The 144,179-nt window shown below is 38.8% G+C and overlaps 1 protein-coding gene across 1 annotated transcript; it reads left to right on the forward strand.

Moving 5' to 3' along the window:
- The first annotated feature begins 11,689 nt into the window (after nucleotides 1–11,689).
- Nucleotides 11,690–104,957, forward strand: LOC128642647 (Golgi-associated plant pathogenesis-related protein 1-like). Its single transcript, XM_053695429.1, has 4 exons — nucleotides 11,690–11,894; nucleotides 19,401–19,478; nucleotides 35,977–36,100; nucleotides 104,711–104,957. Exons 1-4 carry the CDS (start codon nucleotides 11,690–11,692, stop codon nucleotides 104,955–104,957), a joined length of 654 nt encoding a protein of 217 aa, XP_053551404.1.
- The last annotated feature ends 39,222 nt before the right edge of the window (nucleotides 104,958–144,179 follow it).

Raw genomic sequence — 144,179 nt, forward strand, 5'->3', positions numbered from 1 at the left:
TATTTCTATATCTGGGCTGTGTGACAAACAAGACATCAGTAATTACATTGCTTGCGTAAGGGGTGTCTGTATTGTATAGTATAAAGTCTCCTAAACTTCATCACTCTTTGTGACCTTCCAGTCCTGATAACAGAAACAGGACACTCTTAAAGCCAACATATAGGTAAGAAAATCTATATTCTTTTTTGTCTGTATAGAATATTTTAGACAATGGAATGAAAACAATAAGTATATTATAAGAGTTAATGGAGTATTTATTATTGAGTAATCAATAGCCTGCCTTGTGGCATCAGGATTGGCAACCTTATTAAAGGGATACAAAACCAAAAAAAATTATTTCATGATTTACATAGAGCATGCGATTTTAAGCAATTTTCTGATTTACTCCTATTAGCAATTTTGTTCTCTTGCTATCTTTATTTAAAAAGCAGAAATGTAAAGCTTAGGAGCCGGCACATTTTAGGTTCAGTACCCTGGATAGCGCTTGCTTATTGGTGGCTACATTTAGCAAACCAATACGCAAGCATAACCCAGGTACTGAACAAAAAATGGGCCAGCTCCTAAGCTTTACGTTCCTGCTTTATAAATAAAGATAGCAAGAGAACAAAGAAAATGTGATAAATTAGAATGTTGCTTAAAATTGCATGCTCTATCTGAATCATTAAATTAAAAAAATTGGGTTTAGTATCCCTTTAACGACCAAGGACGTGCCAGGCACATCCTACAAAAAGAGTCAGTTAATGACCAAGGACGTGCCTGGCACGTCCTCTGGGGTTTCAAGCACTGAAAGCGATCGTGATCACTTCCAGACACGTTCAGGGTATTGCAGTGATGCCTCAATTTTGAGGCATCCTGAAATACCCTTTTTTATCAACTGATGCAGAGAGAGACACTGTGGCCCTCTCTGCATCGGCCAGCAATGGTGCCGATTGTTGATGGCGTGGGAGGGATACGAGGGAGGCGGGTAGGCGGCCCATCGCTGGATCACTTCCTGTAAGTGATGATTCCTTTGATCCAGTGCGGCGAGAACGTCGGGAGCGTGCAAGGGGGGGCTGAAGCACGTGCGTGCATGCTTCTGTAGTACTTAGTGGAATGATGATCTGAAGGAGGGAGAGGGAGGGAAAGGGAAAAGGAGGGGGATGAGTCTTGGGAAAAGCGATCTGGGAGGGGGAGGGTATTGAGGGGGGGCAGCTACACTATGAAAAATATAAATGAAACAGCACAATTTTAGTGCAAAGTGGGTACTGGCAGACAGCTGTGGTGCACAGCGGCATTTAGCGGCGTTAACTTATAATTTGCAAAGAACATGTAAACATTGGGTGTTTCTAAACTCAGGACAAAATTTAGAAACTATTTAGCATGGGTGTTTTTTTTGGTGGTTGTAGATTTTGGGGGTCTAAATTAGAAAAAGTGTGTTTTTTTCCATTTTTCATCATATTTTATAAAAAAATGTATAGTAAATTATATATGATGAAAATAATTGTATCTTTAGAAAGACCAATTAATGGCGAGAAAAATGGTATATAATATGTGTAATGTGTATTACAGTAAATGAGTAAGAGGAAAATAACAGCTAAATACAAACACTGCAGAAATGTAAAAATAGCCCTGGCCCTTAAGGGTAAGAAAATTTAAAAATGGTCTGGTCACTAAGGAGTTAAAAGGGATAGGAAAGTCAAAATTAAACTAGCATGATTCAGATAGTGAATCATCACTAGAGCATGTCATTTTAAGACACTTTCAATTTCACTTCTGTTTTCAAATGTACTTTGTTCTTATGATATGCCTTATTGAAAAAAAATATATGCACAGATCCTATGCTAGCTGCTGATTGGTGCCTGCACACATCTTGTGATTGGCTAGCTAGATGTGTTCATCTAGCAGCCAGTAGTGCAAAGCTGTTCCTTAGGAAAACAAGAGAAAGGAGCAAATTTAATAGAAATTAATTGGAAAGTTGTTTAAAATTGTATGTTCTGTCCAAATCATGAACAAAAATGTTGGAGTTTCCTGTTCCTTTACAACAACAAAAATGGTAATTTATTGCAATGATTTTTATTACATGGATATATTAGGAAACCAGCTTGAGGTTAAGTGGTGATTTCAGGGGTGTAGAGGAAATGCAGTATATTGCTACCATGTAAGTGGATACACAGAATGGATTCCCAGCAGAAGTGACCAGGCAGTAAAACATGCTTGAACTGAATGCAAAAGTAGATGATATATCTGCTGTCAAATCCAGCACTGTTTAAAAATGGCTCCCACTGTAAAACAACTTGGTGTTAATTTGAAGCGGACCCTGGGATCTCCTGGAAATCTTGTTTGTGATAAATATCTATTATATCACATAAAGACATGAGAGTGGTCATTCAGGGAACTGTTTGCATCAGTTCAACCCCACCAAAATGTAATTAGGGGGAGATATTAATAATTGGAAAAACAACATATATTAATAAAATAATGAAGTTGTAAAATGTTATCTCCCATTCAATAGGTAACACACAACATCACTGATACCAAACTCTATAGGTTTCAGATAACCTCAGGTTGTGAAGCAGAGAAGAAGTTAAGTTTATTTGCAAAAATGCTTCTACTTAAATTTATCAAGGCTAGAATTGTAACGTTGCACAGGCACATGAGCCACTGATGAAATGGACATGTATTAGCTACATGCACCTTTGTCATCTTGTTCAATAGCAGCATGTCATGAGCATCACTCATAACATGCACCTTTGTCATCTTGTTTAATAGCAGCATGTCACCAGTGTCACTCATAACACGCACCTTTGTCATCTTGTTCAATAGCAGCATGTCACCAGCGTCATTGGTGAGAAATAACCAAAATAACAAGATTTTTGCATTGATCAATAATACTTTTTTATTGGACATGCTATATATCTATAAGTAGACAAGCTTTAAGGATATCCTGAAAGCTTGTCTACCTATAAATATGTAGTTAGTCCAATTAAAAGATATTATTTATCAATGCAATACTCTTGTTATTTTGGCATCTAAATCACTGGACTAACATGGCTACTCCAATCAATCAATCAATCAATCAATCTATATATATATATATATATATATATATATATATATATATATATATATATATGTGTGTGTGTGTAATTAAAGGTGGATTGCCAGCACTAAAAACGTCAATACTTGTTGGCCAATATGCAAAAAAGCTTATTGTATAAGATTACTTTATATCTGCCCTAGGTATTTATATGGGTGAGAGGGCGAATATCCCAAAAAATAGAAGGTATTGGTGTGTTTCTAATCATGCTGCGTGTGATTGATAAAGTCTACCCTTAGCACTGTTAAAGATTATGAGAGAAAAGAGAAAAGCAATACATATAAGTCCGCGCACAAATAAGGTCTTTACATATGTTGTAAGTTCTTAAATGTTGAATTGGAAAACAGAATAAATGGTAAATGGTTTTCTTCTTACAAGAGATTACCCCAATCATATGAGGTAATGTTTGTACTCGAAAGCCAGTGGGGACACTCCTCTGTGTTCTCCCTGTATTGGTTCGTCATTTGCCTTATTTGGAAGAGCCAATCAGTGCTTTAGTCTGCAGACAACAAGGATAGCCCAGCTATAATGTTAGTATTAAAGATGTGCCTTTGTTTTCAGACCAATGCACAATCGTCACAAAAATGGAATTTTTGTTTTCGTAAATGAAAAACCAAATCAATGCATTGAAAAAAAATTAAAAATACTGACAAAATTTGTCAGTATTCATTCATTTTTTTAAGGCTTAAATACTTATCATAACACGGTGGCGAGCGCGCTAACCAGATCCTCTTCTTGCCACAGCCTAAAGTCAGTGCAGGTCCTTGAAACCGAGAGCATTACGCCAGGTGTTAGCGTGACAAGGCTCTGGCAAGAAGACGATCAGGATAGCGCGATCTCTAGAGCACGTTAGGGTAAGTATTTGTAGCTACAGGTAATCTTTTCAACTGAAGCTTTGAAACATTTACATTTGTTTAACGAAAACTAATATAGATGTTTAATGAAAATTCTATTTCTTTCCTAATATATGGTGAGTCCATGGCGTCCTCAATTACTGTTGGGAATATCACTCCTGGCCAGCAGGAGGAGGCAAAGAGCACCACAGCAAAGCTGTTAAGTATCACTCCCCTTCCTACAAACCCCAGTCATTCGACCGAATGAAAAAGGAGAAAAGGAGTAACACAAGGTGTAGAGGTGTCTGAGGTTTAGTAAAGTCTTAGAATAAAGGGCGGGGCCGTGGACTCAACATATCCGGAAAGATAGAAATTTATCAGGTAAGCATAAATTTTGTTTTCTTTCCTAAAATATTGTGAGTCCACGTCATCCTCAATTACTGTTGGGAACCAATACCCAAGCTAAAGGACATGGAGGACTAGGTAGGGAAGTAGACCTAAACAGAAGGCACCACTGCTTGAAGAACCTTTCTCCCAAAAGAAGACTCAGCCGAGGCAAACGTATCAAATTTATAAAATTTGGAAAAAGTATGCAAAGAGGACCAAGTTGCAGCCTTGCAAATCTGTTCCACAGAGGCTTCATTTTTGAAAGCCCAAGAAGAAGAGACAGCCCTTGTGGAATGAGCTGTGATTCTCTCAGGAGGCTCAGGATTCTCTTTGCCTTCAGTGCAAGGAGGATGTGAAGTTTTGGTGTCTTCAATCAAGATTTTATTATTTTGAAAGCCAGAGTAGGTTTGCTCTGATCTTTCCTCTCAAGATTGGTTCTAGCTGTACTCCACGTTAGTCTCTTCAGTAGGGCAGTGGTAGCTTTCAAGCAGTTAGGAACTTGTGAGGTGGTTCTCACTGCGATTTCCTAAACAGGTTGCTGCCCTTGTATAGAATGCCAGAGTAGGTTTACTCTGTTCTTTCTTTTTTTCACAGGTCTCTGTGAGGAGGGGCTTCCTCTCATGCCGGGTGAGCTGTCCTCCTGCCGGACAGTCAGAGGTGCATTTGGAGGAGATTCAGGCACTTAAGTTAGCCAATTCCTTTATTACTGATGCCTCATTGCAGGTTATTAAGTTGGGAGCCAAAATATCTGATTTTGCTATATTGGCGCGTAGAGCGTTATGGCTGAAATCTTGGTCAGCAGATGTTTCGTCTAAGCTTTTGGCGATTCCTTACAAGGGTAAGACCTTGTTTAGACTGGGTTTGGCAGACATTTCTGATATCATGGGTGGTAAAGGGTCTTTTCTGTCACAAGACAAAAGAAGAATAGGCTGAAAGGATGTCAGAGTAATTTTCGTTCCTTTCGTAACTTCAGAGATAAGTCTTCCTCCTCCTCTGCCAAGCAGCAGCAGTCCAATCCTTCTTGGAAACCCAGTAAGTCTTGCAACAAGGGGAAGCAATCTAAGAAGCCCACAGCTGAGTCTAAGTCAGCATGAAGGGGTTGCCCCTGATCCGGGATCTGAACAAGTGGGTGGCAGACTTTCTCAATTTTCTCAAGCATGGATAAGAAATGTCCCAGATCTGTTTTCCTCCCAGGGACCGGTTCCACCTCTCAAGATTATCTGCAGACCAGATAAAAAGAGAGGCGTTGTTGAAATGTGTACAGCATCTTTCCTACCTGGGAGTGATAGTTCCAGTCCCAGTACAGGAACAGGGTCTAGGGTTCTATTCCAATCTGTTTGTGGTTCCCAAAAAAGGGGGAACTTTCAAACTTATTCTAGATCTAAAGTGTCTAAACAAGTTTCTCAGAGTACTGTCTTTCAAGATGGTGACTATCCGTTCCATTCTTCCTTTAGTGCAAGAGGGTCAGGTAATGACGACCATAGACCTGAAGGATACGTACCACCATGTTTCCATTCACAGGGATCATCACAAATTTCTGAGATTTGCCTTTCTGGAAAAACACTTTCAGTTTGTGGCTCTTCCATTTGACCTTGTCACAGCTCCCAGAATTTTCTCAAAGGTTCTGGAGGCTCTTTTGGCAGTGATTCGGTCTCGGGGAATTGCTGTGGTGCCTTATTTGGATGACATTCTGGTTCAGGCTCCATCTTCTTAACTAGCAAAATCTCACACAGAGATCTTGTTGTCTTTTCTTCGTTCCTATGGATGGAAGGCGAATTTGGGAAAGAGTTCCCTTGTTCCGACTACAAGGGTGGTCTTCTTAGGAACCATTATAGATTCCCTATCAATGAAAATATTTCTGACAAAAGAGCCAAGATTCTTTCCTCTTGCCTATCTCTACAGTCTGCTGTACGGCCATCAGTGGCCCAATGTATGGAGTTAATTGGTCTGATGGTGGCTTCCATGGACATAGTTCCCTTTGCTCGATTCCATTTGAGAGCTCTATAGTTGTGCATGCTCTAACAATGGAATGGGGATTATGCAGATCTGTCTCAAAAGATAGTTCTAGATCTGTTGACGAGAGACTCTCTTCCATGGTGGCTGTCTCAGGGGACATGCTTTCGGAGACCCTCCTGGGTGAGTGTGACCACAGATGCAAGTCTGATGGGCTGGGGAGCAGTCTGGGACTTTTTGAAGGCACAGGGACTTTGGTCTCAGGAGGAATCTGCTCTCCCCATAAACATATTGGAGTTGAGAGCGATCGTCAACGCCTTGATGAATTGACCTCAGCTGGCCTTAGCCTGGTTTATCAGATTCCAGTCAGACAACATAACCTCAGTGGCTTACATCAACCACCAGGGAGGAACTCAGAGTTCCTTACCCATGAAGGAGGTGGCTCGGATCATTCAATGGGCAGAAGCTCATAATTGCTGTCTGCCATCCACATTCCAGAAATGGACAACTGGGAAGCGGATTTCCTGAGCAGACAGACTTTTCATCCCGGGGAGTGGGAACTCCATCCGGAGGTGTTCTCCAGGTTATCCATCAAATGGGGGGTAACAGAGTTGGATCTGATGGTGTCTCGACAGAATGCCAAGCTTCCAAAGTACGGTTCAAGGGCAAGGGATCCTCAGGCCTTCCTGATAGATGCTCTGGCATTTCCTTGGAACTTCAGGTTGGCATACCTGTTTCCTCCATTTGCTCTCCTTCCACGAGTCATTGTTCATATCAGGCAAGAGAGAGCATCAGTGATTCTAATAGCTCTGGCGTGGCCGCAAAGGATCTGGTGTGCAGACTTGGTGGAGATGTCGTTTCTCCCTCCTTGGAGACTTCCTCTAAGGAAGGACCTACTACTTCAGGGTCCTTTCCTTCATCCAAATCTCGTTTCTCTGAAGCTGACTGCTTGGAGATTGAACGCTTAATTCAGTCTAAGCGTGTTTTTTCTGAGTCAGTCATTGATACCCTGATTCAGGCTTGTAAGCCTGTTACTAGAAAGATTTACCATAAGATATGGCGTAAATATCTTTATTGGTGTGAATCAAAGGGCTACTCTTGGAGTAGGGTCAGGATTCCAAGAATTTTGTCTTTTCCCCAGGAAGGTCTGGAGAAGGGTTTGTCTGTCAGTACTCTGAAGGGTCAGATTTCTGCTCTACTTTGCTGTACAAGCATCTGGTGGACATGCCAGATGTACAATCTTTTTGTCAGGCCTTGGTCAGAATCAGGACTGTGTTTAAGTCTGTTGCTCCACCTTGGAGCCTTAACCTTGTTCTTAAAGTTTTGCAACAGGCTCCGTTTGAGCCAATGCATTCTATAGATATTAAGTTGTTATCTTGGAAGGTTTTGTTTATTATTGCTATCTCTTCTGCTCGGAGAGTTTCGGAACTCTCAGCTTTGTGGTACAATTCGCATTATCTAATTTTTCATGCAGATAAGGCAGTTCTTCGTACCAAGTTTGTTTTTTTCCTAAGGTTGCTTCGGATAGAAATATTAATCAGGAAATTGTTGTTCCTTCCATCTGTCCTAATCCTTCTTCTCATAAGGAACGTCTTTTGCTCAACCTAGATGTTGTGGGTGTTCTTAAATTCTATTTGCAGATGACTAAGGATTTTCGCCATTGTTTGTTTTTCTGGGAAACGTAAAGGTCAGAAAGCTACTGCTACTTCTCTTTCTCTCTGGCTGAGAAGTATTATTCGTTTGGCATATGAGACTGCTGGACAAAAGCCTCCTGAGAGAATCACAGCTCATTCCACAAGGGCTGTCTCTTCTTCTTGGGCTTTCAAAAATGAAGCCTCTGTGGAACAGATTTGCAAGGCTGCAACTTGGTCCTCTTTGCATACTTTTTCCAAATTTTATAAATTTGATACTTTTGCCTCGGCTGAGTCTTCTTTTGGGAGAAAGGTTCTTCAAGCAGTGGTGCCTTCTGTTTAGGTCTACTTCCCTACCTAGTCCTCCATGTCCTTTAGCTTGGGTATTGGTTCCCAACAGTAATTGAGGATGACGTGGACTCACAATATTTTAGGAAAGAAAACAAAATTTATGCTTACCTGATAAATTTCTATCTTTCCGGATATGTTGAGTCCACGGCCCCGCCCTTTATTCTAAGACTTTACTAAACCTCAGACACCTCTACACCTTTTGTGTTACTCCTTTTCTCCTTTTTCATTCGGTCGAATGACTGGGGTTTGTAGGAAGGGGAGTGATACTTAACAGCTTTGCTGTGGTGCTCTTTGCCTCCTCCTGCTGGCCATGAGTGATATTCCCAACAGTAATTGAGGACAAGGTGGACTCACCATATCCTGAAAGATAGAAATTTATCAGGTAAGCATAAATTTTGTTTTTCATTTTGTTTTAAACTAAACGAAGACCAAATAGTGCAGCCACCGAATATTTGGGGAAACAAACTTCCTTGAATATCCGAAAGGAAAAAAAATTCCGAAACAAAAGGTTCTGGCCCGCACACCTCTACTTAGTACAGAGTGCATTTTTCTTGCAGTTGTTATCTGATAGTCAATTAAGGACATATATGTTGCAAGGTTAGCCTTGAGAAGTCAGCAGGTACATTTCTAGTTCTGAGAATTAGAAATTGCTGAATTTTCAGAGCTAAACTACATGAAAAGGGGGCAAAATAAATAATGAAAATATATTGCAAAGACGTTTTATTACATACTAGTCCTAAAGCACGTTTACACTGGTCATTTTTTGCAGTGCAGCGGTCCCTTGCTCTCTCTCCCCCTCTCTTTTGCGCTCTCTCTCCCCCCTCTCTTTTGCTCTCTCTCTATCCCCCCCTCTCTTTTGCTCTCTCTCCCCCTCTCTTTTGTGCTCTCTCTCGCTCCACCTCTCTTTTGCTCTCTCTCTCCCCCTTCTCTTTTGCTGCCTCTCTCCCTCTCTTTTGCTTTCTTTCCCCCATCTCTTTTGCTCCGTCTCTCCCCATCTTTTGCTTTCTCTCCCCCTCTCTTTTGCGCTGTCTTTCTCCCCTCTCTTTTACGCTCTCTCTCTCTCTCCCCTCTCTTTTGCGCTCTCTCCCCCCCTCTTTTGCACGCTCTCTCTCCCCCTCTCTTTTGTCCTCTCTCTCTCCCCCTCTCTTTTGCACTCTCTCTCCCCCTCTCTCTTTTGCGCTCTCTCTTTCCCCTCTCTCTTTTGTGCTCTCTCTCTCCCCCTCTCTCTTTTGCGCTCTCTCTCTCCCCCTCTCTCTTTTGCGCTCTCTCTCTCTCTCCTCCTCTCTTTTGCACTCTCTCTCCCCCTCTCTTTTGCGCTCTCTCTTTCGCGCTCTCTCTCCCCCTCTCTTTTGCGCTCTCTCTCCCCCTCTCTTTTGCTGTCCCTCTCCATCCCTCTCTTTTGCTCTCTCTCTCCTCCCTCTCTTTTGCTCTCTCTCTCCCCCCTCTTTTGCTCTGTCTCTCTCCCCTTTCTTTTGCTCTCTCGCCATCCCTCTCTTTTGCTCTCTCTCCCCCCTCTCTTTTGCTCTCTCTCCCCCCTCCCTCTATTTTGCTCTTTCCCCTCTATTTTGCTCTCTCTCCCCCTCTCTTTTGTTCTTTCCCCTCTCTTTTGCTCTCTCTCCCCCCTCTCTTTTGCTCTCTCTCTCTTCCGCTCTCTTTTGCTCTCTCTCTCTCCCCCTCTCTTTTGCGCTCTCTCTCTCCCCCTCTCTTTTGCGCTCTCTCTTTCCCCTCTCTCTTGCGCTCTCTCTTCCCCCCTCTCTTTTGCGCTCTCTCTCCCCCCCCTCTCTTTTGCGCTCTCTCTCCCCCCCTCTCTTTTGCGCTCTCTCTCCCCCCCTCTCTTTTGCGCTCTCTCTCCCCCCCTCTCTTTTGCGCTCTCTCTCCCCCCCTCTCTTTTGCGCTATCTCTTTCCCCTCTCTCTTTTGCGCTCTCTCTCCCCACTCTCTTTTGCGCTCTCTCTCCCCCTCTCTTTTGCGCTCTCTCTCTCCCCCTTCTCTTTTGCACTCTCTCTCTCCCCTCTCTTTTGCTTTGTCTCTCTCCCTCTCTTTTGCTGTCCCTCTCCATCCCTCTCTTTTGCTCTCTCTCTCCCCCCTCTCTTTTGCTCTCTCTCTCCCCCTCTTTTGCTCTGTCTCTCTCCCCTCTCTTTTGCTCTCTTGCCATCCCTCTCTTTTGCTCTCTCTCCCCCCTCTCTTTTGCTCTCCCCCTCTCTTCCCTCTCTTTTGCTCTCTCTCCCCCCTCTCTTTTGCTCTTTCCCCTCTCTTTTGCTCTCTCTCCCCCCTCTCTTTTGCTCACTCTCTTCCCCTCTCTTTTGCTCTCTCTCTTTCCCCCTCTTATTTTCTCTCTCCCCCTCTCTTTTGCTCTCTCTCTCTCCCCTCTCTTTTGCGCTCTCTCTCTCCCCCCTCTTTTGCTCTCTCTTCCCTCTCTTCTGCTCTTTCCCCTCTATTTTGCTCTCTCTCCCCCTCTCTTCTGCTCTTTTCCCCTCTTCCGCTCTTTTTGTCTCTCCCTCTCTTTCTATTTCTCTCCCCTCTCTCTCGCGCCAACCGTGCCAGACCATGCCCCCACCACACCCGACCACGCCCCCTAACGTGACCGGTCACACCCACGCCCCACCCGGCCACGCCCACTTTCGCCCCACCGCCGCAAACAGCATATCAGGTAAGGCCAGGTGTATTTGTCCTCGTGCTGTCTCTACTGCGCATGACAGCTTCGGACAAACACACTTGGCCTTTTATATTATAGGATAACTAAACATTTTATATAAAAACCTCAGGGCGTTTACTGACCCTTCAAGTGATAATGTTTATTGTGTTCCATTATTAATTTAATGTAAAAGTAAATTGCAGGTAGAGGACTTACATTTTTTTAAAAGATGCTATTAATATCTTAATACAATACAGTGGAAACGCAAGTGCGCTTTCTAATGGCTTTGGAAATAAGCGGGACAGAAAACAAGTCTTCTGATTAGACTGTGAGGGAGCGGATGCAGAACGAAAATATAAGAATGAGAATCATAATGGTTTTGAGATAGTTAGAAAAACCGTTAGAGAAGAAAAACGGTAATAGAAGGTTATCCAAGATAGATAGATACGTAATATAAAAATAAGAAACGACACAGAAATATTTTTAAAAAGGACAGTAACATAAAATAAGTCACTCTCAGTGAATGAGTGAATTCGTTAGATAGGGGTTAAAAAACCAGCAATAACATGAAAATTAAAATAAGAAATCACATAAATGACATCACCTTTCTTTGCCAGAGAGCAGTAAAGAAAGAGGATGTTATGTTTTGGGAGGGACCCTTTATTGTCTCTGCTTCATGTTTATTGGCTGTTACTTTTCTCTCTGTTGCTATGTACTGCTAGAGAGTTTGAAGTAAAGAGTAAAGAAAGTAATGGATGTAAAATAGGAACCTCCGGTCTTGTAATAAAATATCCTTTTTTTTCCCTTTTTCTAAAGGTGGCAATATGGCGCAATTTGAGACGGATTTCTTGTCTATGCATAATGCTTATCGCAAGCGACATGGCTCGCCTCCTCTTCAGCTCAGCAGGGAACTCTGTAATTCAGCACAAAGATGGGCAAATTATCTGCTGTCCATCAGAACTATGAAGCACAGCAAGTGGGGATATGGAGAAAACATTTACTATTGCTCCGGCCATAAGGAACTAAAAGGTATAGGGCTAACTACATTAGAGACACCAGTAGGGGGCACTAGCATCATAGCAATGTAATGTGTCATACTGGGCTGATTACAATTTTTTTGTGGTATTCTTTGTTGCAGACATACCTAGGTAGGTGTCTGGAGCACTAAATGACAGGAAACAGTGTTGCCATATATATATGTTTATAAAAAGTCAAGGAAAGGGGCACTCTCACCTTATGTTAAAAGTCAACTTGCTGGGGTGCCGTAACTGGAAAATAGTAAACCGACTTTGTATCCAGAGAGCCACAAGGATCCTGCACTCCCCAGACTTTTCAAATTCATGTGCACTTTATTAAGTGAAGTTTTGGGGAAAACAAAACCCCTTCTTCAGACAAACCGTGTGCATGTAGTACAAAGAAACAATATATGCCTTCCCCCCCAATCAAATTACCGGACGTGTTGTGACCTGACCAGGTCTGGTTACCGTAGACACATAAACAACATCCTGTTACATTCAAAATAATACAAATGAATAAATAATAACTGTCTAATACAGGGGTCATAAACGAGTGTCGGGTTAACAGTTACACAGAAGCGAAAACAAAATTTATGCTTACTTGATAAATTTATTTATTTCTTGACACGGTGAGACCACGGATCATCATCAATTACTGTTGGGAATATCACTCCTGGCCAGCAGGAGGAGGCAAAGAGCACCACAGCAAAGCTGTTGAATATCACTCCCCTACCCACAATCCCCCAGTCATTCGACCAAAGGGAAAGGAGAGAAAGGAAGTAACACAAGGTGCAGAGGTGCCTGAGGTTTATATAAAAAGAAACTGTCTGAATACAGGGCGGGCCGTGGACTCACCGTGTCAAGAAATAAATAAAATTATCAGGTAAGCATAAATTTTTTTTTCTTTCTAATGACACGGTGAGTCCACAAATCATCAATTTCTGTTGGGAACCAATACCCAAGCCAGAGAACACAGATGATAAGGGAGGGACAAGCCAGGTAACCTAAACAGAAGGCACCACTGCTTGAAGAACATTTCTCCCAAAAGAAGCCTCAGACGAGGCAAAAGTATCGAATTTATAGAATTTGGAAAAAGTGTGCAAAGATGACCAAGTTGTAGCCTTGCAAATCTGTTCCACAGAAGTCAGTTTTGAAGGCCCAGGAAGAAGAAACAGCCCTTGTGGAATGAGCTGTGATTTTCTCAGGAGGTTGCTGTCCAGCAGTCTCATATGCAAAGCGAATAACACTCTTGAGCCAAAGGGAAAGTGAAGTAGCCGTAGCTTTCTGACCCTTGCGATTCCCAGAAAAGCAAACAAACAATGTAGAAGACTGACGAAAGTCCTTAGTTGCCTGCCAATAAAATGTTAGCACTTGCACAACATCCAGATTGTGCAACAAGCGTTCTTTGTGAAAAGCAGGATTAGGACACAAAGAAGGTACAACGATTTCCTGATTAATATTCTTGACCGAAACAACCTTGGGCAGGAAACCAAACTTAGTACGCAGAACCACCTTATCAGAGTAAAATATAAGATAAGGGGAATCACACTATAAAGCAGAGAGTTTAGAAACTCTCTGAGCAGAGGAAATAGTAACAAGTAACAAAACTTTCCAAGATAACATCTTAATATCTAAAGAATAAATAGGCTCAAACGGAGCCTGTTGTAAAATTTTAAGAACAAGGTTAAGACTCCATGGAGGAGTAACAGGTTTAAACACAGGCTGAATCCTAACCAAGGCCTGACAAAACGATTGCATATCTGGCACATCCACTAATCGCTTATGTAACAAAATAGACAATGCCGAAATCTGACCTTTTAGAGTTCTTGCCAACAAACCCTTCTCCAGACCATCCTGGAGAAAAGACAAAATCCTAGGAATCCTTACTCTACTCCAAGGGTATCCTTTGGATTCACACCAATACAAGTATTTACGCCAGATCTTATGGTAAATACTGCAAGTCACAGGCTTACGAGCCTGAATCAAGGTCTCAATGACCGACTCTGAAAATACACGCTTAGATAAAACTAAGCATTCAGTCTCCAAGCAGTCAGCTTCAGAGAAACAAGATTTGGATGTAGGAAAGGACCCTGAAGTAGTAGGTCCTTCCTTAGAGGAAGTCTCCAAGGTGGAAAGGATGACATTTCCACTAGGTCTGCATACCAAATCCAGGGAGGCCACGCCGGGGTTATAAGAATTACAGATGCCCTCTCCTGCTTGATTCGAGCAATGACTCTTGGAAGGAGAGCAAATGGAGGAAACAGGTATACTAGACTGAAGTTCCAAGGAACTGTCAGAGCATCGATTAGAAATGCCTGCGGATCCCTGAGACAAAGAAGCACCTGTCTCACGTGCCTGTGATGCTCCTCTAAAGTGGAAGAGAAAACAAGGATATCATCCAAGTAGACGATGACAGTGCGGTTGAGGAGGTCACGAAAGACGTCGTTGACAAATGCCTGGAAGACTGCAGGGGCATTACACAGCCCAAAGGGCATTACAAGGTATTCATAATGCCCATATCTTCTGTTGAAGGCAGTCTTCCATTTGTGGCCTGGAGAGATGCGGATTAAATTGTATGCCCCACATAAGTCCAATTTATTGAAGAAGCGAGCATTCTGGAGTGAGTCATACAATTCGGTGATCAGTGGTATGGGATAGTGATTCTTGATGGTTATGTTGTTCAAGGCCCTGTAGTTTATGCAGGGTCTGAGCCCACCATCCTTCTTACCAACAAAAAAGGAGCCAGCCCCAGCAGGAGAGGAAGAAGGGTGAATGAAACCTAGCTAGGTTCTCTTCGATGTACTCCTCCATGGATTTGGTTTCAGCCATGGAGAGTGGATACGTCCTGCCTTTAGTAAGTGGGGCTCCGGGAAGGAGGTTGATCTTGCAGTCATAGGGATGATGGGGTGGCAGCACATCGGCTGCTTTTTTCTCAAACACATTAGCAAAGTCTGCATATACCAAAGGAAGGATGGAGGGAGTCAGGATGCTGGCTATGGGAACGTGGAGCAGGGGAGTGACTTTAGCAAGGCAGGAGTGGAAACAGGAGGCACCCCAAGAAGCCAGTTGTCCCTCAGCCCAGTCGAAGTGTGGATTGTGTAACCGAAGCCAAGGGAGGCCAAGGATGACAGGCTGAGCTGGGGAATGAATGACCTTGAACTGGAGCTGTTTGGTATGAAGAACACCAATGGTCAGGGTCAGGGGTGCTGACTCAAAATAGATCAAACCTGAACCAAGGGGGGAGCCATCCAGGGTGGTTATCTTGAGACAATGTCTTTTCTGTAGAAGAGGTAGACCAGCTTGAATCATAAAATGGTGGTCCAGGAAGTTTCCAGCTACCCACGAATCAATGAAGGCCTGAGTGTGGACAGTATTCTGAAGGAAGGTAAGGGTAACAGGTACCAGGATCCGAGAGGAGTGAGGGGGTTTGGTAGAGATCATGCTTAGAGGTACCCCTGTGTTATCCTCTAAGCATTGGCTTTTCCCGGCCGAATGTCACAGTCCTTTAGTTGGTGGGAGTTAGAGCCACAATAAAAGCATAGCCTCAGTCTCCTTCTCTGTCTCTCGGACTCTGAAGGTTTGAAGGAGGAGAGGTCCATGGGTTCCTCCACTGAGGTAACTGGAGCTGCAGAAGGGGCAGAGGATACCACCTGAGCCGAACGAACAGGGGGATGAGAAGGGAGGACCCTCCTAGTTTGGTCTCTCTCTGCTTGTCTCTCCTGAAAGCGAGAGTCCAGGCTGATACAAAGTGCTATAAAGTCCTCCAAAGAAGAAGGAATATCCTGATAGGTGGGTTCATCTTTGATGCGTTCATGCAGACCCCTCCTGAAGGCTGCCTTGAGAGCACTATCATCCCAAGTGGTTTAAAGTGCCAAGGTGCGGAACTCCACGGCAAACTGAGCCACGGGTCTGTTGCCCTGGCGAAGATCCAGGAGTGAATATTCTGCAGCAGAGGTACGGCCAGAAGTCCCAAACACAGCAGAAAAAGCAGAGATGAACTCATCAGCATCAAGCAGAAGTGGAGCGTCCTGTTCAAGAAGAGGAGAGACCCAGGCTAGGGCCTTGTCTTTCAGCAAGGAAATGTTAAAGGTGACCCTTGACTGGGGAGACTGAAAGCTGTGGGGATCTTTACGGAAGTGCAGCCTGCATTGGTTAAGGAAACCCCTGCAATCTGTAGTACCTTCATACTTGTCAAGTAAAGGTATCCAGGGTATGCTTCCAGAAGCAGAGGGAGAAGCCACAGTACTAGGAGCAGGGACTGGCAGTGTAACAACAGGAGTGGTACTCCTCGATGTGACTAGTAAGGAGAGTTGAGCGGTGATAGCCTCCAGCTTAGAATCCATATTCTGCAGTTGTGTAGTATGGGATCCCAACATCTGTCCTTGGAGATAAACAGCTCGTGCCACCTCTATCAGACCGAACTCAGCCAGTAGTCTTCTTATCCCTGCGTCAAGTCGGAAAGATAGGGAATATCCCAGAGCAGAGAATATCAGGAAAACGAGGAGAGCGGCACTCACCACAGGCAGGACAGCACAAGGCAAATAGGCAGACAGGATACAGCAACAAGAAGCAGACCGGCAATTCAGGGGTTAACCAGGAAGCGAAGTAAGACAGGCAAGGATTCGGCAACAAAGTATCAGTCCAGCAGATTAGGGGTTAACCAGGTAGCGTAGTAAGACAGGCAGGGTTTCGGCAACAAGGTATCAGTCCAGCAGATTAGGGGTTAACCAGTAAGCATAGTGAGACAGGCAAGGTTCAGTAACAGGTATTAGTCCAGCAGGTTAGGGTTAAGCAGTTAGCGTAGTGAGACAGGCAGGGTTCAGTAACAAGTAATCCAGCAAACGATCTGTCACTCCCAGGGGTACACGAAGTAGCATCTATACTTGGTCGCTTACTGCCTGTTTAAATACCCTTGGCAAGGCACCAAGAGACCGGCCGGCATCAGTAGCGTGCGGCGATGACGTCAGCGCCGCCCGCACGCATACTGAGCCGACACAGCCCTAGGCAACGAGCATGGAGAGGACGCTGCGCCCCTAGCAACGGCGCGGCGTGACACAAAGGTTGTAATAAAGATCCATGTGGCAAAAATATTGGCCTACCTGGTGGACAAGTGAGATGTTTATGTACCTCAGGAAAAGTGTAAATAATTGGTATTAGTGATGCACCGAAATAGAAATTCTGGACCGAAACCGAATCCGAAAATCCAGGATGCACTTGGCCGAAAACTGAAACGGATACCGAAAATGTATTTTTCAAAATTATTTTCAAATTTATTTATTTATTAGTTTTTTTTGCATAATTAGAGCCAATAAAAAAAGCCCACACTTTTAATGAAAGTAACACACTAAAATTGGACAAAAATATCTTAAAACAATATGCTACACAATAATTTTACCAAGAAAAAAAAAAACAGGCAAAAAATAATGCCATTTTCAGCCAAAATGTTTCTGCGACCAAAATTTTGGTCCATCCCTACTTAAAACAATTATAAATCTCAATATACTGTATTATTCTTCATTTAGTTCTATGTAACATAATCATATTTAAGAGGTTTTTTTTTTTATCGATTATCCAAATAAAGTATAGTCCTAGAAAACTCATTATATGCAGAACAGTAAGTCAAGTAATAAACTTAAACAGCAGCTCTAGGCTAGCATCAAATTTGAAACATGCTACACAATAATTTTTCCGAAAATAGGCAAAAAAAAAACCCAAAACTGAAATAGCCAAAAATGCAATTTTCGGCCAAAACTTTCTGCGGCCGAAATTTCGGTGCATCCCTAATTGGTATCACAGGAAACTAAGAAAATGATATAGATTCTGGTCAAAATACTCCACAGCGGTATACTTATTGATCATAAAATCTATTTCTTGTTTAAATTTCATTGTAGGGTCAACCTTAAGAGGTTTATAGGTAGAGTCATCAGATAATTGAGTGATAATAAGCGTAATGAAGCATGACAACACTACCACCCTTGTCCACTTCACATATAACAACTCAGGATCACTAGAGAGAGTCGTTATAGCTTATCTCTCCTCTTTAGTTAAATTGAAAAAACTATGTTCAGAATTTGTACCCATGCTGTTAATCTGGAATGTTATAATCTTTAAAAGGTTTTAATACTAGGATTGTTGCTCACAGGATAAAACCTGTTTTGTTTAAATATGGTGTCCTGTGTAGATGGATTAGGAAAAATTCCCTCATAAGTAGTAATTGTGTACATTTATTAATGTCTAATATGTATCAAAATTGTTCCCCATGTAAGATGTGAGTCCCTTACTTATTAAGGATAATTCAGCATCAGACAATACATTTGTTAGATTGAAGACTAAATTCTCTTTTACATGGTCTGGGTGGTTTTCCCTCAGAGCATCCCATGCCTGGGATGTGGCTTCTGCCTCCTCTAGCTTTTTTGAGCTTGTTTGGACCCCCAGTTGTGTCTCTCTAGGTGGCTGAACCTGTGTAGCCTGTTGAGTTGCTGTTGTTACAGTTGTAGGGTCATTAGAATCTGTGCTATCTCCTGAGCTGTCAATAGTAAGCAATGATTTAGGGTGTTATTTAGTAGGACGTCATCTTCCAGGAATATTCTTGATCCTGAAGCCTCTAGGTATAAGACCATTTCGGTGATAATCCGATAAAAACCACCATGCAATTGTAAATCCACCTCACGTTTCTTGAGTTTCAATAGTATGGTATACATAATGGCGTCATACTTGTTGACTCAGGGATATGCTCAGGGGTTTATACATTGATCCGGTAGTGTTTACTTCAGGCTCATATCCCTTTTAGTTGAATTAATTTTTTAATTTTTTTGTGTCCTTTTTTATTATATCTTTGGCACTTTTACATTCACCATCACTACGTGGAGCAGGTAGGGTTATACTCTCGGATGGAAGGTGTCAGGATATATTTCTGCACTATATGTATTTCTAATGATGCATACACATTTAGGCACCATATATTTATGATGACTTTATTAGACATTAGTGATGACTTTGACTGAAAAATGTGCTAACCAACACGTGTTAAAAGTTTACTTTGAGCACAGTTAGAGCGCCACTTGTAATCTTGCCCATATTGTTCACAAATGGAAGCTACAAATGCACAGAGGGGGTCACATAGCCCCACTTGACACCCAAGGATTATTTAATTGCATTAAAATTGATAAAGACAAATATTTGGAGAGTAGAGGAGTGGGAAGGAATTATTGCCTAGAACCACCCATTTAAATGAACTGACCCTCTCTAAATCCTACTGCCCTAGGCACAGGCCTATTATTAGACTTAAATATACCTCAGTGTTGGAGTTTCAAATATCATTGCATTTAGTTGTTTATTTTTGTTTGCTTGTTTTTATGGGGTTTTTTTAATTTATAAGTCTTTATTAAACATATTAATTTTTTATTGTGAATGCATTAATATCTGCTTATTCTGAGATATTTGCATTTTCCCTATAAAGTGATATAAATGAAAATTATTCAAATAAATGTGACTTTTTACCTTCTTTTAATCCTCTAAGGTCGAAAGCCTGTCGATAGATGGTACGATGAGATTCAGTACTATAACTACAGCCGGCCAGGATTTGCGATGAATACAGGTAAAATGAAGGAATTACACATGTATATTGGTTGGGTAGATACGGAGAACGTTTCTCAGATGAAGCTTTACGATAAAACATTTGCTATAATGGACAAGTACAATTGAACGGTATGCTATCCGTATGTGCCCTCTACTGGCAGAACTCAGTACTGAAGACATTTTGAAAAGTTGTGTCAGGCATCATAGATCTTAGTTTAACAAATTATATTCCAGAGAACGTGTAGATCTGTGTTTCTCAATTCCATTCCTCTGGGCTCACTAACAAGCAAGATTTTGCAGGACAAGTGAAATAATCAGCAGTTCCAGTAGCCATGGTTATTAACCTGTTGCCACTCAATATAAAACCCTGACAATATGACCTGTTAATGTGTCCTGAGGACTGTAACTGAGAAACACTGGTCCAAGTCCCTCTACTAACTTACCCTCCTCAGGACACACTAACAGGCAACATTTTCAGAATACCTGAACAAGAACACAGGTGAAATAATCAGCTAATCAGTAGCAATGATTAACAACCTGCTCTCATCTAAGGTAATCCTGAAAACCTGATCTGGTAATGTGCCCTGAGGCCAGGAATTGAGAAGTAACACTGATCTAGATGCCTCTACTAACTTCCCGTGCCCCAGTGTTTAATAACTACAGTCCTCAGAACACCTGTGCAGGCCATGATTTGAGGATGGACCCATAATTAGGGAAAAAGTTAAACCACTTTAAAAAAAACGTAACGTGTTTTAAAATTGTTAACAGATGCTGAGTGGGATGTACAGCTATGACTACGGCATTTTGCCAAAACAAGTCAGCTGGTTCCCTCGGCACCACATGAGATGGACTGTTTCATGTGGTTTTTTACATTGCAAGTTATCTCCTAAGCAGTAAATGCTACGCTTTTCTTGTTTTGTTTACATTTAAGGATATTTTTTCCTTGAGCCCATTTTGAGCTAACACTGATAAGCCACATTATATAAAATGGTCAGATCCTGAAATACTGACCTCTTGAGACCCCCATAACTAGACCAGAAAAAAAACCTGTACCCATTGTCTTATAATGTATCAGTTTAGACAAAGAAAACTTAGAACACAAAGTACAACAACATACTGCTCAATCTAATTACAAAAGGTGTCAATAAAAATGGTCAATTACACAAATTGTTAAACAAGAGATTAAAATAATACAGTGGAACCTTTGTGATCTCCTGAACCTGCTGATCTTTAATATCACCTTTCTGAGTAATAATCCTGCCCTAATAGTGTTTCTAACATGGCCCACGTCACAGCCTCTCTCTAATGGTAAAAGGGTGCAGCTAAAAAGGAAAAGATTTATTTTTCTTTTGTGATTCAGGTAGATAAAGTTTTAAAGAATTTTCCAATTTACTTCTATTATTTAAATTGCTTTGTTCTATTGTTTACCTTTGTTGAGTAACATACCTAGGTAGGCAAAAGAGTATGCATTTGTATGGAGCATTATACAGCTGCAGTTTTGTGATGTGTATCACACATTGTTGTTGAAAAAAAATGCTGCCATATAGTGCTCCGAGTATGTGCATGCTCCTAAGATTAACTAGCTTTCCAACAAAGGATATCAACAGAACAAAACAAAGTTAATAATAGAAATAAAGTGGAACAATTTTAAAAACTTTCACGCTATCTTAATCATGAAAGAAATACTCTGAGTCTCATATCCATTCAAAGTAAATATTTAATGATTCAGATAGAGCATGCCATTTTAAACAACTTTCTAATTATTCTATTATCAAATTTTCTTTGTTCACTTGGTATCTTTTGTTGAAAAGTAGGGATGTAGGCTCAGGAGCGTGCACGTATCAGGAGTATATGGCAGCAGTTTTGCAAGAGCACTAAATGGCAGCCCTATTTCCTGCCATATAGTGCTCCAGATGCCTACCTAGGTATCTCTTCAACACAGAATACTATGGGAATGAAGCAAATTCGATAATAGAAGTAAATTGGAAACTTTCTTAAAACTGTAAGTTCTGCCTGAATAACAAAAACATAATTTATGTAAGAACTTACCTGATAAATTCATTTCTTTCATATTAGCAAGAGTCCATGAGCTAGTGACGTATGGGATATACATTCCTACCAGGAGGGGCAAAGTTTCCCAAACCTCAAAATGCCTATAAATACACCCCTCACCACACCCACAAATCAGTTTAACGAATAGCCAAGAAGTGGGGTGATAAGAAAAAAGTGCGAAAGCATATAAAATAAGGAATTGGAATAATTGTGCTTTATACAAAAAATCATAACCACCACAAAAAAAGGGTGGGCCTCATGGACTCTTGCTAATATGAAAGAAATGAATTTATCAGTTAAGTTCTTACATAAATTATGTTTTCTTTCATGTAATTAGCAAGAGTCCATGAGCTAGTGACGTATGGGATAATGACTACCCAAGATGTGGATCTTTCCACACAAGAGTCACTAGAGAGGGAGGGATAAAATAAAGACAGCCAATTCCTGCCGAAAGTAATCCACACCCAAAATAAAGTTTAATGAAAACATAAGCAGAAGATTCAAACTGAAACAGCTGCCTGAAGTACTTTTCTACCAAAAACTGCTTCAGAAGAAGAAAACACATCAAAATGGTAGAATTTAGTAAAAGTATGCAAAGAGGACCAAGTTGCTGCTTTGCAAATCTGATCAACCGAAGCTTCATTCCTAAACGCCCAGGAAGTAGAAACTGACCTAGTAGAATGAGCTGTAATCCTTTGAGGCGGAGTTTTACCCGACTCGACATTAAAGATTTCAACCAAGATGCCAAAGAAATGGCAGAAGCTGTCTGGCCTTTTCTAGAACCGGAAAAGATGACAAATAGACTAGAAGTCTTTCGGAAAGACTTAGTAGCTTCAACATAATATTTCAAAGCTCTAACAACATCCAAAGAATGCAATGATTTCTCCTTAGAATTCTTAGGATTAGGACATAATGAAGGAACCACAATTTCTCTACTAATGTTGTTGGAATTCACAACCTTAGGTAAAAATTCAAAAGAAGTTCGCAACACCGCCTTATCCTGATGAAAAATCAGAAAAGGAGATTCACAAGAAAGAGCAGATAATTCAGAGACTCTTCTGGCAGAAGAGATGGCCAAAAGGAACAAAACTTTCCAAGAAAGTAATTTAATGTCCAATGAATGCATGGGTTCAAAAGGAGGAGCTTGAAGAGCCCCCAGAACCAAATTCAAACTCCAAGGAGGAGAAATTGACTTAATGACAGGTTTTATATGAACCAAGGCTTGTACAAAACAATGAATATCAGGAAGATTAGCAATCTTTCTGTGAAAAAGAACAGAAAGAGCAGAGATTTGTCCTTTCAAGGAACTTGCGGACAAACCTTTATCTAAACCATCCTGAAGAAACTGTAAAATTCTCTGAATTCTAAAAGAATGCCAGGAAAAATGATGAGAAAGACACCAAGAAATATAAGTCTTCCAGACTCTATAATATATCTCTCTAGATACAGATTTACGAGCCTGTAACATAGTATTAATCACAGAGTCAGAGAAACCTCTTTGACTAAGAATCAAGCGTTCAATCTCCATACCTTTAAATGTAAGGATTTGAGATCCTGATGGAAAAAAGGACCTTGCGACAGAAGGTCTGGTCTTAACGGAAGAGTCCACGGTTTGGCAAGAGGCCATCCAGACAAGATCCGCATACCAAAACCTGTGAGGCCATGCTGGAGCTACCAGCAGAACAAACGAGCATTCCTTCAGAATCTTGGAGATTACTCTTGGAAGAAGAACTAGAGGCGGAAAGATATAGGCAGGATGATACTTCCAAGGAAGTGATAATGCATCCACTGCCTCCGCCTGAGGATCCCGGGATCTGGACAGATACCTGGGAAGTTTCTTGTTTAGATGAGAAGCCATCAGATCTATTTCTGGAAGTTCCCACATTTGAACAATCTGAAGAAATACCTCTGGGTGAAGAGACCATTCGCCCGGATGCAACGTTTGGCGACTGAGATAATACGCTTCCCAATTGTCTATACCTTGGATATGAACCGCAGAAATTAGACAAAAGCTGGATTCCGCCCAAACCAAAATTCGAGATACTTCTTTCATAGCCAGAGGACTGTGAGTCCCTCCCTGATGATTGATGTATGCCACAGTTGTGACATTGTCTGTCTGAAAACAAATGAACGATTCTCTCTTCAGAAGAGGCCAAGACTGAAGAGCTCTGAAAATTGCACGGAGTTCCAGAATATTGATCGTAATCTCACCTCCTGAGATTCCCAAACCCCTTGTGCCGTCAGAGACCCCCACACAGCTCCCCAACCTGTAAGACTTGCATCTGTTGAAATTACAGTCCAGGTCGGAAGAACAAAAGAAGCCCCCTGAACTAAACGATGGTGATCTGTCCACCACGTCAGAGAGTGTCGTACAATCGGTTTTAAAGATATTAATTGAGATATCTTTGTGTAATCCCTGCACCATTGGTTCAGCATACAGAGCTGAAGAGGTCGCATGTGAAAAAGAGCAAAGGGGATCGCGTCCGATGCAGCAGTCATAAGACCTAGAATTTCCATGCAAAAGGCTACCGAAGGGAATGATTGTGACTGAAGGTTTCGACAAGCTGAAATCAATTTTAGACGTCTCTTGTCTGTCAAAGACAGAGTCATGGACACTGAATCTATCTGGAAACCCAAAAAGGTTACCCTTGTCTGAGGAATCAATTAACTTTTTAGTGAATTGATCCTCCAACCATGATCTTGAAGAAACAACACAAGTCGATTCGTATGAGATTCTGCTAAATGTGAAGACTGAGCAAGTACCAAGATATCGTCCAAATAAGGAAATACCACAATACCCTGTTCTCTGATTACAGACAGAAGGGCACCGAGAACCTTTGTAAAAATTCTTGGAGCTGTTGCTAGGCCAAACGGCAGAGCCACAAACTGGTAATGCTTGTCCAGGAAAGAGAATCTCAGAAACTGATAGTGAGCTGGATGAATCGGAATATGCAGATATGCATCCTGTAAATCTATTGTAGACATAAAATGCCCTTGCTGAACAAAAGGCAGGATAGTCCTTATAGTTACCATTTTGAATGTTGGTATCCTTACATAACGATTCAATATTTTTAGATCCAGAACTGGTCTGAAGGAATTCTCCTTCTTTGGTACAATGAAGAGATTCGAATAAAACCCCAGCCCCTGTTCCAGAACTGGAACTGGCATAATTACTCCAGCCAACTCTAGATCTGAAACACATTTCAGAAATGCTTGAGCTTTCGCTGGGTTTACTGGGACACGGGAAAGAAAAAATCTCTTTGCAGGAGGTCTTATCTTGAAACCAATTCTGTACCCTTCTGAAACAATGTTCTGAATCCAAAGATTGTGAACAGAATCGATCCAAATTTCTTTGAAAAAACGTAATCTGCCCCCTACCAGCTGAGCTGGAATGAGGGCCGCACCTTCATGTGGACTTAGAAGCTGGCTTTGCTTTTCTAGAAGGCTTGGATTTATTCCAGACTGGAGATGGTTTCCAAACTGAAACTGCTCCTGAGGATGAAGGATCAGGCTTTTGTTCTTTGTTGAAACGAAAGGAATGAAAACGATTATTAGCCCTGTTTTTACCCTTAGATCTTTTATCCAGCGGTAAAAAAGTTCCTTTCCCACCAGTAACAGTTGAGATAATAGAATCCAACTGAGAACCAAATAATTTATTACCCTGGAAAGAAAGGGAAAGTAGAGTCGATTTAGAAGACATATCAGCATTCCAAGTTTTAAGCCATAAAGCTCTTCTAGCTAAAATAGCTAGAGACATAAACCTGACATCAACTCTGATAATATCAAAAATGGCATCACAGATAAAATTATTAGCATGTTGAAGAAGAATAATAATGTTATGAGAATCATGATCTGTTACTTGTTGCGCTAAAGTTTCCAACCAAAAAGTTGAAGCTGCAGCAACATTCGCCAAAGATATAGCAGGTCTAAGAAGATTACCTGAACACAAATAAGCTTTTCTTAGAAAGGATTCAATTTTCCTATCTAAAGGATCCTTAAAGGAAGTACCATCTGCCGTAGGAATAGTAGTACGTTTAGCAAGGGTAGAGATAGCCCCATCAACTTTAGGGATTTTGTCCCAAAACTCTAATCTGTCGGACGGCACAGGATATAATTGCTTAAAACGTTTAGAAGGAGTAAATGAATTACCCAAATTATTCCATTCTCTGGAAATTACTTCAGAAATAGCACCCGGAACAGGAAAAACTTCTTGAATAACTACAGGAGATTTAAAGACCTTGTCTAAACGTTTAGATTTAGTATCAAGAGGACCAGAATCCTCAATTTCTAATGCAATTAGGACTTCTTTAAGTAAAGAACGAATAAATTCCATTTTAAATAAATATGAAGATTTATCAGCATCAACCTCTGAGACAGAGTCCTCTGAACCAGAAGAATCATTAGAATCAGAATGATGATGTTCATTTAAAAATTCATCTGGATAAAGAGAAGTTTTAAAAGATTTTTTATGTTTACTAGAAGGAGGAATAACAGACATAGCCTTTTTAATGGATTCAGAAACAAAATCTCTTATGTTATCAGGAACACTCTGAACATTAGATGTTGATGGAACTGCAACAGGTAATGGTACTTTACTAAAGGAAATATTTTCTGCATTAACAAGTTTGTCATAACATTTAATACAAACAACAGCTGGAGGAACAGCTACCAAAAGTTTACGACCAATAACGAAGCCTAAGCCTCAAGATAGAGAAAGTGCGCTGACAAGCTAAAAGTATACACACCACATTAAAGGATATTTACATTTATTAAATGAAATAGACAAATTACATCAAAAATATATAGAAATTAGCGGTAGGGACGTCTCCCTTGTATAAAAAATAATACTAGTCCGTGCAAATATTTGCAAATAGCAGCTAACAATTAGTAGGATGTAAATAAATGTTAAAAAACAAATGTTAAAAAACAATCAATCTTAAATATATGGCATAACATTGATACTATTCATAAAAGCAAGGATTATTAATAAAAACAAGCACCAAGTCCAGAAATATAATCACAGTGTAGATGGCCGTGTGCAAATGAGCATCAATATTGTAGCATTACGGCTTGAATTCGTAACAAATTGGTGCCACAAACAGATACAATGTACTGTACCGTGAATCAAGAAGGTACTTGGAGGGTGTTACCGAGGAAAGGGAATCTTACGGTCAAAGCTTGGACCTCGGCTGCAGTGACTGCCGTTCCTGGAAAGTTGCAGTGTACAGACCTCTGCACATGTGAGTCGGCGTCTGACGTCACAAACTTCCGCTCTTCTCAGGTAATGGGTTGTTGTTCCAGCAGCGTGAGAAAGAAAACAGCTGATTGCTGTGTGCTGATGAGAACTTGTTGCAAGAGCAGATTTAACTGCTGTAGATGTATCCGTTGTTCCAATAAACTGGTAGGGCACAAGTTATCCCTTACCTTGGGATATACAAAGATACTGGTAACCCGGGTTAAAGTTGCAGTACAGGCTGTACTGAGATATCCCTTAGTGTTTCAAAGATACAGTGTCACAGTGTCACATATGCAAGCGACGCGTTTCGCCCTCCCTTGGGCTTTATCTTGATAAAGCCCAAGGGAGGGCGAAACGCGTCGCTTATTGGAACAACGGATACATCTACAGCAGTTAAATCTGCTCTTGCAACAAGTTCTCATCAGCACACAGCAATCAGCTGTTTTCTTTCTCACGCTGCTGGAACAACAACCCATTACCTGAGAAGAGCGGAAGTTTGTGACGTCAGACGCCGACTCACATGTGCAGAGGTCTGTACACTGCAACTTTCCAGGAACGGCAGTCACTGCAGCCGAGGTCCAAGCTTTGACCGTAAGATTCCCTTTCCTCGGTAACACCCTCCAAGTACCTTCTTGATTCACGGTACAGTACATTGTATCTGTTTGTGGCACCAATTTGTTACGAATTCAAGCCGTAATGCTACAATATTGATGCTCATTTGCACACGGCCATCTACACTGTGATTATATTTCTGGACTTGGTGCTTGTTTTTATTAATAATCCTTGCTTTTATGAATAGTATCAATGTTATGCCATATATTTAAGATTGATTGTTTTTTAACATTTGTTTTTTAACATTTATTTACATCCTACTAATTGTTAGCTGCTATTTGCAAATATTTGCACGGACTAGTATTATTTTTTATACAAGGGAGACGTCCCTACCGCTAATTTCTATATATTTTTGATGTAATTTGTCTATTTCATTTAATAAATGTAAATATCCTTTAATGTGGTGTGTATACTTTTAGCTTGTCAGCGCACTTTCTCTATCTTGAGGCTTAGGCTTCGTTATTGGTCATATATTTGTGTCTGATACAAGCAGAGATTGTATCTTTAGAGTAAGTGTTTAGCAATACCATCCTTAGCGCGCACCAATCCACTTTTTTAAATTTATTACCAAAAGTTTACAGCAGATACACTTAGCTTTGGTAGTTCCAGCACCAGGCAGCGATTTTCCTGAAGTATCTTCTGACTCAGATGCAACGTGAGACATCTTGCAATATGTAAGAGAAAAAACAACATATGGAGCAAAATTGATCAAATTCCTTAAATGACAGTTTCAGGAATGGGAAAAAATGCAAAAGAACAAGCTTCTAGCAACCAGAAGCAATGAAAAATGAGACTTAAATAATGTGGAGACAAAAGCGACGCCCATATCTTTTTAGCGCCAAATAAGACGCCCACATTATTTGGCACCTAAATGCTTTTGGCGCCAAAAATGACGCCACATCTGGAACGCCAACATTTTTGGCGCAAAAGAACGTCAAAAAATGACGCAACTTCCGGCGACACGTATGACGCCGGAAACAGAAAAGATTTTTTGCGCCAAAAAAGTCCGCGCCAAGAATGACGCAATAAAATGAAGCATTTTCAGCCCCCGCGAGCCTAACAGCCCACAGGGAAAAAGTCAAATTTTTAAGGTAAGAAAAAATAATTGATTCAAATGCATTATCCCAAATATGAAACTGACTGTCTGAAAGAAAGGAATGTTGAACATCCTGAGTCAAGGCAAATAAATGTTTGAATATATATATTTAGAACTTTATAAAAAAGTGCCCAACCATAGCTTTAGAGTGTCACAGAAAATAAGACTTACTTACCCCAGGACACTCATCTACCTGTAGTAGAAAGCCAAACCAGTACTGAAACGAGAATCAGTAGAGGTAATGGTATATATAAGAGTATATCGTCGATCTGAAAAGGGAGGTAAGAGATGAATCTCTACGACCGATATCAGAGAACCTATGAAATAGACCCCGTAGAAGGAGATCATTGAATTCAAACAGGCAATACTCTCTTCACATCCCTCTGACATTCACTGCACGCTGAGAGGAAAACCGGGCTCCAACCTGCTGCGGAGCGCATATCAACGTAGAATCTAGCACAAACTTACTTCACCACCTCCATAGGAGGCAAAGTTTGTAAAACTGATTTGTGGGTGTGGTGAGGGGTATATTTATAGGCATTTTGAGGTTTGGGAAACTTTGCCCCTCCTGGTAGGAATGTATATCCCATACGTCACTAGCTCATGGACTCTTGCTAATTACATGAAAGAAAGATAAGTTTTTCGTTTCATATCCCTTTAACCCCTTGAGTGCTAACGACGGTTTAGAGCCGTCGCTAGCACTCAACCACCTTTTTTGCAATCTGGGGGCTCCTACCGACTCTAGTGATCGGCCTGTATAGTGACAGGCATCACTGGGGCTTCCCGTTACGTGCGGTGACGTCATGCGCAATGACGTGATGATGTCACTGCCCAACTTTATTTAAAATTGACAATACAAAGTATAGGGAAAGTGGGCAAGCTGCTTAGAAGCCTGTATCTCAGGCATCTAAGCAGCTACAGATCCACAAGACCCACCATTGGAAAGGTAATCACTTAACCTTTCCAATGTTATAAGTCTTGGGGATATGAGGAGGGGGGAAAAGTCAAAAATAATTTTTTGGGGAAATAGTAAAAAACAGAAAAAAAATTAAATCCAGCTTAGCACTCAATAAATTAAATAACTTTCCAGTTTTCTTCTGTTATCAAATTTCCTTCATTCTCTTGGTATCTTTTGTTGAAGATGCAGCAATGGACTATTGGGAGCTAGCTGAGCACATCGGGTGAGCCAATAGCAAGAGGCATTGAGGTGTAGTCACCAATCAGCAGCTAGCTCCCAATAGTGCATTACTGCTCCTGAGCCTACCTAGGTATGCTGTTCAGCCAAGGATACCAAGAGAGTAAAAGTAACTTGGAAAGTTGTTTAAAGTTGCAGGCTCTATCTGAATCATGAAAAAACATAATTTATGTAAGAACTTACCTGATAAATTCATTTCTTTCATATTAACAAGAGTCCATGAGCTAGTGACGTATGGGATATACATTCCTACCAGGAGGGGCAAAGTTTCCCAAACCTTAAAATGCCTATAAATACACCCCTCACCACACCCACAAATCAGTTTAACGAATAGCCAAGAAGTGGGGTGATAAGAAAAAAAGTGCGAAGCATATAAAATAAGGAATTGGAATAATTGTGCTTTATACAAAAAAATCATAACCACCACAAAAAAGGGCGGGCCTCATGGACTCTTGTTAATATGAAAGAAATGAATTTATCAGGTAAGTTCTTAAATAAATTATGTTTTCTTTCATGTAATTAACAAGAGTCCATGAGCTAGTGACGTATGGGATAATGACTACCCAAGATGTGGATCTTTCCACACAAGAGTCACTAGAGAGGGAGGGATAAAATAAAGACAGCCAATTCCTGCTGAAAATAATCCACACCCAAAATAAAGTTTAACGAAAAACATAAGCAGAAGATTCAAACTGAAACCGCTGCCTGAAGAACTTTTCTACCAAAAACTGCTTCAGAAGAAGAAAATACATCAAAATGGTAGAATTTAGTAAAAGTATGCAAAGAGGACCAAGTTGCTGCTTTGCAGATCTGGTCAACCGAAGCTTCATTCCTAAACGCCCAGGAAGTAGATACTGACCTAGTAGAATGAGCTGTAATTCTCTGAGGCGGAATTTTACCCGACTCAACATAGGCAAGATGAATTAAAGATTTCAACCAAGATGCCAAAGAAATGGCAGAAGCTTTCTGGCCTTTCCTAGAACCGGAAAAGATAACAAATAGACTAGAAGTCTTACGGAAAGATTTCGTAGCTTCAACATAATATTTCAAAGCTCTAACAACATCCAAAGAATGCAACGATTTCTCCTTAGAATTCTTAGGATTAGGACATAATGAAGGAACCACAATTTCTCTACTAATGTTGTTGGAATTCACAACTTTAGGTAAAAATTCAAAAGAAGTTCGCAACACCGCCTTATCCTGATGAAAAATCAGAAAAGGAGACTGACAAGAAAGAGCAGATAATTCAGAAACTCTTCTAGCAGAAGAGATGGCCAAAAGGAACAAAACTTTCCAAGAAAGTAATTTAATGTCCAATGAATGCATAGGTTCAAACGGAGGAGCTTGAAGAGCTCCCAGAACCAAATTCAAACTCCAAGGAGGAGAAATTGACTTAATGACAGGTTTTATACGAACCAAAGCTTGTACAAAACAATGAATATCAGGAAGAATAGCAATCTTTCTGTGAAAAAGAACAGAAAGAGCGGAGATTTGTCCTTTCAAAGAACTTGCGGACAAACCCTTATCTAAACCATCCTGAAGAAACTGTAAAATTCTCGGTATTCTAAAAGAATGCCAAGAAAAATGATGAGAAAGACACCAAGAAATATAAGTCTTCCAGACTCTATAATATATCTCTCGAGATACAGATTTACGAGCCTGTAACATAGTATTAATCACGGAGTCAGAGAAACCTCTTTGACCAAGAATCAAGCGTTCAATCTCCATACCTTTAAATTTAAGGATTTCAGATCCGGATGGAAAAAAGGACCTTGCGACAGAAGGTCTGGTCTTAACGGAAGAGTCCATGGTTGGCAAGATGCCATCCGGACAAGATCCGCATACCAAAACCTGTGAGGCCATGCCGGAGCTATTAGCAGAACAAACGAGCATTCCCTCAGATCTGGACAGATACCTGGGAAGTTTCTTGTTTAGATGAGAGGCCATCAGATCTATCTCTGGGAGCCCCCACATTTGAACAATCTGAAGAAATACCTCTGGGTGAAGAGACCATTCGCCCGGATGCAACGTTTGGCGACTGAGATAATCCGCTTCCCAATTGTCTACACCTGGGATATGAACCGCAGAGATTAGACAGGAGCTGGATTCCGCCCAAACCAAAATTCGAGATACTTCTTCATAGCCAGAGGACTGTGAGTCCCTCCTTGATGATTGATGTATGCCACAGTTGTGACATTGTCTGTCTGAAAACAAATGAACGATTCTCTCTTCAGAAGAGGCCAAAACTGAAGAGCTCTGAAATTGCACGGAGTTCCAAAATATTGATCGGTAATCTCACCTCCTGAGATTCCCAAACTCCTTGTGCCGTCAGAGATCCCCACACAGCTCCCCAACCTGTGAGACTTGCATCTGTTGAAATTACAGTCCAGGTCGGAAGAGCAAAAGAAGCCCCCTGAATTAAACGATGGTGATCTGTCCACCACGTTAGAGAGTGACGAACAATCGGTTTTAAAGATATTAATTGATATATCTTCGTGTAATCCCTGCACCATTGGTTCAGCATACAGAGCTGAAGAGGTCGCATGTGAAAACGAGCAAAGGGGATCGCGTCCGATGCAGCAGTCATAAGACCTAGAATTTCCATGCATAGGGCTACCGAAGGGAATGATTGAGACTGAAGGTTTCGACAAGCTGTAATCAATTTTAGACGTCTCTTGTCTGTTAAAGACAGAGTCATGGACACTGAATCTATCTGGAAACCTAGAAAGGTTACCCTTGTTTGAGGAATCAAAGAACTTTTTGGTAAATTGATCCTCCAACCATGATCTTGAAGAAACAACACAAGTCGATTCGTATGAGACTCTGCTAAATCTGAATGAATCGGAATATGCAGATATGCATCCTGTAAATCTATTGTGGACATATAATTCCCTTGCTGAACAAAAGGCAATATAGTCCTTACAGTAACCATCTTGAACGTTGGTATCCTTACATAACGATTCAATAATTTTAGATCCAGAACTGGTCTGAAGGAATTCTCCTTCTTTGGTACAATGAAGAGATTTGAATAAAACCCCATCCCCTGTTCCGGAACTGGAACTGGCATAATTACTCCAGCCAACTCTAGATCTGAAACACAATTCAGAAATGCTTGAGCTTTCACTGGATTTACTGGGACACGGGAAAGAAAAAATCTCTTTGCAGGAGGTCTCATCTTGAAACCAATTCTGTACCCTTCTGAAACAATGTTCTGAATCCAAAGATTGTGAACAGAATTGATCCAAATTTCTTTGAAAAAACGTAACCTGCCCCCTACCAGCTGAACTGGAATGAGGGCCGTACCTTCATGTGAACTTAGAAGCAGGCTTTGCCTTTCTAGCAGGCTTGGATTTATTCCAGACTGGAGATGGTTTCCAAACTGAAACTGCTCCTGAGGACGAAGGATCAGGCTTTTGTTCTTTGTTGAAACGAAAGGAACGAAAACGATTGTTAGCCCTGTTTTTACCTTTAGATTTTTTATCCTGTGGTAAAAAAGTTCCTTTCCCACCAGTAACAGTTGAAATAATAGAATCCAACTGAGAACCAAATAATTTGTTTCCCTGGAAAGAAATGGAAAGTAGAGTTGATTTAGAAGCCATATCAGCATTCCAAGTCTTAAGCCATAAAGCTCTTCTGGCTAAGATAGCCAGAGACATAAACCTAACATCAACTCTAATAATATCAAAAAATGGCATCACAGATAAAATTATTAGCATGCTGGAGAAGAATAATAATATCATGAGAATCACGATTTGTTACTTGTTGCGCTAGAGTTTCCAACCAAAAAGTTGAAGCTGCAGCAACATCAGCCAATGATATAGCAGGTCTAAGAAGATTACCTGAACACAGATAAGCTTTTCTTAGAAAAGATTCAATTTTTCTATCTAAAGGATCCTTAAACGAGGTACCATCTGACGTAGGAATGGTAGTACGTTTAGCAAGGGTAGAAATAGCCCCATCAACTTTAGGGATTTTGTCCCAAAATTCTAACCTGTCAGGCGGAACAGGATATAATTGCTTAAAACGTTTAGAAGGAGTAAATGAATTACCTAATTTATCCCATTCTTTGGAAATTACTGCAGAAATAGCATTAGGAACAGGAAAAACTTCTGGAATAACCGCAGGAGCTTTAAAAACCTTATCCAAACGTATAGAATTAGTATCAAGAGGACTAGAATCCTCTATTTCTAAAGCAATTAGTACTTCTTAAGTAAAGAGCGAATAAATTCCATCTTAAATAAATATGAAGATTTATCAGCATCAATCTCTGAGATAGAATCCTCTGAACCAGAAGAGTCCAAAGAAACAGAATGATGGTGTTCATTTAAAAATTCATCTGTAGAGAGAGAAGATTTAAAAGACTTTTTACGTTTACTAGAAGGAGAAATAACAGACAAAGCCTTCTTTATGGATTCAGAAACAAAATCTCTTATGTTATCAGGAACATTCTGCACCTTAGATGTTGAGGGAACTGCAACAGGCAATGGTACATTACTAAAGGAAATATTATCTGCTTTAACAAGTTTGTCATGACAATTATTACAAACAACAGCTGGAGGAATAGCTACCAAAAGTTTACAGCAGATACACTTAGCTTTGGTAGATCCAGCAGGCAGTGATTTTCCTGTAGTATCTTCTGGCTCAGATGCAACGTGAGACATCTTGCAATATGTAAGAGAAAAAACAACATATAAAGCAAAATAGATCAAATTCCTTATAAGACAGTTTCAGGAATGGGAAAGAATGCCAAATATCAAGCTTCTAGCAACCAGAAGCAAATGAAAAATGAGACTGAAATAATGTGGAGACAAAAGCGACGCCCATATTTTTTAGCGCCAAATAAGACGCCCACATTATTTGGCGCCTAAATGCTTTTGGCGCCAAAAATGACGCCACATCCGGAACGCCGACATTTTTGGCGCAAAATAACGTCAAAAAATGACGCAACTTCCGGCGACACGTATGACGCCGGAAACGGAAAAGAATTTTTGCGCCAAAAAAAGTCCGCGCCAAGAATGACGCAATAAAATGAAGCATTTTCAGCCCCCGCGAGCCTAACAGCCCACAGGGAAAAAAGTCAAATTTTTTGAGGTAAGAAAAATATGATAATTCAATGCATAATCCCAAATATGAAACTGACTGTCTGAAAATAAGGAAAGTTGAACATTCTGAGTCAAGGCAAATAAATGTTTGAATACATATATTTAGAACTTTATAAATAAAGTGCCCAACCATAGCTTAGAGTGTCACAGAAAATAAGACTTACTTACCCCAGGACACTCATCTACATGTTTGTAGAAAGCCAAACCAGTACTGAAACGAGAATCAGTAGAGGTAATGGTAAATATAAGAGTATATCGTCGATCTGAAAAGGGAGGTAAGAGATGAATCTCTACGACCGATAACAGAGAACCTTATGAAATAGACCCCGTAGAAGGAGATCACTGCATTCAATAGGCAATACTCTCTTCACATCCCTCTGACATTCACTGCACGCTGAGAGGAAAACCGGGCTCCAACTTGCTGCGGAGCGCATATCAACGTAGAATCTAGCACAAACTTACTTCACCACCTCCCTTGGAGGCAAAGTTTGTAAAACTGATTTGTGGGTGTGGTGAGGGGTGTATTTATAGGCATTTTAAGGTTTGGGAAACTTTGCCCCTCCTGGTAGGAATGTATATCCCATACGTCACTAGCTCATGGACTCTTGTTAATTACATGAAAGAAATGTTTTTTTGGGTTTTATGTCCCTTTAAGTACATCATTAAACGAATAGAGTATTATGTTCTGTTGTTGCTTTTTCAGTATCTATATTACTACTCTCTGCCATGTGATTCAAATACATTATAAACGTTATAAAACAATTAAACTAATTCTGAGTTTATTGTATCTTAAAGGGATATGAAACCCAAAAATTTTCTTTCGTGATTCAGATTGAGCATGAAATTTTAAGCAACTTTCTAATTTACTCCTATTATCAATTTTTCTTCGTTCTCTTGGTATATTTATTTGAAAAACAGGAATGTAAGCTTAGGACATTTAGCCACCAATCAGCAAGAGCTAACCAGGTTCTGAACCAAAAATGGGTGGACTCCTAAGCTTACATTCTGCTTCTCAAATAAAGATAACAAGAGCTTAAATAAAAACTGATAATAGGAGTAAATGAGAAAGTTGCTTAAAATTGCTGCTCTATCTGAATCATGAAAGATAACATTTGGGTTTCATGTCCCTTTAAAAAAAATACCCTTTGCATTGTCTAATTAAATATAAGGAATTGTCAAAAAAGAATAATATCTTATATGATAAATCTCTCTCTAATGCAACAGGTCACTTCACCCAGGTGGTCTGGAAGGACAGCAAACAGCTGGGAGTTGGAGTAGCCACCGATGGCAGAGGGACGTTCTATGTTGTTGGACAATACAGCCCAGCAGGGAATAGGAACTGCCCTGGGTATTTTGAGAGGAATGTTTTACCCGCCAGCAGAGCTTAACTACAAATAATGCCATAAATAAATCAAGATCAAAACCAGCAGCAGCCATCAGAGAGCCTGAGTCAGATAAACCTGTAAATGACCGGAAATGAGCCTGTGGTATTAAATTAGCAAATCTGCAGCTAGACTTTCATTGTAATATTAACATTAAATATGGCTCCCGGATTGTAGGAGTACTGCAGTATCTTTATTACTGATATTTGTTATCCTCACGTAATATTAACATTAAATATGGCTTAAAATTTAGAGAGTTAGTGTTTTTAACCGTGTAGCTGGCATGCCTGTTTGCTTATTTAATAAAGAATTGTAGTAAATGGGTATATGCAAATCTTTATTATTTATTTCTCATGCTATTTTTTTAATCAGCAGTAACTATTATTTAAACAGAGGGGGCGCGATCACATATACGGCGCAGGTTTCGGCGCAAGCGTGGAAACCTGCGCCGCCCATAATTTCACCTCGCACATCGGGGTATTACATATATGGGGCCCGGCATTTCCTAAGTGGCGTAAGTGGGATAAACTAGCGATGTCCAGAAATAAGCGTAAATACAAATTTCTGGAGTCGTCAGTGACTTACGGCACTTTTGAAACTGCCGGCGCCTAAGAAAATCTAAATCTCCCGTAACTGTCTAACATGCCTCCCAAAAATAAGCCCGACACGTATAACCCTTATATCCACATTCCCCCTCTCACTCCTAATAATAAATGTATTAACCCCTAGACCGACAACCCCCCACAACGCAATATGCCTATTTAAACTATTAACCCCTATATCCGCCATCAAACCCACACCGCAAGTAATAACTAAATTATTAACCCCTAAATCGCCATAGCCCACAACGCAATTAACCTAATCAAGTATTAACCCCTAAACCGCCATAGCCCACAACGCAATTAACCTAATCAAGTATTAACCCCTAAACCGCCATAGCCCACAATGCAATAAACCTAACCCCTAACCTAACCCCCCCTAACCTAACCCCACCTAGCCTAACCCCCCCTAGCCTACACCCCCAGCCTAACCCCCCCTAGCCTAACACCCCCTAAATGAACGAAAATTACCTAATTTACAAAATACTAAAGTTACTCTTAAATTACAAAAAACTAACACTACTTTAAAAATAAAAATATACTAAGTATAAATTAAAGGGGCAGTCTAATCAAAATTCTTGAGTAGACTGTCTCTTTAAGCTAGAATTACAGAAAATAAAAAAAACTAAGATTACAGAAAATAAGAAAATTACAAAATGTTAAACTAATTACACCTGATCTAACCCCCCTAATAAAATAAAAAAGCCCCCCAAAATAAACAAAAGCCTTACCCTATACTACATTACAAATAGCCCTTAAAAGGCCCTTTGCGTGGCATTGCCCCAAAGTAATCAGCTCTTTTACCTGTAAAAAAAGTACAATCCCCCCCAACATTACAACCCACCTCCCACACACCCCTACTCTAAAACCCACCCAATACCCCCTTAAAAAAAAACTAACACTTACCCCCTGAAGATCACCCTACCTTGAGCCGTCTTCACCCAGCCGGGCAGAAGTGGTCCTCCAGACGGGCAGAAGTCTTCATCCTATGCGGGCAGAAGTGGACCTCCAGACGGCCAGAAGTCTTCATCCAGGAGGCATCTTCTATCTTCATCCATCCGGAGCGGGTCCATCTTGAAGCCAACCGACGCGGAGCATCCTCTTCTTCCGACGACTCCCGACGAATGAATGTTCCTTTAAATGATGTCATCCAAGATGGCGTCCTTTGAATTCCGATTGGCTGATAGGATTCTATCAGCCAATTGGAATTAAGGTAGGAAAAATCCTTTTGGCTGATGCAATCAGCCAATCGGATTGAAGTTCAATCCGATTGGCTGATCCAATCAGCCAATAAGATTGAGCTTGCATTCTATTGGCTGTTCCAATCAGCCAATAGAATGCAAGCTTAATTCTATTGGCTGATTGCATCAGCCAATAGGATTTTTCCTACCTTAATTCCGATTGGCTGATAGAATCTTATCAGCCAATTGGAATTCAAGGGACACCATCTTGGATGACATCATTTAAAGGAACCTTTTTTTTTATTTATTTTGGCAGCCACCAGTGGGTACTACAGCAGAGTGCTATTTGAGCATGGGAAATGTTATTACAAGGTGTAAAGTATTAGCATTTGAGAGGATTTCTGAGTGTGCACTAAACTACTATGCACAGTGTGAGACAGACTTATATATAACATTCCAGTTTACTGCCCCTTTATAAAAGGACTTTCCAGATGCAAGGAGGCATTTTATCTAAGATTTTTACATCTGCATAAAATGTTATACTCTCAGACTAAGATTGCTCAGTGTTTGAACTGAGACAGGTTAACTTAAAACTGTTCATTTATACTGCAGCTGACTTAATTTTGAAATACATGCCAAGAAGCCTAAATTCTGCATTTGACCAGATCTAATGGTATGAGTACCACAGCTTATGGTTCCACCAAGACCATATAGAGTACAGCATTTTCAAAATCCATAAGTACAGCTGACAGATGGGAACATTTGTATACTATATCTAAAGTGGTGCTCTTGGTTGGGGAAAAAACAACAAACATATGTCAACATTTTAAAAGTACTTTTCTTCACCTAGCCATCTACCCAGATCATTAAAGGGACAGTCTACCATAGAATTGTTATTGTTTTAAAATATAGATAATCCCTTTATTACCCATTCCCCAGTTTTGCATAACCAACACAGTTATATTAATATACTTTTTACCTCTGTGATTACCTTGTATCTAGGAACCTTCTTCCACCCCCCTGATCACATGACTGTGACTGTTTATTATCTATTGTCTTGCAGTTAGCATTGTGTTGGGCTAAATCTTAAATAACTTTCTGTGCCTGAACACAGTGTTATCTATATGGCCCACGTGTACTTTCTGTCTCTTTGTGTTGAAAAGTGATTTAAAAGCATGTGATAAGAGGCAGCCCTCAAAGGCTTAGAAATTAGCACATGAGCCTACCTATGTTTAGTTTAAACTAAGAATACCAAGAGAAAAAAGCAAATTTGATGATAAAAGTAAATTGGAAAGTTGATTAAAATTAAAAGTCCTATCTGAATAATGAAAGTTTAATTTATACTAGACTGTCCCTTTAATGTACAATTTTGAATTCACAGAATTATTGTTATCATGCATGTCACACACTGTTGATTTAGGGGATGCAAGGTGCATAAATGTTTCCTCCTGTGAGTGTTTCTGTGGGTGTCTGTGTTTATGTCTTTGTGCTTTGGTTTGTGTCTCTATGAGTGTGTATGTATTTTTCTTCTGTGGGTCTCTCTGTGAGGGTGGGTGTGTATGTCTTTGTGCATTTTCTGTGGATGTCTGTGAGGGTGTGTGCATATGTCTTTGAGCATTTCTATGGGTGTCTCTGTGAGGGTGTGTGTATATGTTTGTCTTTGTGTATTTTCTCTGGATGCCTCTGTGAGGGTGGGTGTGTATGTCTGTGTTTTCTGTGGATGTCTCTGTGAGGGTGTGTGTGTGTATGTATGTCCGTGTTTTCTGTGGATGTCTCTGTGAGGGTGTGTGTATGTCTTTGTGTGTTTTCTGTGGATGTCTTAGTGAGGGTGTGTGTATGTATGTCTTTCTGTGTTTTATGTGGTTGTCTCTCTGTGTGCTGAGTGTCTGTTTGGGTATCTGTGTCTGAGTGTGTTTCTTTGCGTGTCTGCTAGAGTGTCTATATGTGAATCCTTATGTGTGAGTGTGTGTTTGTGTTTCAGTGTATGAGTGTGTCTGTGTGTGTGTATGTTACTACCTTTACAACATTTCCAAGTTTAAATAGACACTTAAGAATAAAGTGCATATAAAGTTTTTAGTCACTTGGTCAAAAATTGCACATGTCAAAGGAGGGGGGGGCCTTATCAATGGTTAAGTCAGGGGCCCCAAAATTTCTATTGGCGGCCCTGCCCTCAGCACCTGGATGAAGAGGGCCCAACATTGAATCAAGAGGAGCCGGATTCCCTATCAATAGGGTTAGTTAGGGCTTTTTTGGGGTGTTTTTTAGTTTTAAGAATGGGGTTTTTGTTTTTTGTTTATTATTGTCTAGCAAAGGTTTTTTGAGTTAGTTTTTGTCATTTTGGGGGTGGGGGATACTTGTAATGTAGATGTATTTTGTATTTATAGTTTGTATTTATTTTTATTTTTTTTAAAAAAAGCTCAAATAACTTTAGAGCAATGCCCTGGAAAAAGGCAATTTTAAGGGTTATTGTAATTTATTTTAGTGTTAGGGTATAAGATTTTGGGGGCTTTTTTGGATGGGTTTTTTATTTTATGGGGAATGTGTTAGGTAGAACATTTTATTATTTTGAATACTGTACTTAGCCTTTTTTATTTTTGTAACTTAGGGCGGTTAGGTGTTAGTGTAGTTAAAGTTTGCATTGGAGGTGGCAGTTTAGGCCTTAATCTCCTAACCACCTCCCATACCTATATGTGGGTTGACTAGGTAATTATTGTTAGTATTTTGTAGGCCTTAATCTCCTAACCACCCCTCATACCTGTATGGGGGTTGTTTAGGTGATTATTGATGGCTACTATTTATTAGGCCTTAATCAACTAACCACCAATATACCTGCTTTGTTTGCCATGTGCTGCTGGCAGCCATTTTACTCACCTCTCTTGCTGACTTTGGTTCTGGGTGATGCTGCTCATTTCCTGCACTTCCTTTTATGGCCAGACTGGTGTACATCATCCATGTGAGACAGGATGCAGTCTCAGAATTGTGATGTCATCACTTATTATTTAAAGGGCCTTTGTTCAGTATGCTTTGCCCTTGCGTTGTCTCAGACCTGTTTGTGAGAGCTCCTGTGTATTACCTGGCTGTCTGACGTCCCTCCTGGTTCCTGATCCCTGGCTTGTTCCTGACTCTGCTGTTCTCCTTGTTCCTGATTCCGGCTCGTCTGACTACCAGCTTTGGTTTTGATTCCTGGCTTGTTATTTGACTTGTGGACTTTTTATTATTTTTTGTTATTAATAAAGGTGTGATTATTTTTCCACTTCTCGTCTCAGTCTGATTCCTGGCACCCTGACAAGGGGTTAATAGTGCATTTATTTTAAGTTTATATTCATGTCACAAAAGGCATTAGCATTACAATTGTTTTATTACATAACAGGCATGCAGTTATGTAATACTATAATTATAATGCAACTGTCTTTTATAACATACATATCTATTTTTGTTTTTGTTTTTAAAGGCTTTATTGAGGTTTCAAAGAACATTACAATAAAGAAAGCACTGACATTGTACATTTCGAAAATCATCATTAACCAGTTAGGATAACAGTAATATGAGGGATATTCCGTTCATACCCCCAACATTAAAATTGTCTTTGGTGCAGTAAATTTCCCAAACCAGATCTTAAATCCATTCAGTACAATCAACATAATAAGTAACTCAAACTTGGGAATTATCCCCATGTAATATTATATAGCTGCTTAAATCTAAAGTCCTTCGCTGTATCAATTGCATTTTGACTGACAATAGGTAACTCAAACTTGGGCATGAACCCCAAGTAATGTTATACAGCTGCTTAAGATTAAAGTCCTTCGCTGTATCACTTGCATTTCAACTAATAACCATTTGTTATATCATGTAAATATTTAAGAACGTCTATATTGAACACTTCCACATAAAGGGTGGAAGAGACAGAGGAGAGGTCTATAGTAAAGAAAGGGAGAAGGAAAGATGTTAGATCATATTAAGAAGGGGGGGGGAGAAAAAAGAAAGGGGGGGTGGGGAATTGGGCCATGAAGTGGTGGACACAGTGCCTGATAGCAGGAATCATGTGGTCGATATATCAGCTAATATTCCTGATTTTCCCAGATAATTCATTGTATTAGCTTTCCAGAGGTTAAGCATCTACTCATGTTTTTCTATACTATCATCTCTCATGTAGCGAAATCTTTCCAGTAGCAAAAGTCTGTCTGTTTGGTGTATCCATTCAGTTTGTGTGGGGATACTAATGATTTCATAAATATCTATTTTAAAAATATATTTATATTTAAAATAATAAACGCATCAAGCAAGAATATCTACATTTTAATTTATATATCCAATACTCAAACTAATATGCATTATACATGACCATGCATTTTATTTCAAAGATTGTAGATATAATGTAGTCAGGCCTTGCATTGATATTCAATATTTAAACAGTTATGCATGTATATTGCATAATGGTTTAAGCATTGCATTTACATTAAATTGTATTTTTGTTAGCTTGTGTTTAATAGTGATAACCGGATTTGAACTGTCCCCCATTCTCCCAGAAGTTAGCACCCCCAAACAAGTGATATCTCCAGGTGCATCATCAAATTGTCAACAACATACTAAAAAGACCAACTTGAGCCCTTGCACCCTACTTGATCGACACCCCTTAGTGATCAGATCCATTTTGTTATCGTTAAGGACCAGGGCTGTTTTTACATTTCTGCGGTGTTTGTGTTTAGCTGTGTATATTCCTCTTACTCATTTACTGTACCCACACATATTATATATCGTTTTTCTCGCAAATTAAATGGACTTTCTAAAGATACCATTATTTTCATCATTTCATATAATTCACTATAAATTTTTTTTATAAAATATGATGAAATAAATGAAAAAATCTAATTCTTTCTAACTTTCGCCCCCAAAATCTGTTACACATCTACAACTACCAAAAAACACCCATGCTAAAAAGTTTCTAAATTTTGTCCTGAGTTTAGAAATACCCAATGTTTACCCCCTTAACAGACCGGGCATTTCAGACTAAAACTTCCCCAAAAGACCAGAGTATTTTTTTTACCATTTTTGCTATCACCCCATTTAAACAGAAATAGAGCCTTTTTTATATTTACCTATCAAAACTATATATAATTTTTTTATATTTAACAGCTCTCTTCCCTCCCCCACCCCCAAATGCTCACCGCCATATGCTCACCCCCATCTTAAATATGGCAGAAAGTCTGCAGTATGAAAATAAAAGGCTTTTTTTTAAATATATTTTTTTATATATTTTCTGCAGTGTAGGTTCCCCCTTTACCCCCCAACCTCCCTGATCCCCCCAAACAGCTCTGTAACCCTCCCTCCTCTACCTGTTAGCCTGCCACTACCCAGTTTGCTATACTTTTTACTTCATTTTATTTATTTTTTTTTAAAAAAAGCAAAAAAAACATTTTTTTCTATAGTGTAGCTGCCCCCCCTCATAGATCGCTTTCCCACCCTTTCCACCATAGGAGCCCCCTCTCCCTCCTTCCTTCTCACTGACGCTCTAATTTTTTTTTCTGTAGCGTAGCGGTCCCACCCCCTCCCGCAATGGACCGCCCACCCACCTCCCTCCTAACCCTCCCACACCACAAACGATCGGCACCACCGCTGCCAATGCAGAAAGGGCCACAGAGTGGCCCTGTCTGCATCAGTTACTCACCGGCAGGGATTGCACAATGCCTCAAAATCGAGGTATCGCTGCAATACCCTTAGAGCTGCAATGCCCTTAGAGCTGCTGGAAGCGATCGCTTCCAGCAGCCCGTTTTTTACTGAGGAAGTGTTAGGTTTGTCCGCGGTCATTAAGGGACATTTTTTGTAGGACGCCCCTTGCATGTCCTAGGTCGTTAAGGGGTTAAGAAGAGGCGGACCAGGGCTCAATTCCGGTCTGGTGCTGAGTTCAAGGAGCCTGGCGAGGTTTTGCCGGACCTCCAGCAGTTGGCCGGCATTTTAGCTCTGACACATTATTTAAACATTGATGATAATTTTAGCGACATAGCTTCATAGTTATAAAAAGGAGGTTTATTATAGCGAGTTATTATTTTGACAGTAGGCAGTTAGCTGGGCGATCCAGGGGAGTGTAGGTTAGAAATTACTTAAGTGTAGGTGGTATTAAGAACTTATCTCGGTGTTCCGGGGATGTGTAGACTAGTTGTGATGTTGGGGTAGGTGGTTATTAATGTATCTAGATTTTTTAATTTATACTAAATATAATTCTATGGTAAATTATCTGGAAACCACAGAATTTTCCAGGGATAAAATCTGTAAGCGATGTCACCACAAGGGGAAGTTAGCTCGGCAGTGCAACGGAACTGTAGGTCAGCTGTGATGTAGGTGTAGGCGTTAGGTGGAAGGTAGAGAGGCGGAGCAGGGGGAGTGTAGGTTAGGTATGACATAGTTATAGGAATTCAGGGGGAGTAAGCGAAGGGTGCTAGTGGGAGTAGCCTGAACTTCAAATAGGGCCCCCCCATGTAGCAAAATTTCGAGATTGTTCAGAAATGCCCCTTTTTTTTTGAATATTTCAACAGACTATCGGCTCCGATACCATCAAAGCAGTTTACCGATGGTCTGTCGATGGTTTGAATATTGGGGCCTAAGACAGAAGCTGAATGTCTACTAGGCAGGAGGCTAAGTGAGGTTCTACTTTTCGCTTGTGCAGATCATCTGGACCCCAAGTGGGGTGGGGCAGTTTAAGTTTGGAATTTTCGTTGCTTTTTTTAATTGAAAACGTAAACTTTGACACTAACATTTTTTGCCAATTAATTTCCTTATTTTTTCTTACCTGCATTGTGCACCCTCACGTCTTGCCATAGTCAAGTCCCTGCGACCACTCCATGCAGGTGAGACATGTGCCTCCCTCCTGACTAGTTCACCTTTCAGGCTGAGCACACAGTGTGTATCAAACTACCTGATGGCTGAGGCACATAGCTCATACAACTGAAACACTATACAAGTGACACCAAGGACACTAGGAACCAGCAGCAGGTTGCTGAGAATAGGATCTACTGCCCTAGAAGTGGTATCTGCTTATTGTTTGTGTCCCAGGGGACTTAGCCAAACAGAAATGCTCCATGTAATACTTTATGGTAACTGATGTCAATCTCCCCTCTGATCTCAGATCCCTGTGCCAATACCACATTACTTTGCACATCTATAACCCCCACTCTGCAACTATATTATAGAGGCACTTGTTAACCCCTAAACACACAGACATACCCTGTATCTCACATGTCCTTATGAGTTTTCAGCCCTGTAATAGCAAGGGTCTCGGTGACAGTGGCAAGACGGAGTTATTACTGCCTGCATCACTGCCGGAGGCATTTAAAAACAGTGTGGTGTTGCTGATGTCAGGGAGACCCCTACTATTTAACCCCATAGTGTAAAACCAAAAGCCAATGCTGTTGACCAGAGCTTCCCTCCCGCTCCCTGTGTGATAAACATTTGGCCGTATTCTTTAAAAAGTGGGAAACGTTTATAAGATCTCTGCCCTTAGTACACCAAAAAAAACTGGTTAAACCATTTAGAGAATCTGAGTTTGTTTTGATAAATATTCTGGCGGGCCATTTCCCTGGAGACTGTGCAACGGGTGTCGATTGAGGCGCTGGTGGGGGGTGAGGAGTGGGGAGAGAAGAACCCCCTTCCTTTTTTTTTGGGGGGTGGGATTAAAATCGTAAAAGGAAAGTAAAGGGGGGAATTCGATTTGTAAGATATTACACACGCTTCTGTAGCTGATTACATATATGGTTGTCCTGTAATTTTTACAGGACACGTATTGATATTTACTTATTACTGTCACCTATTGATATTATTCAAATTTTGCATATAATATTTTATCGATTGTAATGCACTGTATCACATTTGTATTTTGTCGTTTATAAATTGTTAACTTTTCTCCTTTTTGCTATAAAATAAAAAAATTAAAAAAAAAAAACAGTGTGGTCTCGCTGCTGTCAGGGAGACCCATACTATTTAACCCCTTAGTGTAAAATCAAAAGCCAATGCTGTTGTTAAGGGGTTAAGCTAATGTATTAGTGATATAAATTTCAAATGAGTGTGGCCCCCTAGTGACCAGAGCTTCCCTCCCACTCCCTGTGCACCCTACATTGCTCCAGGTCTGAGGCACAAAGACTTCATGGAATCCTGTAACAAGTTGGAGCATACTAAGCTAAGCACTGCACTTCCAAGACTTTTTGTCCAAGTACAAACAGCCCCAGTGACAACTTTACGGTGGCCTCTAAGGACAACCCAAAACTTGTGTGGAGCAGTGACCTGACCATCCAATTTTCAGCCAGGAGCGCATGGTGTGATACTGAGCTATGGCTAACCACGGATACCTACACACATGCATATATAGAAGGATACAGAGTACACAATACACACATAGGGGTCAATTGATTAAAGTGAGGACGGACATGATATGATGAAAAAATAAGTCCAAGAAAGCGCCACTTGGGGTGAATAAAAAACACGATTTATTAGGATTTATTAAAAAAGTCTTACATGTTTCGGCAAGGTATAGCCGTAATCATAGACTATGATTACGGCTATACCTTGCTGAAACATGTAAGACTTTTTCGTCTCTCCCCCTACCCTTGATGTTACCTCCATGTGTCTTTTAAAGGATTTGGATTCCTAATAAATCGTGTTTCTTATTCACCCCAAGTGGCGCTTTCTTGGACTTATTTTTTCTGTGTACCGAGGAGGGAGAGGAGCCCTTCTGCCCTGTTGTTATTGCCCTAGAACACCTCCGTCTGTTACTCATTTAGCTACATTGAACGACAACGACTCCACGGTCATTATTAGTCCTAAGACATCCAGTAAGCTTTACAAATATTTTGAGGTACCTTCTTTGAAAGACTTTTTACCAGAGCGAGCTTCTGAGATCATTACTAAGGAGTGGGAGAGACCGGGTATCCCTTTTTCTCCATTTAAAAAGATAGCTGCCTTGACCAGCTTCACCATCTACCCAGTGTGGACATCACTACCTCTAAATGAGACTTGATCTTATAGACACTGAGGAATAATAACCAAAATGTATCCATAGGCAATATCCTTATATCCTATAGATCCCCAGATAGGGGTATATTTTCCACCTTATCTGGCTACTATTTTGTCATATATAGCACATAGCAATTAGATATCTATAATAGACTATTACGTTTTATGTACATATCAATGTCAATTATAGCTGGTATAGCTCCATTAGCCTGAATAGCTTAATTATCTGATTTTATTCTTGCACCTGCTGGGTATCCCGTGCTTGCTGTACCAGAGGCAGCTTACCGGAATCCTGCTGTACCCACTGCACCTACCTAGTATTCTGTGAAAGCATCACGCTGAGTCTCCTGTGCTTACTGTACCAGTGGCAGCTTACTTGAATCCTGTTACTGCGTCATCCATCTGGTATCCTGTGCCAGCCTGACCACCTTTACCTGCTGGATATTGTTCCTGCTTTTCCCCTTGGTACCTAGTTGCTGGACTGATCTCACAGTGCCTGACCTTTAGCCTGTTCCTGGACTCTGCTCTTGTTTTACCCTTAGTTTTTGTTTCTCTTGCTTTATTAAAACTTTAAAATAAATGTTTGTGTCCTGTATTTTTATTCCTGCATATGAGTTCTACTCACACTAACAGACCAGTGTCAGGGCACCCTGGCTGATTAAGTTAAAGGGGACAAAATTCAAAATGTAATTTTCATATTCAGATACATGTGATTTTAAATTACTTTACTTTTATTATCAAAGTTACTTCCATTGTTGTAAAGCTTAACTAAATAGGCTCAACAGCAGCAGTGCACTACCAGGAGCTAGCTGGCGGTTGGTTGCACATATGCCTCTTGTCTTTGGCTTACCAGATGTGTTCAGCTATGTGAGCAATTGATGCTGCAATCATGAGACCTAAAACTTCCATGCACATAGCCACTGAAGGGAATGAGTGAGACTGAAGGTTTAGACAGGCAGAAACCAATCTCAATTGTCACTTTTCTGTTAGGGATATAGTCATGGACACTGAATCCATCTTGAAACCTAAAAAGGTGACCTTTGAGGAATCAAACTCTTTGGTAAATTGATCCTCCAACCATGTTTTCAAAGGAACAGTTTATTCATGTGAGATTCTGCTAAAGGAAAAGGATTGAGCTAGTACCAAGATATTGTCCAAATAAACCACCACAAATACCCTGCACTGATTACAGATAGGACGACACCTAGAACCTTTGAAAATATTCTTGGAGCTGTTGCTAGGCCAAATTGGAGAGAAACAAACTGGTAATGCTTTTCCAGAAAAGAGAACCTCAAACTGATAATGATCTGGGAGGATAGTGATGTTAAGTTAAAGATACTGTTAATCTATTTTTGACATAGTGACTTGCTGAACAAAAGGCAGAATAGTCCGATTAGTTTCCACTTTAAACAAGTTTGTAAGAATTCCAGCTTTCAGAGTTTTCAGATCCAGAATTGGTCTGAAAGAATATTTCTTTTTCAACAAATTTTGGACAGATTCTAAAAGTTTTTATCTGCCCCCCAGCAGAAGAATTGGATTGGGGCTGCACCTTCATTAGGTCTTAAGGATGGATTTTGTTATATATATTGTTTTAACCTAATCCAATTAGGTCTCCAGGCTGAGCCTGGGGTTTTAAGGGGGGGCGCAGTTTTCTGTTCCGTTTTGACAAAAGGAGCAAAAATGGTTGGGAACCTTAAATTTCCCCTTAGAGTTTTGTATTGAGGAAGCAACACTCCCTTACTTCCAGTAATATAAATATAATTCAGTTGAGATTCAAATAGATACTTTCTTTGAATAGAAAGATTGTAATCTGATCTTTGTTACCATATCAGCATTCCACGATTTAAGCCATAAAGCTCTTCTAGTAAAATTAGCTAAATACAGTTTTAATGTTTATTTTTATTATATCAAACACTGCATGACAAATAAGATTATTTGCATGTTGAAGTAAATTCAGAATGTTAGAACATATATGGTCAGAAGATAATTTCTGAGCAAGACTGGATAATCAGAAAGAGGCAGCAGCTGCCAGCTACATCAGCAATATAGATATGGCTGGTCTAAATATCGCCAGTATGTAAATATGCCCTTTGATAAGATTCAAAGTTTTCTATCTAAAGGGTCTTCAAAAGAAGTACTATCTTCTAAAGGAATACTAGTACGTTTAGCTAGAGTGGAAATGGCACCATCAACTTTGGGCACTGTTTCCCATAGTTCTAAATTAGCATTAGAAACGGTATAATTTTTAAACCTTTAAGGGTTAAGAGGTACCAAGGTTTAGACCATTCTTTAGCAGCCATATCAAAGATAGTGTCAGGAATGGGGAAAATCTTGGAGATTGACAACTGTTTTATACACAACTTAAATGATTACAGTTTTTATCATCAGAAGGTTCAACTTCCTCAATCCCTAAAGTGACTAAAACTCCCTTCAAAAGAGAACAGATGTGCTGTTAAAAAAGGAGGAATTATCAGGTTCTGTTTCTGATGAAGGATCCTCAGAATAAGAAGAAACCAGTTGCTGGTTTACGCCATCTGCATCCATCTGTAAATAGTAGGTGCATTTGTACATATAGAAAAGAAAATGTATGCTTACCTGATAAATTTGTTTCTTTTTAGACATGATGAGTCCATGGATTTCACCTCCTGATCAGCAGGAGGAGGCAAAGAGCACCACAGCAGAGCTGCTATGTATAGCACCTCCCTTCCCTCCCACTCCAGTCATTTGACCGAATTTAGGAAGAGAAAGGAAAAGCCAAGGTGCAGAGGTGTCTGAAGTTCATAATAACCCACAACCTGTCTCAAAGAACAGGACGGGCCGTGGACTCATTGTGTCTAAAAAGAAACAAGTTTATCAGTTAAGTATACATTTTCTTTTCTTTTTAAAGACAAGTCAACAGATTTCATCCTTACTTGTGGGATACAATACCAAAGCTAGAGTACACGGATGATAAGGGAGGGACAAGACAGGGAATCTAAATGGAAGGCACCACTGCTTGAAGAACCTTTCTCCCAAAAACACCCTCAGCCGAGGCAAAAGTATCAAATTTTAAAATTTATTAAAAGTGTGAAGAGAAGACCGAGTTGCAGCCTTGCAAATCTGTTCTATAGAAGCTTCATTTTTGAATGCCCATGAGGAAGCAACAGCCCTAGTGGAATGAGCCGTAACTGTCAGGAGGCTGCTGTCCAGCAGTTTCATATGCAAAACGGATGACACTCTTCAGCCAAAAGGAAAATGAAGTAGCTGTAGCTTTCTGTCCCTTACGTTTTCCAGAGAAAACGACAAACAAAAGTAGACGACTGACGAAAGTCTTTAGTCTCTTGTAAATAAAATTTCGCACCACGTCCAAATTGTGCAACAGACGTTCCTTTTGAAAAGGATTAGGACACAAGGAAGGAACAACAATCTCCTGATTAATGTTAATGTGTCAAATAACCTTAGGAAGAAACCCTAGTTTAGTATGTAAAACTACCTTATCTGAATGAAAAATAAGGTAAGGCGAATTGTATCGCAATGCCGAAAGCTCAGACACGTAATATCTAAGGAATGCATAGGTTCAAACGAAGCCCCTTGAAGAACTTTAAGAACTAAATTAAGACTCCATGGAGGAGTAACTGGTTTGAACACAGGCCTGATCCTGACCAAAGCCTGACAAAAGGATTTAACATCTGGGACATCCACCAGACAATTGTGTAACAAATTAGATAAGGCAGAGATCTGACCCTTTAGGGAACTTGCTGATGAACCCTTCTCCAATCCTCCTTGGAAAAAGGACAAAATTCTTGGAATCCTAACTCTACTGCATGAGTAGCCCTTGGATTCACACCAATAAAGATATTTATGCCATATCTTATGGTAAATCTTTCTTTTCACAGATTTACGAGCCTGGATCATTGTCTCTGACTGAATCAGAAAACCCTAGCTTGGATAGAATTAAGCATTCAATCTGCAAGCAGTCCGCTTCAGAGAAACTAAATTTGGGTGAAGAAAGGGCCCTTGAATTAGGTCCTTCCTCAACTGAAGTCTCCAAGGTGGCAGGGATGACATGTCCACCAGATCTGCATACCAAATCCTAGGCCACGCAGGAGCAATGAGGATCACTGATGCCCTCTCCTGTTTGATTCAAGCAATGACTCGAGGAAGAAGCACAAACTGAGGAAATAGGTATGCAAGATTGAAGGACCAAGGAACCGCCAGAGCATCTATCAGTTCTGCCTGGGGATCCCTGGACCTCGACCCGTATCTTGGAAGCTTGGCATTCTGACGAGATGCCATGAGATCCAACTCCGGCCGACCCCATTTGAGAATCAGGTTGGGTAACACTTCCGGATGGAGTTCCCACTCTCCCGGATGCAAAGTCTGCCTGCTCAGAAAGTCCGCCTCCCAGTTGTCCACCCCTGGGATATGGATCGCTGACATGACAAGAATGGGCCTCCGCCCACCGGATTATCTTGGCTACCTCGGTCATCGCTAAGGAACTCATCGTTCCTCCTTGATTGATGTAGGCCACTGTCGTTAAGTTGTCCGTCTGGAATCTGATGAACTGGGCCAAAGCCAACTGAGGCCAGGCCAGAAGAGCATTGAAAATCGCTCTCAGTTCCAGGATGTTTATAGGAAGAACAGATTCCTGCCGGAGTCCACACTCCCTGTATGTATGTATTGGGTACTTGTAAAGCACAGCTAATCACCCGTAAGGGTCTCAAGGTGCTGCTCATTTTATCGACCTCAGAAGGATGAAAGGCTGAGTGGACCTCGCCGTGGATCGAACCTGCAACTCTTGGGTTGCTACAGAGATCAACCACAGTGCCTTAGCATGCTGAGCTATCTGTCCGACTCCCTGAGCTTTTAGAGGACCCCAGACAGCCCCCCACCCTAGAAGGCTGGCATCTGTTGTCACAATCACCCAGGATGGTCTGCGAAAGCATGTTCCCTGGGAGAGATGATCCAGAGACAACCACCATTGAAGAGAATCCCTTGTCTCCTGCTCCAGGGTTATTCGAGGAGACAAGTCTGCATAATCTCCATTCCACAGCCTAAGCATGTTTAACTGCAGAGGTCTGAGGTGAAACCGAGCAAACGGGATGATGTCCATTGCCGCCACCATCAATCCGATTACTTCCATGCACTGGGCCACTGACGGCCGAGGATTGGACTGAAGGGTTTGACAGGTATCTAGAATCTTTAATTTCCTGTCCTGTCAGAAAAATCCTCATGGATATAGAATCAATTAGTTACCAAGAAAGTCGCCCTTGCTTTCGGGATTAAAGAACTCTTTTCCAGATTTACTTTCCACCCGTGAGTCCTCAGGAAGGACAGTACAATGTCGGTATGGGACCCTGCTTGTTGACAATATGGCACCTGAATCAGAATATCATCCAGATAAGGCATCACCGCAATGCCCCATGGTCAAGGTATGCATCCTTCAAATCCACTGTCATAAATTGACCCTCCTGGATCAATGGAAGAATGGTCCAAATAGTTTCCATCTTGAATGATGGAACTGAGAAACTTGTTTAGACTCTTGAGATCTAATATAGGTCTGAAGGTTCCCTCTTTTTTGGGAACTACAGATTTGAATAAAACCCCTGCCCCTGTGCTAGAATGGGAACAATTACTCCCAGGGAGGAGAAGTCTCTTACACAATGTAAGAATGCCTCTATCTGGTTTGCAGATAATCTTGAAAGAAGAAATCTTCCTCTGGGAGGAAAATTCTTGTACTCCAGTTTGTATCCCTGGGACACTTTCTATAGCCCAGGGATCCTGAATGTCTCGCACCCAAGCCTGAACGAAGAAAGAAAGTCTGCCCCCCACCAGATCCAGTCCCGGATCGGAGGCATGCCCTTCATGCTGTTTTTGAGTCAGCAGCAGGCTTCTTGGACTGCTTACCCTTGTTCCAAGGCTGGTTGGGTCTCCAAATAGGCTTAGATTGCGAATAGTTTCCTTCTTGTTTAGAGGAGGAAGAGAAAGAATTTACCTTGAAATTACGAAAAGAGCAAAAATTACTTTGTCGTCCTTTTTGTTTATTTCTCTTATCCTAAGGAAGGGGATGACCCATACCTCCCGAGATAATTTCCTTCAGGCCAGGTCCAAACAAGGTCTTTCCTTTGTAAGGAATAGCTAGAAGCTTAGACTTGGATGACACGTCCGCAGACCAAGGTTTTAACCATAAAGCTCTGCGGGCTAGAATAGAAAACCCTGAACTTTTAGCTGCTAATTTAGTAATTTGCAGAGAAGCATCTGTAATAAAGGCATTAGCCAACTTCAGAGCTTTAATCCTATCTTGTATTTCCTCTAAAGTGGTTTCAGTTCTGAGACTCAGGCAGAGCATTAAACCAAGAAGCTGATGCACTAGTGACCGTAGCAATGCACGAAGCCGGCTGCAATAGCAGACCCTGGTGAACAAATCTTTTTAAGTAGACCCTCCAACTTCTTGTCCATGTGATCTTTAAAAGCACAACTATCCTCAATGGGAATAGTAGTTTGCTTGGCTAGAGTGGAAATAGCTCCTTCCACCTTAGGCGCTGTCTGCCAAGTTTCCCTGACAGCGTCCGCTATAGGAAACATTTTCTTGAAAATAGATGGAGAAAAGGTAATACCTGGTCTCTCCCATTCCTTGGAAATAATCTCCGAAGTCCGCTTCGGTACTGGAAAAACTGAGTAAGAGGGAACTTCAAAATATCTGTCCAATTTGCTTGACTTCGCAGGAGCGACTACTACTGTAGAATCACAGTCATCTAAAGTAACTAAAACCTCCCTGAGCAACAGACGGAGGTGTAATAGTTTGAACCTGAAAGAAACAACCTCTGAATCAGTCAAAGGTATTGAACCTTCTGAGCCTTAAATTTCACTTTACCTCTTCCTATCACTAACGTAGCAAAGAGAATGACTGGAGTGGGAGGGAGGGAAGGGAGGAGCTATATATAGCAGCTTTGCTGTGGTGGTCTTTGCCTCCTGCTGACCAGGAGGTAAAATCCCACAAGGATGAAATCCGTGGACTCGTGTCTTTAAAAAAAACATTAGATTGATTGGTATTAGATAAACAAACATGAGCCACATAAATGAGCTGAAGCTACTTCAGTTTTGTTATAAGCACAATTAGCTTTGGTAGAAAGGTGTTCAGTAGGCTCAGTTCCTATTAACTTCAGGGACAAAATGGTGCTGCTCCATTATTCCCTTAAAAAAAAAAAAAAAAGCTTTGAGAAATGGAAACAGTGCCTATTAAAAATAGTTTGCAATCACCAAATCTATACAAATAAAAAGGCTGTTCACAAAAAACAGAATTTATGCTTACCTGATAAATTACTTATTCCAACGGTGTGTCCGGTCCACGGCGTCATCCTTACTTGTGGGAATATCTCTTCCCCAACAGGAAATGGCAAAGAGTCCCAGCAAAGCTGGCCATATAGTCCCTCCTAGGCTCCGCCCACCCCAGTCATTCGACCGACTGACAGGAGGAAAAATATAGGAGAAACCATATGGTACCGTGGTGACTAGTTAGAGAAAATAATTAATCAGACCTGATTAAAAAACCAGGGCGGGCCGTGGACCGGACACACCGTTGGAGAAAGTAATTTATCAGGTAAGCATAAATTCTGTTTTCTCCAACATTGGTGTGTCCGGTCCACGGCGTCATCCTTACTTGTGGGAACCAATACCAAAGCTTTAGGACACGGATGAAGGGAGGGAGCAAATCAGGTTACCTAAACGGAAGGCACCACTGCTTGCAAAACCTTTCTCCCAAAAATAGCCTCCGAAGAAGCAAAAGTATCAAATTTGTAAAATTTGGCAAAAGTGTGCAGTGAAGACCAAGTCGCTGCCTTACATATCTGGTCAACAGAAGCCTCGTTCTTGAAGGCCCATGTGGAAGCCACAGCCCTAGTGGAGTGAGCTGTGATTCTTTCAGGAGGCTGCCGTCCGGCAGTCTCATAAGCCAATCGGATGATGCTTTTAAGCCAAAAGGAAAGAGGTAGAAGTCGCTTTTTGACCTCTCCTTTTACCAGAATAGACAACAAACAAAGAAGATGTTTGTCTAAAATCTTTTGTAGCCTCTAAATAGAATTTTAGAGCACGGACTACGTCCAAATTGTGTAACAAACGTTCCTTCTTTAAAACTGGATTCGGACAAAGAAGGTACAACTATCTCCTGGTTAATATTCTTGTTAGAAACAACCTTTGGAAGAAAACCAGGTTTAGTACGCAAAACCACCTTATCTGCATGGAACACCAGATAAGGCGGAGAACACTGCAAAGCAGATAACTCTGAAACTCTTCTAGCAGAAGAAATAGCAACCAAAAACAGAACTTTCCAAGATAGTAACTTAATATCTATGGAATGTAAAGGTTCAAACGGAACCCCTTGAAGAACTGAAAGAACTAAATTTAGACTCCAGGGAGGAGTCAAAGGTCTGTAAACAGGCTTGATCCTAACCAGAGCATGAATAAATGCTTGAACATCTGGCACAGCTGCCAGTCTTTTGTGTAGTAAGACAGATAAAGCAGAGATCTGTCCCTTTAGAGAACTTGCAGATAATCCTTTCTCCAAACCTTCTTGTAGAAAGGAGAGAATCTTAGGAATTTTTATCTTATTCCATGGGAATCCTTTGGATTCACACCAACAGATATATCATTTCCATATTTTATGGTAAATCTTTCTAGTTACTGGTTTTCTGGCCTGAACCAGAGTATCTATCACAGAATCTGAAAACCCACGCTTTGATAGAATCAAGCGTTCAATCTCCAAGCCATCAGCTGGAGGGAGACCAGATTTGGATGTTCGAATGGACCCTGAACAAGAAGGTCCTGTCTCAAAGGTAGCTTCCATGGTGGAACCAATGACATTCACCAGGTCTGCATACCAAGTCCTGCGTGGCCATGCAGGAGCTATCAAGATCACCGAGGCCCTCTCCTGTTTGATCCTGGCTACCAGCCTGGGAATGAGAGGAAACGGTGGAAATACATAAGCTAGGCTGAAGGTCCAAGGTGCTACTAGTGCATCTACTAGAGTCGCCTTGGGATCCCTGGATCTGGACCCGTAGCAAGGAACCTTGAAGTTCTGACGAGACGCCATCAGATCCATGTCTGGAATGCCCCATAATTGAGTTAGTTGGGTAAAAATCTCCGGATGGAGTTCCCACTCCCCCGGATGGAATGTCTGACGACTCAGATAATCCGCTTCCCAGTTTTCCACACCTGGGATGTGGATCGCAGATAGGTGGCAGGAGTGATCCTCCGCCCATTGTATTATTTTGGTCACTTCTTTCATCGCCAGGGAACTCCTTGTTCCCCCCTGATGATTGATATACGCAACGGTCGTCATGTTGTCTGATTGGAATCTTATGAATCTGGCCTTTGCTAGCTGAGGCCAAGCCCTGAGAGCATTGAAGATCGCTCTTAGTTCCAGAATGTTTATCGGGAGAAGAGACTCTTCCCGAGACCATAGTCCCTGAGTTTTCAGGGATTCCCAGACCACGCCCCAGCCCACTAGACTGGCGTCGGTCGTGACAATGACCCACTCTGGTCTGCGGAAGCTCATTCCCTGGGATAGATGGTCCAGGGTCAGCCACCAATGGAGTGAATCTCTGGTCTTCTGATCTACTTGAATCATTGGAGACAAGTCTGTATAGTCCCCATTCCACTGTTTGAGCATGCACAGTTGTAATGGTCTTATATGAATTTGTGCAAAAGGAACTATGTCCATTGCTGCAACCATCAACCCTACTACTTCCATGCACTGCGCTATGGAAGGACGTGGAACAGAATGAAGAACTTGACAAGTGCTTAGAAGTTTTGACTTTCTGACCTCTGTCAGAAAAATCCTCATTTCTAAGGAATCTATTATTGTTCCCAAGAAGGGAACTCTTGTTGACGGAGACAGAGAACTTTTTTCTATGTTCACCTTCCATCCGTGTGATCTGAGAAAGGCCAGAACGATGTCTGTATAAGCCTTTGCTTGTGACAGGGACGACGCTTGTATTAGAATGTTGTCCAAGTATGGTACTACTGCAATGCCCCTCGGTCTTAGAACCGCTAGAAGGGACCCGAGTACCTTTGTGAAAATCCTTGGAGCAGTGGCTAACCCGAATGGGAGGGCCACAAACTGGTAATGTTTGTCCAGAAAGGTGAACCTTAGGAACTGATGTTCCTTGTGGATAGGAATATGTAGGTACGCATCCTTTAGATCCACGGTAGTCATAAATTGACCTTCCTGGATAGTGGGTAGAATCGTTCGAATGGTTTCCATCTTGAACGATGGTACCCTGAGAAATTTGTTTAGGATCTTCAAATCCAAAATTGGTCTGAAGGTTCCCTCTTTTTTGGGAACTACGAACAGATTTGAATAAAATCCCATTCCTTGTTCCTCTATTGGAACTGGGTGTATCACTCCCATCTTTAACAGGTCTTCTACACAATGTAAGAATGCCTGTCTCTTTATTTGGTTTAAGGATAAGTGAGACATGTGGAACCTTCCCCTTGGGGGTAGTTCCCTGAATTCCAGAAGATAACCCTGAAAAACTATTTCTAGTGCCCAGGGATCCTGAACATCTCTTGCCCAAGCTTGAGCAAAGAGAGAGTCTGCCCCCTACTAGATCCGGTCCCGGATCGGGGGCTACTCCTTCATGCTGTTTTGTTAGCAGCAGCAGGCTTCTTGGCTTGCTTACCCTTGTTCCAGCCTTGCATAGGTTTCCAGGCTGGTTTGGGCTGTGACGCATTACCCTCTTGCTTAGAGGATGCAGAATTAGAGGTCGGTCCGTTCCTGAAATTGCGAAAGGAACGAAAATTAGACTTATTCTTAGCCTAGAAAGGCCTATCTTGTGGAAGGGCGTGGCCCTTTCCCCCAGTGATGTCTGAGATAATCTCTTTCAATTCTGGTCCAAATAGAGTTTTACCTTTGAAAGGGATGTTAAGCAATTTTGTCTTGGATGATACATCCACTGACCAAGACTTTAGCCAAAGCGCTCTGCGCGCCACAATTGCAAACCCTGAATTTTTCGCCGCTAATCTAGCTAATTGCAAAGCGGCATCTAAAATAAAAGAGTTAGCCAACTTAAGTGCATGAACTCTGTCCATAACCTCCTCATATGGAGTCTCTCTACTGAGCGACTTTTCTAGTTCCTCGAACCAGAACCACGCTGCTGTAGTGACAGGAACAATGCACGAAATGGGTTGTAGAAGGTAACCTTGCTGTACAAAAATCTTTTTAAGCAAACCCTCCAATTTTTTATCCATAGGATCTTTGAAAGCACAACTATCCTCGATAGGAATAGTAGTGCGCTTGTTTAGAGTAGAAACTGCCCCCTCGACCTTAGGGACTGTCTGCCATAAGTCCTTTCTGGGGTCGACCATAGGAAATAATTTCTTAAATATAGGGGGGGAACAAAAGGTCTGCCAGGCTTCTCCCACTCCTTATTCACTATGTCCGCCACCCGCTTGGGTATAGGAAAAGCGTCGGGGTGCACCGGAACCTCTAGAAACTTGTCCATCTTGCATAATTTCTCTGGAATGACCAAGTTGTCACAATCATCCAGAGTAGATAATACCTCCTTAAGCAGTGCGCGGAGATGTTCTAATTTAAATTTAAATGTCACAACATCAGGTTCAGCTTGTTGAGAAATTTTTCCTGAATCTGAAATTTCCCCATCTGATAAACCCTCCCTCATGGCCACTTCAGATTGGTGTGAGGGTATGACAGAACAATTATCATCAGCGCCCTCCTGCTCTTCAGTGTTTAAAACAGAGCAATCGCGCTTTCTCTGATATGCAGGCATTTTGGATAAAATATTTGCTATGGAGTTATCCATTACAGCCGTCAATTGTTGCATGGTAATAAGCATTGGCGCGCTAGATGTACTAGGGGCCTCCTGCGTGGGCAAAACTGGTGTAGACACAGTAGGAGATGATGTAGTATGTCTACTCCCCTCATCTGAGGAATCATCTTGGGCAATTTCATTATCTGTGGCAGTACTGTCCTTACTTTGTTTGGACGCTATGGCACAATTATCACACAAATTTAAATGGGGAGATACATTGGCTTTCATACATATAGAACATAGCTTATCCGAAGGCACAGACATGTTAAACAGGCTCAAACTTGTCAATAAAGCACAAAAACCGTTTTAAAACAAAACCGTTACTGTCTCTTTAAATTTTAAACAGAAACACTTTATTACTGAATATGTGAAAAAGTATGAAGGAATTGTTCAAAAATTACCAAAATTTCACCACAGTGTCTTAAAGCATTAAGAGTATTGCACACCAAATTTCAGAGCTTTAACCCTTAAAATAACGGAACCGGAGCCGTTTACAAATTTAACCCCTATACAGTCGCAGCTACAGCTTTTGCTGTGACCTAACCAAGCCCAGAGGGGAATACGATACCAAATGACACCTAGAAATTTTTCCAGCTATTTTCAGGTCCTCACACATGCATCTGCATGTCTTGCTCTCAAAAACAACTGTGCAGTAATGGCGCGAAAATGAGGCTCAGCCTACACCTGGGAAGGCCCTCCCTGACTGGAAAAGGTGTCTAACAGTGCCTGCCGTTAAAAAAAACGTTCCCCAAGCTTATAAATGTGAAATATCAGCATAAACATGTATAAAATATCCAAATAAAGCAATCGATTTAGCCCATAGGTGTCTACCAGTTTTATAGCCCATATTAAGCCCTTTATTCTGTTTGAGACTAAGAAAATGGCTTACCAGTCCCCATGAGGGGAAATGACAGCCTTCCAGCATTACACAGTCTTGTTAGAAATATGGCTAGTCATACCTTAAGCAGAAAAGTCTGCTAACCGTTTCCCCCACCTGAAGTTACTTCATCTCAACAGTCCTATGTGGAAACAGCAATCGATTTTAGTTACTGTCTGCTAAAATCATCTTCCTCTCACAAACAGAAATCTTCATCTTTTTCTGTTTCAGAGTAAATCGTACATACCAGCACTATTTTAAAATAACAAACACTTGATAGAAGAATAAAAAACTACATTTAAACACCAAAAAACTCTTAACCATCTCCGTGGAGATGTTGCCTGTGCAACGGCAAAGAGAATGACTGGGGTGGGCGGAGCCTAGGAGGGACTATATGGCCAGCTTTGCTGGGACTCTTTGCCATTTCCTGTTGGGGAAGAGATATTCCCACAAGTAAGGATGACGCCGTGGACCGGACACACCAATGTTGGAGAAAACTAGCTAAATGCTAGTGGTAATATGAACAAAGCATCAAATTTGCTATACAAAGCCCTTGATGCGCGATTGAGGGGGCAGAGAAATTTGAAGCGAAAAAATGAACAGATACATCACATTATGATGACAGAGGCCCGAAAAAGCGACACAGGGAGCGCGCTTGTGCACGATATGAAAATCTACAAAAAACCTTCATTGAAGGTAAAAACCAGTAGGCCGGTAACATACCCTCTATATGAAAAAAAGCAGGCGTTCAATTTCTCTATATAGAAAAATAAGCTGTATTAGGGAAGACTTACTCAAATTATTTACTGTCTAGCTAATAAAATATTGTTTGGACTTAATGACTTATGTTCCTTAGCTGTAACATATAGCTCTCATAAAGAGACCCCCTCAATTTATTTTACTATAGAAGAATAGTCCGTTTTAAAGTTGCAGACGCTTACAACCTGTCCCTGGGCTCTATATAAAGTTTATAGCAGTACATTTTTTAAGAAAAGTGCCCAATGCATAGCTATGAGTGTCCTCAAAAGATTTAAAAATATTACTTACCTTTTAGACACTGACAGCCAAACTAGTACTGAAGACTTATCAGCAGAGGTAATGGAATAGGAATATGTCTATATGTAAAGGAAGGCAGAAGATGAATCCCTGCAACCGATTTACCGAGAGCCTATGAAAAATTTCCCATGAGGCAGTGCTCCCTTTAAATCCCTCTGACAAGCACTGTACTCTTTGAGGGACCGGGCTTCAATATGCTCTGAAGCACCTTTCTCTGAAGAAATCAAGCACATTATGCTTCAACCACCTAAGGAGGCAAAGTATAAATCTGAGTAATCTGTAAGGGGTTTATCCCATATCTAGTCAGTTCCCACGGGAATTGGGCCCTCAATCCCTCCTGTATGTGTTTGTAAATTTTGTCCTGTCTCTTACAAGTTTTGTATTGTTTTATTTAAATGAATTATATCCATGGACAGCGCTGCGGAATATGTTGGCGCTTCATAAATAAAGTATAATAATAATAATAATAATAAGTAACAGATCGTGGACTCTCACCACCTATATGAAAAATGGTAGTGCGTAAAAATAGCCAATAGGTCAGGTAAAACACATAATTGTGGTATTCATTTTATCCCTTTGTTTGCTACAAAACAGTGTAAAATTATGCTAATTTCATCTTTGGTAAGGTGATTTAAACTATTCTAAACCATCAAGAGTAACACATTTAGGAGTGGCACACCAATGAATTTTGCTTTGTCTGCTTTTTTCAGGGATAACGTACAAACTAACAATCACACCATGAGATTTATTGTGCTTAATATGAACACTAAATTGGTTAATTCAATAAAGTGCTCCAGTTCCTAAACTGTTTTAAGCTTGAAATAAGCAATAAAAATGGTCTAATGATTTAAATCTTATTCTTGATTACTTTAAATGAAGTTTTGACATATTGCACTATGACAGGATAGGAAATGACTGGGAAACCTTTAGCTAGATTGTTTTTACTACTGAAAGCCAATTACATTGTGTCCAATGCTGGATTGCCCTACCAGGGGTTTTCCCAGTGAGCTGCAGGAAAGCTACAATTTAAAGGGGTGATTAGTGGATTTAATTGGGCTTTAGAATGCATATAACAATCTGGATTTTTATTTTTAATACAAAAGAATATAAAACAACGATTCTAAAACAGAATATTGGGGAAAGTAGTATCCTAGTAGTCCCCTTTAAAAAAAAACATAATTTATGTAAGAACTTACCTGATAAATTCATTTCTTTCATATTAGCAAGAGTCCATGAGCTAGTGACGTATGGGATATACATTCCTACCAGGAGGGGCAAAGTTTCCCAAACCTCAAAATGCCTATAAATACACCCCTCACCACACCCACAATTCAGTTTAACGAATAGCCAAGAAGTGGGGTGATAAAAAAGTGCGAAAGCATATAAAATAAGGAATTGGAATAAATTGTGCTTTATACAAAATCATAACCACCACAAAAAAGGGTGGGCCTCATGGACTCTTGCTAATATGAAAGAAATGAATTTATCAGGTAAGTTCTTACATAAATTATGTTTTCTTTCATGTAATTAGCAAGAGTCCATGAGCTAGTGACGTATGGGATAATGACTACCCAAGATGTGGATCTTTCCACGCAAGAGTCACTAGAGAGGGAGGGATAAAATAAAGACAGCCAATTCCTGCTGAAAATAATCCACACCCAAAATAAAGTTTAATGAAAAACATAAGCAGAAGATTCAAACTGAAACCGCTGCCTGAAGTACTTTTCTACCAAAAACTGCTTCAGAAGAAGAAAATACATCAAAATGGTAGAATTTAGTAAAAGTATGCAAAGAGGACCAAGTTGCTGCTTTGCAAATCTGGTCAACCGAAGCTTCATTCCTAAACGCCCAGGAAGTAGAAACTGACCTAGTAGAATGAGCTGTAATTCTCTGAGGCGGAGTTTTACCCGACTCAACATAGGCAAGATGAATTAAAGATTTCAACCAAGATGCCAAAGAAATGGCAGAAGCTTTCTGGCCTTTTCTAGAACCAGAAAAGATAAAATAGACTAGAAGTCTTACGGAAAGATTTCGTAGCTTCAACATAATATTTCAAAGCTCTAACAACATCCAAAGAATGCAACGATTTCTCCTTAGAATTCTTAGGATTAGGACATAATGAAGGAACCACAATTTCTCTACTAATGTTGTTGGAATTCACAACTTTAGGTAAAAATTCAAAAGAAGTTCGCAACACCGCCTTATCCTGGTGAAAAATCAGAAAAGGAGACTCACAAGAAAGAGCAGATAATTCAGAAACTCTTCTAGCAGAAGAGATGGCCAAAAGGAACAAAACTTTCCAAGAAAGCAATTTAATGTCCAATGAATGCATAGGTTCAAACGGAGGAGCTTGAAGAGCTCCCAGAACCAGATTCAAACTCCAAGGAGGAGAAATTGACTTAATGACAGGTTTTATACGAACCAAAGCTTGTACAAAACAATGAATATCAGGAAGAATAGCAATCTTTCTGTGAAAAAGAACAGAAAGAGCAGAGATTTGTCCTTTCAAAGAACTTGCGGACAAACCCTTATCTAAACCATCCTGAAGAAACTGTAAAATTCTCGGTATTCTAAAAGAATGCCAAGAAAAATGATGAGAAAGACACCAAGAAATATAAGTCTTCCAGACTCTATAATATATCTCTCGAGATACAGACTTACGAGCCTGTAACATAGTATTAATCACGGAGTCAGAGAAACCTCTTTGACCAAGAATCAAGCGTTCAATCTCCATACCTTTAAATTTAAGGATTTCAGATCCTGATGGAAAAAAGGACCTTGTGACAGAAGGTCTGGTCTTAACGGAAGAGTCCACGGTTGGCAAGAGGCCATCCGGACAAGATCCGCATACCAAAACCTGTGAGGCCATGCCGGAGCTACCAGCAGAACAAACGAGCATTCCTTCAGAATCTTGGATATTACTCTTGGAAGAAGAACTAGAGGCGGAAAGATATAGGCAGGATGATACTTCCAAGGAAGTGATAATGCATCCACTGCCTCCGCCTGAGGATCCCGGGATCTGGACAGATACCTGGGAAGTTTCTTGTTTAGATGGGACGCCATCAGATCTATTTCTGGAAGTTCCCACATTTGAACAATCTGAAGAAATACCTCTGGGTGAAGAGACCATTCGCCCGGATGTAACGTTTGGCGACTGAGATAATCCGCTTCCCAATTGTCTATACCTGGGATATGAACCGCAGAGATTAGACAGGAGCTGGATTCCGCCCAAACCAAAATTCGAGATACTTCTTTCATAGCCAGAGGACTGTGAGTCCCTCCTTGATGATTGATGTATGCCACAGTTGTGACATTGTCCGTCTGAAAACAAATGAACGATTCTCTCTTCAGAAGAGGCCAAAACTGAAGAGCTCTGAAAATTGCACGGAGTTCCAAAATATTGATCGGTAATCTCACCTCCTGAGATTCCCAAACTCCTTGTGCTGTCAGAGATCCCCACACAGCTCCCCAACCTGTGAGACTTGCATCTGTTGAAATTACAGTCCAGGTCGGAAGCACAAAAGAAGCCCCCTGAATTAAACGATGGTGATCTGTCCACCATGTTAGAGAGTGTCGAACAATCGGTTTTAAAGATATTATTTGAGAAATCTTCGTGTAATCCTTGCACCATTGCTTCAGCTTACAGAGCTGAAGAGGTCGCATGTGAAAACGAGCAAAGGGGATCGCGTCCGATGCAGCAGTCATAAGACCTAGAATTTCCATGCATAAGGCTACCGAAGGGAATGATTGTGACTGAAGGTTTCGACAAGCTGCAATCAATTTTAGACGTCTCTTGTCTGTTAAAGACAGTCATGGATACTGAATCCATCTGGAAACCCAGAAAGGTTACTCTTGTCTGAGGAATCAAAGAACTTTTTGGTAAATTGATCCTCCAACCATGATCTTGAAGAAACAACACAAGTCGATTCGTATGAGATTCTGCTAAATGTAAAGACTGAGCAAGTACCAAGATATCGTCCAAATAAGGAAATACCACAATACCCTGTTCTCTGATTACAGACAGAAGGGCACCGAGAACCTTTGTAAAAATTCTTGGAGCTGTAGCTAGGCCAAACGGCAGAGCCACAAACTGGTAATGCTTGTCCAGAAAAGAGAATCTCAGGAACTGATAATGATCTGGATGAATCGGAATATGCAGATATGCATCCTGTAAATCTATTGTGGACATATAATTCCCTTGCTGAACAAAAGGCAATATAGTCCTTACAGTTACCATCTTGAACGTTGGTATCCTTACATAACGATTCAATATTTTTAGATCCAGAACTGGTCTGAAGGAATTCTTCTTTGGTACAATCGAGAGATTTGAATAAAACCCCATCCCCTGTTCCGGAACTGGAACTGGCATAATTACTCCAGACAACTCTAGATCTGAAACACAATTCAGAAATGCTTGAGCTTTTACTGGATTTACTGGGACACGGGAAAGAAAAAATCTCTTTGCAGGAGGTCTCATCTTGAAACCAATTCTGTACCCTTCTGAAACAATGCTCTGAATCCAAAGATTGTGAACAGAATTGATCCAAATTTCCTTGAAAAAACGTAACCTGCCCCCTACCAGCTGAGCTGGAATGAGGGCCGCACCTTCATGTGGACTTAGAAGCAGGCTTTGCCTTTCTAGCTGGCTTGGATTTATTCCAGACTGGAGAAGGTTTCCAAACCGAAACTGCTCCTGAGGATGAAGGATCAGGCTTTTGTTCTTTGTTGAAACGAAAGGAACGAAAACGATTAGCCCTGTTTTTACCTTTAGATTTTTTATCCTGTGGTAAAAAAGTTCCTTTCCCACCAGTAACAGTTGAAATAATGGAATCCAACTGAGAACCAAATAATTTGTTACCCTGGAAAGAAATGGAAAGCAAAGTTGATTTAGAAGCCATATCAGCATTCCAAGTTTTAAGCCATAAAGCTCTTCTAGCTAAGATAGCTAGAGACATAAACCTGACATCAACTCTGATAATATCAAAAATAGCATCACAGATAAATTTATTAGCATGCTGAAGAAGAATAATAATATCATGAGAATCACGATGTGTTACTTGTTGCGCTAAAGTTTCCAACCAAAAAGTTGAAGCTGCAGCAACATCAGCCAAAGATATAGCAGGTCTAAGAAGATTACCTGAACACAGATAAGCTTTTCTTAGAAAGGATTCAATTTTCCTATCTAGAGGATCTTTAAACGAAGTACCATCTGACGTAGGAATAGTAGTACGTTTAGCAAGGGTAGAAATAGCCCCATCAACTTTAGGGATCTTGTCCCAAAATTCTAATCTGTCAGACGGCACAGGATATAAATGCTTAAAACGTTTAGAAGGAGTAAATGAATTACCCAATTTATCCCATTCCTTGGAAATTACTGCAGAAATAGCATTAGGAACAGGAAAAACTTCTGGAAAAACCACAGGAGCTTTAAATACCTTATCCAAACGTTTAGAATTAACATCAAGAGGACCAGAATCCTCTATTTCTAAAGCAATTAGTACTTCTTTAAGTAAAGAACAAATAAATTCCATTTTAAATAAATATGAAGATTTATCAGCATCAACCTCTGAGACAGAATCCTCTGAACCAGAGGAATCAGAATGATGATCTTCATTTAAAAATTCATCTGTAAGGAGAGAAGTTTTAAAAGATTTTTTACGTTTACTAGGAGAAATAACAGACATAGCCTTCTTAATGGATTCTGAAACAAAATCTCTTATATTATCAGGAACATTCTGCACCTTAGATGTTGAAGGAACTGCAACAGGCAATGGTACTTTACTAAAGGAAATATTATCTGCTTTAACAAGTTTGTCATGACAATCAATACAAACAACAGCTGGAGGAATAGCTACCAAAAGTTTACAGCAGATACACTTAGCTTTGGTAGATTCAGCACTTGACAGCGATTTTCCTGTAGTATCTTCTGACTCAGATGCAACGTGGGACATCTTGCAATATGTAAGAGAAAAAACAACATATATAAAGCAAAATTGATCAAATTCCTTAAAAGACAGTTTCAGGAATGGGAAAAAATGCCAAAGAACAAGCTTCTAGCAACCAGAAGCAATAAAAAATGAGACTAAAATAATGTGGAGACAAAAGTGACGCCCATATTTTTTCGCGCCAAATAAGACGCCCACATTATTTGGCGCCTAAATGCTTTTGGCGCCAAAAATGACGCCACATCCGGAACGCCGACATTTTTGGCGCAAAATAACGTCAAAAAAATGACGCAACTTCCGGCGACACGTATGACGCCGGAAACGGAAATAGAATTTTTGCGCCAAAAGAGTCCGCGCCAAGAATGACGCAATAAAATGAAGCATTTTCAGCCCCCGCGAGCCTAACAGCCCACAGGGAAGAGTCAAATTTTTTGAAGGTAAGAAAAAAATTATTAAATCAAATGCATTATCCCAAATATGAAACTGACTGTCTGAAAAATAAAGGAAAGTTGAACATTCTGAGTCAAGGCAAATAAATGTTTGAATACATATATTTAGAACTTTATAAACAAAGTGCCCAACCATAGCTTGGAGTGTCACAGAAAATAAGACTTACTTACCCCAGGACACTCATCTACATATAGCAGATAGCCAAACCAGTACTGAAACAAGAATCAGTAGAGGTAATGGTATATATAAGAGTATATCGTCGATCTGAAAAGGGAGGTAAGAGATGAATCTCTACGACCGATAACAGAGAACCTATGAAATAGACCCCGTAGAAGGAGATCACTGCATTCAAATAGGCAATACTCTCCTCACATCCCTCTGACATTCACTGCACGCTGAGAGGAAAACCGGGCTCCAACTTGCTGCGGAGCGCATATCAACGTAGAATCTAGCACAAACTTACTTCACCACCTCCATCGGAGGCAAAGTTTGTAAAACTGAATTGTGGGTGTGGTGAGGGGTGTATTTATAGGCATTTTGAGGTTTGGGAAACTTTGCCCCTCCTGGTAGGAATGTATATCCCATACGTCACTAGCTCATGGACTCTTGCTAATTACATGAAAGAAAAAACAAGTGGAATGTGCACATTATACTGACTATATGACTGGTCCCCAAATTTTACTCCCAGTCCGGCCCTGATTGGGTTTGCTCATAAAGTAACACCAGCATAAATGTGTAGCTAATGATCTGATATACCTAGAATTTTACAAATAAACCCAAAGTAATCCATCAACAGCGTATTGGTATAATAAAAATGTTTATTAGAAAGAACACAAATATCCAATCTAAGGAAACGAAAGGTAGGGTACCAAAGGGACACAAGATTGAGTTTATAGGGGTCCTTGAGGGACTCTAGTTAAATAGCTGGGAGAGAGTTGGGTGAGCAAGAACAAGGTTAGGCAATGTGTGATCAGAAACAGAGCTGGTCCTGGGTCAGTAGCACTCAAGTCCATTGATGAGGTGCAGGATCCGGCTTTACATCTGCTCGTGCAGGGTCTGGTGCAGACTGGCTGTACTAGGTGCAGTGATTTATTCAAGGCAATGGAATCTTCAGTATCTTGTGGGTACACAGGACTGAACACTATAGAAAAGAAAAAAAAATGAGCAGATTCCTGACAACCAATCACAACCCATGGGCTAACTATCAACCTGATATAAGCACTGTTCATAAGAAGTCCATTAAACAAGTCAGGCTGCACAGAGAAGTTCTGAACCAAGCTCCCCTACCTGTGTGGAATTGGTTGTGTACTCTAAAAGCCCCCCCCCTTTTTAACGGCACCAAGTGCTAATCTATGATGCTAAAAGTCTACCATTTTCCATTAGGCAGTTAAAGGGACAGTAAAATCAAAATTACTCATGATTTGGATAAAGGATTCAATTTTTTTTTTTTATACTTTTTATTTATAAACCAAAACAATTTACATAGATCAAATGTCATACATTTACTATCTTGTGCAGAAAAAATAAGGGCTGAGATACAAGGTCATTGAAACACAGTATATCTAAATTTAAGCAAAATTAAGATAATTTTCACATAGCATATGAATTTGAAGCTTTATTAATTATACTTCATCATTCTTATATATTTATCCTTGAAAATATCTAGAACCAAAATATAGTTGATGCAGGCCAGAAATACGATTATTATTCATCTAGATCAACCAAAAGAAATAGGCACACAAAATACAGAGACTATGCGGCAATAAAATAAAAAAGTGACCTTGCATTAGTTTAAATAATTCTGTGTCTGATCTATTTAGCCTTAATAACTAAAGATAAGTTAGTTAGCATTCATAGTGTGGTTATATCTTATGTAATTATCTATGAAAGAATGTCTTGGGGTTTTATTTATTTTTCCAATCCCACCCCATCCCCCCCCCCCCCACGTGTGTGAGAAAAAAAGAAAAAAAAAAGGGGAATTCTTATTTACTCTTAAGGAGAAGTTCTTGTCTACCAGTTCCCTAGCAAGACTATTTCTGTGTTTTGAAAAGGAAAAATTATATGATTTATTTCTGTGGGAGAAAATATTTTTAGAAAGATTGCCCAGTTATCGAAAAATCTTTTAACATCTTGTTCATTGTCAATGTTTGTGTCTCTTTGTTCTAATATGCACTGTTTTTTTAAACAGTTTTTCACTTCAGAAAGAGAGGGAATTGACCGGGTCTTCCATTTTTTGCAAATTAGATATCTTGTGGCTAGTATGGTAGAAATTACAACCTTTTCATTGTTTTGTTTACCAGGTTCTTCCCTTAGGCCAAATACTATCTGGAATAATGTTAAAGAGAGGGGGGTTATTTTTAGTACGTTTAACCAGTATTCTATTTTGAGCCATAGAGACCTGACTTTTGGGCAGTGCCATATCATATGCAAGAAGTTGGCTGCGAGATATGAGCATTTGGAACATTTACTAAAATTTACGTTAGCGCATTTGTAGCCTCTCTCGGGGGTGAAATATGCCCTGTGAAGAAATTTAACATGGGCTTCTCTCCATGTAGCCGAAAGTGTATTTTGGGTGATCTTTTTAAATGAGAGTTGGAGTTTTTACTTCTATATTACTCGGAGCAGTTAATATATTCCAGTTTGCAATCAATTGCGTTAGAACAGGTACACCTTTGTTTGTACCTAAGAAATGGTAGCAGGGTGTAATAGACATACGGCCATTTCTAGTTAGTATTAACCAGTCTTCCAGTTTACCTATATTCCAGTTCCAGCCTTTTGCTTTAACTAATTCAAGCGCAAAGTGCCTAAGTTGCAGATATGCAAAGAAATCTTTATTTGGCAGGCCAAATTCTGTGTTTAATTCTTGAAATGATTTAATACAATGTCTTTCTTTATTATTTGATGGACCTTAGTCAAACCAGTATATTGCCATCTCTTAAAAACACCAGAAAGAATGCCTGCCTGAAATTTAGGATTCCCTAATATCGGCAGGTATGGAGAGGCTTTGCTATTTATTGAGAGAAGCTTTGTTATTTTTTGCCAAGCTTTAAGCGGGTTATAAATTGTTTTAAGTTTTTTTATTTCTGTTGGGATTTCTTTTAAGTCAAGGTGGATCAGTGCGGATAGCCAATATGGATGACAGACATTGGATTCTAAATCATTGTTTAGAATATAATTTTTACAAGAGATCCAGTCTGTGACGATACGTGCAAGAAAAGAAAGGTTATATAACCATAAATCCGGCAGGGCCAATCCTCCGGATTCTCTTGGTACTGAGAGTTTCCTGAGAGTTATTTTTGCTCTTTTCCCCTGCCATAAAAATTCTACAAGTGCGCTGTTAATTGATCGGATGTCTTTCCCTAACAGTAATAAAGATGTGTTTTGGAGGATATAAAGTAGTTTCGGAAGCAGGGCCATTTTAAATAAGGCTATTCGGCCAGATAGTGATATTGGCAAATTATGCCAGTTCTTGAGTTTTTCTTTAATTACTTTCAAGACTGGGGGAATATTAAGTTTGTAGAGATCCTCGGTGTTAAGCGGGATATGTATCCCTAAATATTTGAAAGAATCTGTAACCTGTCGTAATGGTATATTTGTAACCGAGTTCTCAGTATTTCTAATCCAGAATATTTCAGATTTCGTGTAGTTAACTTTGTATCCCGAAAAGGAACCAAAATAATCCATTATACAAAAGAGTTTTGGGATGTTTAGTTTTGTATTTGTCATATAAACGAGGAGATCGTCTGCATAGAGCCCAATTTTAATTTCATGATTATTAATTCTAATACCATTGATGGATTGTCTTATTTTAATTGCCAGAGGTTCAATAGCAATATTGAAGAGAAGCGGGGAAAGAGGGCAGCCTTGACGCGTCCCTCTGCCTATAGGGATAGAGGGGGAAAAGATTGTTGTTAATTACCAATCTTGTAGCAGATAAGGTGTAGAGATTCACTATGAAATCCATAAATTTACCCTTAATACCGAAATGTTTAAGTGAAGAATATATGTGCTCATGAGTAATTGAATCAAATGCCTTCTCTGCATCAATAGAAATAATGGCAAGATCTTGTATGCCCTCTTCCCCGCTGCTCACATCGGACATCGCCTTATAATATTCTGTCACAACTAATACCTCCCTGATTTTAGCGGCAGAGTTTCTATTATTTAGAAACCCTGATTGATCTGGGTGGATAATTTTTGCAATGGCCCCTTGTAATCTAGCCGCCAATACTGCTGTTAAAATTTTATAATCCACGTTAAGGGCTATGGGTCTGTATGATTCTTTGCAAGCTGGGTCTTTATCACTTTTAAGTATTAATGTTGTATAGGACTGTGAAAAAGCAAGAGGAGTAGGTTTGCCCTCAATAAAGAAGCTGTTAAAAAGAGTACGAATATGTGGAGTGACTTCACTAAGCAGTATTTTATAAAATTCACTGGGGAGGCCGTCAGGACCAGGTGCTTTGTTTGGCGACAGTTTAGATATTACTTTCTCAATCTCTTCTGCCGTAATAGGGGCATTGAGACTGTTGGTAACTTCTGGGGCCAGTATGGGATATTCAATATCGCTCCAAAACTCAGCAGATTTATTTGCCTCAGTGGCTTTAGGCGTATACAGATCTTTAAAATATTCGTAAAGTAGCATCAGAATATCCTCTGGTTTAGTAACATGTTCCCCTTTATGCAGCAATTTGTCTATGTTTGATTGTTTTTTTTTTCATTTTTAATTAATTTAGCCAATATTCTGCCTGATTTGTTGCCATACCTATACATTCTGGTTTGAATTTTCAATTCTTTTTGTGTTTCCTGGGATAGTACAAAGACATCTTTCATTTTTCGCTCGCAGATATTTTGCCCAGTTGGCAGGAGTCCTATCAGATAAATATTGATTATAAGAATTCAGCAAAAATTTATAAGATTCCTTTTCCCTTTGCCTGAGTTTTTTTAATAGCATAGCGCCATAAGCAATAATTTCCCCCCTCATTACAGCTTTCGCCGTTTCCCAGAATATTTCAGGACTATTAAGATGTTCTCTATTAAAATGCGCATATTCTTTATATTTATTTAATAGCCATTTTTTAAACTTTAGGTTTGATGTTAAATAGGGAAAGACGAAGCGTGAAGAAGAGGGATGCGTATCTGCTAATTGTAATTCAAGGGAAACAGGTGCATGAACTGATAGTAATATCGGCATAATTGTCGCTTTGACCTTTGATATTAAAATACGCTCGTCAATCAGAAAAATGTCTATTCTAGACATGGTTTTATGGGCCTTCGAAAGGCAAGTGAAGCTATGAGAAGTTGGGTTTTGATTTCTCCATATGTCATATATGGCTAGGTTGTGCATGATTTTTTGTATAGCTTGGTTTCTAAGTTGTCTCTTTTTTGCTTCAGATGTTTAGTGCCCTGTCTTAGCCTGTCTATTGGGGAATGAGGTGCCATATTAAAATCACCACCGATAATTAGAGAGCCTTCTGTGTAAGATAAAAGTTTCGACTGGAAATTATTCCAGTATTCTGGATCAAATACGTTTGGGCCGTATGTATTACAGAGTGTATACAACTTCTTGGCGATCTTTATTTTCAAGAGGACATATCTCCCCCCCGGGTCGGCCACACAATGAACCACTTCTGACTTGCTTTTTTTACCTATTAGTATTGCTACCCCCCTCTTTCTCTTGACGCCAGCAGCAAAATATATTTCTTTGACCCAAGAAGTTTTTAATTTTAAGGTTTCCTCTGCTGATAGGTGGGTTTCTTGTATGAAACCAATATCAGTTTGAAGTTTACGTAATTGTGTAAGGATTGCCTTACGTTTAATAGGTGTAGAGATCCCCCCTACATTCCATGATATTATTTTACATTTGTCTATTGTTCCCATTTAGGAGAGAGATATAGTTGAAAAAGAAAGGGGGGCCCAGCCACAAATGAGAAAAAAAAAATATATATATATTAGAAAAGAGAATTTTTCTATTAAAATTACCACACACGTGAGGGGGAGAAACCCCTTGACCCTTGTCTATCCATAGACAAGGGTCTTCCCTAAGAAGAGCCTGCATTCCAGATCCTTTTTTGTTAGCTTTTAGAGTTTGTTACATTAAAGGATTCAATTTTAAATAACTTTCTGACGTCTGTAAACAAATTTGCTTTGCTCTCTTGGTATCTTATTGAAGAGTAAAACTAGGTAGGCTCATAAGAGCTTTAGAGTGTGCACGTGTCTTTTGTAATCTATGGTAGCAGTGTTTTGTAGCTGTAACGGGGTTTGGCCTAGGCTTACAATTACCCCTGTGGGTCTTTACCCCAGCTACCTCCATGTGCTCTGCAGGCTGATCCTGAGTCTCTGCTACCTGGGAGTTGGGGTACATGACTGGCAGTGCCTCCACCTGACTGGGCATCCAGGGCAAGAATGGGTTTCCCAGACAGGAACATAATAAATAACTACAACACACACAGTAATAACAGTAAAACAGTATGAACATGTATTAAAGGATTATGGCAAATAAAAATAAGGCAAGAAATACAGTGGCTAACACACCAACTTTCTCTAACCAGGCCCAGCACCCTCCCAAACCACCTTCGAACCCACCCTCAGGCTTCACCCTAATGGCTGATGGGTACCAGTTGGTGCACAGAAATGTTGGGGCCCTTTAAGGTAATCCACATGCATTTAAACAGTTACAGCTCATAGGAAACTGCAATCCACAGGAAGAGCTGTTTTTAAGTTTCTGTGATGGACAGAATGCCCTGTCAGTATGACAAGGGGAGAGGATACTTCTTACCACTAAACAGGATTCATCTGCACAGGCTGAAAGAAAACTCCAAGGTCTGCCAGTCATTTACTTTGTCTGCATTCTTCTCCACAGCTCTCTCACAGGGTCAGACTGCAGCTGGCAGCATACACTAAATCAGCAGAGGAATGCTGTTACTTTACAAGATGAAGTCTGCAGCTCTCACAGGGTCAGACTGCAGCTGCAGCATACACTAAATCAGCAGAGGAATGCTGTTACTTTACAAGATGAAGTCTGCAGCTCTCACAGCCAGGCCTCACACACACCTTCACTGCTCTGACATGTCTGCTTCCTCCTGTGTCTTACACTCTTCTTTCAGTTTCACTTGATCACATGACCAACCAGTCTAAGTTACCTAGGCAACTTCTCCTGCAGACTCTATACAGGTGCAAAAGTTCAACAGGAAAATGTTCAACAGGAAGGGCTACATAGCTTTGTTATACAAAGACACGTGCACACTCCTGTGATCTTATGAGCCAAACCAGTTTTTCTCTTCAATAAAAGATACCAAAACAAAGCAAATTTTACAGCAAATTGGAAAGGTGTTAAACTTTCATGATTCAGATAGAGCATGCCATTTTAAATTTTGACTTTACTGTCCCTTTAAGCACTTTGATAAACAAATCAAACTTAGTTCTACAGAATAGTAGATACCAGTGTATTGTAAGGGCAGATAGTAAATGGTTTAAGTGATCTTATTTGGATTTTGCTAGAAAACAGGAGCAAACGTATTGTTTTCTGCACTGTATAAAGTCTAACCGATCAGATTTATAACTTGTAATAGTGATATATACAGCACTATATACTCAATTTATCTCCAAACACTTCTTGCTAAATTCATGCATTCATCAGTGCACTTAGTATAGAAAACTTTTGGATAGCATAGCTGATCATCTGCTGCAATCAAGTGCTCCACTAAACCAAACTTGGAAGTAAATGTGATTTAAATGGTCTAACAAGGAATTGTGTTAAATGCTTAAAAATTAAACTATTCTCCTAAAATAACACAATTATTGCCCATGTTTCCTTTAACAAAAAATAGTTTGAACACTGGCCTAGAAAGGCCTTGTGGGAATTCAGTTTAGAAATGCAAATAGTGTTGCCAACCCTTCTGTGCATTTCCCAGGTTCTACTTATATTCATCATTTTTCCCTGTTTCCCACATTAGGTCTCTCCTGGTCCTCAATCTCCTGTGTAGTGTGAATTTGTGACAGGCGGCAGGTCAGACAGCAATGGAGACATTAGGCAGCAGCATAGTTACTTGTTGCCAGGCAACAAGTTCTTATCTGCCATCGCTGCCTGCACCACTGACTGAAGTGGGAGGTGCCGCCTATGACAGGTGCTGTGTTGAATAACAAGTTTGGCACTTTTTAAAAAAATGTCAGTGGCCATTGGTTGAGTATTGAGCAGCATGTTTCTCAGGCTCAGCTTTAAGTGAATCATTATCAGAAACAGCTGATACTCTCCTGCTTTTGCTACCAGCACTCCTGAGAAAGTTCTCTATCTGCTCCAGGAGCTCACAGGAATAAGGGCAGCAATTTAAAACAAGACTGAATCAGCAGTGACTCATTTCCCACCCCTTTCAGCCAGCTGTGATCTCCTTCCCTCCTCCCCCTAAGTGATGGTTTCATCTGCCGTATAAAAAAGTGGTTCCAGCATGAAGGCGTTTCTCTTGCACCTCGGCAACCTCCGGAGCTCTGCCCCCCACTGCAGCTACTCCCAACTCTTGCCTCCTGATAAATATTTATTTTCCCTCTAAAGCAGTCTCCGTGCTCGTGGATGAGAAACAGCCCATCCCCTGCCTCTGGGCTATCTCCACAACTTCTGCTGCTGCTCCTGTGCAGTTTCTCCCACTCCCTTCAATATCTTTACACAATACAATTGTGAGCTTTGTTACAAAAACAAAAAATGTATGCTTACCAGAGAAATTCCTTTCTTTCCTGGCAGGGAGAGTCCACGACTTCATTCCTTACTGTTGGGAAATAAAACACCTGGCCACCAGGAGGAGGCAAAGACGCCAAAGGTTTAAATATCCCTCCCACTTCCCCCATCCCCCCAGTCATTAGGCAGAGAGCACAAGGAAAAGTAGGAGAAACATCAGGGTATAAAGGTGCCAGAAGAGAGCACAAAAGGGAGCCACCCAAAAAATTCTTACGGGCAGGGTCATGGACTCTCCCTGCCAGGAAAGTAAGGTATTTATCTGGTAAGCATAAAATGTTTTCTTTCCATAAGGCAGGGAGAGTCCACAACTTATTTCCTTACTGTTGGGAAAGCAATACCCAAGCACCAGACACTACTGAAGGAATAACTGGAGGGAAGGAAAAGGCAGACCTTATCTGATGGCACCACAGCCTGCAAAACCTTTCTACCGAAAGCTGCTTCAGCCGAAGCAAACATCAAATTTGTAAAATTTAGAAAAAAGTATGGGAGGACCAGGTAGCCACCTTAAATCTGATCCATAAAGGCTTCCTTCTTAAAAGCCCAGGAAGAAGCAACTGCTCTAGTAGAATGAGCCGTAATACTCAGGAGGCTGCTGTCCTGCTTTCTCATAAGCCAAGCGGATGACTCAACCAGAAACACAAGGAAGACGTAGTGGCCTTCTGTCCCCTACGTCAACCAGCATAAACAAAGATGAGATTGTCTGAAGGTAAAACTTCAAAGCACGAACCACATCCAGATTGTGAAGCATGAAAACACATAAAAAACAAGGTAAGGTGGGTCACACTGTAGAGCCGAAATCTCAGACTCTGCGAGCAGAGGCAATGGCTAATAGAAACAAAACTTTGCAAGATTATAGTTTAATGTCAACAGTATGCATGGGCTCAAACTGAGCCTGCTGCAAAAAAGAACCAGATTGAGACTCCAAGGCAGAGTCACAGGTCTAAACACAGGTCTGATCCTAGTCAGAGCCTTAAAGGACTGCACATCTGGCATCCCCCATCTGCTGCAAATACCTCGGGGTGGATTGACCATTCCCCCGCGTTAAAGGATTGTCTGCTGAGGAAGTCTGCTTCCCAAGTTGTCCACACCCGTATAGTGGATCGCTGACAGAACACAATTGTGGGCTTCTGCCCATTCTACGATTTTAGACACCTCCCTCATAGCTAAGGAACTTCTCGTTCCTCCCCGATGGTTGATGTAGGCAACTGTAGTTATATTGTCTGATTGGAATTGGATAAACTGGGCCAAACTCAGTAGGGGCCAAGCCTTCAGCGCATTGAAGATTGCCTGGAGTTCAAAGATATGGATCGGAAGGGTGGACTCCCCCTGAGTCCATAAAATTTATGCCTTCCTGGCACCCCAAATGGCTACCCAGCCAGATAGACTTGCATCCAGTCACAATCTCCTAGGACAGTCTCAAGAAGCACATGCCTCAAGACAGGTGATACTGATAAAGCCACCAAGAGAGCGAGTCTCGACAAGTTGTCCAATACGATGTTGAGACAGGTCTAAATGGTCACTGTTCCATTGTCTCAGCCTGCATAGGTGTAAAGGTCTGAGATGAAATCTGGCAAAAGGAATAATGTCCATACAAGACACCATGAGTCCAATCACCTCCATACACTGGGCCAACAAAGGTCTTCAAGGGACACTGAACCCAATTTTTTCTTTCGTGATTCAGATAAAGCATGCAACTTTCTAATTTACTCCTATTATCACATTTTCTTCATTCTCTTGGTATCTATTTGAAACACAAGAATGTAAATTTAGATGCCGGCCCATTTTTGGTGAACAACCTGGGTTGTTCTTGCCGATTGGTGGATAAATTCATCCACCAATAAAAAAGTGCTCTCCAGAGTCTTAACCATAAAAGAAGCTTAGATGCCTTTTTCAAATAAAGATAGCAAGTGAATAAAGAAAAATTCATAATAGGAGTAAATTAGAAAGTTGCTTAAAATTGCATGCTCTATCTGAATCACAAATGAAAAAATTTGGGTCCAGTGTCCCTTTGAGACCTGAAGGGCAATACACCCTTTTCCAGCTTGCAGTGTCTCTGATCTTTTAGAAAGATCTTCATGGATATTGAGTCTAACCATACCCAGGAAGTTCACCCTGGTATGTGGCGTAAGTGAACTCTTCCAAGTATATCTTCCATCCATGTGACCGAAGAAGACTCAGAAGAGTTTCAGAGTAATCCCTTGCCAGAGGAAAAGATGGTGCCTGTATCAAGATACCGTCCAGGTAAGGTGCTACTGTAATACCTTGGGTTCTGGCCACAGCTAGTAGAGCACCCAGAACCTTTGTAAATATCCAGCGTGCAGTAGCTGAGCCAAACGGAAGTGCTATGAACTGGAAATATTGATCCAGAAAGGCAAACCTCAGGAACTGGAAATGATCCTTGTGGATCAGAACATGCAGGTATGCATCCTTCAGATCTATGGTAATCATAAATTGTCCTTCCTGAACTAAGGGAAGGATTGATCTGATCATCTCCATCTTGCAGGAGGGACACTTAGGAATTTGTTTAGGCACTTCAAGTCCAGGATTCGACAAGTTCCCTCCTTTTTGGGAACCACGAAGAGGTTTGAATAGAACCCCAGACGTTTCTGATACAGGTACAGGAATAATTACTCTTAAGAAGGCTAGATCCCATACACAATCTAAAAACATAATTTATGTTAGAACTTACCTGATAAATTTATTTATTTCATATTAGCAAGAGCCCATGAGCTAGTGACATATGGGATATACATTCCTACCAGGAGGAGCAAAGTTTCCCAAACCTCAAAATGCCTATAAATACACCCCTCACCACACCCACAATTCAGTTTAACGAATAGCCAAGAAGTGGGGTGATAAGAAAGGAGCGAAAGCATCAAAAATAAGGAATTGGAATAATTGTGCTTTATACAAAAAAATCATAACCACCAAAAAAAAGGGTGGGCCTCATGGACTCATGCTAATATGAAAGAAATGAATTTATCAGGTAAGTTCTTACATAAATTATATTTTCTTTCATGTAATTAGCAAGAGTCCATGAGCTAGTGACGTATGGGGTAGCAGATACCCAAGATGTGGAACTTCCACGCAAGAGTCACTAGAGAGGGAGGGATAAAATAAAGACAGCCAATTCCGCTGAAAAATTAATCCACAACCCAAATCAAAAGTTTCAATTTTTATAATTAAAAAAACTGAAATTATAAGCAGAATAATCAAACTGAAACAGCTGCCTGAAGAACTTTTCTACCAAAAACTGCTTCTGAAGAAGAGAAAACACCAAAATGGTAGAATTTAGTAAAAGTATGCAAAGAAGACCAAGTCGTTGCTTTGTAAATCTGATCAACAGAAGCTTCATTCTTAAAAGCCCAGGAAGTAAAAACTGACCTAGTAGAATGAGCCGTAATCCTCTGAGGCGGGGATTAACCCGACTCCAGAAAAGCATGATGAATCAAAAGCTTTAACCAAGATGCCAAAGGGCAGAAGCCTTCTGACCTTTCCTAAAACCAGAAAAGATAGACTAGAAGTCTTTCTGAAATCTGAGTAGCTTGAACATAATATTTCAAAACTCTAACCACATCCAAAGAATGTTAGAATCTTTCCAAAGAATTCTTAGGATTAGGACACAAGAAATGGACAATAATTCCTCTACTAATGTTGTTAGAATTCACAACTAAGGTAAAAATCAAAATGAAGACAGCAAAACCACCTTATCCTGATGAAAAATCAGAAAAAGGAGACTCACAAGAAAGAGCAGATAATTCAAAAACTGTTCTAGCTGAAGAGATGTCTAAAAGTAAGAATACTTTCCATGAAAGTAATTTTAATGTCCAAAGAAAGCATATGCTCAAACGGAAGAGCCTGTAAAGCCCTCAGAACCAAATTAAGTCTCCAAGGAGGAGAAATTGGCTTAATGACAGGCTTGATACGAACCAAAGCCTGAAAAAAACAAAGATTAGCAAATTTTTCTGTGAAAACAGCACAGAAAAAGCAGAGATTTGTCCTTTCAAAGAACTTGCAGACAAAAACCCTTATCCAAACCATCCTGAAGAAACTATAAAATCCTAGGAATTCTAAAAGAATGCCAAGAGAATTATGAGAAGAGCATCATGAGATGTAAATCTTCCAAACTCGATAATAAATCTTACTAGACACAGATTTACGAGCCTGCAACATAGTATTAATCACTGAGTCAGAGAAACTTCTATGACTAAGTACTAAGCGTTAAATTTCCATACCATCAAATTAATAATTTGAGTTCCTGATGGAAAAAACGAATGATAAGATATAAGGTCTGGCCTTAATGGAAGTGACCAAGATTGGCAACTGGACATTCGAACAAGAACCATATACCAAAACCTGTGTAGCCATGCTGGAGCCACCAGCAACACAAAAGATTGCTCCCTTATTTTGAAAATCACTCTAAAAAGAAGAACCAGAGGCGAAAAAATATAGGCAGATTGATAACTCCAAGGAAGTGTCAATGCATACACTGCTTCCGCCTGAGGATCCCTGGACTTGATGTAATGAAGCTAATGAAGATCCCTGGACCTGAATAGGCCCCTTGGAATTTCCTTGTTTAGATGAGATGCCATCAGATCTATGTCTGGAAGCCCTCACATCTGAACAATTTGAAAAACACATCTGGGTAGAGAGACCATTCTCCCGGATGTAAAGCTTGATAAACAGAGATAATCCGCTTCCCAATTGTCTATACCTGGGAAATGGACCGCAGAATTTAGACAAAAGCTGGATTTAGCCCAAGTATCCGAGATACTTCTTTCACAGCCTAAGGACTGAGAGTCCCACCCTGATGATTGACATACGCCACAGTTGTGACATTGTCTGAAAAACAATAAACGTCTCTTTCTTCAAAAAGAAGCCAAAACTGAAGAACTCTGAGAAATGCATGGAGTTCCAAAATATCGAATGGTAATCTCGCCTCCTGAGATTTCCAAACCCCTTGTGCTGACAGAGATCCTCAGACAGCCTCCCAACCTAAAGAGACTCACATCTGTAGTGATCATGGTCCAGGTTGAATGAACCAAAGAGACCGGTAGAACTATATGATGGTGATCTAACCACCAAGTCAAAGATAGTTGAACATTGGAATTCAAAGATATAAAAAGAGATATCCTAGAACCCCTGCACCATTAATTCAGCATAAAAAACTGGAAAGGTTTCCTATGAAAATGAGCAAAGGGAATCGAATCCAATGCTGCAGCCATGACACCTAAAACTTCCATGCATATAGCAACTGAAGGAAATAGAGACTGAAGGTTCCGACAAACTGAGCCCAATAAAATTGTCACTTGTCTGTCAGAGACAGACATTGACACAATCTATCTGGAAACCTAAAAAAGGTGACCCTTGTCTGAGGAATCAAAGCTTTTGATAAAAAGATCCTCTAACCATGTCTTGAAGAAACAACTAAAGTTGAATCGTATGAGATTCCGCAGAACAAAACGACTGAGCCAGTACCACAAGACCGTCCAAATAAGGAAACACTGAGAACCTTGAAAAGATTCTTAGAGCTGTCGCTGGACCCAAAAGGAAAAGCAACAAATTGGTAATGCTTGTCAAAAAAGAGAATCTCAGAAAATGACAGAAAATGAAGATATGCATCTATTGTATCTATTGTAAGCAAATAATGCCCTCACTGACCAAAAGGCAGAATAGACCATATAAACACCATTCTAAAAGATGGTACACTTATGACAATTCAAAAAGATTTTCTATCTTTGGGACAATGAATAGTTTTGAATAAAACCCCAAACCCTGTTCCTAAAATGGAACTGGTATCAATACCCCAGAAAACTCCAGGTCTGAGCAGCGCCTTGAGCCCCAACGGGTGACCAGCCACGCTTCACAAGTACCCAAAACATATAGGACTGAAACACACTTCAGGAAAGTGTGAGCCTTACTGGAATAGCTGGAATATGTTAGAGAAAAAAAAAAAAAAAGACCTCACAGGCGGTTTTACTCTTAATCCTATTCTGTACCCAAATCTATGAAGTTTGGACCGAATTGAACCAAACAATCTTTAAAAAGTCTTAACCTGCCCCTTACCAGCTAAGCGGGAATAAGAACCGCACCTACATGCAAATTTGGGGAGCTGACCGATATTTAAAATGGCTTAAATTGAATGAAGAAAAATATATCTTGTACATTAGATGTAAAAAGAATAGCAATAGTTAATGCATAAATACTAATGGACTCTGCATGTAAAAGTTTATCATCATAACTTATTACAAACCATAGCTAAAGATAAACATTCATAACATTAAAATCAATGAACTTGGCTTTGGTAGGACTGATATCAGTCAACAGGAATCAGTTTTTGGAAAATCTTGCAATATGTAATAGAAAAAACATATAAAGCAAAATTATCAAATTCCTTAAATGACAGTTTCAGGAATGGGAAAAAAATGAAAATGAAACAAGCTTCTAGAAAACCAGAAGCAACTGAAAAGTGAGACTCAAATAATGTGAAAAAAACTGGCGCCAAGTATGACGCCCACATTTTTGGCGCAAAGTATAACGCCCACACATTTTTGCGCCAAGAATGATGCCCATATTTTTTGGCGCCAAAAAAACGTCGGCAATACACATACGTCAAAAATGACGCAATTACGTGAAAACTTCCGGCGCCAACTATGAGGCTGGAAATGACGAAATTTTTGCGCCAAAAAAGTATTGCGCCAAGAATGACGCAATAAATAGAAGCATTTTCTGAACCCGCGAGCCTAACTGCCCGCAATTTTGAAAAAAAGTCAATTGAAAATTTTAAGTTAAGAAAAAATAAAATTTATATGCATTTTCCCAAAAAAAATGAAACTGACAGTCTGAATGAAGGAATACTGATTATCCTGAATCATGGCAAATATAAGTTTAAACACATATTTAGAACTTTACATATAAAGTGCCCAACCATAGCTTTGAGTGTCAAATAGAAATAAGATTTACTTACCCTAAGACACTCATCTACATATAGTAGATAGCCAAACCAGTACTGAAACGAGAATCAGTAGAGGTAATGTATATAAGAGTATATCGTCGATCTGAAAAGGGCGGTAGAAGAAATCTCTACGACCGATAACAGAGAACCTATGAAATAGATCCCCTAGAGGAAGACCATGGTATTCAAATAGGCAATACTCTCTTCACATCCCTCTGACATTCACTGCACTCAGAGGAAAACCTGGCTTCAAACTGCTGCGAAGCGCATATTAACGTAGAATCTAGCACAAACTTAGTTCACCACCTCCATGGGAGGCAAAGTTTGTAAAAACTGAATTGTGGGTGTGGTGAGGGGTGTATTTATAGGCATTTTGAGGTTTGGGAAACTTTGTCCCTCCTGGTAGTAATGTATATCCCATACGTCACTAGCTCATGGACTCTTGCTAATTACATGAAAGAAAAGGCTGTCCTCTTCCCTGGTCTTGTAGACAGTCTGGAGAGGAGGAACCTGGCTCTGGGTGGATAAGATTTGAATCCTATCCTGTATCCCTGAGATACAATCTCCAGCACCCAAGGATCCTGAACATCCTGCAACCAGGCGTCTGAGAAAAAAGTCAGTCTACCCCCTACTCTATCCGGTCCCAGATCGGGCCGCCCCTTCATGCAGATTTGTTATCTGCTGCCTTCTTAGTCTGCTTGGACTTATTCCAGGACTGAGCAGGCTTTCAGGTGCTCTTGGGTAGCTCAGGCTTGGAAGATGCTTGAGCACTCTGGGACTTGTCCGAATGAAAAGAACGAAAATTAGAGTACTGTTGTCCCTTATGTTTTATCCTGCGGAAGGAAACCACCTTTTCCTCTGGTAATGGTAGAAATTAGTCCAGACCTGGCCCAAATTCCCCCTTTCCCCTTGAATGGTAAGGAGATTTAGAAACCATATTTGCAGACCACAATTTCAACCAGAGGGCCCTGCGAGCTAGGACCGCAAAGCCTGAAGCCTTTGCATTCAGGTGTATAATCTGCATGTTCGCATCACAGATAAAGGAGTTAACTATTCTTAAGGCCTTAATCCTCTCCTGAATATCCTCAAGGGGAGATTCCACCTCAATAAGTTCTGAGTCACACCAATAGGTGGCAGCCCCAGCAGCAACCGCTGCCGCCAGATGAAATAAAAATCCCATGTGTTGGAACTTTCTTCTCAGGTAACCTTCCAACTTCTTGTCCATGGGTTCCCTAAAGGAAGAACTATCTTCTAGAGGGAAAGAATTCCAGCTGAGAAGGGACCGGGTATAACTTCTTAAAAGTTGACGAAGGGGAAAAAGGAGTTCCAACACTCCCATTCACTACTGATATTCACCATGCAAACTGGGACAGGAAAGGTTTGTGGAAAGGTTTGTGGGGCTTTTCTGTACTCATAAACCCTGTCTAACTTGGGAATCTCAGGTTAGCTGTGCAAGTAAATGCTGCATGATTATAGCACTGTGGCTTATAGCTGTGCAAGTGCTGCATGATAATATAGCACTGTACCTTACAGCTGTGCAAGTAAATGCTGCATTATATAGCACTGACTTACAGCTGTGCAAGTAAATGCTGCATGGTAATATAGCACCATCTTCCAGCTGTGCAAGTTGATGCTGCGTGATATAGCACTGGCTTACAACTGTGCAAGTAAATGCTGCCTAATATAGCACTAGCTTACAGCTGTGCAAGTTAATGCTGCCTGATAATATAGCACTGTGGCTTACAGCTGTACAAGTTAATGCTGCCTGATAATATAGCACTGTGGCTTACAGCTGTACAAGTTAATGCTGCCTGATAATATAGCACTGTGGCTTACAGCTGTACAAGTAAATGCTGCCTGATAATATAGCACTGTGGCTTACAGCTGTACAAGTAAATGCTGCCTGATAATATAGCACTGACTTACGACTGTGCATGTAAATGCTGCATGATAATATAGCACTGACAGTTGTGCATGTAAATGCTGCATGATAATAGCACTGACTTACAGCTGTGCAAGTCAATGCAGCATAATATATCAGTCATACAGCTGTGCAAGTAAATGCTACCTGATATAGCACTGTGGCTTACAGCTGTGCAAGTAAATGCTGCATGATATAGCACTGACTTACAGCTGTGCAAGTTAATGCTGTAATATAGCACTGTGGCTTACAGCTGTACTAGTAAATGCTGTGTGATGATATAACTTACATATGTGCAAGTAAATGCTGCATGATAATATAGCACTGCGGCTTATAGATGTGCAAGTTAATGCTGCGGGATAGTATAGCACTGGCTTAGAGCTGTGCAAGTAAATGCTGCCTGATAATATAGCACTGTCTTACAGCTGTGCAAGTTAATGTTACATAATAGCACTAACTTACAGCTGTGCAAGTCAATGCAGCATAATATAGTACTGTGACTTAAAGCTGTACAAGTAAATGCTGCATGATAATATATCACTCTTACATATGTGCAAGTAAATGCTGCGGGATAATATAGCACTGCGGCTTATAGATGTGCAAGTTAATGCTGCCTGATAATATAGCACTGGCTTACAGCTGTGCAAGTAAATGCTGCCTGATAATATAGCACTGGCTTACAGCTATGCAAGTTAATGCTGCGGGATAATATAGCACTGTCTTACAGCTGTGCAAGTTAATGTTACATAATAGCACTAACTTACAGCTGTGCAAGTCAATGCAGCATAATATAGTACTGTGACTTACAGCTGTACAAGTAAATGCTGCATGATAATATATCACTCTTACATATGTGCAAGTAAATGCTGCGGGATAATATAGCACTGCGGCTTATAGATGTGCAAGTTAATGCTGCCTGATAATATAGCACTGGCTTACAGCTGTGCAAGTAAATGCTGCCTGATAATATAGCACTGGCTTACAGCTATGCAAGTTAATGCTGCGGGATAATATAGCACTGTCTTACAGCTGTGCAAGTTAATGTTACATAATAGCACTAACTTACAGCTGTGCAAGTCAATGCAGCATAATATAGTACTGTGACTTACAGCTGTACAAGTAAATGCTGCATGATAATATATCACTCTTACATATGTGCAAGTAAATGCTGCGGGATAATATAGCACTGCGGCTTATAGATGTGCAAGTTAATGCTGCCTGATAATATAGCACTGGCTTACAGCTGTGCAAGTAAATGCTGGCTGATAATATAGCACTGGCTTACAGCTATGCAAGTTAATGCTGCGGGATAATATAGCACTGTCTTACAGCTGTGCAAGTTAATGTTACATAATAGCACTAACTTACAGCTGTGCAAGTCAATGCAGCATAATATAGTACTGTGACTTACAGCTGTACAAGTAAATGCTGCATGATAATATATCACTCTTACATATGTGCAAGTAAATGCTGCGGGATAATATAGCACTGCGGCTTATAGATGTGCAAGTTAATGCTGCCTGATAATATAGCACTGGCTTACAGCTGTGCCAGTAAATGCTGCCTGATAATATAGCACTGGCTTACAGCTATGCAAGTTAATGCTGCGGGATAATATAGCACTGCGGCTTACAGCTGTGCAAGTTAATGCTGCCTGATAATATAGCACTGGCTTACAGCTGTGCAAGTAAATGCTGCCTGATAATATAGCACTGGCTTACAGCTGTGCAAGTAAATGCTGCCTGATAATATAGCACTGGCTTACAGCTGTGCAAGTAAATGCTGCCTGATAATATAGCACTGTGGCTTACAGCTGTGCAAGTTAATGCTGTAATATAGCACTGTGGCTTACAGCTGTACTAGCAAATGCTGTGTGATAATATAGCACTGTAGCTTACACTTAAATTATATCTGGTGGATATAAAAGCTTCTAGAGCAATAGGAAAAGGCCCATGCTGAGGCACAATTCAAAGCACACGTGCACGTACTCCGAGCCGCTCAGACAAGACTCCTGCAGTGTAATATTGCAGAATGTGGCAGCCCCCACACAGTAACTCCAGATGGAAACTGCCGCACACTATATCAGTGGCCTGAGCCAACCTTGGGTGCATAAATAGATGTATAAAACTGTAAATTTCCCTGGTGCCATAAATACTGCCAAAGATCATCCTCAGAAGCTTTGCTTGGGGAGAGTTTCCTTGCCCTGCCCACCTTGTTGCTGGACAGAACTTGGAAGCTAATCAGCTGATTGTTTCACCTGTGCTCCAGTTCAGATATCTTCAAAATGTTGCCTTTTAGGGAGGTCTGAGGAGAGGTTTGAAAACCAGTGCCCCAACATAAACCCCTAAACCACCGTCTCCCCACATCGCCAACACTAAAACCAATTAACCGCCAAACCACCCCCCCACATCGCGACTACTAAAATAAACCTTTTAACCCTAACTTTAAATCAAAGTTACAATAGACTTGTGCACAATCGAAAATTCAGTTTCAGAATTTATTTGTCGTTTCAAATTTTGAAATTCGGATGCATTTGAAACAGTTACTGAATTATCGGACCGAATTGTTATTTCTAACTAATGTTCCAGCGATTGCCGAAACAAAATTATGTTAAACCGCCGCCACCACCCACGCCGCCACTAAAATTATTACACTTTATGAAGCGCCATCATATTCCGTAGCGCTGTCTATGGATACAGTTCATTTAAATAATATAAAACTTTTAGAGACAGGACAAAATTTACAAACATACAGGAGGAATTGAGGGCCCTATTCCCGTGGGAACTTACAATCTAGAAGGGTAGGAGGTTGAGAAACAGGAGGTAAGGACTGCAAGATTGAAAAAGATGTTAATGCAGAGTTAGAGGAGGGAAATGTTAGGTAAGAGAAATTATTGAGTTGGGTGGTAGGCTTCTCTGAACAGAAAAGTCTTCAGGGAACATTTAAAGGAAAAAGATTAGGGCAAATCCTGACAGCACAAGGGAGAGTGTTCCAGAGGGTAGGTGCTGCACGACAGAAGTCCTGCAGTCTAGCATGAGAAGAGGCGATAGCCACGGATGCAAGGAGCAGGTCATTGTTGGATCGTAATGGGCGGGCTGGAGTATACTTGTTGATTTGAGGGGAGCAGTGTTGGTGAGCGCTTTGTATGCAAGGGTGAGAATTTTGAATTTAATTCTGCTGTAAATAGGGAGACAATGAAGGGACTCGCAGAGAGGTGCAGCAGATAAAGAGCGACGGGAAAGGTGGATGAGCCTGGCAGATGCATTTAGGATGGATTGAAGGGTGAGAAGCGGGAAAGAGTTAGGCCAGAGTAAGTAGATTATTGCAGTAGTCAAGTCGGGAAATAACAAGGGAGTGGATTTGCTTTGTGGTGTTAGCGCACAGAAAAGGTTGAAGCTTGGAAACATTGCGTAGATAGTTGCGGCAGGATGTAGAAAGCAATTGGATATTGGGGTGAAGGATAGATTTGAGTCAAGTGTAACTCAAATGGTGATGCCATCAACAGGGATAGAGAAGTCAGAAGTCTGCGTAGAGCTTGAAGGGGGGATAAGGAGCTCAGTCTTGAGCATGTTAATCTTTAGGTGATGAGAGGCCATCCAGGAAGAAATACCAGATAAGCAGTTGCTGACATGAGAAAGGACAGAGGGAAAGAGAGCAGGGGTGGAGATATAAAGCTATTAACCCCTAAATCGCCATCCCCCCACATCACTAAAACTACATAAACCTATTTACCCCTAAACCTCCGCCCCTATCACAGACTAAATAACAAAATCAAATTTATTAACCCTGAAACCGCACCCCGACATCGCCGACACAAACTAAACCTATTAACCCCTAATCCGCACCTCCCCCACACCAACTAAAGCTATTAACCCCTAAACCACCGTTCACAAACATCACCAATACCGACTAAACCTATAACCCCTAAACTGCCAGCCCCCACATCGCAATAACCTAAATTAAATTATATTAACCCCTAAACCTAACACCCCCTAACTTTAAACCTAACAACCCCTAACAATTCAAATAACAGTTACAATTAATACCTATTTAAATATAAATACAAAGTAACTTACCTATATAAACCCCTAACCCTAACACCCCCTAAAATTAACCCTAACACCCCCTAAAATTAACCCTAACACCCCCTAAAATTAACCCTAACACCCCCTAAAATTAACCCTAACACCCCCTAAAATTAACCCTAACACCCCCTAAAATTAACCCTAACACCCCCTAAAATTAACCCTAACACCCCCTAAAATTAACCCTAACACCCCCTAAAATTAACCCTAACACCCCCTAAAATTAACCCTAACACCCCCTAAAATTAACATAATTAAAATATAACTAAATTAAAGTTACCATTACTAACTAAATACCTATTTAAATACAAAGTAATTTACCTGTGAAATAAAACCTAAGCTAGCGACAAGTTATATTGTAGCTAGCTTAGGTTTTATTTCGCAGGCTAGTTTGTATTTATTTTAACTAGGTAGACTAGTTAGTAAAAAAAATTGTTATTAACTATTTACTAACTACCTAGTTAAAATAAATACAAACTTACCTGTGAAATAAAAATAAAAAACTACAATTACAAAATAAAAAACCTACCATTCCATCAAAAAAACCGAAATTATCAAAAATTATTCCTATCCCAATACCCCTCTTTTTTTTAAAAAAAAAACACCCCAAAATAAAAAAAATCCCTAATCTATAATAAGCTACCAAGGGCCCTTAAAGGGGCCTTTTGTAGGGCATTGCTCTAAAGTTAACAGCTCTTTCTAAAAAAGAAAAACCCAAATCCCACTAACATTACAAACCCCCACCCCCAAAACCCACAAAATATAACGTTAAACCTAATCTACCTATTGCCCTGAAAAGGGCATTTGTATGGGTATTGCCCTGAAAAGGGCATAGGCTCTTTTGCTGCCCTTTAAAAGGGCATTCAGCTTTTTAGCGTAACTAGCTAAAAATAAATAAAACAACTATGAAATAAAACCTAAGCTTAAACTACAAAAAAAAAGCAACATTACATTTAAATAAAAAACTCACAACAAAAATAAATTTGCTACAATAAAAAAAAAACATGACAAAAAAGAAAATTTGCAACAATAAAAAATTAAAACCTAAAAAGGGCTTTTTGTAGGGCATTAAAAAAAAATACAACCCCCACCCAACCCTCCAAAATAAAAAAAAGCAACTTACTAAAAAAGCTGATCTACCCATTGCCCCTAGAGGGGCATTTATATGGTTATTGCCCTTAAAAGGGCAATCCATTCTTACAGCCCATAACCCCCCCCCCAAAAAAAAAACACTAACCCTAAAATAGGTACTCACCATTACTGAAGTCTGGTGATCCATCTTGTTCCCAGGAGCGAAAGGTCTTCATCCAAGCAGACCCATCTTCCATCGCGGGATTATCTTCTTGCCAGGTGCGGAGGGGGTCTTCAGAGGGCGAATCCAGAGTGGTGGCGGTCATCAGCAACGTGGAGGGTCCTATTCATTCGATAGTCTTCCGCACATGGATTTAATGCAAGGTTTTTTATTTTTGTAATTGTAGCATTTTTTTTATGTTAGGGTTTCTTAAAATTTTAGCAATTTTTTGGTAATGTTCAGTTTTTATTTAAATGTAATGTTATTTTTTGTAGTTTAAGCTTAGGTTTTATTTTTTTCACAGGTAAGTTTTAATTTATTTTAAGGTAGTATATTGTAAATTTAATTTAAAGTTAAGGGGTGTTAGGTTTAGGGGTTAATTTAATTTAGGTAGTCGCGATGTGGGGGCAGCGGTTTAGGGGTTAATAGGTTTATTTTACAAGAAAAAAAAAGTGGTAACAATGGAAGAAATAAATGAATACTCTCTAAAGCTGTGACCGCAGCAGACCCTGTTTTCTCCCGGACTGACTTAAAAATGTACTAAAGCTTGGATGCGCTTATACACAGTAGTCACATTCAGACGCGGACAGTAATTCTGCATAGAAAGGTTCACAATCATGCACTATCCACCAATATATGTGAAATGAGTAAATACACTGCTCAAAATAAAAGGGAACACTTAAACAACACAATGTATCTCCAAGTCAATCACACTTCTGTGAAATCAAACTGTCCACTTAGGAAGCAACACTGAGTGACAATCAATTTCACATGCTGTTGTGCAAATGGGATAGACAACAGGTGGAAATTATAGGCAATTAGCAAGACACCCCCAATAAAGGAGTGGTTCTGCAGGTGGTGACCACAGACCACTTCTCAGTTCCTATGCTTTCTGGCTGATGTTATGGTCACTTTTGAATGCTGGTGGTGCTTGCACTCTAGTGGTAGCATGAGACGGAGTCTACAACCCACACAAGTGGCTCAGGTAGTGCAGCTCATCCAGGATGGCACATCAGTGCGAGCTGTGGCAAGAAGGATTGCTGTGTCTGTCAGCGTAGTGTCCAGAGCATGGAGGCGCTACCAGGAGACAGGCCAGTACATCAGGAGACGTGGAGGAGGCCGTAGGAGGGCAACAACCCAGCAGCAGGACCGCTACCTCCGCCTTTGTGCAAGGAGGAACAGGAGGAGCACTGCCAGAGCCCTGCAAAATGACCTCCAGCAGGCCACAAATGTGCATGTGTCTGCTCAAACGGTCAGAAACAGACTCCATGAGGGTGGTATGAGGACCCAACGTCAACAGGTGGGGGTTGTGCTTACAGTCCAACACCGTGCAGGACGTTTGACATTTGCCAGAGAACACCAAGATTGGCAAATTCGCCACTGGCGCCCTGTGCTCTTCACAGATGAAAGCAGGGGCACACTGAGCACATTTGACAGACGTGACAGTCTGGAGACGCCGTGGAGGACGTTCTGCTGCCTGCAACATCCTCCAGCATGGCCAGTTTGGCAGTGGGTCAGTAATTGTGTGGGGTGGCATTTCTTTGAGGGGCCGAACAGCCCTCCATGTGCTCGCCAGAGGTAGCCTGACTGCCATTAGGTATCAAGATGAGATCCTCAGACCCCTTGTGAGACCATATGCTGGTGCGGTTGGCCCTGGGTTCCTCCTAATGCAAGACAATGCTAGACCTCATGTGGCTGGAGTGTGTCAGCAGTTCCTGCAAGACGAAGGCATTGATGCTATGGACTGGCCCTCCCGTTCCCCAGACCTGAATCCAATTGAGCACATCTGGGACATCATGTCTCGCTCCATCCACCAACTTCACTTTGCACCACAGACTGTCCAGGAGTTGGTGGATGCTTTAGTCCAGGTCTGGGAGGAGATCCCTCAGGAGACCATCCGCCACCTCATCAGGAGCATGCACAGGCGTTGTAGGGAGGTCATACAGGCACGTGGAGGCCACACACACTACTGAGCCTCATTTTGACTTGTTTTAAGGACATTACATCAAAGTTGGATCTGCCTGTAGTGTGTTTTTCCACTTTAATTTTGAGTGTGACTCCAAATCCAGACCTCCATGGGTTGAAAATTTTGATTTCCATTTTTTAATTTTTGTGTGATTTTGTTGTCAGCACATTCAACTATGTAAAGAACAAAGTATTTAATTAGAATATTTTATTCATTCAGATCTAGGATGTGTTATTTTAGTGTTCCCTTTATTTTTTTGTGCAGTGTATATACACATAAGAGTTGGGTGTTCAGCTCCTTAATAAAAAACAGGCGTATCACTTGTAAGGTAAAAACGTTTTATTGCTCAGCGCATTTCAACGGCAACAAGCCGTCTTTCTCAAGAGCGATTAAAATCATTAAAAGTATGCTGACAAAGTGATTATACATTTCCGCAAACAGGTGGTTTAAAATAAAAAAAATTGCACTATCCGTGACGTCACAAACTCACATAACTGCATTTACACCCGTATCTCTCTTTAGTTAGCAACAAAATTAAAGTAAAAATATATTATGAAGCAATATTGCTAAGCAGAAATCATTTAGACCTATACATCAATTATATTTAGACAAAAATAGCCAATAATGTTTTTAAAAAGAACATTCAGTGAAATGTTTATCAAGGATCATAAGCATTATTTAGCAGTGTGATCTACTCCTGTCTTTCACACCTTCTGCAGAAACAGTCAAACTCCTGTGATCAGAGGGCGTGACAGGAGTAAATCACACTGCTAAATAATGCATAGGATCCTTGCTAAACGTTCAGTAAGCTGGGTGTCAGCCCTTAGTGATTTACATTCAGGAGAGGTCACAAAAAGCAGAAATCTTTTGCACAAATTATATGCAGCGTGCTGGGAGAGCTTCCTCCCTCTCCCAGAGCATGTCAGTAATTGACAATTATTACACCGAAAATGGATCTGCTTAGAGAATAAAACTTGTGGGCAGCGTTTTTATAAATAAACTGGGAGGGGGGAGAGTTAAAAACAGAAGCACTAGTTATAAGCATTTTATTTAAATCCTGCTGCATAATGGTTTTTATATACATAGACTGGGAAATTAAATATATTTATACCCTCACTGAAAAATAACTTCAGACACTGCAGCTCACACGCTGTAGGCAGAGATGTGATTCCTCTAAGTACTGTATATGTATAGACAATACGGTGTGTGTCACATGACTGCATAATGACCATGTGACTACTGTTTTGTTCCATTTTTTTGATTATTTGCTATATACATGTGACTACTGTGCCCCTGTAACGCACGCTACAATATGGCAGCTTACATAGGAAATCAAGCACTGGATCAACACGTTCAAAACAATCTCCTTCAAAAGTGTGGGCTAATAGGAACAGAAAATAGGCAGCAGTGATTACTTTTTTTAACCCCTTAAGGACAAGGCCATTTTTCAATTTCTTTCCATTAAGGACCAGGGCAATTTTTACATTTCTGCGGTGTTTGGGTTTAGCTGTAATTTTCCTCTCATTTACTATACCCACACATTATATACCGTTTTTCTCGCCATTAAATGGACTTTCTAGAGATACCATTATTTTTATCATATCTTATAATTTCTATAAAAAAATTTATAAAATATGAGGAAAAATTGGAAAAAAACACTTTCTGACACCCAAAATCTGTTACACATCTACAACCACCAAAAAACACCCATGCTAAATAGTTTCTAAATTTTGTCCTGAGTTTAGAAATACCCAATGTTTACATGTTCTTTGCAAGTTATAGGGCATTAAGTACATATGTATATAAGTATGTTAGAATTCACAACCTTAGGTAAAAATTGAAAAGAAGTCTGCAAAACTGCCTTATCCTGATGAAAAATCAGAAAAGGAGACTCACAAGAAAGAGCAGATAACTCAGAAACTCTTCTAGCAGAAGAGATGGCCAAAAGGAGCAACACTTTCCAAGAAAGTAGTTTAATGTCCAAAGAATGCATAGGTTCAAGTGGAGGAGCCTGTAAAGCCTTCAGAACCAAATTAAGACTCCAAGGAGTAGAAATTGATTTAATAACAGGCTTAATATGAACTAAAGCCTGTACAAAACAATGTATATCAGAAAGTATAGCAATCTTTGTGAAATAAAACAGAAAGAGCGGAGATTTGTCCTTTTAAGGAACTTGCAGACAAACACTTATCCAAACCATCCTGAAGAAACTGCAAAATTCTAGGAATTCTAAAAGAATGCCAGGAGAATTTATGAGAAGAACACCATGAAATTTAAGTCTTCCATACTCTATAAATCTTTCTAGAGACAGATTTACGAGCTTGTAACATAGTATTAATCACTGAGTCAGAGAAACCTCTATGACTTAGTACTAAGCATTCAATTTCCATACCTTCAAATTTAATGATTCGAGATCCTGATGGAAAAACGGAGCTTGAGATAGGTCTGGCCGTAAAGGAAGTGGACAAGGCGGGCAACTGGACATCCAAACCAGATCCGCATACCAAAACCTGTGTGGCCATGCTGGAGCCACCAGCAACACAAATGATTGTTCCATAATGATTTTGGAGATCACTCTTTGAAGACCTAGAGGCAGGAAAATGTAAGCAGGATGATAACACCAAGGAAGTGTAAGCGCATCCACTGCTTCCGCCTGAACATCCCTGGACAGGTATCTGGGAAGTTTCTTGTTTAGATGAGAGGCCATGAGATCTCTCTGGAAGACCCCACATCTGAACAATCTGAGAAAACACATCTGGAAGGAGAGACCACTCCCATGGATGTAGAGTCTGGCGGCTGAGATAATCCGCCACCCAATTGTCTACACCTGGGATATGCACCGCAGAGATTAGACAGGAGCTAGATTCCGCCCAAACAAGTATCCGAGATACTTCTTTCATAGCTTGGGGACTGTGAGTCACACCCTTATTGACATATGCCACTGTTGTGATATTGTCTGTCTGAAAACAAATGAACGGTTCTCTCTTTAACAGAGGCCAAAACTGAAGAGCTCTGAGAATTGCACAGAGATCCTCAAACAGCTCCCCAACCTGAAAGACTCGCATCTGTTGTGATCAGTCCAGGTTGGCCAAACAAAAGCCCCTTGAACTAAACAATGGTGATCTATCCACCATGTCGGAGAGTGTCGTACATTGGGATTTAAGGATATTAATTGTGATATCTTTGTATAATCCCTGCACCATTGATTCAGCATACAAAGCTGAAGAGGTCTCGTGAAAATGAGCAAAGGGGATCGCGTCCGATGCTGCAGTCATGAGACCTAAAACTTCCATGCACATAGCCACTGAAGGGAATGACAGACTGAAGGTGCCGGCAGGCTGCAACCAATTTTAAATGTCTCTTGTCTGTTAGAGACAGTCATGGACACTGAATCTATCTGGAAGTCTAAAAAGGTGACCCTTGTCTGAGGAATCAAGAAACTTTTTGGTAAATTGATCCTCCAACCATGTTTCAGAAGAAACTAGTTGATTTGTGTGAGATTCTGCAGTACGTAAAGACTGAGCTAGTACCAAGATATCATCCAAATAAGGAAACACAGCAATACCCTGTTATCTGATTACAGAGAGTAGGGCACCCAGAACCTTTGAAAAGATTCTTGGAGCTGTTGCTAGGCCAAATGGATGAGCAACAAATTGGTAATGCTTGTTTAGAAAAGAGAATCTCAGAAACTGATAATGTTCTGGATGAATCAGAATATGAAGGTATGCATCCTGCAAGTCTATTGTGGACATATGTCCTTGCTGAACAAAATTCAGAATAGTCATAGTCACCATCTTGAAAATTGGTACTTACATAACGATTCAAAATTTTCAGATCCAGAACTGGTCTGAATAAATTCTTTGGAACAATGAATAGATTTGAATAAAACCCCAAACCTTGTTCCTGAAAAGGAACTGGCATGATTACCCCTGAAGACTACAGGTCTGAAACTTCAGGAAAGCCTGAGCTTTTACTGGATTTGCTGGGATACGCAAGAGAAAAAATCTTCACAGGAGGTGTTACTCTGAATCCTATTCGATACCCTTGAGAGAATGCTTTGAATCCATTGATTTTGGACAGATTTTATCCAAATATCCTTGAAAAACCTTAATCTGCCCCCTACCAGCTGAGCTGGAATGAGGGCCGCACCTTCATGCGGACTTAGGGGCCAACTTTTGTTTCCTAAATGGCTTGGATTTATTCCAATTTGAGGAAGGCTTCCAATTGGAAGCAAATTCCTTGGGGGCAGGATTGAGTTTTTGTTCCTTATTCTGACGAAAGGAACGAAAACAGTTAGAAGCCTTAGATATACCCTTAGGTTTTTTATCCTGAGGCAGTTGAAATAATAGAATCCAACTGAGAACCAAATAAATTATTACCTTGGAAAGAAAGAGTAATCTAGATTTAGATGTCATATCAGCATTCCAAGATTTAAGCCACAAAGCTCTTCTAGCTAATATAGCTAAAGACATGGATCTAACATCAATTTTGATAATATAAAAAATGGCATCACAAATAAAATTAGCATATTGCAGTAAGCGAATAATGCCTGATAAGTCAGAATCCAATTCCTGTTGCGCTTAATTCTCCAACCAGAAAGTTGATGCAGCTGCAACATCAGCCAAAGAAATTGCAGGTCTGAGAAGATGACCTGAATATAAATAGGCCTTCCTTAGATAAGATTCAAGCTTCCTATCTAAAGGATCCTTAAAGGAAGTACTATCTTCCATAGGAATAGTGGTACATTTAGCAAGAGTAAAAATAGCCCCATCAACTTTGGGGATTTTTTCCCAAAACGCTATAGATTTTGCTGGTAAAGGATACAATTTTTTAAACCTTGTAGAAGGAATAAAATGTACCTGGCTTATTCCATTCCTTAGAAATCATATCAGAAATAGCCTCAGGAATAGGAAAAACCCCTGGGGAAACCACAGGTTTAAAAACAGCATTTAAACGTTTATTAGACTGAACGTCAATAGGACTGGTTACCTCAACATCCAAAGTAATTAACACTTATTTTAATGAACGTATATACTCTATTTTAAATAAATAAGTAGATTTGTCAGTGTCAATGTCCGAGGAAGGATCTTCTGTATCAGATAGATCCTCATCAGAAGAGGATAAATTATAATATTGTTGGTCATTTGAAATTTCATCAACTGAATGAGAAGTTTTTAAAGACCTTTTACATTTATTAGGTGGAAATGCAGACAAAGCCTTCAGCATAGAATCAGAAACAATATTCTTAAAATTTACAGGTATATCATGCACATTAGAAGTTGAAGGAACTGCAACTGGCAATGTACTATTACTGATGGATACACTATCTGCATGTAAAAGTTTATCATGACAACTATTACAAATGACATTCGGCGAAATAATTTCTACAATTTTACAACAAATCCACTTAGCTTTGGTAGAATCGATGTCAGGCAGCAATGTTCCAGCAGAAACTTCTGAGGCAGGATCAGATTGAGACATCTTGCAAAATGTAAGAGAAAAAACATAAAGCAAAATTATCAATTTCCTTATATGACAGTTTCAGGAATGGGAAATGCAAATAGCATAGCCCTTTGATAGAGAAAAAGGCAAGAGGCAAACATGAATGGGGTATTGAAATGAAAGTTTGGCGCCAAGTATGACGCACAACGTAACAAACTTTTTTGGCGCCAAAAATAACCGGAAATGACACTCGCGTCACCGACGCAACTGTGTGAAAGGACTCTGCGTCGAGTATGACGCCGGAAATGACGAAGTTGCGTCAGACGTATTTTTTTGCGCCAAGGACGTAATAAAGTTTAGCATTTGACTCACCCGTGGGCCTAATACCGCCCGCAATTTGCAAGAAATAGTCAATTGAAAAAAAGACTAAACCCCAGGTAAGAAATTTCTTTAAAAAAATGTTTATATTCCCCAAATATGAAACTGACAGTCTGCAGAAGGAAATTCATGAACCTGACTCATGGCAAATATAAGTACAATACATATATTTAGAACTTTATATAAATGCATAAAGTGCCAAACCATAGCTGAGGTGTCTTAAGAAATAAAAAACATACTTACCAAAAGACACCCATCCACATATAGCAGATAGCCAAACCAGTACTAAAACAGTTATTAATAGAGGTAATGGTAAATTGAGAGTATATCGTCAATCTTAAAAGCGAGGTAGGAGATCTCTCTCTACAACCGATAACAGAACCTATGAAATAGACCCCCGTTAGGGAAATAATCGTATTCAATAAGTGATACTCCCTTCACGTCCCTCTGACATTCGCTGTACTCAGAGGAATCTGGCAACAATGCTGAGAAGCGCATATCAACGTAGAAATCTTAGCACAAACTTACTTCACCACCTCCATAGGTGGCAAAGTTTGTAAAACTGAATTATGGGTGTGGTGAGGGGTGTATTTATAGGCATTTTGAGGTTTAGGAAACTTTGCCCCTCCAGGTAGGATTGTATATCCCATATGTCACTAGCTCATGGACTCTTGCCAATTACATGAAAGAAAGTAAATTTCTTATTTAATCACATTTGGCAGTGAAATGGTGGCATGGAAGATCAATATATATATATATATATATATATATATATATATATATATATATATATATATATATATATATATATATATATATAGTTTTGATAGGTAAATAAAATCAAGGGTCTATTTCTGTTTGAATGGAGTGATAGCAAAAATGCTAATTCACCAGTATTTTGGACAAGTTCTTCTCTGAATTTCCTGGAAGCAAACGGGTTAAGAGATAACCCATCACCACCTATTTTATATCTTAAAAATAAAACAGACTACATCTGATCTAAAAAATATAGCTATTTGTTGTACTGTTTGTTAGAGGGGTGCTGGTATCCCATAATATATAGAAGCTCCCACAATATACTAATTAAAGGGATAGTAAACACCAAAAATGTTATTGCTTAAAAAGATAGATAATCCCTTTTACCATACCCCAGTTTTACATAACCAACACTGTTATAGAAATATACTTTTTACCTCTAATTACCTTGTAGCTAAGCTCCTGCTGACTGCCCCTCAGATCTTTTGACAGACTTACATTTTATTTAATTAGTGCTGACTCTTAAATAACTTCACGTGCATGAGCACAATGTTATCTATATGAAACACATGAAATAACGCCATTTAGCTATGAAAAACTGTCAAATGCATTTAGATGAGAGGCAGCCTTCAATGGCTTAGAAATTAGCATATGAGCCTACCTATGTTTAGCTTTCAACTAACAACAAGAGAACAAAGCAAATTTGATAAGTTAATTAGAAAGTTGTTTAAAACTGCATGCCCTATCTGAATCATGAAACTTTAATTTGGACTTAACTATCCCTTTAATAACACCTTTTGGATCTTATGTAACACTTTAACCTAATCTATCAAAGGTCGATTAGCCTTTTATAATTTTGATTTGGGGGGCTTATCTGGTTTAGGTTGGTTGGCACCCGATAAGAGGCTCCTACAATATGATTATTAAAGCCAGCTTGTGTGTCAAACACTTAATCTAAACTGATCTAAGAAACATCTATTAGCCTGAATGTTTTTCAACTGACATTTTTAAGTAGGGGGCTAGGCCCCCCTAATTGAATACCTATTCATGTTAAGTCTAACAAAACTGAATAATCATACCTGATCTAATATCTGTCAAATTGTATACCTTTCTGTCCAATTGTTTATGAGGGGCTGGCACTCCATTTGAATACATATAGGCTCCCACAATTTTATTATTAAAGGGACATGATACCCAAATACCAAAGCACTTGAAAGTGAGGCAGCATAGCTACAAAAATCTGACTGGAAAATATCACCGTCGCTATATAAAAAAGGAAGATACTGTACCTCAATTTCTTCAGAAGTTAAATCCCATTACAAGTGATTTTAAGCAGCCAATCAGGATGCTAGTCCCAAGACTGGAAAAGGATCATGTATCTGGCATGTGTTGCAGTCATGTTTATTATGAAATCTCGCAAGATTACAGTAAAGCAAAGTGTGACATGAGCAATGATGAAGCGGGTTGACAGTTTTCTTCAACATACAGCTGACAGCAGCAGGATTACTGTTCACAAAGCACTTAAACTTGTAAATTAAAACAATTTTAAGGTAAATTTTCTTCTCATAGAGATTGTCAGCTAATATTTTCTTGTCAGACTTTTACAATTATGCTGCACAACATTTAAGAGATTTAACATATGGGTATCATGTCCCTTTAATAGCGTATAAAAAGAAAGGCGCCACCATAGTGCACAATCAATGTTGTAGATCAGAACCAGCACACGTGTGTTCTTAAAAGATTCAAGGCACTTGACAAGTGCTACAAGGGCCTCCTGGACTCTTAAAGTTGCCCAGACAACTTCTCCCGTGTTCTCCAAGCCGCTTGATGTTCCAACGGGCTGCCACAAACAGGATTCAAAGAAGTTGTACAACACTGCAGTATTCGAAATAAAAGCTTTTCCCAGCTCCAATATAATAAAATATATATAGACACTTGTTTTTTAACCCTCCACACGGAAGGGCTGAAAACAGAGAAGCGCAAACAAGTATATATAGGTGTCAAGAAAAAATCCTATGTATGTTGTAAAATATTTGCACTAATATGCATAAAACATCACACACATATATAAGAAATACCCCATATAATAAAACTGATTAGCAATAAAATACTTATGTTTATGAGTCCATTTCAGTTCTTATAGGGGGAGGGAAAACAAGTTGCCCCATAACAGAACATCCTGTGCAACAGAGAAACCCCAAGAGACCGTTAGAAGAAGAAGATATAGGGGAAGTAGAGGGGGAACAAAATCAAGGAAAGAGAAACAGAGAAAGGTGGAATTAGAGGAAGGAATGAAAATGATTTTTAATTTATCTAATAGAGAATTTACAAAGGATGAACTTAGCTTGCTTATTAAAGGCATGAATTTTGCGCCCACAAGCAATTTTAATTCTTTTGATACCTTCATTGATATACAGAGTTTTATTAGAAATATTACACTAAAAAGACATTTTCACAAAAATGAAATTGAATATAATATAGATCACGATTTTTATTCCAACACATTGGATGAGGAAATTACAGAAATAATGAATCAGATAGAGTCACAAGATATCATACAAGGGGGTCCGAACCCAGAGGAATTAAATTTGTTAGACTTATCCTTATATGATGAGGGGGAAGACTTTTCAGTTCAGCATTGTTCTCTTAAAAGGAAATCTGTTTTTTACCCCACATACAGCCAAACAGAACATATAAGAATTTTCAATAAATTGGTATGCCAAGATAGAGTCAATATCAAGGAATAGAAATATAAGTAAAAACAAGAATTCTGTATTTAATATGTATAGTGATAACCTAACCAAAGGAGAACGGGAGGCATTAAAACATCTAAGTAAGTGCACTGATATAATTTTCAGAGCAGCTGATAAGGGAGGGGGAATTGTTGTACAGAATAGGAAAGATTATCTTGGAGAGGCACACCGTCTCTTACAAGATAAAACAACGTATCTCCCCCTTACATATAACCCAACGGAAAAATACAAAAAAGAACTACAACACCATCTAATAGAGGCAAAAGCATTGAATATATTGAATACAGAAGAATTTCACTATCTAAATGAAATAGCACCGAAAATAGCCTGTTTTTACCACTTGCCCAAGGTGCACAAAGATGCACATAATCCACCGGGGAGACCTATTGTCTCTGGGATAGGCTCTTTGTGTGATAATTTATCAAAATATATTGACTACTATCTACAACCTGTAGTCACTAACACAAGAGCCTATCTCAGAGACACTATTGATGTTATTAATAAATTCGAAGGCCTAATGTGGAAACACGAATATATATGGGTTACATGTGATGTCTCCACATTATATACCAGTATACCACATTTGTTGGGGACATCAATAATTATAGAAACATTGGATACTATTAAATTACCTAAAGACCAAATATCCTTTATTGCGGATTCTATTTTATTCATATTAACCCACAATTATTTTCTTTTTGAAGGAATCTATTACAAACAGATTCAGGGGACTGCGATGGGGACAACCTTTGCCCCATCATATGCAAATTTGTATATGTCCCATTTTGAGTCCAACACTATATGGAATAATAATCCTTTTAAAGAAAATATCATCAAATACTATCGTTTTATCGATGATATTTTAATATGGGAAGGGCCTTCCGAAAGTATTAATTTATTTATGAATTATCTTAATTCTAATAAATATAATTTAAAGTTCACCCATGAAATTTCTTCCTCATCCATTTCATTTTTAGATCTCACCCTCTACTCTGATCCAATTACGAATCAAGTTGCGGTTAGGAATTATCACAAAACCACAGATAGGAATAGTTTACTAAACGCAAGAAGTGGCCACCTGAAAAAATGGAAAAACAATATCCCCTTGGGTCAGTACCAAAGGATAAAAATAAATTGTACTGATAAAAACGATTATAACAAAGAATCTGAGATTTTAACTTATAAATTTCTACAAAAGGGATATAATCCAGATTTATTACGAGAAACTAGGGCAAGAGTGGAAAATATAGACAGAATGGATCTTATCAAACCTAAGACAAAATCAAAACACACTAATAAACTTGTAGATAGATATACAAGGGGTCCAAAATTTATAACTAAATACAACAGTCAACACTATAAAATAAAGAAGATTTTAAACAAGCATTGGAAGGTTTTGAAATTAGATCCTATCCTTGATAAAATACTAGCAGATAAACCTGATAGTCTTTAGAAAAAACAAGGACATTAAAAACTATATAGCACCCACAAAACTCCGTCAGCCACTAAAAGAAGGAAACTTAACCAGTTGGTGTGGAGCCAAATGTGGCCTTTTTCCTTGTAAACAAAAGGAATGTATACTGTGCCCCCTCATTTCTCCTAATAACATGCAATTTTGTAACTATAATGGAAACAAAAAGTATGACTAAGAGTAGATGTTCTTGTCACACCACATACGTAGTATACCAGCTATCCTGTAAATGTGGAATGATCTATGTAGGGAGAACGAAACGTAAAATCAAGTATAGAATAAGGGAACACGTAAACAATATCATTAATGGATTTGAAAATCATAGTGTATCCCAACATTTAAATATCTACCATAACCAAAATCCCAACGATTTAAGTGTTAACATTATAGAATGGGTGCCCCCAGATAAATGGGATACAAATAGGTTACTAAGACTGCGACAGAGAAACGTTTTGGATAAAAACTCTAGATTGTCTAGAACCTAAGGGACTGAACATTGAATTGGACATTCTAGCATATCTGTAGTAGTATAATTTGCATATATTAACTTGTGCATATTATTATAACATATTTTTTACTATTTAGAATTCGAGAAAGTAGTAGTGTAATTTTATGTATTAGACTTTTTAATTCTTTCAATAAATTAAATTAATCAATTTTTATAACGTTATAGTGTTTATGAATGTATGCACATATGCACTTTTTGATATGGGCAAATTTTATATTTATATTTATATGTGTTTTATATGTATATATTTATATGAATAGGTAATATTAATAAAATTGGATGTAATATTTAATTATTCATTGTATTAAGAAACAATAAGTAATCAATTTGTTAGTACATGAGGAAATTAGGAATATGTAATTAATGTGTATCTAGAATCTTTTTATCAATTTGCATTTAGAAATTTTCTTTTATTAATGTGACCGGGATAGAATATAATGATCTAATATGTTCTAACAATTAGTTGTTTTATCGATTTTAACATTGTGACATATTGTTTTTCAGTAATTCTCATGTTAACATTCTATTTCCGTTATGGCACTTATAATTGGTTTAAAGACCTATACAAACCGCTATAAAAGAGTCTAACACGGAAACAGAGGCAGTTCTTGACAAAGTCCCTCCGTTGAGGGACGAAACGCGTAGAACAGACAGTAGCTACTTTGTTATTTTGACCCTGGGAAGCCGCCGTAGGAGTTCCGGTATCACGTGGTACACGCATATCACTGGTAGGAAAACCTTACACGGAAGTTCTGAGGGTCACTGCTTGCATCCCCGCATGAAAGGGTCAGTATATTTTGCAAATACAGACGTTCTATTGTTAATCTTCATGAACTATTGACTACGAAGGGGAACATTTTTATCATATGTGCCTGTATAAATCGTATTTCTTGTGAGTATATACATAGCGTGTGGCTATAATTAAAGTTGGAAATCTACACTTGAATCGTGTCTGCGCTCTTCTGTTTTCTCCTTATATCCAGCTCCAATATAGCCTCTACACTCAGTGTGATGTTAAATGGCAGTGCTGGTTCCAATGTAGTAAAATAATGCTCGTGGATAAGCCTAATATTATAAAAAGACTTTAATCTTAAGATACAAAAACACAACATTTCACGATCTGAACTGACCGTTTCATCAGGTGTAAACACAGGATTAAAATATCCACGGCTTTAAAGAAACTTTTTTTGGCGTCCTAGGGGCTTTACTGCGCTTGCGCAAAGGTTTTACACATAGGTGAACACAAATGTTTTACATTGCACGTTTACACAAAGCCCCTAGGACGCCAAAAAAGTTTATTTAAAGCCGTGGATATTTTAATCCTGTGTTTACACCTGATGAAACGGTCAGTTCAGATCGTGAAACGTTGTGTTTTTATATCTTAAGATTAAAGTCTTTTTATAATATTAGGCTTATCCACGAGCATTATTTTACTACATTGGAACCAGCACTGCCTTTTAACATCACACTGAGTGTAGAGGCTATATTGGAGCTGGGAAAAGCTTTTATTTCGAATACTGCAGTGTTGTACAACTTCTTTGAATCCTGTTTGTGGCAGCCGGCTGGAACATCGAGCGGCTTGGAGAACACGGGAGAAGTTGGGCAACTTTACCTTGAATCTTGTAAGAACACGTGCGCTGGTTCTGACCTACATTGATTGTGCACTATGGTGGCGCCTTTTTCTTTTTACACGTTACAGAACATGAATTTGAATAACAAATTTTGAAGCAGCTTGCCGTGACCGTTTGGATCTTGTGGAGATCAGTAGTACACCATTTCAGAGGTTTTGGGAGAGATTCTATACTTACTTTGGATAAGTGTTTTGAACTTTCACAACCTTATGAACTTTACACATCACTTGTTTAAGACATCACTATTATTTTGTATCACTATGTATATTTGATACTTTGGTTTTTTGGATACATTTTGATTTGTTATAAGATCCACATGAAAACATATGCGAGTGATCCTACACACTAGTGGATCTATTGAATTTCATATATTTTTTTATCTTTTATTTTGACACTTAAATGTTGTATGCGCCCCAAAAAAATAAATCCTCAATCTCTAACACATTTGTATCCCTTTAATAACACCTTTGGCATGTTAGATCTAACATTATTGAACCAGATGTAACAAAGGTCCATTAGCCTGAATGATTTTTGCCTGGAATCTTTAAAGGGACAGTCTAGTATAAATTAAACTCATTATTCAGATAGAACTTAATTTTAATCAACTTTCCAATGTGCTTTTATCATCAAATTTGTTTTTTTCTCTTGGTATTCTTAGTTTAAACTAAACCTAGGTAGACTCATATGCTAATTTCTAAGCCTTTGAGGGCTGCCTCTTATCACATGCTTTTTAAATCTCTTTTCAACACAGAGACAGAAAGTACACGTGGGCCATATAGATAACACTGTTCAGGCACAGGGGGTTATTTAAGATCTAGCACAATACAATGTTAAATACAAGACAATAGATAATAAACAGTCACAGTCATGTGATCAGGGGGCTGGAAGAAGGTTCCTAGATACAAGGTAATCACAGAGGTAAAAAGTATATTCATATAACTTGATTATGCAAAACTGGGGAATGGGTAATAAAGGGATTATCTATCTTTTAAAACAACAATTCTATGGTAGACTGTCCCTTTAAGTGGAGGGAAAGTCTAAACCAGAATTTGTATCGTTTTAAAAGAAATCCCTTTTATCCATTCCCCAGTTTTGCATAACCAACAGTTATATGAATATACTTTTTACCTCCGATTACCTTGTTTTACAAGGGACACTAAACCCAATTTTTTTTCTTTAACGATTCAGATAGAGCACACAATTTTAAGCAACTTTCTAATTTACTCCTATTATCAATTTCTTTGTTCTCCTGCTATCTTTATTTTTAAAGCAGGAATACAAATCTTAGCAGCCAGCCAATTTTAGGTTCAGCACCATGGATAGCGCTTGGTTTAGAGGCTGACATTTACCCACCAATAAGCAAGCATAACCCAGGTTCTCAACCAAAAATGGGCCAGCTCCTATGCATCACATTCTTGCTTTTTAAATAAAGATAGCAAGAAAACAAAGAAAAAATAGGAGTAAATTAGAAAGTTTCTTAAAATTGCTGCTCTATCTGAATCATTAAAGAAAAAGTTTGTGTTTAGTGTCCCTTTAAGCATCTTCTGACAGCCCCCTGATCACATGACTAATTGACTTGCATTTTAGCCATTTAGTGCTGTGTTGTACCAACTCTTTAATAACTCCTCAGGCGTAAGCACAATCTTATCTTTATAGCCCAGATGAACTAGCAGTCTTGTGAAAAGCTCATTAAAAAGCATGCGATAAGAGGCTGTCTGTAGTGGCTTAGAAACAGGCAGAAATTTAGGGGTTTAAATGTTATAAAGTATATTTATATAACAGTGTTGGTTGTGCAAAGCTGGAGAATGGGTAGTAAAGCCTATTAACTTTTTAAACTAACAATTTTGGTGTTGACTTCATTTAAATGGGAGGTTAGCCCCCTCATGTAATACCCAATATCTAATTATGTTTGATCTAAAAACGACTGACTTATCATACCTGACCTATCTATTATATTATGGGGCTGGCACCCCATATTGAATACATAAAAGCTACCACGATAAAATACCACCTTTTACATGTTAGATTTATCTTAAACACATGATAAAGATCTATTAGCCTTCGCTATTAGCCTTAGCCTGTTATATCTGAGGTAATCAACATTTGATCAAACCTTAACAGATCTATTAGCATGAATTATTTTTTGTCCCCCCTAATTTAATAGATATACCTCAAATAATTGCCTTTGCAGATATTACGCTTTACAATTTAAAGGTTTGTGGAAACCCTGTGTCGAGCAAGTCAGCACCATTTTATACACACACAAGTGTGTGTGGATATATATATATATGATCTAGAAAATCAAGTGCACAAAAGCACTTCTCATAGTGCAATAAATTGTATTAAAAACAATTATATATACAGTACACACACAATCAGCAAAAAGATATGACTCACTGAAGGCTCAGATAATTAGCACTTTTTAGCAATAAAATATTTTTTATTTAAGGTATTATTTTTTGAGACCATATTGCATACTAGATAGAATACAGTATAGTGTAAATATAACTTATATGCACCGGGAAACACAAAAATTAGTGTGACTCACTATCGCTATATTCAGTTTATTGCGGTGGTCTGGAACCAAAACCACAATATCTGAGGTATGCCTATACCTAATGTCAATGTCAATCTAATTCTGATTAAGATTCCCCAAGAAATTAAAAACTTATTACATTCAGGAAACCAATTATTGCACGGCAAAAAAATTTGTAGATATCTTGATATTAAACAATATTTTTCATGCTACCTTCCTATTGGTAATCTAGATTTTTGCGAAGGCTTTATTCTTAGGGTTTTTGTAGATTGTAAAAGGTAACGTTTGGAGCATATCTCTCAATTGATAGATGGGGTACAAGGTATTTTTAAAACCTTTGAGAATCTCAAGCAAGAATATGATAGATAGATTTTTGCCTATCTGCAAATAAGGCATTATTGGTGCTCATTAAAATATAATTGTGTCCACAGCACTTGCTTCAAAATTTCTTATTTGGGGATGATTTTAGGATACAAAAGACAGCAGTAACATTTTGGGTTGTACACCCTTAGTCATGCAATGTAATACTGTTCACAAACTGTTTATAGCAACCCAGGTTACTTAATTAACATACACCTGTTAGTGTGCAATTTATTCTAATCCATATTAAAACCAGGTAACTCACCTGCCCATCTAGTGGTAAATACTAAATTCTACATATTCATTCTACAATATATACAAAAGATATTTTATAAAATTAATACTTTGTACACTGCTGGGCTAGATAATCTACATGAATACTGATACATACAACTATATTCATTCCCAAAGGCTTCATAGAATTTTATGTAGATATCCAAAATTTTCTTTTTAACAATAATTCCCTATTGCCCCCTCTTCTAGGCAACTTAATTTGATTGATAACCTGCCATCTTAATTGACTGAGAGTGCCCAGCTTCCAGTAAGTCAGATGAAACAGAAGCTTTGTTATTGCACCTGATAATCGATTTGTGTTCCGTGATACAATCTCATACCCTCCTTGTAGTCTCTCCAAAATAAATCGTGGAGCATGGGTACTTGATCAGATAGATCACATAACATGAGTTACAAGAGAAGAAATCTTATATTGTACAGTTTACCTGTTTGGGGGATGTGTGAACTTATTTCCCTTAATTAGGGAGTTACAATTAGAACACCCCAGGCAGGGATAGCAACCTACGTTTTTCTTGGTTATAGCCGGTTTCAGTTCTCGACTGGCTACCCTATATTAGTTTTTATAAGAATCTAATTTTTCAATTTCTCTTATAAGCCATCATGGGGGGGTCTTTAAAACAGGGTAAATTGTTGCAGTCTCTAAGTATGTGCCAATGTTTTTGTATTCTACTCAATATCCTACTATGGTTACCATACTTAGAGACAAACACCAAACCATCCTTCTCTCGGACTTTTGCCCGTGAAAGCAGCCCAGATTTCTCCATTTGATCAACTAATAATTTCCTGATTTATCAGATCCCCAGGGTATTCTCTATTCATTTTTTTTTACCCATATCATGCAGTCTGTAGTGTTCCCTTCCACATTAACAATCCTTTTTACCCTTATTAGCTGACTCCGGGGTAAGGAGTTCTAAAGTTTAGGAGGGTGAAAACTACTATAATGTAGAAGGTTGTTTTTATCAGTAGACTTGATATGGATTTCACATTCCAAACAATTTTTAGCAGTATTCTTATCCACCCTAGTGTCTAAAAAGACTACTGAAACATTGTTCCAATTTATAGTAAATGTAATGCCATTTACTGGTTGATTTAAATCTGCTACAAACTGCAACAGGGTATCTAAGTTGCCCCCCCCCCCCCATATGCCAAACATCTATGAAGAGCCACCATGTGGCTCCATATTGTAAAAACAATTCATGTTCATATACAAACTTTTCTTCAAACTTTCCCATGAATATGTTGGCGTATGAGGGGGCAACATTCGATCCCATGGCCGTACCACGTGTCTGGAGATAACAAGTATCACCAAACAAGAATTACAAAATAGTACCAATCTTAACTCTTCAAAAAAAATTGTATCTGATACTTTAAATGTTCGTATTCATCAGAACTTTAACACACCCAATACCACTCATGTTTAATTGAAGTGAACTAGAACTGAAACCGGCTATAACCAAGAAAAACGTGGGTTGCTATCCCTGCCTGGGGTGTTCTAATTGTAACTCCCTAAGGGAAATAAGTTCACACATCCCCAAACAGGTAAACTCTACAATATAAGATTTCTTCACTTGTAACTCACGTTATGTGATCTGATCAAGTGCCCATGCTCCAGGATTTATTTAGGAGAGACTACAAGGAGGGTACGAGATTGTATCACCAAACACAAATTGAATATCAGGTGCAATAACCAAACTGTTTCATCTCACTGGAAGCTGGGCACTCAGTCAATTAAGATGGCAGGTTATCGATCAAATTAAGTTGCCAAGAAGAGGGAGCAATAGGGAATTATTGTTAAAAAGAAAAGAATTATTTTGGATATCTACATTAAATTCCATGAAGCCTTTGGGAATGAAGATTATGATGTATCAGTATTCATGTAGATTATCTAGCCCAGCACAGTGTACAAAGTATTTTCAAATGTTTTTAAATGTCTTGTATATATTGTAGAATGAATATGTAGAACTTAGGATTTACCATTAGATGGGCCAGGTGATTTTTTATCTGGTTTTAATATGGATTAGAATCAATTGCACACTAACAGGTGTATGTTAAGTAACCTGGCTTGTTATAAACAGTTTGTGAACAGTATTACATTGTATGACTAAGGGTGCACAGCCCGAAACGTTACTGCTGTCTTTTGTACCCTAAAACCATCCCCAAATAAAAAAGAAATTTTGAAGCAAGTGCTGTGGACACCGTTTATTGGGGGTACCTAGGAGCTAGCAGTGAGCTCCTGTCTGCGTTAGCATTTGCATTGCTTTGGTGATACTGCTGGTATCTTTACATTGGATTGGGCTCATTCAAATATAAACAGCCTAGTAATTGGACGTTATTAGTAAATGGTATTTTGTTAAATGATGGGTATTTTGCTATACAGGTATACCTCACTTTACAGCGCTTCACTTTACAGCGCTTCGCTAATACAGCGCTTTGTGGAGTTGAAGTTTAACCTCCAAGGATTTTGAAACAGTGCTGTAATCATTGTGAGATTGCGAGAAAAGTGACTGGCACCATTTTGTTATGCGCAGTTCACTCTGTTTACATCATTACAGTGCAATCTGTCTCAGTGCTATAAGTCTGGCAAATTTTACTACAGTAATTGTCACTATTTTACAGGTACAGTATTTATTGAATATTAATTGAATAGTATGGTGTGCTAGTGTTAAACTAAACTTAGTGCTATTGCACACGTAATATATATAGGTTCAAACATGTTTTCAAGTTTTAAAAACACTGGCAAGTGAAAAGAAAGCTAAAACTGCCTTGTTTCACTTTAAGGCGGTTTTCACTTTACAGCGGGGCTCCGGTCCCTAACCCGCTGTATGAGCGGGGTATACCTGTATCTTACTGTATAAAATGTTAGCGGATTAAGAGGGTGTAGAAAATTTGCGCACACTCAGAAATGGGAACAGGATGTTGAAATGGTTAGTAACACCCTTATTCAAAAAAGCATTGAAAGAACATGGAAGGCAACTTTAGCAATTTCTTGGCGAGAATCCCATATTAAACGAACAGGACTTATACAACTCCCTAGTTAACATCTTAGAATAAAAATCTAATTTCCTGTTCTAGATGCAACTTCCCTGGCAGCAATTATGCATCGTCTATGGGACTGTCCCAAGATTAAAACATTTTGGGCTACGTTCTGATTTTGGCCAACTAAGATTATGAAGCAAGAGATTTATTTGAAGGAGGAGGTTCTATTTCTGCTAGAAGATAACCAAGAAAGGCCTAATGTAAAAATGTTAAATTTTGCAATTCTGAATAGTAGAAAAATAATATTTTCATCTTGGAAATCCTATAAAGACCCTTACTTAAAGGGACATTAAACCCCATTTTTCTCTTTCATGATTTAGAAAGCACATACAATTGTAAGCTTTCTAATTTACTTCTATTATCTAATTTGCTTCATTCTATTGATTTACTTTGCTGAAAAGCATATCTAGATAGGCTCAGTAGCTGCTGATTGGTTGATGCACATAGATTCCTCGTGTGATTGGCTCAACCATGTGTATTGCTATTTCTTCAACAAAGGATATCTAAAGACTGAAGCAAATTAGATAATAGAAGTAAATTGGAAAGTTGTTTAAAATTGTATCCTCTATCTGAATAGATAGATTTTTTTTTTTAGTTTAGTGTCCCTTTAATTTATTTTACCTTAAAGGTTTTTAATAATTTAATATTATGACACGTTAAACTCGGAATTTGGGGACAATTTATTCAATCAATGCCGGTGAACTTACAAAGGCAATATATTGCTCCCTTTATATCCTGAAAGGAGAGGGGATGTTATTTTAGGAATGTTTGACCGGTGTGCACAACGCTAGGGGGTGGAAAATATAAAAATTTGCCTTTTTTCTGTCTTTAATATAATAATAGATCTTTACATCTAAAAGTTACTTTTAATAGTGGAACTACACCATGGATCTGGTGTGTATTTTCTTGATTTTTCCTTCAACAGATAGATATTTCACTTTGCTGTATTCACTCATTGCTATGAAGACTGATGTACAGTCCTTGATCTGCTTTATTTTCCGTTTGTTATATTGTCTATGTTCATTTTCAAACCTCAATAAAAATAAAGGAAAAGAGACTGTTAGATTGCACAAAACTACTAACTGATCGTACCTGATCTAATACCAAATTAAATAACTCAATTTTTTGATAGGGGGGACTGATAACAGTTTAGCCCCCCACACCAAATGGCTAGATCAGGTTTGATCAATTGTTTTCGCTAGATCTAGCATAAAAGGAGCAGTGTTAAACTGAATAAAGTTTATTTAAATTTTTTATTTGGGGGCTAAACCGCCTGAGGTTCCTACAAGGTACAAAAGCAAGGGGAGCTCAGGTGTAAAGGCAGAGAGTAAATTGTACTTACAAATTAGTGACTCAACCCCACCTCTACTTTATTAAAGGCATAGAGCAGGCTACACCATATAGGAAATAAACTGCGCTAAGTTGTATTTCATTGTTCTTACAAAACCTGGAATCAAGTTAAAAAAATCAGCGTATGTCAAATATATTTATTTTAAGTGAGAACTCTAAAAACCCTAAAACCATTAACAGATTAAATTAAATGAGTTTAATGCCTATAACTATGAATAAGTACTGAGCTATAATTTAACATTACATTGTAGAATATCTATACAAAAAGCATTAACCATATAAGAAGCACAAAATGTGTTTCTTTGATCCATAGAGCTTGTGATTTTAAACAACTTTCTAATTTATGTTTATCAATTTCTTTTGTTCTCTTGGCATCTTTTGTTGTAAAGAAGGGACGTAAGCTTAGGAGCCAGCCCATTTCAGGAGCAATATATGGCAGTAGTTTTGCAAGAAGGTTATCCATTTGTTATAGGACTAGATGGTAACACTATTTCCTGCCACATAGTGCACCAGACAAAATATGGCATCTACACAGATTTGATATTAGAGGTAAATTGGAAATTTAAAATGGTAAACTTACTGTATAAATCACAAGTTTTGTGGAGTTTCATATCCTTTTAAGCAATACAAATTTCAGTTTGCTGTCATTGTAAATTAGTTTTGAAAGTAATTTCTGCTTAAAGGGCCATGATGCCCAAATGTTTAAACACTTGAAAGTGATGCAGCAAAGCTGTAAAAAGCTGACTAGAAAATATCTCATTAACATCTATGTAAAAAAGAAAGATATTTTACCTCAAAAGTTCCTCAGTAGCCACATCCCATTATAAAGGACTTCTAAGCAACATTTTAGTGTGTCTGTCCTGGGACAGCTTAGGGGATGAGCCTCGTGAACTCTCATTTCCCTATTCAGCTTACTATGAAATCTCATGAGAGTTAAGTCAAATCTCATGAGATCACAGTAAGAGTTCATGACCTCAGCACTGCTGATGCGCTGCTGTTCATTTCTTCATATTTTTTTACCTGCAGCTGGGAGCAGCCGAGTATAACTTTTTACACAGAACTTACTCTGCTGAGCTGAGGAGATCGTGAGGTAAAATATCTTCCTTTTTTTACATAGAGATGCTCAGGTGATATTTTCCTGTCAGCTTTTTACAGTTATACTGCATCAGTTTCAAGTGATTTAGCATATGAGTATTATGTCCCTTTAAGTTAGTATCCAGCAAGAGCAAGAATACTCAAAAAAACAACAGATACTGTAGTGTAACAAACACTTCTGTATCACAGTATATATAACACCAACCATTTCAAAAGTTAAAGGGATACTGAACCCAAATTGTTTATTTCATGATTCAGATAGAGCAGAAATTTTAAGCAACATTCTAATTTACTCCAATTAATTTTTCTTCGTTCTCTTGCCATCTTTATTTGAAAAAGAAAGCATCTAAGGAGCCAGACAATTTTTGGTTGAGACACTGGACAGCACTTTTTTATTGGTAGGTGAATTTATCCACCAATCAGCAAGAACCCAGGTTGTTGACAAAAAAATGGGCCAGCTTCTAAACTTACATGCTCTTTTCAAATAAAGATACCAAGAGAATGAAGAAAATTTGATAGAGTAAATTAGAATGGAGCTTAAAATTGCATGCTCTATCTGAATCAAGTAAAAAAAAAATGGGTTCAGTGTCCCTTTAAAGGAGAAAAAAGGCTCAAAATTAATGAAGTTATTTTAACGAAAAAAAAAACAAGAAAACTGACCACAGCTGTTAGGTTTGTCTTAAAGGTACCTTTTCTCTTGTGAGAGAAATTCCAGGTTCAGAAAAGAACAGCACTATACTGCCTGGGTTCTGTTAGTTAAAATAAGAAATTAGTCAGACAATGCTTTTGTAATATGTAGAACATTGGTAATTACAAGATAAATATTTCACTACACGAGGCATGGGAGAATATTCAGATTTAACATTGTTTGCAAAATGACTAATATGGCTGCAGGCGTCTTTTGAAGCCAATTAGATCTGAAAAGTAACAAAACTTGATTTGCACAGAAAATGCCAAATCTGCCTATGGTCCCATACATATCCCATAATGCGCCTGCTCCTGTCTCAGGTGTACACCATGGAGTTTCTAGACAGTACAACTTAAGACATGACTCAATTTTCTCTCAATTCAAACAGCACGAACAGTGTTACTTAACACTTTATTAATGTTGCTTCATTCTCTTAGTATCCTCTATTGAAGGTGCAGTAATGTCCTACTGGGAACTAACTTATCAAGATGAGCCAATGAAAATAGATATATGTGCAGCTAGCTTCCAGATCCTGAGCCTACTTAGGTAGGCTTACCAGAAGTCCCACTTTTACTGGGATTGTCCCGGTTTGGAGGCGCTGTCCCAGTGTCCCACCCAGTTGTTCATTATGTCCCAGTAGGGTTGCCACCTCCACGTTTCAAATCATGTGTCCGGGTTTCAGCCCACCTGAAACCCGGACACATTATTCAAAATGACTGGACTGTGACCCTCCAGCATAGTTGGATGCTGGTACTTTGTTACATACAGCCCTGCTTAGCTTAACGTTCGTGTCCTTCAAAGTTTACATTTAGTAATACAGGCTGAGTGAGCAGCATAGAGTTTTTTTTAATTTTGTAGTACTACTTGATTTATTTTTCTAAGAATTTAACACCCCCCCGACCCCTGGGGACATTGCCAGTAATACACCTTTAGGGGAATCATATGGGTATGACTAGGAAGTACAGACAGGCCGGATTTTTGGCCTGGATCTTGCTTTACTTCATGCAGGATAACATTTTGGCTATAATCTTCTTGCATTATGGTATAGTGTAGCCTCGTAAACAGCTTTAGCAGGTACGTGTTTCTTTTTTACTTTCATTCAATGTTGTATTTATGCCTTATCAGTATTTGGCTCTGTTCCTTAATTAGACACATAAAACACTGCAGATATTAAATTGTGAAATTGATCATTATGAAAGTGATAATTATGCTTGATGTTTGGCATTATTTAGCATCTGAGATTTAGATTAATGATTTATTTGCCATGACAATGTAATGGTGCCTTTTTTACTAGGGGGTGGTGTTATGGTCTATTTAAACTGTGTGATTCACTTGTTTGTCTGAGGAAGGGTAGAGTATCCACAAAATATTACACACATAAAAGCTACAACTTTAAAAGGACCGGTAATTGCCACGCCCCCTTGACCACGCTCCTGACCACACCCCCACTGGCACCGCACCAGGTGGTCCCAGTTTCACCTCTAAAAATTATGGTAAGCCTATACTTAGGTATCCTTTTCCTCAAAAGATATCAAGAAAACAAAGCAAATTAAATAGAAGAAAACTGAGAAGTTGTTTAAAATGTTATGATTTATCTGAATCAAAATAGGTTTGGGGTTTCATGTTCCTTTAGTTTATCATGTGTATATTATACAAGTGATTCACATTTACAAAAAAAATTTTTTACCAGCTGGTAACTAGGCATAGACAAAGAAGAATTAGTAAAAAAAATACCTGAAGATTATGGCTGGTAGTCCCCAACATGCAAATCAAGATAGGCATTACTGATTTAAAACTAAAAATGAAGTCAATACTGTTAAATCAACTAACCAAAAAAAAACTTTCAAGAAACCCAAAAACCACACAACTCCATGAACAATTACCATCCAAAAGACCAGATACCACAGATAAAGGGGATTTTATAATAAGTGGTCTCTTGTGATTGGCTGAGAGATTGCAACGGGTAGAGATTCAGCTGGAGATGATTAATGTAATTAGGAAGAAGTAATCATAGAGTATTACAAGGGCTTCCCTGTAAAATAAACGTTGCCAGGAACAGCTCCCTCTGGAGGAGCTCAGGGAAAGTGTTAATGTCTAAGAAAAAAGAAAAAAAAATACAGTTGGGAAGGGGTTAACAAACACACATTCAAACAGTCGCTTTCATAATAAAAAAAACTGCAAAATGGTTTTGTTGTCCAGTTGGACCAGGAGCTGTGATTTTTTTAAACATTTAAAGGGACACTGTACCCAAAATGTTTCTTTCGTGATTCAGATTGAGCATGAAATTTTAAGCAACTTTCTAATTTACTCCTATTATCAAATTTTCTTCATTCTCTTGGTATCTTTATTTGAAATGCAAGAATGTAAGTAAAGATGCCGGCCCATTTTTGGTGAACAACCTGGGTTGTCCTTGCTGATTGGTCAGCACCAATAAACAAGTGCTGTCCATGGTACTGAAGCAAACATTTGCTGGCTCCTTAGCTGAGATGCCTTCTTTTTCAAATAAAGATAGCAAGAGAACAAAGAAAAATTGATAATAGAAGTAAATCAGAAAGTTGCTTAAAATTGCATGCTCTATCTGAATCATGAAAGAAAAAATTTGGGTTCAGTGTCCCTTTAACCTTAAAGGGATATTTCAGCCAAAATTGGAAACCACGTGGGTGCACATGGAACAGAAGCAATTTTGTAATATACATGCATTAGCAAAAATGCTTCTAATAAAAGCTATAGCTGTTCTAAAAGTGTATTTAAGTATGCACCGTGCACCAGCATTTTAAACACAGCACTTGCTCAGAAAGCCTAATGTGCTTGTACCATCTGATAATGACTCAATTTTTTCATTGCTGACATGATACAAGTCCCAGTGATTATCTGAGCAGCTGCATTATTTAAAATGTGGATGCAGTGACAATATCTAGCTATGCTTCACGACACGTGCACGTGCACGTGCAGAGAAAAATGTTAGCACTAAAAAAGTGATAACTTTTACTACAAGCATTTTTGCCAATACGTGTATATTGCAATTATGTTTCTATTTAAAGATGTAATTCATCTATGTGCATTCAAATTTTGACTGGAATGTCCCTTTAATGTACTGTTTTAAAATAGTTTCACATTGATGCAAATAAACAAGCAAGAGGCAGAATACAGTGCTGGAGACAGTATTTTATCTTTTTATGTAAGAAATTCAGCCTGGTATTTATATCTATATGGTATCTATATATTTTTATTTTCTCTCACAATGTTGGTAAATATGTTTTGGATTATTTCTATTATTAAAACAAATAGAATTCAGAAAGCTAAAATGTAAGTTTTATTTATGTGTATAATATGAAAAGGATTTTTCTCTGCTGATATATAGTGATATATTTTACATTTATTATATACTCTGAAACTACAGAAAATACCATAAACCAATAATAATCATTAAAATGTAATAACTTATTTGGTTGAGTTTGGTGATGAATAGGTTAATTCTAGTCCAGACACACTAATCATGTGTTATTTAGCATGACGTGTGATGTGATTGGTCAGTTGTTAGAAACGTGTCCTCACTGGGGAAAATAAGTCACATGACTCACAGCACCTGGGTATAAGAGTCTGCTGTGCAGCATCAAGTAACATTTTTGTTTTGGTTATCTAGTAGGTAAGGTTGTTTTGTGTTATAGACTTAGTAAAGATGCAGAAGGGTTTCCAGTTAATGTTCTCTTGATTTGTTTCAGCAGGTTCTTTGTGACAGCTGCTTATTCTGGTGAGTAATTTTACTAAAGTTTTTTTTTTTTTTTAAATCTGTTGCTTTTAACTTTAGTTTGAGATTTTCCCAACATAATTGAAGTTTACTTGTCAGTAGTAGTGATGGTGAGTGAGCCCTTGGCTACTTATAGCTCAACCCACTTCATTTATAATTGAGTTTTTCATTTTTGTATATAAGGTGTGTTAGTTTATAAAAAGCACAGGATGCATATTTAGCAAACTGATCTTGAGTGCTGTTCCATGAGTTTCTAAGAATCTGTTTGAATAGTTACTCTTTTTCTAATTAAAACTAGAGCTGATTATCTTCAGCTGCCTGAAACATTCAGTGCTTTATTGATCCCATTGCTCGCTAAAAGGTACAGTCCAACAAACATTGGAATCTACATGGGTACGTTTCTTTTTTGTAATATACCTGTATGGGCAAAAATGATTATAATAGATGTAAGTATCTAAGTGTGCACTGTGCACCAGCATTTTAGACACAGCACTTGCTCAAAGCCTATGGTGCTTGGTCTAGTAATGACCCATCGTCTTAAAGGGATATAAATTGCATAAATTAAATTCAGAAAGCATTTTAAAAAATTTCCAATTAATCTCTTCAACTTTGCTTTCATCACATGATATTCTGTTAGCTCAGTAGGTATCTGGAGCACTACAGGGCAGAAAATAGTGCACTTGTGAAATTGCAAATGTGTTAATATTCAGATGTTGTTCATATAAGTGCCTTTAAATTGTGACCAGAATGTCCCTTTAATTAGTAATGCTGCTGATTCTGAGCTAACATGTAGCTTTTACATAAAATGACATGAAACCCGTTTATTTTAGGATTTAGAGCATGCAATTTAAAATCTTTCCAATTTAGTTTGTTGAAAAGAGAATGTAGGTAGTCTCAGGAGCTGCTGATTGGTGGCTGCACATATATGCCTGATGGCTTACTCATGTGTATTCTCAAAGGATACCAAGAGAACAAAGGTAATAGAAAGTTGTTTAACATTGTACACTTTATCTGAATCAGAATGTTGGGTTTCATGTCCCAAAAAATATCTTGTGATTCGAAAAGGGCTGCACTCAAATTGTTAAAGGTCCCTACATCTTATGTATTGACCATGTAGCTTTAGTAGGGATTGAGGCAAAGAATATTACAAAGTTGCATTAAAGTGAAACAGAAATTGTCCTGTTCTAGTGATTATGTAATCAGAGCTAAATGATTTAAAATAAGACTCTATAGTCCTTATTAAAGATACTGAGCCCATCTTTGGTTCAGCACCCTGGGTAGTGATTGTTGGCTACATTTTAGCCACCAATTGTCAACCCAGGGTGCTGAACCTAAGAGGCCAACTTCTAAGCTTACATATATGCTTATTCAAATAAAAATACAAAGATAAACTGACAATAGGAGTAAATTAGAAAAATGCTTAATTGTCTGAATCATGAAAATAACAATTTGGTTCAATACCCTTTTAAAATAAACAAAATCCAGTCATACTACAAACTTAACCCTGCATTATCCATTATAAAATAAGATGGTAGAAAAGAATTTGCTTAGGGGTCTATATATGGGAGCTGATCACAAACAGATATGCCCTGTAGAAGTAAAATGCTGCATAATCTAGTGGTTGAACCCTTTTGTGCTGGTTTCTAGCCCTTCAATTGGGGGCACTTTAACTAGTTCCAACAAATCTGCAGGATGCCAACATCCCATCTTCCTCTACTGAATAGTCTGTTGGTCATGTGAGGGAAAATGTGCCAATCAGATCTATTCATAACAGGGATGACTTGTACTTCCTATAACCACCTTTTGTAATGAAATAAATGGCCTTGCTATGAGATCAGCTGGCCTCCAAGTATTAGTGAATTGCTATGAGAATAGTTGCAGGTGTGTATAGAGGATTTCAGAGTTCTGACTTAATGCTGTTCTTTGCAGATGAGAACCCACAGGTCTTTTCTTTGTTACATTATCTTATTATATATATAAGTACCATTTGTGCCTAATTGCCCCACTAACTACCTCAGACCTGTCCATTCTGATGGGCTGTATTTCTTTATATTGCCTTTCCCTATGACAAGCACAGGTCTGTGGCAGTAAGATACTAGAACATTCTGATGTGGTTCTGATGTGGCTACATAGATCCTTATAGTTCTCTTTGTATATTTTCAGATGACTGACAGAAGCTGATGCCAGAAGATTCCTGCATATTCACTGGGTGAGTCCCTCCCCTTCCTGCTGGAGGAAGCATCAAAGACAACACCCCAGAAGATCTGTCTGCTCCATATTTGTTTCAATAAAACTTTATTCCTATTACATGGTGTCCCTTTGTGTTACTGGGAGTGGAGGAGGGGGATGGGCTGGGTTGTGGGGTCTCTGCTGCTTCCTTAGCTTTATTGGGTGAGGTTTTTGCTTTCTCATATGGGATGAGTATAGAGCAAAGGTTAGTTTAGGATTGTGCCTATAACCTCATTATGCTTAGTGTAAATCATTGTTGTGCCGTTCAATGCAATTAACTAGAAACAAAGATTGTCTTCTACTCAATAGTTCAGGGTCTCTGGTTCTTGTAAATAAAGTTCAGGCCAGAGGAGAAAAGGATCTGCCCATTAGAGGGCTATAACCTATGAGTGACTAAAGATCTGGTTATCATTAGTTTATCAAACTTCCTCATCTGTGGTGGTGACTTCTAGATACTGCAGGGGCACAAAGTAGGGTTCATTAATGTGCAACTGTCTAATAACTAGAGCAGCGAAAAGCCAATAAACCTGCTCATAAGCCAGTCATGGTGATTTTATCATTAATATTGTAGGCTTAAAGGAACAGTGCACGTCTCCTTAATGTTTAGTGTCTTAATGTACCAGCTGCAGGTTATTAAATGTGTTGGGTGTTATGCTAACATTTTTTAAAGTGATGGTAAACTCTCCCCTTTTTAAAATCAGATCTGGAATGTAAGTGCTATTTGAGATGGAGTTTAATTCATTAGCTGTAATGAAGATGTGCTATAACTTAGTTATTAATATAGATATGAAATTCAAATACTGCATGCTCCTCCGCCCACTTCAAAAGTAAAATTTTCTGTGAGCTAACAGATTGAATTGTTGTCCAATCAGCGCTCTCCCCATCTGGCACTTTTGTTGTTGCTAGAGCATTGATTGGAGAGTAATTCAATCATTTAGCTGACAGGAAAATTGACTTTTGAAGTGGGTGGTGTAACGTCGGGTATTTGAATTTCATATCTATTAATAACTAAGTTATAGAGCATCTTCATTGCACATGATGAATAAAACCCCATCTAAAATAGCATACTTTCCAGATCTGATTTTAAAAAGGGGAGTTTACCATCACTTTAAGAGAACCAAATCCCTGTTCAAATGGAAAAAGCCTGCAGGAAAAGCGGATCTTTATTTGCGCCCAAATGCCAATACAAGGGTACAGCAACATTCATTGAGTGGTGATTTTATCACCCAAAATCACGTATTTTTGCTTGGCACCCAGCCCATTTTGTGAGCACTAGATGGCAGCACTAATTCCCGCCATGTGTAGTGTGCCAGATGCCTACCTCGATGGCAAACACAGAATAACATATGAACAAAGCAATTTTGATAATAGAAGTAAACTGCAAATGTTTTAAATGGTTTGCTGTCTAATCCCAAAACATTGTTGGGTGTGCTATAAACCTATATGGGTATAAGACCGTTAATAGTAAATTATAAATGGACTCTGGAAGATTTTCCAGCTCCTATCATTAGCCAAAAACATACATTGTTATATTTGTGCTTAGACTTAAAGGGACCTGAAACCCTGCATATATTTTTCATGGTTCAGAAGAGCATAAAGTTAAAACAACTTTCCAATTTACTTCAATAATAAAAGGTGCTTCATTTTCTTGGTATCCTTTGTTAAAGGAGCTGCACAGTACTACTGGGAGCTTACACAACACATCCAGTAAGCGAATGACGAGTTATATGTGCAGCCACCAATCAGCAGCTAGCTCTTAGTAATTCATTATTGCTTCTGAGCCTACCTAGCTTTTCCAAAAGATACCAAGATAACAAAGTTAATTAGATAATAAATTAAAAGCTGTTTAATTTCATGCTATATGTGAATCATGAAAAAACATTTCATGTCCCTGGATCTGCAATCTATCACCCATTCAAACATCTCCATAGACAGTGAGGTTCACAGTCATACTTGAATATATGTTCACTTATTCTCAGAAATAATGTAAGTTTCATGCAGACCTATGATCACAGATTTTCTGATACCTGAGTATAAACAAGCAAAATAAATACACATGTCCACAATGATGCAAATATGATGAACCAATACACACTCATGGCTATCTCCAGCTCAAACACAACTGAACCCATACAAAATCCCAGGTAAATACAACTGTACTCCTACTCTGTCTTAAAGGGACACTGAACACAAATTTTTTCTTTCTTGATTCAGATAAGCATGACATTTTAGGCAACTTTCTAATTTGCTCCAATTATAACATTTCTTCATTGTCTTGATATCTTTATTTGAAATGCAAAAATGTAAATTAAATGCCGGCCCATTTTTGGTGAACAACCTAGGTTCTTGCTGATTGATGGATAAATTCATCCACCAATAAAAAAGTGCTGTGCAGAGTTCTAAACCAAAAAAAATTAGCTGCATTTTTTCAAATAAAGATAGCAAGAGAATGAAGAAAAATTAATAGGAGTAAATTAGAAAGTTGCTTAAAATTGCATGCTCTATCTGAACCACGAAAGAAAATAATGTGGGTTCAGTGTCCCTTTAAGCACATACGTATTCCCAGACAAATACAACTGTACTCATACTGTCTTAAGCACATACATATTCACAGACAAATACAACTGTACTCATACTGTCTTAAGCACATACATATTCCCAGACAAATACAACTGTACTCATACTGTCTTAAGCACATACATATTCACAGACAAATACAACTGTACTCATACTGTCTTTAGTACATATATCTTCCCTGACAAATACAACTGTACTCATACTGTCTTAAGCACATAAATATTCACAGACAAATACAACTGTACTCATACTGTCTTTAGTACATATATCTTCCCAGACAAATACAACTGTATTCATACTGTCTTTAGCACATAAATATTCACAGACAAATACAACTGTACTCATACTGTCTTAAGCACATAAATATTCCCAGACAAATACAACTGTACTCATACTCTCTTAAGCACATACATCTTCCCAGACAAATACAACTGTACTCATACTGTCTTAAGCACATACATATTCACAGACAAATACAACTGTACTCATACTGTCTTTAGTACATATATCTTCCCAGACAAATACAACTGTACTCATACTGTCTTAAGCACATACATCTTCCCAGACAAATACAACTGTACTCATGCTGTCTTAAGCACATACATATTCCCAGACAAATACAACTGTACTCATACTGTCTTAAGCATATACATATTCACTGACAAATACAACTGTGCTCATACTGTCTTAAACACATACATATTTCCAGACAAATACAACTGTACTCATACTGTCTTAAGCACATAAATATTCACAGACAAATAAAACTGTACTCATACTGTCTTTAGCACATACATATTCCCAGATAAATACAACTATACTCATACTGTCTTAAGCACATACATCTTCCCAGACAAATACAAATGTACTCGTACTGTCTTAAGCACATACATATTCCCAGACAAATACAACTGTACTCATACTCTGTCTTAAGCACATACATATTCCCAGACAAATACAACTGTACTCATACTCTGTCTTAAGCACATACATATTCCCAGACAAATACAACTGTACTCATACTGTCTTAAGCACATACATATTCCCAGACAAATACAACTGTATTCATACTGTCTTAAGCACATACATATTCCCAGACAAATACAACTGTACTCATACTGTCTTAAGCACATACAAATTCCCAGACAAATACAACTGTACTCATACTGTCTTAAGCACATACATATTCCCAGATAAATACAACTGTACTCATACTGTCTTAAGCACATACATATTCCCAGACAAATACAACTGTACTCATACTGTCTTTAGTACATATATCTTCCCAGACAAATACAACTGTACTCATACTGTCTTTAGTACATATATCTTCCCAGACAAATACAACTGTACTCATACTGTCTTAAGCACATACATCTTCCCAGACAAATACAACTGTACTCATGCTGTCTTAAGCACATACATATTCACAGACAAATACAACTGTGCTCATACTGTCTTAAGCACATACATATTCCCAGACAAATACAACTGTACTCATACTGTCTTAAGCACATACATATTCACTGACAAATACAACTGTGCTCATACTGTCTTAAACACATACATATTTCCAGACAAATACAACTGTACTCATACTGTCTTAAGCACATAAATATTCACAGACAAATAAAACTGTACTCATACTGTCTTTAGCACATACATATTCCCAGATAAATACAACTATACTCATACTGTCTTAAGCACATACATCTTCCCAGACAAATACAAATGTACTCGTACTGTCTTAAGCACATACATATTCCCAGACAAATACAACTGTACTCATACTCTGTCTTAAGCACATACATATTCCCAGACAAATACAACTGTACTCATACTGTCTTAAGCACATACATATTCCCAGACAAATACAACTGTACTCATACTGTCTTAAGCACATACATATTCCCAGACAAATACAACTGTATTCATACTGTCTTAAGCACATACATATTCCCAGACAAATACAACTGTACTCATACTGTCTTAAGCACATACATATTCCCAGACAAATACAACTGTACTCATACTGTCTTAAGCACATACAAATTCCCAGACAAATACAACTGTACTCATACTGTCTTAAGCACATACATATTCCCAGACAAATGCAACTGTACTCATACTGTCTTAAGCACATACATATTCCCAGACAAATACAACTGTACTTATACTGTCTTAAGCACATAAATATAAACAGACATAAACAATCACATCTAGATTAATTTTCAGACACACACTGAAACATAAAAAGAACTTACTGTCTGGCTATCATAAGATAAGTGACCATTCTTATGTTCAAACACATTTAGTCTAATACTCCTTAAAAATTCCAAATAAGTGCCAAGACTCATTCATGTTTCTTCTACAGCTCACAACAATGTACAGGGTTATTTCTCATCACAACCAGGCTTGTGCATGTCCAGACACATGCTCACACCTATGCACAGACACACAATAAAACATGGATACATTCATCCTATCATACACACACACATTGCAAAAAAGTAACATCTATAAACCCCACCAAGCAGAGGTTAATTTAATACCCTCATACCTTTATTTTCTACTTATAACCGAGGCTGTTAACACTTTTAAGTGTGCATAGAACATTGATGCCTACAAATATCATGTGCCTGATTTAAAGGGATACTAAATCCAAAAATGTTATTTAATGATTCAGATAGGGCAGGCAATTTTCTAATTTACTCCTATTATCATTTTTTTTATTTGTTCTTTTGCTATCTTTATTTAAAAAGTAGGAATGTAAAGCTTAGGAGCCAGACCATTTTAGGTTCAGAACCTGGGTTACGCTTGCTTATTGGTTGGCTAAATGTATTCACCAATAAGCAAGCACTATCCAGGATGCTGAACCTAAAATGAATGAAGAAAAATTGATAATAGGAGAAAATTAGCAAGTTGCTTAAAATTGCATGTTCTAGCGGCAAGGTGGTCTAACTGCAAACCAGGGCCGGACTGGGAATGAAAAGCAGCCCTGGAAAAAAAAATAAAAAAAAAATAAAGACCAGACCTATATTCCATCGAACTATATATATATATATATATATATATATATATTCACACCACACTATGCATAGACATATATATGTGTGTGTATTTATATATATTGAGAGATGAGGGATTAGTAATAAGCGCTGTCTAAAGCCCTGGCTAGTGAGGTATGGGGTTCCTTGGAGCTGCTATGTTCTAAAAGGGTGTACTTGAAACCACTAACAAGTAGGAAAAAAAAGTAAAGAATAGAAAGTTATAGAAATAGCGCTAAAGGTCCCTAAAAATAATGATCTCAGTTTAAATAACTGATAATGTGTTTACTTATAAAACCAAAAGAATATTCTTGTGTGAGGGTTTAAAACCTTATCCAGTTTAGTGATGTTGGGCTAAGTTTCCACTGACTGCAATCACTTATTTTTGAAAGCAGCACTAATGTGCTGAGTCCTGGTGCTTAAAAACAATCACCTAGATTTAGAGTTCTGCATTAGCCGTCCAAACCAGCGTTAGGGGGTCCTAACGCTGGTTTTGGCCGCCCGCTGGTATTTAGAGTCAATCAGGAAAGCTCTTAACTACTGTGCTCTAAAGTACACTAACACCCATAAACTACCTATGTACCCCTAAACCGAGGTCCCCCCACATCGCCGCCACTCTAATAAAAAATTTTAACCCCTAATCTGCCGACCGCACACCGCCGCATCCTACATTATCCCTATGTACCCCTAATCTGCTGCCCCTAACATCGCCGACCCCTATATTATATTTGAATTCTGAAAGAAAAAAGCGCAAAGAGAGACTCAAGTGCAATAAATAACACAGACGCTGCTGCTCTTAAAAAAATGCACTTACAATGTTTATTAATAATAAAGCAGGTATAAAACAGTTTTCTCCTTCAAGGTAATTAATCCAAATACTCAGCTGCTCCGGTCTGTTTTCACAGCCTTACAATGTCCGCTCCCTTCTGATGTCCACCGGAACTTTCAGTGTAGGGGAAATCCTTGTTGATGGGGCTACGGTAGCCCTGAGAGTCCAAAAAGCAGAGTGTTCTATTCTTAGAACTACGGCTCCTCTGCAGATCCAAAATTCAGTCCTGTGGTACCTCTACGCGTTTCTTCTGCTATCGTGCAGACTTTCTCAAGAGGATGAAGAGTCTAATGCTGAGTGGATTCAATATCCATCCCAATAAAAACCCTCATAGTAAATCCTATTGGTTGAAATTTCCTCTGTGTAATATGGGTAAGAAATGCTCACTGGGTCCTAGAGACCAAGTTATAAAATGCTACGTTCCTTTTGCACATAACAAATAATGTGTACAGTTAATTACAACACATCTATAGTTAATAAAAGCAAAAGACAAGGGACAATTATTTTGCACAAAAAATTATAACAATAATACAAAACTCCTACCACTAGGTAAAATTTAATAAAGCAAAAAATATATTAAAAGTTGATACAACGTGTGTTAATGCATATACTAAAAATCCCTGCAAACTAAACAATATTCATCTATGTATAGTTAATATCTACACATCCAAAATTAGTATATGTTGCAATCCCAAAAAACAAATAATTAACCCAACAAATGTAACAACAATACTCTGATCCTACAACTAGGTTTAATTCGATGAAGCAAATATAATTAAAAATTAAAACAAGATATATTTATGCGCATATCCTTGCAGCTTAAGCAAGATTCATCTCTATATATGATGAGCATTCACAATCTGGAAAACACATTTTTATTCTCTATGTATATATATGTGTATACCTTTCCTACTAAAAAGGAGTGATTTAATCCTAAGTATCCAAGTTGATCTGGAGTATAGAGGGATGGATCTACAAAAATGTGTTTAGAAAATTTGATAGTATGTACACTGTCATCTCTATTTAGGTATCATCCAATTAATTCTATACAATTATTAAAGGTTGTTTAAAATTTATTTAAAAGTTGTTTAAAATGGAAGGGAAAAGAGGAGGAAATAATTATTATATAAACAAGAATTATTAAAGGAACCTTAAGAATATCTAAAAAATGTCAGATTTTTTTATATATTAATTACATAAAAGCTGCTATGTCAATGTCTATGTTTAATCCTTTTGGATGTAAACTATTGAGCTTTTGGATCCAAAAAGTTTCTTGTTTTCTTAGGCTCATCAACCTATTGCTACAACTCTTAGGTATCCAATCAATTGCTTGAATTTTTAGAGACCTAGAGTCTCCCCCATGATGTTCCAGAAAATGTAATGGTACACTGTGATTAACTACTTTCTCTTTTATATTATATAGATGTTCTGTCAGTCTACTTCTTACCTTTCTTTTGGTGCGCCCTACATAAATTTTATTACACCCACAAGTTAGGAGGTACACTACATATGTGGTGTCACATGTACACCTACTCTTGATATTAAAAGACTTAATGCCTTCGCTGTCTTTAAAATGACTATCCTTATTGATATGTTTACACATACTGCAAATTTTCTTTCCACACTTGTATGTGCCTGGTTTTAGACTCAGCCAATTGCTCTTCCTATCAATTTCTGTTATTTCCGACTTCCTCAATTTACTGGGAGCTAGCAGATTTTTCAAACTTCTCCCTTTCTTAAAAGTAAACACAGGTTCTTCTGTCAAGATAGGGGCCAGTACAGGGTCCGTCTTAAGAACTCCCCAATGTTTTTTAATTACATTCTTGATGATCTTATGACCCTCGTTGTAAGTAGTAATAAACCTTAAAGTATCCTTATTATCTTGAGTTGATTTATCCTTTTTAGGTTTTAAAATAGAGTCTCTATCAGTTTCTTGTGCCCTATTATATGCTTGTTCTATTGTATTTCTGTTATAGCCCTTTTCTATGAACTTAGTACTCATATGTTCAGCCTCTTTTTTAAACATCTCTATATCTGTACAGTTACGTCTGAGTCTTAAGAACTGCCCATAAGGCACATTGTCTTTCCACCTCTTAAGGTGGGCACTTCCATTGTCTATGTAACTATTTCTATCAGTAGGTTTACTAAAATTACTCACCGCTGTTTTTAAGTTGGCATCTACATATAACCAAAGGTCTAAAAATTCAATTCTTGTTCGTGAATGTTTACCTGTAAAATTTAAGTTAAAATCATTATTGTTCATATGTGTTAAAAAGCTATTAATCAATGATTCGTCACCCTCCCAGAGGATGATTACGTCATCTATGTAACGATAATATTTTATAATGTTGTTTATAAACGGATTATTGTTCCAAACCTTCTCAATTTCAAATCTGTGCATATAAATATTAGCATACGATGGGGCAAATGTAGTCCCCATCGCTGTTCCTTTGACCTGTTTATAGAACACATTTTCAAAAATAAAATAATTGTGCTCTAAGATAAATCTCGTGCAATCTAGGATAAAGTTTAATTGCTCTGCTGAAAATTTCCAATTCAACAGTTCCATTTCAAGGGCCTTCAATCCTTTCTCATGGGGGATAGAGGTATAAAGCGCAGACACATCGCACGTTACCCAACAATAATTTTCTTTCCAGTTTAAACCTTCAAATATATTGATGGTTTGTGTGGTGTCCTTGATATATGATTTAGTATTCTTGACTATTGGTTGTAGATAAAAATCAATATATTTAGAAACTTTATCGCTCAGGGAATCAATCCCTGAGATTATAGGTCTCCCAGGTGGCTTATGTATATCTTTATGCATCTTTGGCAGGTGGTAGAATATGGGGATCCTAGGTTCATTTTCCTGTAAGTATCTAAACTCATCATTATCAAGGACTCCTTCTGTTTTTGCTAGCACTAATATTTTATTAAGCTTATTTTGGTATTGTTTCGTGGGATTCCCATTGATAACTTGGTATGTGTCTATATCTTTTAATAGATTATAAGCTTCTGCTAAATAGTCTTCCCTCTTCTGTATAACAATCCCACCCCCCTTATCTGCTGCCCTAAAAATGATATCTTTATTGTCCATCAATTTCTTAAGAGAGTTTCTCTCCTGGGAGGTTAAATTGTCATTATACTTATTAACTAAATTCTTTCTTTTCTTGTGGAATAGATTAAAAACCTCGTCCATAACCATCTTTGTGAAGACTGGAATTTGGTCCCCCTGTGTTCCAACTGGATAAAATGTGGAAGGTCTTTTCAAATTACTATGGTGAATCTTAGATTCTTCCTCATATATGGAAATATTAAACAATTCCTCTATTGTATCGATACTCTCATTAACATCCTGGCTATCAACACCCATATCTTCTAGGGATTTTAGAATGGTTATAATCCCCAAAGGTCTCTGGGGTTTCAACATTATCTATCAGGGTAGTCATGCTGCCTATTTATAAAAAGATTCAAAAAATAACACACACAGAAAATAAATGACAGTGGCGCTAACACCCTCTTTAAATATAATAAAAACACTAATGTCAATTCTTACTGTAAATTCTTACAACCACATGTATAATTTCTAAAAAATAGATAAAAACCTGTATACAATTATATGATATTTAAAAGACTATAAAAATTAAAAATAGAACAAATGGAATAGCAAAAACGTTTTACCACTTTCCAAAGAAATGTCAGTCCATAAACCACTAGAGCGTGGGAAACCAGACAAAGACAAAACAAAAGAGGTTTAGAACAAGGAGAGGAAAGAGAGGAGGGGTCAGAGTTACAACAACCAAACAGAAGGCAGAGGCGAGAAGAAGACAGGAATTAGACATCTTTAACTTGGCTAATATAGAGTTAGATGCCAATGATATTAAACTTTTAAATAAAGGTCTCAACTTTTCACCCAAAACACTACCGAATGATTTTGAAGTTTTCATCGACATTCAGAAATTTGTTAGAAAGCTAGTCTTAAAAAGATTTTATGCCAAAAAAGAATGCAATTTAAAATCAGCGGTTAATAAAGATCACTTGGAAGGGAAAGATATAGAAACTTTAACCATTCTAAAATCCCTAGAAGATATGGGTGTTGATAGCCAGGATGTTAATGAGAGTATCGATACAATAGAGGAATTGTTTAATATTTCCATATATGAGGAAGAATCTAAGATTCACCATAGTAATTTGAAAAGACCTTCCACATTTTATCCAGTTGGAACACAGGGGGACCAAATTCCAGTCTTCACAAAGATGGTTATGGACGAGGTTTTTAATCTATTCCACAAGAAAAGAAAGAATTTAGTTAATAAGTATAATGACAATTTAACCTCCCAGGAGAGAAACTCTCTTAAGAAATTGATGGACAATAAAGATATCATTTTTAGGGCAGCAGATAAGGGGGGTGGGATTGTTATACAGAAGAGGGAAGACTATTTAGCAGAAGCTTATAATCTATTAAAAGATATAGACACATACCAAGTTATCAATGGGAATCCCACGAAACAATACCAAAATAAGCTTAATAAAATATTAGTGCTAGCAAAAACAGAAGGAGTCCTTGATAATGATGAGTTTAGATACTTACAGGAAAATGAACCTAGGATCCCCATATTCTACCACCTGCCAAAGATGCATAAAGATATACATAAGCCACCTGGGAGACCTATAATCTCAGGGATTGATTCCCTGAGCGATAAAGTTTCTAAATATATTGATTTTTATCTACAACCAATAGTCAAGAATACTAAATCATATATCAAGGACACCACACAAACCATCAATATATTTGAAGGTTTAAACTGGAAAGAAAATTATTGTTGGGTAACGTGCGATGTGTCTGCGCTTTATACCTCTATCCCCCATGAGAAAGGATTGAAGGCCCTTGAAATGGAACTGTTGAATTGGAAATTTTCAGCAGAGCAATTAAACTTTATCCTAGATTGCACGAGATTTATCTTAGAGCACAATTATTTTATTTTTGAAAATGTGTTCTATAAACAGGTCAAAGGAACAGCGATGGGGACTACATTTGCCCCATCGTATGCTAATATTTATATGCACAGATTTGAAATTGAGAAGGTTTGGAACAATAATCCGTTTATAAACAACATTATAAAATATTATCGTTACATAGATGACGTAATCATCCTCTGGGAGGGTGACGAATCATTGATTAATAGCTTTTTAACACATATGAACAATAATGATTTTAACTTAAATTTTACAGGTAAACATTCACGAACAAGAATTGAATTTTTAGACCTTTGGTTATATGTAGATGCCAACTTAAAAACAGCGGTGAGTAATTTTAGTAAACCTACTGATAGAAATAGTTACATAGACAATGGAAGTGCCCACCTTAAGAGGTGGAAAGACAATGTGCCTTATGGGCAGTTCTTAAGACTCAGACGTAACTGTACAGATATAGAGATGTTTAAAAAAGAGGCTGAACATATGAGTACTAAGTTCATAGAAAAGGGCTATAACAGAAATACAATAGAACAAGCATATAATAGGGCACAAGAAACTGATAGAGACTCTATTTTAAAACCTAAAAAGGATAAATCAACTCAAGATAATAAGGATACTTTAAGGTTTATTACTACTTACAACGAGGGTCATAAGATCATCAAGAATGTAATTAAAAAACATTGGGGAGTTCTTAAGACGGACCCTGTACTGGCCCCTATCTTGACAGAAGAACCTGTGTTTACTTTTAAGAAAGGGAGAAGTTTGAAAAATCTGCTAGCTCCCAGTAAATTGAGGAAGTCGGAAATAACAGAAATTGATAGGAAGAGCAATTGGCTGAGTCTAAAACCAGGCACATACAAGTGTGGAAAGAAAATTTGCAGTATGTGTAAACATATCAATAAGGATAGTCATTTTAAAGACAGCGAAGGCATTAAGTCTTTTAATATCAAGAGTAGGTGTACATGTGACACCACATATGTAGTGTACCTCCTAACTTGTGGGTGTAATAAAATTTATGTAGGGCGCACCAAAAGAAAGGTAAGAAGTAGACTGACAGAACATCTATATAATATAAAAGAGAAAGTAGTTAATCACAGTGTACCATTACATTTTCTGGAACATCATGGGGGAGACTCTAGGTCTCTAAAAATTCAAGCAATTGATTGGATACCTAAGAGTTGTAGCAATAGGTTGATGAGCCTAAGAAAACAAGAAACTTTTTGGATCCAAAAGCTCAATAGTTTACATCCAAAAGGATTAAACATAGACATTGACATAGCAGCTTTTATGTAATTAATATATAAAAAAATCTGACATTTTTTAGATATTCTTAAGGTTCCTTTAATAATTCTTGTTTATATAATAATTATTTCCTCCTCTTTTCCCTTCCATTTTAAACAACTTTTAAATAAATTTTAAACAACCTTTAATAATTGTATAGAATTAATTGGATGATACCTAAATAGAGATGACAGTGTACATACTATCAAATTTTCTAAACACATTTTTGTAGATCCATCCCTCTATACTCCAGATCAACTTGGATACTTAGGATTAAATCACTCCTTTTTAGTAGGAAAGGTATACACATATATATACATAGAGAATAAAAATGTGTTTTCCAGATTGTGAATGCTCATCATATATAGAGATGAATCTTGCTTAAGCTGCAAGGATATGCGCATAAATATATCTTGTTTTAATTTTTAATTATATTTGCTTCATCGAATTAAACCTAGTTGTAGGATCAGAGTATTGTTGTTACATTTGTTGGGTTAATTATTTGTTTTTTGGGATTGCAACATATACTAATTTTGGATGTGTAGATATTAACTATACATAGATGAATATTGTTTAGTTTGCAGGGATTTTTAGTATATGCATTAACACACGTTGTATCAACTTTTAATATATTTTTTGCTTTATTAAATTTTACCTAGTGGTAGGAGTTTTGTATTATTGTTATAATTTTTTGTGCAAAATAATTGTCCCTTGTCTTTTGCTTTTATTAACTATAGATGTGTTGTAATTAACTGTACACATTATTTGTTATGTGCAAAAGGAACGTAGCATTTTATAACTTGGTCTCTAGGACCCAGTGAGCATTTCTTACCCATATTACACAGAGGAAATTTCAACCAATAGGATTTACTATGAGGGTTTTTATTGGGATGGATATTGAATCCACTCAGCATTAGACTCTTCATCCTCTTGAGAAAGTCTGCACGATAGCAGAAGAAACGCGTAGAGGTACCACAGGACTGAATTTTGGATCTGCAGAGGAGCCGTAGTTCTAAGAATAGAACACTCTGCTTTTTGGACTCTCAGGGCTACCGTAGCCCCATCAACAAGGATTTCCCCTACACTGAAAGTTCCGGTGGACATCAGAAGGGAGCGGACATTGTAAGGCTGTGAAAACAGACCGGAGCAGCTGAGTATTTGGATTAATTACCTTGAAGGAGAAAACTGTTTTATACCTGCTTTATTATTAATAAACATTGTAAGTGCATTTTTTTAAGAGCAGCAGCGTCTGTGTTATTTATTGCACTTGAGTCTCTCTTTGCGCTTTTTTCTTTCAGAATTCAAGTTTTTTGCCCTACTTCATTTGGTGTGAAGGATCCATTTGGTTAACAAGCAGCAGAGGACTCTAGTGGTTTATGGACTGACATTTCTTTGGAAAGTGGTAAAACGTTTTTGCTATTCCATTTGTTCTATTTTTAATTTTTATAGTCTTTTAAATATCATATAATTGTATACAGGTTTTTATCTATTTTTTAGAAATTATACATGTGGTTGTAAGAATTTACAGTAAGAATTGACATTAGTGTTTTTATTATATTTAAAGAGGGTGTTAGCGCCACTGTCATTTATTTTCTGTGTGTCCTATATTATATTTATTAACCCCTAATCTGCCCCCCCCCAACGTCGCCGCTACCTACCTACACTTATTAACCCCTAATCTGCCGACCGGACCTCGCCGCCACTATAATAAATGTATTAACCCCTAAACCGCCTCACAAACCATATAATAAATAGTATTAACCCCTAATCTGCCCTCCCTAACAACGCTGACACCTAACTTCAAGGATTAACCCCTAATCTGCCGACCGGACCTCACCGCTACTATAATAAATGTATTAACCCCTAAAGCTAAGTCTAACCCTAACACCCCCCTAAGTTAAATATAATTTAAATCTAACGAAATAAAATAAATTTTATTAAAGAAATTATTCCTATTTAAAGCTAAATACTTACCGTAAAATAAACCCTAATATAGCTACAATATAAATAATAATTACATTGTAGCTATTTTAGGATTTATATTTATTTTACAGGCATCTTTGTATTTATTTTAACTATGTACCATAGCTATTAAATAGTTAATAACTATTTAATAGCTACCTAGTTAAAATAATTACAAAATTACCTGTAAAATAAATCCTAACCTAAGTTACAATTAAACCTAACACTACACTATCAATAAATTAATTAAATAAACTACCTACAATTACCTACAATTAAATCAACTAAACTAAATTACAAAAAAACAAACAAACACTAAATTACAAAAAAACCAACACTAAATTACAAAAATAAAAAAAGTTTACAATAATTTTAAACTAATTACACCTACTCTAAGCCCCCTAAAAAAAATAACAAAGCCCCCCCAAAATAAAAAAATGCCCTACCCTAATCTAAAATTAAAAGTTTACAGCTCTTTTACCTTACCAGCCCTTAAAAGGGCCTTTTGCGGGGCATGCCCCAAATAATTCAGCTCTTTTGCCTGTAAAAAAACATACAATACCCTCCCCCAACATTACAACCCACCACCCACATACCCCTAATCTAACCCAAACACCCCTTAAAAAACCTAACACTAAGCCCCTGAAGATCTCCCTACCTTATCTTCACCACGCCGAGTATCACCGATCCGTCCAGAAGAGGCTCCGAAGTCTTCATCCTATCCGGCAAGAAGAGGTCCAGAAGAGGCTCCGAAGTCTTCCTCCTATCCGGCAAGAAGAGGACATCCGGACCGGCAAACATCTTCATCCAAGCGGCATCTTCTATCTTCATCCATCCGACGAGGAGCGGCTCCATCTTCAAGACCTCCGGCGCGGAACATCCTCTTCTCCCGACGACTAGACGACGAATGAAGGTTCCTTTAAGGGACGTCATCCAAGATGGCGTCCCTAGAATTCCGATTGGCTGATAGGATTCTATCAGCCAATCGGAATTAAGGTAGGAAAAATCTGATTGGCTGATTGGATCAGCCAATCCGATTGAGCTCGCATTCTATTGGCTGTTCCGATCAGCCAATAGAATGCGAGCTCAATCTGATTGGCTGATTGGATCAGCCAATCCGATTGAACTTTAATCTGATTGGCTGATTCAATCAGCCAATCAGATTTTTCCTACCTTTAGTCAGATTGGCTGATAGAATCCTATCAGCCAATCGGAATTCGAGGGACGCCATTTTGGATGACGTCACTTAAAGGAACCTTCATTCGTCATCTAGTCGTCGGGAGAAGAGGATGTTCCGCGCCGGAGGTCTTGAAGATGGAGCCGCTCCTAGTCGGATGCATGAAGATAGAAGATGCCGCTTGGATGAAGATGTTTGCCGGTCCGGATGTCCTTTTCTTGCCGGATAGGAGGAAGACTTCGGAGCCTCTTCTGGACCTCTTCTTGCCGGATAGGATGAAGACTTCGGACCCTCTTCTGGATGGATCAGTGATACCCGGCGTGGTGAAGATAAGGTAGGGAGATCTTCAGGGGCTTAGTGTTAGGTTTTTTTAAGGGGGGTTTGGGTTAGATTAGGGGTATGTGGGTGGTGGGTTGTAATGTTGGGGGGTTTGTATGTTTTTTTACAGGCAAAAGAGCTGTTTTCTTTGGGGCATGCCCCGCAAAAGGCCCTTTTAAGGGCTGGTAAGGTAAAAGAACTGTAAACTTTTTATTTTAGAATAGGGTAGGGCATTTTTTTATTTTTGGGGGCTTTGTTATTTTTTTAGGGGGCTTAGAGTAGGTGTAATTAGTTTAAAATTCTTGTAATCTTTTTTTATTTTTTGTAATTTAGTGTTTGTTTTTTTGTAATTTAGTGTTTGTTTTTGTAATTTAGTTTAGTTGATTTAATTGTAGATAATTGTAGGTATTTTATTTAATTAATTTATTGATAGTGTAGTGTTAGGTTTAATTGTAATTTAGGTTAGGATTTATTTTACAGGTAATTTTGTAATTATTTTAACTAGGTAACTATTAAATAGTTATTAACTATTTAATAGCTATTGTACCTGGTTAAAATAAATACAAAGTTGCCTGTAAAATAAATATTAATCCTAAAATAGCTACAATATAATTATTCGTTATATTGTAGCTATATTAGGGTTTATTTTACAGGTAAGTATTTAGCTTTAAATAGGAATAATTTATTTAATAAGATTTATTTTACTTCGTTAGATTTAAATTATATTTAACTTAGGGGGGTGTTAGGGTTAGACTTAGCTTTAGGGGTTAATACATTTATTATAGTAGCGGTGAGGTCCGGTCGGCAGATTAGGGGTTAATACTTGAAGTTAGGTGTCAGCGATGTTAGGGAGAATACTATTTATTATAGGGTTTTTGAGGCGGGAGTGAGGCGGTTTAGGGGTTAATACATTTATTATAGTGGCAGCGAGGTCCGGTCGGCAGATTAGGGGTTAATAAGTGTAGGTAAGGTAGCGGCGACGTTTGGGGCGGCATATTAGGGGTTAATAAATATAATATAGGTGTCGGCGATGTTAGGGGCAGCAGATTAGGGGTACATAGCTATAATGTAGGTTGCGGCGGTGTCCGGAGCAGCAGATTAGGGGTTAAAAGTGTAATGCAGGGGTCAGCGATAGCGGGGGCGGCAGATTAGGGGTGTTTAGACTCGGGTACATATTAGGGTGTTAGGTGCAGACTTAGGAAGTGTTTCCCCATAGGAAACAATGGGGCTGCGTTAGGAGCTGAACGCTGCTTTTTTGCACAAGCACGTTTTTGAAGCTGGCCGCGTCCGTAAGCAACGCTGGTATTGAGGGTTGAAGTGGCGGTAAATATGCCTGTAAGCTCCCTTTTTGGAGCCTAAACGCAGCCCTTCAGAGAACTCTCAATACCAGCGTTGTTTAGAAGGTGCGGGGGGAAAAAACCACGCGTAGCTAACGCAAAACTCTAAATCTAGGTGTATGTTTATTGGTATGTTTAAAAACACAATTCATGGAGGAATACATACATGAAACAATGTTACTGAAGCAGTTTTAATCTGGATCTGGTTTACTGACTGAAACTAACTCGTAGAAAGTATGTATCAGTCAGATGCCAGATCGTATATTTAACCAGAGTTAAAAATATTTTATAATCTGTATAAAAAATAAATAATGTGCTTAGGAATTGATAAAATGTGTATGCAAATTTAATTAGATGTACCTATAAAAAAGCTTTAATTTAATGTATGTTTTAAAAAGAAAGCAAATAAGTAAATAATTGATTTAGGGGGATTGAGTAAAAACAAGTAACTGCAGATTTAATTTTGCGGTAGTATTTGTAGTGCGCACTACGTAAAAATAAAAACGATCCTAAAAAATCTTTATCTAAAAAATATCCGTGGAAAGTTTATGAAAATATACAATTGATGGTCAATGAATGCGATAATAACTTATCTTATCTTGATGGAATAGATAACTATGGTGTATAGTTGAAGGAGCCAAAAAACACACCGGCGTTAGCGGTTTCAGAGAAACCGGAAGTGGATCTGTAGCAAGAATGGGAAGTGACGTATATATATTGTGTATATTAATATGTATATATATATACAGTGAGGCAAAAAAGTATTTAGTCAGCCACCAATTGTGCAAGTTCTCCCACTTAAGAACAGAAGAGAGAGGCCTGTAATTTTCATCATAGATATACCTCAACTATGAGAGACAAAATGTGGAAACAAATCCAGACAATCACAGTGTCTGATTTGGAAAGAATTTATTTGTATATTATGGTGGAAAATAAGTATTTGGTCACCTACAAACAAGCAAGATTTCTGGCTCTCACAGACCTGTATCTTCTTCTTTAAGAGGCTCCTATGTCCTCCACTCATTACGTGTATTAATGGCACCTGTTTGAACTTGTTATCAGTATAAAAGACACCTGTCCATAACCTCAAACAGTCACACTCCAAACTCCACTATGGTGAAGACCAAAGAGCTGTTGAAGGACACCAGAGACAAAATTGTAGACCTGCACCAGGCTGGGAAGACTGAATCTGCAATAGGCAAGCAGCTTGGTGTGAAGAAATCAACTGTGGGAGCAATAATTAGAAAATGGAAGACATACAAGACCACTGATAATCTCCCTCGATCTGGGGCTCCACGCAAGATCTCACCCCATGGGGTCAAAATGATCACAAGAACAGTGAGCAAACATCCCAGAACCACACGGGGGGACCTAGTGAATGACCTGCAGATAGCTGGGACCAACGTAACAAAGGCTACCATCAGTAACACACTACTCCGCCAAGGACTCAGATCCTGCAGTGCCAGACGTGTCCCCCTGCTTAAGCCAGTACATGTCCGGGCCCATCTGAAGTATGCTAGAGAGCATTTAGATGATCCAGAAGCGGATTGGGAGAATGTCATATGGTCAGATGAAACCAAAGTAGAACTGTTTGGTAGAAGCACAACTCGTCGTGTTTGGAGGAGAGAGAATGCTGAGTTGCAACCAAAGAACACCATACCTACTGTGAAGCATGGGGGTGGCAACATCATGCTTTGGGGGCTGTTTCTCTGCAAAGGGAACAGGACGACTGATCCATGTACATGAAAGAATGAATGAGGCCATGTATCATGAGATTTTGAGTGCAAACCTCCTTCCATCAGCAAGGGCATTGAAGATGAAACGTGGCTGGGTCTTTCAGCATGACAATGATCCCAAACACACCGCCCGGGCAACGAAGGAGTGGCATCGTAAGAAGCATTTCAAGGTCCTGGAGTGGCCTAGCCATTCTCCAGATCTCAACCCCATAGAAAACCTTTGGAGGGAGTTGAAAGTCTGTGTTGCCCAGCGACAGCCCAAAAACATCACTGCTCTAGAGGAGATCTGCATGCAGGAATGGGCCAACATACCAGCAACAGTGTGTGACAACCTTGTGAAGACTTACAGAAAACGTTTGACCTCTGTCATTGCCAACAAAGGATATATAACAAAGTATTGAGATGAACTTTTGATATTGACCAAATACTTATTTTCCACCATAATTTGCAATTAAATTCTTTCCAAATCAGACAATGTGATTGTCTGGATTTGTTTCCACATTTTGTCTCTCATAGTTGAGGTATAACTATGATGAAAATTACAGGCCTCTCTCATCTTCTTAAGTGGGAGAATTTGCACAATTGGTGGCTGAATAAATACTTTTTTGCCCCACTGTATATACACACAAAAAAATTATATATGTATATACATACACACACACACACTATATATATATATATATATATATATATATATATATATATATATATATATATAATCAACTGGACAATTGAATCATATTTGCTACTTAATATAATGTGTTATGTGCCCTGACACATTATTCAGTCAACAACTCAAGAAGATGAGACAGCCCTACCCTTAAAATAATTATAAACCCGCTGTCCTAAATCAATCGATCACACTGCATACAGAAACTTATTTCTTCTTGCTATGTAGAAAGTCTCTCTGGGGGTGAGCACTGACTATCTGCTGAGCACCTGCAGATGATGGTATTAGTGATCCTACATTCTGCTGTCTCACTTTCCACACTTGGTTGCCGTGAATGTTAGCCCTGCCCTCTAGGGTCCCGGGTCCCCACCAGTCAGAGAGCATAGCAGCTAATCAACACGTGCCGCCGTGCTCCTGCAATCGCTAATGCCAACGTGACGTTCATTATATAGGTCCGCCCCCTGATTCTCACACTATTGCCTTTCCCAATGCCGTTGCCTATTGGAGTAGAGGCGGAGTGGTGGTGGCGGCTGCAGCTGAGCTGCATGAGCCTCTATCTTGTCTATGTGCTCAAAAAGCAGGCCGGCCACTCCGTTCCCTCACTAGCTGCTCACACGTGTTAAGCTCTCTCTGTGCAGCTGCCAGCCCACCGGGATTTGTCCCAGTATCCCGGCAGCACAATCCGGCCCTGCTGCAAATGGAGTTGTGTCAAATGTAATTTTTATGATCCTAATTTGAAACATCTCCTCTAGGAATGCCCTAAAATTATACAATATTGAGCAAAAGTTAGCTTTTGGACATCAAACGTATTTAAAATAAAGGTCAATTTAAATTTTTAGGGCCTTTTGTAGTGCATTGCCCTAAAGTGATTAGCTCTTTTACATAAATAAAGTATCAATTACCCCTAAAGTAAACCCCCCACCCACCCAACCCCCCAAAATAAAATAACCTAAGTTACCAGAATACAACAGTCAGGTCCAGCACTATTCTCCGTCATTCATTGTTGCAGCTTCCTTTAATTTAACAGAGCGTAGGCAAACAGCATCTAACTAGCAAAAGGGAGGTAAAGAGAGAAATGCATCTGGTCTGTAATGGGATGTGTTGATAAGCAGCATGCATGTGCCATGTATCATGTCAGATTGTGACTTGGGCATAGAGATTATATGGCAAAATGTATGTGGACAACTGACCATCAAAATGAGCTTGTTGGACATCCTGTTCCAAATTATGGGCATTAATATGCAGTTGTCTTCAACCTCTTCATAGCCAACACTCTTTGGGGGAAGACTTTCAACAAGATTTTGGAGTAAGTTTGTTTGAGTATGTGCCCATTCAGTCAGTCTGGTTTGCAGTTGGCATTGCCCAGATTTTTCAGTTTATCCCAAAAGTTATTAAGTGTGGTTAAAGTCTGGGCCATTAGAGTTTCTCCACACCAAAGAGATTATCCTATTTATAAATGTGGTCTCATGGGTTTAGGAATTACTCTCCACATAATGTGTAACAGGTTAGAAAGTTGACATTCTTTAAACTGGCCATATGATGACCAGAGGGCTAAGTGACCCCTTAGTTAATAGAGAAGATCCTTCTAATAAATAGTGTTGTGTTTATTTCTTTTTTGTTTTTAATAGAGATACCCCTTCAAAACCCTTGTACATTTACTACTGTAAACCTGGGACCTAACATTTTGGAAAACAGTCATTTTGATTATGACCACATGATGACCATGGACATGAAACCCAGCTTTCTTTCATGAATTAGATAGAACATGTTATTTGAATGACTTTCCAGTTTAGATCTATTTTGTTTCATTTTCTTGGTATTCTTTTTTGAAAAGCATGTCTAGATATATTCAGGGGCTGCTGATTGGTTGCTGCACATTTAGACCTTGTGCTACTAGCTCACCCATGTGTATTGCTGCTTCTTCAACAAATATACCAAAAGAACAAAACAAATTTGATATTAGAAGTAAATTGGAAATATGTCTAAAATTGTATGCACTATGTAAATCAGAAGTCTGTCATTGGGCGCTAATAAACATACCATATCTATTAGTAAAGGTAGGAGCAGTACTGTTAGAGCTTAAGGCATAGGGAGAGACAACAATAGAAATATTTAGTTTAGTTTCTTTTAATTTAAAAAATTACAATCATTAGTCAAACAATCAAATAAAATAAAAGTAAATTGTTTGTTACATCATGAATTATGGGTAAAAGTATACCAAACTGACTGCTATTCAATAAGCAGTTGAAGAACAACATCACTTATAGTTGTTTATAATTCCAAAGCCTGTAATACACTAGTTGGAAACTCAAGTCCTCTCTCTTCCATTATGATTGCATTCTGGTCGCCCACAGCACAGCACTGTTTACCAATGAGGCGACGTTTCCACCTCTAAACCAATAGCCGTGCTAGGATGTCAGTTGACACGCACGGCTATTGGTTTAGAGGTGGAAACGTCATTTTATTGAAGAGCACTGTGTCGTAGGCAGCCGGAGGCACTGAGTTTAGTGATCTACTGAGACACAGATAGGGTAAGTTTAGCACCTTTTTTAGTAAGTGATGAATTAAACTACAGTTTATTTTTAGTGATGATAAATCCTAGCATTTATTTTTAAACGCTCGGATTCACCAATACTTAAATAAAGCTGGTCTGTATTTTTCACAAAAAGAGCAACACCAGTGACCAGAACAACGGGTCATGATCTCAAGCTGTAGGGTAGTAGGTTCAGGAGTAATTGCAGAAGTGTTTCTTCACTGAAAGGGTGGGTGATTAATGGAATAAACTTCCATTAGAGCTGGTGAAGACAGACACTGTGAGGGACATCACGATGCCTGACAAAGGGACCTCAGTGTCCTAAAAACAACTGTATCTGCTATTAGCTAGCTATTGAAGGTATCACCATCACCTTAGTTATTTTCTTACAAAGGATTTTTACTTTCTTTGAACACATTGGCTAACACAGTAACACAGTCTCTCTCCTCCATTCCTGTCCCTCCTTTTGTCTCTCTCGTTTCCATTCTACTCACTTTTCTTGTCCTTATTACACTTCCCCATGTTTCTCACATCTTCCATCCTTTCCCCCATGTTCTCCCTCTTCATCACTCACTTCCTCCTCCTTCTCCCCATTTTAGTCCATTCTCATCTCCCTGTTCCTAATCTATCATAAAATCACCTCTTATACCCCATCACGTTTCTCTTACCTCACCACCACCATTTCCTCACCTCTCTTTTTTACATGAATGTCACCTTTCCCTATTCCATTCTTCTCTATTGTCTCCACTCTATGCTCTTTCTCAATGTCCTCCCTTGTTTTTTTATATTAGGCGCCTGAGGAAATGGCTAGTTTTAACTGAGAAAAGCGTAGAGTTTTTTTTTTTATACCGAAAGTTTATTGTTGAGCCTACAATTTGTTTTATTTGTATGTTTTAAATAAACCTTTTAACTGTAAACAAAGCACGAGAGTTAATTACTTGGAGCAACCAAGGGGTTGGATGCAACCCAGACTGGTTGGCAGTGAGCTGGGACACTGTGAGATCCCAGTTTGTTTCGAATAGCACAATTGGTGCTGCCACGTTTGTGAGTATTATTGAATACTGAAGTTGGATGTTTACGTGTATTTATTCCATAACGGAATTGCACTAGGAGGCGCCGTCTATCCATTTTGTAACTTGTGTATGTTTGTTATGCTACACAAATTAATTTATTCATTTTCTGAGTTTGGAAATCTACATGTCTGGAATTTATATTGGCAGGGTTTAAAAAAATATATAATATTTGAGATAGGATAGACATTTTAATTGCACTAACTCGGCCAATCCATGAAAATGGTTTATTTATCCAGATGCTTAAGGATAACCTGATATCTCGTATCAAAGCATCGTAGTTATAATAGTAAAGAATTGTGGTCCGAGTAAACAAATATCCCTAAGTATTTTATTTGCCATTTTGTATTCTTGAAAGGAAATGTATGTTTTATATAATATTGCTCTTTAGAATCCAA

This window comes from Bombina bombina, chromosome 12 (assembly GCF_027579735.1).
Source record: "Bombina bombina isolate aBomBom1 chromosome 12, aBomBom1.pri, whole genome shotgun sequence".
Lineage (NCBI taxonomy): Eukaryota > Metazoa > Chordata > Amphibia > Anura > Bombinatoridae > Bombina > Bombina bombina.

Excerpts from the sequence above, each read along its gene's own strand:
- LOC128642647 (XM_053695429.1), top strand. The coding sequence starts at position 11,690 with ATGGCGCAATTTGAGACGGATTTCTTGTCTATGCATAATGCTTATCGC. Across the intron at positions 19,479-35,976 it reads AGGATTTGCGATGAATACAG|GTCACTTCACCCAGGTGGTC; the intron begins GTAAAATGAAGG and ends CTAATGCAACAG. Across the intron at positions 36,101-104,710 it reads GGGAATAGGAACTGCCCTGG|GCTTATCCACGAGCATTATT; the intron begins GTATTTTGAGAG and ends TTATAATATTAG.